Source organism: Schistocerca americana, chromosome 4, assembly GCF_021461395.2.
Source record: "Schistocerca americana isolate TAMUIC-IGC-003095 chromosome 4, iqSchAmer2.1, whole genome shotgun sequence".
Lineage (NCBI taxonomy): Eukaryota > Metazoa > Arthropoda > Insecta > Orthoptera > Acrididae > Schistocerca > Schistocerca americana.
Window position 1 is genome coordinate 419147372 of NC_060122.1, and position 144179 is coordinate 419291550.

Genomic DNA, 144179 nt, shown 5'->3' on the forward strand with positions numbered 1-144179 from the left:
CGCAAGGTTGGACGAGTAGTACATCTTCGAGTAGTACGATCTTTGACAGCTAACAGAGCTAGGTGCACGCGGTAAAAGTTTGAGTAGTGGTGAGGAGATGTGCAGAGACAGCAGACGTGTTTCGAGTCAGAGCTAGATGCCTGCAGGACGCAGCCGGGTCGTGACATCATCAAAGTAAGAATTGGCGCTACGCACATAATAAGCTATATATTGAGCGAAACTCGGCACATACCTGGGGAAACTAGAAAGAATAATTAATAAAATAGGTTTTCTTTGGTTAAATAATGTCTAAGAGCTAGATAAAAATCCCATTGTTGATGCAATAAGCGTTTTGTGAAACTTTCTCGTAAATCCATGCTATAGAAGTATTTTTTTAGTATTGCACATGTGCCTTAAAAGTTTGAACAATAAATATTTTTTAGATAAAACTGGAGTTTCATCTCACACCTTATGTCGTTCTCTGCATCCTGTGCTTGCATTGAACCAAAAGGTACGTTAAAGTAAAGTTCCCATGAGTAAAGCTAATAATTTCATTTATCAGACTAAAATAATCTATATGCCATTGCACAGTTGGCAAATTATTCAGATCAGGACAGAATTTTTATTACGTAACAAACAGGGCCAAAATGAGTAAAGTTATCTAGAATACCAATTTTATGCCATTGCACTATGGCTGATTTGAATGTGTGTTTTATTATCGGCTAAACGGGAAGGAGTGCACGAGCTAAGTCTACAGATGCAGGTGGGTGACTTTCATTTATTTTTACCGCTAAACTTTCATGCAGTCAGATGTGTATTTTGAGTATTAATTTTCCGACAATATTTTCATGCAGTCAGATACAGTTCAGTTCAGTTAAATACAGTCAGATGCAAGTTTTATTATAGACTAAAGATGTCACATGCAGTTCAGTCTAGCTTAAATAGAGAAGTTTTACTAACAACACTTTCAGTACTTTAGTTATTATGAATTTACATCAAGTTGAAGTATTTTCTGTCTTTCTTATTTTACAAGAAAAGTCAAAACACAGTGATAATGAAATAACTTCTTGTAGCAATACATAGTTTCCTTAGAATTTTCATTATTCATATTTTTGTTAAATTACATCAAATTTGGTTATTGGGGCCCAACGGACCAAGCGAACATTTGCGAGTAAGTGTAATTGTTTTAGAATTCGTGAATGTCATGATGTTCCCAGGAGCAACGAGGCGAATACATCCACCCAAAACAGCAACACTATTCTTCACATTGAAGACCACAAAACATATCGAATCATCGCTTGCTTGCTTTCATATGAGATCCCATGCCCCTTAAGTGAATCCAATTTACTGAGATTTTGAAGTATATATTTTCAGTAGCTAAGCAGCAGGTGGCATATTAATGTTATTGCGACTTTAATGAGTGTTCCTTTTTCTATTGTTCAGTAGAGATGAGAGTGGCATGTTCTTATCTAGCACTTAATTATCTACAGAGTGTATATACACATTTCATCCATAATAGATGCTGGCGAACTCCATCACAGTGACAGTACCTTTATAGGATGGGTTGTCAATAAACGTGTAGTCCTTAGAAACTATCTGTAAATCATGAAGTATTTCGAAACAAAAGTGCAGCTCATCGCTCTGTCACAACCAGTCCTCAAAAAGTGCTAAGTCATCAGAAAATCCTATTTAGACGCCTTACAGTAGAAAAAGTTATTTCATCTAAATACTTGATTTGTATAAATCTTATGAAAATCCAGTGTCTGACAATAGATCTCTTTACATACATTTCCAGTTTATTTGATGTATATTATTTTACAATGAATATTTAAACCAACATAACATGCCAACAACCATTTTGCATATTACAAACGGAAGTGTGATTCCACAAGCATGGAATAGTTTTCACTTTCGTATTTTGTAATATCTGCTGTGCTTCCACGTGTGATTTTAGATCTATGTTCTTTGACCAGAAACTGTCTTTGAATGTAAACACATTGGACGTTGAGAGTTAATGTCTTACCACAGCTCTTAATATCTAAAGTGCCGTTTCTGTGTTAAAGGTGTAACACAGTAATTCAGATAATTACTATGGTGTTAAATGTGCAGTTAATATGTGAAAATATAATTTTTTGTAAAAAAAACGTGAAAAATATGCGATTACAGTTGTCGAAGCATTTCATTTCAACACTTCCATTACCTTCACTTGGGTCTATTTAGTCAATATCAAATATTGTTGCCTTTTTTTAAAACAATGAACTCAAATACTGAATGCATAAAAATGAATGCATAAAAACCGCAACACGGATGCGAGTTCGCAACTGGTCGTGACTTCAATAAATCTCCTTCACTTGTAATTGGCAGGGGATGTTATTCTACATCCTATAAAGAGTACATTTTTGTGTCTGTTAATTACGTTCTTCTAATCTTTTATTCTGTACTATCCATGAGTCATATTGTGTGGCTGGACCATAACGTCAGCAAATAGGGGATCGGATGCCCTGTATATTGCAGACCCATCGTCTTTCATAATGTATCTGTAACAGACATTTGTAAGGCACATCACCAACTGTTGGGCTAAATAAATGCTAATAATTTGGTCGCCTCACCACGGTGTAACATGACAAAACCATTCAAAAGATGAGAGTGTGAGCAATTGATAGATACTTTGGTAACTGACTGGGAGTGAATTGTACGTATAAAATCAACGAAGAACCATGGTTCCTGTTAGGTTTCTGCATTACCACTAGGGCAGTGGTATATCGACGTCACTCTAAGTTCAGTAACACGAAAATACGTGGAAAACATCTATGATAACGCAGTATAGTATAATTACAACTGAAATCTTGCACAGGCTGGTGGTCTATAAGTTCTTGTGCTGCGACGGACAACGCTCTGTGCGATGTTAGTATATCGTAGAGGTGACCCCTGCAGTTTGCTCGTCACAAGCCACTTCGAATCATAACTTTATCCGGCTAGACTTCACTTAAAGTTCTTTGATAGTACCGCATTTCAAATGCAGCACGATACTTAATCGGGATTATCAGTAGTCTATGTTTCACTTCCACAAGTGCTTTGCAACGGATGTACACTTTCAGGAACGCCGGCCGGTGTGGCCTAGCGGTTCTAGGCGCTTGTCTGGAACCGCGCGACCGCTACGGTCGCAGGTTCGAATCCTGCCTCGGGCATGGATGTGTGTGATGTCCTTAAGTTTAAATAGTTCAAAGTTCTAGGGAACTCATGACCTCAGATGTTAAGTCCCATAGTGCTCAGAGCCATTTGAGCCTACTTTCAGTAACAATATTTCTCAATACCATACTGATGTGTGATACTAGCAGGATTCTCTTAGTACGATATCTTCTTTGCCTCTGCTATCCAGTGTAATCTTAAAAATTAAAATCAGTTTTCCACATCTTGTGCATCTCTATCGTTTCTAGTTATGTTAAGAAAAGCTTACTTTCTTTTTCTGTTTCTGTTACGATTTTTGTCGTAGTTTCGTTTATCTGACGCATTTCTCAACAAAAACAGTGAAGCATGCAGAAGTGGAGGCGGAAACGAAATGAAACTTCACGCGTTCAAAAATATGAGATGTTATTTTAGTGATTACAAAATCGAGTGAAGTTGGCACAGAATTGGCAGTAGAGCCCATTTATCAAAATGGCGTTGCACCCCCTCTGGATTCGATGCACGCACTCACTTATTCGGTTTGGAGGGGATTATAGAGCCTTTGTATCTTATTATGAGACAAGCTGGCCTACAGCTGATGTAACTCATCCTTAATTTCCTGCAAACTGGAACTGGGCTGCTCACACACATCTTCCAGGCCACAAAAACAGCGCACTATAACATAGACAGTTGCTAGAGGTATGTGTCGTGAGTGAACGAGCATTATCCTGTTGAAAAACGGCACCATGATACTGTCACATGAGATAACACATTAGGACACAGGTACTCCGTGACGTAAAGCTCTGCCGTCACAGTTCACTAAATCACTGTCAGGTGTGACCTGAAGTAATACCCAACGCCCCCCCCCCCCCCCCCGCCCATTACTCAAGTAGCAATATTGATGTGCCTCAGAAACGTTGGACGAATGGGAGGTCTTAAGTCACTGTCACACTCGTTAATTTGAGTCATCTGAGACAGTGGGGAACAGCGATTCGTCGCTTAATATTTGCGACGCCATTTGTCAGCAGTAAATGCTTTCCTGTCATGACACCACTCTAAATGCAGCCTTTTCTGCTGTGCTGTTACCTATACATGGGGCAGTAATTCCATAGTCCAGCTGCTGCTAGTATCCAGCCTATGGTCCCGGGTGACACAATACTTCGCGGCTAGTTCATTGCTCGTGTTCAGATGGGAAAGTAAAGGTATGAAAGAGTTGCAATATGCTTGGTGCAGAACACGGTGATCCTTCCTTTTGGTGGTCAGCCATAATCGACCGGAACTGTGACGAGTCTTCCTGCCTACACATTCGGCTGCAGTCCATCCGAATGCCTCAAAAATCTGAATACTGCACGATTCGTATAACTGTCCTAATGGAGATCCACAATAAAGATCTTTTAAAGACTGTCAGATGCTGATAACGCATGCTCATACGATTACGCGGCATCTCTTTGTTGTTAACGATGATCACTCAACATCTATCGCTGTTCACGTCCTTTACTCTACCTGGCCTCGTAACAACACTAAACATGATAAATACTGACACGACCTGGTGGCCGCTCTATCTGTTACAGAGAACTCAACTCAAATCATTTACACACTCCATGGTAGTTCAAAAATGGTTCAAATGGCTCTGAGTACTATGGGACTTAACTTCTGAGGTCATCAGTCCCCTAGAACTTAGAACTACTTGAACCTAACAAACCTAAGGATATCACTCACATCCATGCCCGAGGCAGGATTCGAACCTGCGACCGTAGCGGTCGCGCGGTTCCAGACTGAAGCGCCTAGAACCGCTCGCCCACCCCGGCTGGCTCCATGATAGTGATTACGTGTGCGAACTTACATTGAGGTCCGGCTATGTCTTCTAGTTGTTTCACATCTGTTGTCATCTACATCTCTACATCTACATCAATACTCCGCAAGCCACCTGGCGATGTGTGGCGGAGGGTACTTTGAGTACCTCTATCGGTTCTCCCTTCTATTACAGTCTCGTATTGTTCGTGGAAAGAAAGATTGTCGGTATACCTCTGTGTGGACTCTAATCTCTCTGATTTTATCCTCATTGTCTCTTCGCGAGATATACGTAGGAGGGAGCAATAAACTGCTTGACTCCTCGGTGAAGGTATGTTCTCGAAACTTTAACAGAAGCCCGTACCGAGTATACTGAGCGTCTCTCTGGAGTCTATCTATCATCTCCGTAACGCTTTCGCGATTACCAAATGATCCTGAAACGAAGCGCGCTGCTCTCCGTTGGATCTTCTCTATCTCCTCTGTCAACCCTATCTGGTACGGATCCCACACCGGTAAGCAATATTCAAGCGAACAAGTGTACTGCAACCTACTTCCTCTGTTTTCGGATTGCATTTCCTTAGGACTCTTTCAATGAATCTCAGTCTGGCATCTGCTTTACCGACGATCAACTTTATATGATCATTCGATTTTAAGTGACTCCTATTGCCTTCTCCTAGATAATTTATGGAATTAACTGCTTCCAGTTGCTGACCTGCTATATTGTAGCTAAATGATAAAGGGTCTTTCTATCTATTCGCAGCACATTACTCTTACCTACATTGAGATTCAATTGTCAGGCACTTTAAGCGGAGGTTTACTATCTTTGGCCCGAAAAAGTATGTTCTTTGAGAATTTTTTTCTCAGTATGTGTTACAGATATCAATGTCAAATTTGGTCAAAATGTTTATTGATATTTCCTATAGAAAGGGAAGTTTTTTCGACCGTTAATGTTGAAGAGCAAAGGCGGAAGTGCCGTCGGAACGAAACAAAAATTTCGATGTAGGCCTCCACGCGCGGTATGTCATAGGTCAGCCGGCTCGTCTGAAATCAAAACTGAGTTTACATTAGCGAAGTATATAAGATTCTTTAGGAGTTGTACCTCGCTTAAATTATTTGGACCATGGGAAACAAACTGGCGGCCATTTGAAACAAAATACGGTTTCTTTTCATCGATTTGTCGACGTCGTCGGCCAGGTAAAACTATTTATAGTGGATGGAACGGAATAAAAGTGGTACAACTCCTGGACAATTTAGTTAGCATCATCGGAAACAAAAAATACTGCCAGTCGGTTCAGTAGATTTGAAGTTACCATACAGCGCGATAAAAAAGTCATTTCGAGAAAAACGCGTTTGAAGTTTTGACTACATATAAATGCAACGTTATGCAACTTAACGTTCAATCTGCTATTTTGGGTCCATAAACTAGTCCTTCCTCATAGAGCGCGTTCTGCTCGATCTGGGCCATCCTGCTTAGGTCATCAGTCCCCTAGGAGTTAGATCTGCTTAAACCTAACTAACCGAAGGACATCACACCCATCCATGCCGGAGGCAGGATTCGAACCTGCGACCGTAGCGGTCACGCGGTTCCAGACTGCAGCGCCTAGAACCGCTCGGCCAACCCGGCCGCTGTCTTCTCAAATTTAGCTGCAGTGAATGCAGCACGAGGCAAGGGAGAAGTTTTTATTCTCTCAACAGTGACACATCGTAAAATGTTCATTATAACATTATTTCCGTATATAGCTATTTTGTGACCACTGCTTAGCGACATTGACGCTATAAATCTAACTGATCACTAACACTAATGATCGTATGTGCTAAATGATATGAGTCTCAGACGCTGTCAGCTGGAATTTACAAGCTCCAATACGTTTCAGTTCCATTGCTGAAATGGAAGCACTCTGGTATTAACATATTATGCCACATTAAAGTTGAATATGAATTGTATTTCTTTTATATAGCGTTTTTCCCACACTATCGTCGTTCGGTAGCTAAACTACAACAAAGTTATTATTATTACGTGAAATAGCCGTTATTCACCACTTGATAGCCCATGCTTACTTTTCTTCACAACAAAGGAGTCAGTAATGAAAGAACAGCCACACAGTAGCGAAAGCAAAATATGAAATCAAATAACGTAAAAGACGAAAAAAAGACGAAATATTTTACAGAGAACTTCATCCTGAAACGCGTATTTTTATAATGGTAAAGTTTCATTGTTTTCCTTTGGAATAGTTTTTCCCATTTTGTATATGTTATGAATACGTGCTCTGGTGTGACGTTTATAGTAGATATGGCACCCAGAGCCTTCTGTAGTGTAACATGCGAGCGTCGTAAGCTAAATTCTCTGAACAAGTAGAACACGTAGATATACCCAACGAATAAACACAATTTTAATATCGTGTCTTTATTCGATATAGGCTATTGGTCACCGTACAAATGTGTTCACTACAACCCGTTTCACATACATCTCTTTTTGCAATAAATACAAAGGTACACACAGCGAAATACGCAACAAACTCAATTTTAAGAAGTAACTTTGTGTTCTGTAAAGTACCTTGACTGACGAACTTCATTTGACACGCATTTCGTCAGATAACGTCCAAACTTTGAACTGTTACGCTTTCAGGACCACGCCTTCTGGAGAGAATTTAACGCGGCATATTCAGGCGGAAATTCGTCCGCCAAAGGCCTAATTAAATACTGTGCGAGAGAAGGAGTCGGGAGGGGGGTAGGGGCTTTTATTTTTCTATGCCATCCCTTTGCATCGTTAGTGAACATAGTGGGCATTTGCGTTTCTGACGGCCTAATTACGTTGCTAACGCTCGCTTCGTCTCATCAGTCGGGTGGTAATTTTTTACCAGAGAAGTGTGAAGAGCATAAATTATCTCATTTTGACATCATTACTGTTCAAACAAACGTAATTTTTTAAAGTCAAGAGCTGTATGTTTTATGCATCACTTCAAATTGGAAATGCCTAGTCCTTTGAATAGCGAGTAGCCACGAAGATTTGATATAGTGCGTTCACTTGCCTTCCAGAATAGGACAGTAGCATTCCTGACGTACTGTTGCAGTGTGTAGGAGATAACGTACTTACAGATCGAGTAGAATGTTGGTTGCAGGTATCGTCAATAGGAGAAGGTTGCATATATTGGACACTTTATTTTCTTACCCCATGACTTTATTATGTATTTAATTGAAAAAATGTACTGTAGAAAAAGCTACATATTGCACAGTTTCTTTAAGTGATATTATATTTTGAATAAAACATAGCATAAATGGTTATCATATAAAATTTGTAAATGTGTGAATTGTCCTAATTAGGAAGCCGGTTGTTTAATTTGGACCTTCCGTTGCTTGAACTGGACAGAAGGCAAAACAATGAGTAAAAGTAAACAAGAACAACAATTTTTTAAAGAAAGTTTTAGTTCATATGTTTATTAAACAAACATTATTTAGGAACTTAAAATATAACATACAAAACTAAGAGTTTTGAAATATTTATCATCATTAAGATATGTGTGTGTGTGTGTATGTGTGTGTGTGGGGGGGGGGGTGAATAAATAAGGACATTTCGCATGGCTGATATGAATTCCGACCATCTTCGAGTGATTCTGAAGCTCTGAAAGTATCCACCAAATGGCGAAAGAGAAACGAATTGTTGGCTCGTCATGACAAAGACATGCTTCATGCTTGGTAATGAATAAGTGAGACGGTGCTTATAAGAAAAAGTCATGATCCGCCTATGTCCAGGATCGCAGGTGGTGTTGAAAAGTAATAGTAGTCACTACGAGAGGCTTTTACAGTGCAAGTGAAAAACTGGGACATCAACCAAAGCCAATGAAAAAGCCGTGGTTTGCTGATGAATGTAAAGAGGCAGTGAAGACTAGAACGGCAAAAAGATTATAATGGCTGAAGAATTCCACACAAGACAAAGATAGTAAACGCACCGAAAGAAGACTGACAGATAGAATCATAAGCAGGAGAGACGATAATATGGGAAGAAACTATTGACGCAAATTCAGGGTTCGAGTAAACCAACCCGCGCCTTCTTTCGGCGGACAAGATTTGCGAGTGGTATTTATAGACCGCAAACCTTAATCCTAATGGATGACGAGGAAAGAGTGGTTCCTTCAGTGTAGCAAGCAGATGCCTTTGGAAGATACTTTGACAAAGTACTAAATCATGAAGATTAGGTAGAAACTGAAGAACTGGAGAGAGTAGAAGGGACAGAAGAAGAAGTTCCTGAGCCAATATCGGATGAGATAAAAACCATTCTTAGACCCTCGAAAGCAATAAGGCTCCAGGCGGTAGTTGCATCAATGCTGAGTTGCTTCGGTCCGGGGGGGGGGGGGGGGGGGGGATGAAGGAAGCAGTAACAAAGATCTCAGACAGCTTATGGCCGAAATACGGCCAAGCAGAGGAGATCCCCGCGGATTGGAAAAAGGTAATCGTATTCCCGATGTTTTTTTAAAAAAGGCGAAGTCACGAAAGTGCATTATTATCGAGGGATTTTGCTGCTGGAAACAGGACATAAAATGTTCACCACTCTAATACTAAGTCTACCAAAACCATTGCTGCTAGGGCTTGCAGGCACATACCAGTGTGGATTTACTTATGGACGTTCAACCACCGATCACATGTTCACATTCAGACAAATCTACATCTACATCTACATGGACTCTCTGCAAGTCACATTTAAGTGCCTGTCAGAGGGTTCATCGAAGCACTTTCACAATAATTTTTCCAATTATTCCAATCTCGTGCAGCGTCTGAATAAACGAACACCTATTGCTTTCTGATTGAGCTCTGGTTTCCCTTATTCTATTATGATGATTGTTTCTTCCTATGTAGGTCGGCGTCTACAAAATATTTTCGCATTCGGAGGAGAAAATTGAAGATTGAAATTTCGTGAGAAGATTCTGCTGCAACGAAAATCGCTTTTGTTTTAATTATGTCCATCGCAAATCCGATATCATTTCAATGACACTCTCTCCCCTATTTCCCGATAATACGAAACGTGCAGCCCTTCCTTGAACTTTCACGATGTACTCCATGAGTCCCACACCGCGCAGCAGTATTCTAAAAGAAGACGGACAAGTATAGTGTGGGCAGTCTCTTCAGTAGATATGTTACGTTTTCCAAGTGTCTTGCCAATAGAACGCAGTCTTTGGTTAGCCTTCCACACAACATCTTCTGTGTGTTCCTTCCAATTTAAGTTGTTTGTAATTGTAATTCGTAGGCCTTTAGTTGAATTTACGGCCTTTACATTTGACTGATTTAACGTGTAATCGAAGTTTAACAGATTCCTGTTAGCACTCATGTGGAAGACCTCACACTTCTCGTCATTTAAGCTGCCGTTTTTTTGCACCATACTGATATCTTTTCTAAATCTTTTTGCAATTTGTTTTGATCTTCTGATGACTTTACTAGTCGATAAATGACAGCATCATGTGCTAACAACCTCAGAGAGCTCCTCAAATTGTCTCCTAAATCGTTTTTATAGATAAGGAACAGCAAAGGGCCCATAACACTACCTTGGGGAACGCCAGAAATCACTTCTGTTTTATTGGATGATTTTCCGTCAATTTCTACGAAATATGACCTCTCTGACAGGAAATCATGAATCCAGTCACATGATGGAGATGTTTTATGAATTCGATTAAGACCTTTACTTGTATTCATTGGCTTCCGGCAAGTATACGACAGCATTAATCGGACTGCCCTCTGGAAGACAATGAGGGAGTCAGCATACCAGTGAAGTACGTTAGGCAGATTGCAGCTTGTTATAACGGGTCAAGTTGCCAAGTAAACTTTGCAAATCAATTGTCGGTACCCCTTACACTTAAGAACGGACTGAGAAAGAGCCATCCTGTCTAAGCGATTCTGTTCAACTTAGCGCTGGAAATGGTGAGACGTGCAGTTGGCCGTAATAGGCTGCGGAGATAGTTGGAAGTGATACGATCATTGCATTTGTAGATGATGTGGTGATTGTGGGCGAAACTTTGAATGAGGTGACAGCAGATACCACTCGATTTTGCTAGAAGCGAGCAAGCAACGTTCACTTGTCAACGATGAGAAAACGAAGTATGTGGTAGTCTCTTGTCGACGAAATGATACGGACGCCATCAGTATAGGCGGTCATAATTTTGAAAGAATTGAAAAATTCAGGTATCTGAGGTCAATATTGTGGAATAAAAGTGAGATAGTGAAGGAATTGCGACAAAGAATGATAAGTGCAAGGCGGGTGCACCACAGTTTAAACCGCTTACACGTATCACACATCGTATCCCAAGAGAACAAAATACAGCTATATATATCAATAGAACGACACGTTGTATCGTATGCTTGTGAGACATGGACAAGTACACAGGCAATGGAAGAGCGCATTCGTGCGTTTGAGAAGACGATTGTAAGGATAATTTATGTCCCAGTATACAATGCAGAAACTGCAAGATGGGTAAGAGGACACGATGAAGGCCTGTATCGGCGATTTAAGAAAGCGGATACTGGGATAGTGATTGCAAGTAGAAGGCTACAGTAGAAAATTTTGGAAACTTGTGGTAAATTCCTATGGGACCAAACTGCTTATGCCATCGGCCCCTAGGCTTACAAACCATTTAATCTAACATAAACTAACTTACACTAAGGACAACACACAGACACCCATGTCCGCCCGAGGGAGGACTCGAACCTCCGACGGTGGAACCGTGCGAACCGGGGTGCGCCCTAGACCGCACGGCTACCCCAAGCGGCGGCTGCAACGGGCAGGACATGCTCTACTAGCAGAGGGAAAACTTCCTAACAGAGTATTTGCACGTCAGCCAACTGCTAGACGTCCAAGAGGTCGTCCGTGGGCGAGACGGAAAGACATTACCTTAGTGACCCTGGAAGAAACAGATCCAACATCCGGCACTGAACATGCTCGGGACAGAAGTAAATAGGCAAACATATGTTATAAATTTCTATGATGTTACGACTACACTGGTGTCCAAAATCAAAGCAACTAACGGAAATTTAGCTAGGTAGCGTTTATTTTACAACAAAACAGTGTAAACAGGTGAGCAGGCGATACTAAAGTAGAAACAATGTATAGAATACAGAACGTAAACAACTGCAACATGCAGAACAGTAGACTAAAATGTTATTCGTTTATTCCAACTTAACAGATTTGTACACACATTCCGGAAACTGATTAATGTGCACACAATGGGATGTGACCGCCACTGGCAGCAGTAGAGGTCTGACAACGACGGAGTATGCTGTGAATAATGTCATCATTGTCATGTTGAGCCAATACCTACTCTTCCTGCGGAGCTACTCGAAAGTCTTGAAGATCGCAAGATCTCGTCACGGTACCTGACTGCAGTGAAACCTTTCAGATTCCCCGGTACAATTTCGTGGTGTTCGTGTGGTCAACCGTACCATTAGCGATCCTATTCTGTATCTTCTAGAAATAGTGTTCCACATTGCCTTCAGACCTGAATCCAGCGAGGATCACTCTCCAGACTAAATCGAGCCTGTTAAAGCCGTCTCAGAGGCACACATACAGCAGGTCTTCGACAATGAAGGCCACTCTGCCTCGATACAACACGTCCAGCGGATGCTGCGAAATCCGATGCCAGTTGCTACGGAGTATTAAGGCAGCAGTGTCGGGCCCTTACAGCCAAGTAACGGTCCTCCCTTTCTGGTGTCACACGTGGTAGATCCTGCCCTGATCTTCGGGATACAGTTTCGGTTTCTATAAACTGCCGCCACATCGGAGAAACAACAGAACGACACACATTAATCCATCGGGACACAGGAATTTGCGGCTGTCCTGCTTCTATTCTTCCTTTGGCCCTCCACCTCAGGGTCTGGTATTCGTCTTATCTGTGCCATACTGCACCGTCTGTGGCTCTCTACACAGCGATTGTGGGTGTGGGACTACTCGACAAGCACTACCCCGTTTGACAGGCGCCCTGACGTTATCATTGGTGTCGTTTTCCGTTGACCGAAATGCCTTCTTTCGTGCAGAGCACGATCCTACGGACATCTGGCAGTTTTTATGATTATATCGTGAATTAAACACAAGACGGGACACAGCGATATGTTGCTTTAAGTTTGCACACCAGAGTGTTCTGTAATGTTTTTGAAGGGGTGACACCTTGTTCATAATCTTCTCTAATTTCTTTGTGGATATCATAGATTTGTATTCGTCATCACTTGAAATATCTTCTGAAGAAGATTCCTCTGTAATGTTCGTAGAACTGGGTCTCTCTAGAAAATTATCATCACTTTACAGACAATCAGCTGGTGAAAAATGATCTGAAAACACATTCCTATTCACAGGCCAAAATCCTGCTGAGCGGAAAGCACTCTGTGCTACTCCAACTCTTGCTGCTCGCCCATAGCCTTTATTCAACAATCCAAATACCTGAAACTGTCATAGTTTTACCTATGTTTTCACGTAACCATTAGTCCTGAGCTTTTAATGAAGTAGGCCTGAAGAGGTGCAAGAATCGAAGCATCAAGCGGTGCCCAGGTAGTTGCAAATGATAATACCAATATCATGAGCGTACTCAACAGCCTCTAGATTTCTGATGTGTGTTGTGTGACCAACAAATAGTAGAAGCACAGGCGAATCTTTGCTACTGTTCACTCGACTTTACAAGTTTTCGAGCCACGACAGAAACAACTCAGGATTCATGTGGTCAGTGTCTGAGATGTCATATGTGGAGCACCGATTTCAGGTTCTTGCTGCCTTCTCTTACACTTGAATATAAACATAGGGGGAATAAAATATCCGGCAGCATGGAGAGTACAAGCAACTGTGGTATTAACACCTTGCTCCTCGCTTGTAATACATCATATTTGGTGCTTTCCTTTTTGCGCGCTGACTTTTGGTTGCCGTTTCTGAACCCTTGTGAGCCAAGATTCCTAGACGTTAAATATTCTGTTCTCATCGACTTTTTTGTCAAGGATGTCGAAGAATTAATTCACATTCTCTCTCCAACACCCTTTTGCACCTGCCATTGATGTTCCTTCTGACTGATGGACGGAAAGCTGTGGATTTCGTCTTTTAAACGTATAAAAGCAGTTTTTACCCTCCACTTTCCTCTCTTTGTTGAAAGAATGAGATGGTCCGTATTTCTCTGCTATGTTGAATGTACACTAGGTAATCAAAAGTATGCGGACACTCCTAAAACCTTCCGTTTCTCATATTAGCTGCACTGTGCTGCCACTTATTGCACAGATCGACTTCGTGAGAGAGTAGAATGGGGCGCTCCGCGGAACTCACGGACCTCGAACGTAGTCAGGTGATTAGGTGTCACTTGTGTCATGCGTCTGTACGCAAGATTTCCACACTCCTAAACATCCCTCGGTCCACTGCTTCCGATGTGATAGTGAAGAGGAAACATTAAGGGAGTCGTACAGCACAAAAGAGACCGCCGACAGTTGAAGAGGGTTGTAATGTGTAATAGGCAGACATCTATCCAGACCATCACACAGAAATTCCAAACTGCATCAGGATCCACTGCAAGTACTATGACAGTTAGGCGGGAGGTGAGAAAACTAGGATTTCATGGTCAAGCGGCTGCTCATAAGCCACACATGCCGCCGGTAAATGCCAAACAACGCCTCGCTTGGTGTAAGGAGCGTAAACATTCGACCATTGAACAGTAGAAAAACGTTGTCTGGAGTGACGAATCACGGTACACAGTGTGGCGATCCAATAGCAGGGTGTGGTTATGACGAATGTCCGGTGAACGTCATCTGCCAGCGTGTGTAGTGCCAACTGCAAAATTCGGAGAGTTTGGTGTTACGGTGTGGTCGTGTTTTTCATGGAGGGGATTGCACCCCTTGTTGTTTTGCGTGGCACTGTCACAGCTCAGACCAACACTGATATTTTAAGCACCTTCTTGCTGCCAACTGTTGAAGATCAGTGCGGGAATGGCGATTGCATCTTTCAAAACTAGTGAGCACCTGTTCATAATTCACGGCCTTTGGCAAAGTGGGTGCACGACAGTAGCATCCCTTCAATGGACTGGCCTGCGCAGAGTCCCAACCTGAAACATATAGCACACCTCTGGGATGTTTCGGAACACCGACTTCGTGCCAAGCCTCACCGACCGACAACGATACCTGTCCTCAGTGCAGCACTCCGTAAAGAATCGGCTGCCATACCCCAAGAAACCTTCCAGCCCCTGATGGAACGTGTGCCTGCGATGGTGGATGCTGTCATCAAGGCTAAGGATGGGCCAACACCATATTGAATTCCAGCATTACCGATGGAGGACGCCACGAACTTGTGAGTCATTTTTCAGCCAGGTGTCCGGATACTTTTGATCACATAGCGTATATATACCGACTAAAGCGGCAAATGAAATTTTTTGTCAAGGCTGCGACTAAAACCTGGATCCTCTGCTCACTAGGCAGATGCGTCAAACACTACACCACACTGATACTTCCTGGCAGATTTAAACTATGTGCCGGACCGAGACTTGTATTCAGGACCTTTGCCTTTCGCGGGCAATTGCTCTACCATCTGAGCTACGCACGCACAAGCCACGACCTGTCCTCACAACTTCAGTTCTGCCAGTACCTCGTCACATACCTTCCAAACTTCACAGAAGTTCTTCTGCTAACCTTGCAGTACTAGCACTCCTGGAAGAAAGGATATTGCGGGGACATGGCTTAGCCACAGCCTGGGGGATCCTTTCAGAATGAGATTTCCACTCTGCAGCGGAATGTGCGCTGATATGAAACTTCCTGGCAGATTAAAACTGTGTGCCTGGACGAGACTTTAATCTGCCAGGAAGTTTCATATCAGCACACACTCCGCTGCAGAGTGAAAATCTCATTCTATTACACCAATTGTTGTTGCCATACATGTTGATATGATTTTTATTTTTCTAAGTATTTTAGTAACAACATAGTGAACATTTTACTACAGAGTCAGAGTAGGAATGTTATTGAGCCCTGCATTTTGTCGCTTTGTTTATCCTGCTATGAACTCGGTATATTTCTTACGCTAGTTACAGAAATTTCGTTTGAGTGACTGATATTTTAGTAAGGTCTGGTGTGATATCTCTCTTCGCTCGCATTCTTCTGTCTGAGTCATTGAAGTTCAGTGAGTTTAGTTTGGGTTTCAGACTGACGAAACTATTTCGACATGTGATAGCAGTAATATGAACAGAAAGACGGAGTTGCGATGGAAAGACCATTGTCACTTATTACTGCCAGTTCGTTTACGGACCACTTCGAGAAACGTATCTTGGAGTCGGTGACAGTGGAGCCTGTGTATATTTTCAGATATGTAGACTACATCTGTGTTGGCCTCATGAGAGTGAGAATATAAACTACTTTCTGGAACATCTGAACTCTTCCCTCCCAAATGATTCCTAATGGGTGGAGGTAGAAATGGATATCTTCCTTCCTTCCTAGATGCGCTGGTCGGCAGGAAAGTTGATGGTACGATGGGATATGCGGTTTATAGGAATTCAACCCACATTTGTCTGTGTCTACCGCCTGACAGTGGTCATCGTTCGGCTCAGTGTGAAGGGACATTTCGCTCCTTGGCATATAAAGCCTTGAAAGTTTATCAGCTGAGTTAGCCCAGTTTGAGATCACCTTTCGTCAGAATGGTTACAGTGACAAGCAGATGAGCGCACAGCGCTGTTTGCTAACAGCGAATCGGATGAGTGATGATACCACCTAGTTGGCATCCAAGTCTGCACAGGAAACATTTCTAATAAGATTGGTCGGATTCTGCGGAAATGTGACATGAAATGTGTTTTTCGACCAACATCTAGGATTAAAACCAATTTTAGCATTTGTAAAGAGCGTGAGGCTGGTGTCTATCATATTCTTTGCATTTGTGGCATGTCATGCAGTGATCAGACCGTCAAGGTTGTGGAGGGCCGGTGTATCGAGCGTAAGATGACACTCGCTTACAACAGTCGAGCAAATCTGCTGTTGCACAACGTTGTCTTGGCACCGTTCATCCAGTGGAATGTAGCAACATAGAGATTCTGGCATTTACTACCAGATACTAGGGTCGTGTTATTAAGACAGCAGTGGAGATTAAATAAGAAAGTGATCTTATAAACAGAGAGGGAGTCTTTTACTTAAATACTCCTTTCAATTCTGCACTCTCCCTGAGGGATAGCATCCATACTACCTCCACCGATTGTTATTTCTATATATGCACTGTATACAGAAGTTTTAAATTTCCTTGGACAGCTCTTTCCCGCTATATTTATTCCTCGAAAATGACAGTGTTGGCACCTGATGAAATACTGGTGGTTGTCGAAGACGTCGGCAGGCTGCTTTCCCGTAAACTATTGGAATAAATTCACTCGTTTCTCAAAACGCGTATAACAATGTGGGTTTCTAGACACAGTCTTTTGCATGGTCTCTTCATCTACTTGGGCGTAATTCCTGTAGATCAGAGATAATAGTTCTAAACGGCAAAAAAAAAAAAAAAATTCAGATAAACTGTCTTCGTTGTACCTCAAGTGAGGAATGTTAAAGGAATCTAACTGTTCACGGTGGATCTGGTGGATAGCGTCCGAAGTTCCGTGAGACTGTTTTCGGTTCTTAATGCTCTAGACCGACACTGAATCGATAAAATCATAATGCCATTAAACTGTACCAGAGTGCAGAAAGATTTGTAAGCGACTGGCATTTGGTCCTCACAGTCAACAAAGTAATGTATTGCCCATAAACTGAATCAAAGAGTCATCACTGGTGATCAGTCACTGGAATAGCTATCAGAGTCCACAAATGACCTTACTGTGAAATTAATACGACAGTTATTCGCCATAGCGTCTCACTCGTCTTAGACAGTAGGTGCAGTTGTATATCGTGAAAAACTGCAATACTGTGCACGACAGTTAATGGTCGGTTTGGAAGTAACCATTATATATCCCCGACGGGATGTAATCGCAGCGTGCGGCATTTAGTTAGATGCCCAATGCCGATAAAGGAGCCAAATGTATCGTTACTTCACGTGGTCCATTATGAAGCCTATGTATGCGAGACAGATATACTGCATCGGTATCAAACAACTTTTCTCTCTGCAGTTCTGACAGGTAGTGTATGCTGCAGACCACATCTGCCCAAGCAATTAACACAAATACACTCCTGGAAATGGAAAAAAGAACGCATTGACACCGGTGTGTCAGACCCACCATACTTGCTCCGGACACTGCGAGAGGGCTGTACAAGCAATGATCACACGCACGGCACAGCGGACACACCAGGAACCGCGGTGTTGGCCGTCGAATGGCGCTAGCTGCGCAGCATTTGTGCACCGCCGCCGTCAGTGTCAGCCAGTTTGCCGTGGCATACGGAGCTCCATCGCAGTCTTTAACACTGGTAGCATGCCGCGACAGCGTGGACGTGAACCGTATGTGCAGTTGACAGACTTTGAGCGAGGGCGTATAGTGAGCATGCGGGAGGCCGGGTGGACGTACCGCCGAATTGCTCAACACGTGGGGCGTGAGGTCTCCACAGTACATCGATGTTGTCGCCAGTGGTTGGCGGAAGGTGCACGTGCCCGTCGACCTGGGACCGGACCGCAGCGACGCACGGATGCACGCCAAGACCGTAGGATCCTACGCAGTGCCGTAGGGGACCGCACCGCCACTTCCCAGCAAATTAGGGACACTGTTGCTCCTGGGGTATCGGCGAGGACCATTCGCAACCGTCTCCATGAAGCTGGGCTACGGTCCCGCACACCGTTAGGCCGTCTTCCGCTCACGCCCCAACATCGTGCAGCCCGCCTCCAGTGGTGTCGCGACAGGCGTGAATGGAGGGACGAATGGAGACGTGTCGTCTTCAGCGATGAGAGTCGCTGCTGCCTTGGTGCCAATGATGGTCGTATGCGTGTTTGGCGCCGTGCAGGTGAGCGCCACAATCAGGACTGCATACGACCGAGGCACACAGGGCCAACACCCGGCATCATGGTGTGGGGAGCGATCTCCTACACTGGCCGTACACCACTGGTGATCGTCAAGGGGACACTGAATAGTGCACGGTACATCCAAACCGTCATCGAACCCATCGTTCTACCATTCCTAGACCGGCAAGGGAACTTGCTGTTCCAACAGGACAATGCACGTCCGCATGTATCCCGTGCCACCCAACGTGCTCTAGAAGGTGTAAGTCAACTACCCTGGCCAGCAAGATCTCCGGATCTGTCCCCCATTGAGCATGTTTGGGACTGGATGAAGCGTCGTCTCACGCGGTCTGCACGTCCAGCACGAACGCTGGTGCAACTGAGGCGCCAGGTGGAAATGGCATGGCAAGCCGTTCCACAGGACTACATCCAGCATCTCTACGATCGTCTCCATGGGAGAATAGCAGCCTGCATTGCTGCGAAAGGTGGATATACACTGTACTAGTGCCGACATTGTGCATGCTCTGTTGCCTGTGTCTATGTGCCTGTGGTTCTGTCAGTGTGATCATGTGATGTATCTGACCCCAGGAATGTGTCAATAAAGTTTCCCCTTCCTGGGACAATGAATTCACGGTGTTCTTATTTCAATTTCCAGGAGTGTAATAATAATAATAATAATGCTTCAGAAAACTTTTTGTCAAGTACAGCCGGCCGAAGTGGCCATGCAGTTAAAGGCGCTGCAGTCTGGAACCGCAAGACCGCTACGGTCGCAGGTTCGAATCCTGCCTCGGGCATGGATGTTTGTGATGTCCTTAGGATAGTTAGGTTGAACTAGTTCTACGTTCTAGGGGACTAATGACCTCAGCAGTTGAGTCCCATAGTGCTCAGAGCCATTTGAACCATTTTGTCAAGTACAGCCAAACCATTAGGTGAAATACAAACTAAGGATAGGAAAATAGTAAATATGACAACAGGAAATTCAAACTAAGGAGTACTAAAGGAGTTATGAAAAAACAGAACGAATGTTAGACAACTGAAAAGGATGCCTGAGAGAAGAGTAACAAAAATAATTTTCAAATTATCGACAAAAACCCAAAAACATCGATGACGTAGCCGCAAATCTGAAGGAAATACAAATAGCTGAGAAATGAAAAATAAAAAGAGAAATGCTTAGAGCAAAAGTAAAAGGGGGTTCCAGCAGAAAACAGAAAATCCAGAGGCAATATAGACAACAGAAAAAAGAGAACAACATAAGGAAAGAATGAAAAATTAATGGAAACAACAAAGGAGAAAAAAAAAACAAGCATAAGTTATTTCACGTAGTCCTAGGTAGGCCAGAGCAGTACAAAATGAATAATAGGATGTAGCAGTGCGGCGGAGGGAAAATATAACCGTAAGTTTCTTGTAGGATGTCCACTCAAATCCCTTTATACTCTCTACCATATTACGATTTATATGTAATACACTATTATGAGCAGAGTCGACAACATTACCGTCCCTACCTGTCAAATATCACTCACGATTTACAAACGTTCACTTCCATTATGGTACTCTCTACAGACCATGACTATTCAAGATTAGAATTAACATGACATCTTAGTAGCCACTGTAAATTCCTCTTAAGGGCGGTTGGATGTCAAACGGGCCGACTTGGAGGAGGAGAGGCACCACAGGACATTTTAATTTCCACTGTGTATACTCTTACAAGTAAATTCATAAAACATTGTGAGCATGACCAGGAAGATTTCTGGATTCACACTGATAGCAGTGGAAGTTCAAAAACATAACAAAACAATTTTTTTACATGTGAAATTTGATTATTTTTTCACTTACTATTGGCTGCATTTGTTGTTGTAGATAAGCTTTTCTTCGTAAGTAAGAGATATTCTTCGATGAATTTGGCATAGCATGGATTTAATTTATGAAAAAATGAATGAGCTGTTACATTTTGAACTTCATGTTTAGAAATATCTCAAATTATATAGATAATTATCACAATTTTCACCACAATTTTTGATAGATTTGAAAATTTCTAGAGTTCAGCATTAAAGAGTTAGTGTTTAATAAGCATATCAAGTTTGAAAGTAATACGCTATTTATTTTAGGTGTTATGTGTAACTAACAACAGAAATATGTGTTTTGCCGAAAATAGCCGTTAAACTATTGCTTCTACTTGGCATTCATTTAGAACTGTCCATCACCATAAGCAGCTTGTATTTCATTTTCTAAATCAGTTTGCTTCCTTTTCACATTCCTATGGTCCACTCTTCGTGACTTTATCAGCTCCAGAAATGATTTATCTGCTTTCACTACACATTCAATATCCATCGTATACAATGCTTTGATGCAGTTCACTCCGGGCGTAATTCCCATTTTCTCAAAAACATATTTCCTCCTTTGCACACCATCATTAAAACATGAAACTGCATCATAAACACCAATAGCGAGTGCATTTATCCCCACATAAATGGGTTCTTGCAATCTGTCTCATACACATTGGTTAAAAGTTTCACTTGGGTTTTGGGTACCGTCTTGAAGACATTTCTTCAATAAGTTGTAATTTGCGAGTTCCCTGAATATACGTTGTTGGCTTCCATTACAGCAGTTGGTAGAGAATTCCTGCGATGGTACTCTTCACCACCACCTATTGACCTTTGGTAGCCACCCCATGATTCACCTCCATTTGGTCACAAGTTGTAGATAGGGTTATTGTCTGTGGACATTTTGTGGAAGTATAAGGCCCAAACTTCTTGCTTCGTATTTTTCAAGTTCCCTGTGTTCCTTCTTATTGCTAAGCTGTAATATGTCTGTAGCTTATCAGTTTCTGCATCCATCAGTCGCTCTTACCCTTTAATTCCCTTTCCATCAGGTAACTTCTTTCCTTGACAAATCTTGTCTCAGCCTTCTAATCTAGTGCCAAGTATTTTCTGTACTTATCCCATACATTCTGACTTCTGCACAATAGCGTCAGCTCCATATGGATCACGTTTTTGAACCTCAGGGAAAGCTGTACTACCACCATCACCAAGATACTTCATCTATCTCAGACCACGGGAGGCAACAGATCTGGTAAACAAGCTGACAACTCCCTTCACTTCCATATCTCCACTTGAGCCTTTATAGTTCATTTTACATTCATAATCTGAAATCCCTTTCACCCAATTGTGACAAAATTTTCTCAATACTTCAATGTCTAGTACTTTTCCAGTGTCAACAGTTGTTACAATACCATTCAATGAAGTGTGCCCTCTTTTTTGCCAGGTACCATCAAAAGAGGCCACTATGTCCTTGCCACCATCACTTTCGATGATAGATTCTTCTCCAGCATTTTTCATTGATGAATCTGCAACTTCTTTTACACCCCAACCAGTTTTACTGGAGGAAGTGGACGATTCATCACTGCACAAAGTGTTCTTGCTGCCTTCTGTCCCCTACAGTACAGCAGATGCCATATGCTACCCTCAAATTCACAACATAATTTTTGTATAAGATTTTAGATGTCATGCAAGACGCGCCAACGTTATATTTCCTGCATAACACAGATAAGTTCGTAGGAAGGCCTTTCCTGGCACTCTCTTCTTCCACCACAAAAACACACTGCACATCAAAGCAATGCTTGCACGTAACGTTGTCCAATATTAAATACGACAGTACGCTAACATCAACAATAATATTACACGTACCTTCAGATTTACAGCCTCCGTTTTCATTAGCACAAAAAACAAGTTACCTTCTTGAAGCACTCGGCGGTGGTTTGTTTACCGGCTCTGAGAGGTTCCAGTCTTGAGCCACTGGTGTAACATTTGTTGTAGCAACCTTTATTGTGTATCTGTTGTCCCGGTGACGTTGTTTACTGTTTAAGCAGCGAATTCTGGGCTTCTTGTGAGATAATATGCCACAAACGAACACAAAACAACACAGCCAAATGAAAATCGTTTCGTGAATCACAACATCACACTGCAAGCCTTTCAAAACAGAGAACAAATAAAAATCAGCGATCAAAACAATGCACGTCGATAGCAGCAGAGAAAGTATCGATATTACAGTCCTTTGTTTCACGTATGACAATCTCTGGCGCAAATATAAACATTCGTATTCTAAAGAGCGAAATACACTTACGTATGACAGAAGAATGAAGTGCAAAGGTGTGCAGCGCTGCATCTTGGTACACTTAAGACCATATAACGTGCCTCTTAATCTCTCAAATATATATGTTTTTTATATAAAACTATTCAAGAAGACGTGTGCTACATACTAGGTATATTTTTTAAAAAATAGCATTCTAAGATTTTTGGCGTCCTACCCTCATTAAATTTCGGAATAAGTCTTTCAGTAGGACGTTCCAACACGGGCTTGTAAGCACAACAGTTAACCATGTGATCCCGTCGTCCGTCACCTCTCTCCCCCCCCCCCCCCCCCAAATTTGTATTGTTTAGAACCAGTGAAAAGAATGACAGGATATGTAATAGATATTGGCTAGTAGCAGGGTCGTTAATACCCAGCGGTTGTGAAATCTCAACATTGTTTCGCCGTACGTCTCTATTCTCCTTGCAACAGAAAATCCCAGATACCTCTACCAACTTTGTATTGTTTCCAGTTGCCAGCAATTTAAAAAACTACAGTCATGTGAATATAGAAAGTAGTAGCATGTAACACAACGTATCGGTCCGAGAGAAATAATTTCTATAAATCTCTCACAAATCTGTTATAAGAGCGTAGCTGTTAGTATCTACCTGTTAAAAAGTAGTGCCATTGTTATGTTTCTTCAATGATTAATACAGTTTTTAACAGTTTCTAGTTTCATTTTATAAGACGGGCTTATTTCCGTCACACAGCGTCTCACACACAAACTTATCATAAGTCAGCCTTCCCTAGTTGCTACATGCTGTGTTTGCTCTTGCTGCTTAATACACCTACCTCCACACTTGACATTAATATCCCTCATGACAACAATCACTGCACGGACGCTAAATACCACCACATATTGAACGCTAAAATAATAAAATTCTGAAGACGAAAATTTTAATGCAGTGTGCAATGTGGTTTTATAAAACAATCAGTTACATAAAGGCATCAGAACTTTTATACTTTACTGTACCATCTCTTGTTTCATTAATTGTTAGATTCTATGATATGAATAAAAATAAACTGCCGTTCATCTTCAAGAAACACCACTAAAACCAACTCGACTTGTAAATGTCTATGAGGAGGTAAAATAATCGATTTCGTAGATCACATCTACTACTTAAATACTGTGGATCATACATCATTCTAGCAAAACCATATAAATGTTATTCTGTGTGACATGCAGAATAGAAAAGAAAATCCAGTTCTGAAAGTAAAACTTTTCTGATGGCTCAATGAGCCGAGTACTCTACGCAAATTTTAGCATACCGTGACTACTTCTTAACTCTATGTATATTATGAATGGAAACCGGACCTCAGTTATGTACCACATGATTTTTTGCGCACTCTTTTGGGAAGGTGTGTATATATTCTTTTCGATCTTCATACTTTTCATTACCTTTCCGAACAAAACACTGATCTTTATTCTCGGTATTTATTATCCGTCAGTGTCTTAAACGTTTTGTCGGCTACATTTTCAATTAGACAAAAGAAATTTTTTCTGTTTATAACACCTCAAAACTCCTTAGCATCTAATGAAACAAATGGTAGTGCACATGGAAAAAAATTTAGAGATAGACGTAAAAAGGAAAAATGAAATGCTATATGGATACGGATATCCGCAGCTTAACATAATACCACTTCAGTAAGAACATATTTTTCACAGTCAATCAGCTGGGTGAAGTAAGCAAAGCACTCGAGTCGTGTTCTTGAGGAGCTCGATTGAAGTGCCTGTAGTTCCAAGATAGATAAGATTCCATCAGAATTTCTAAAATCATTGGGGGAAGTGGCAACAAAACGACTATTCACGTTGGTGTGTAGAATATGTGAGTCTGGCGATATACCATCTGACTTTCGGAAAAGCATCATCCACACAATTCCGAAGACGGCAAGAGCTGACAAGTGCGAGAATTATCGCACAATCAGCTTAACAGCTCATGCATCGAAGCTGCTTACAGGAATAATATACAGAAGAATGGAAAAGAAAATTGAGAATGCGCTAGGTGACGATCAGTTTGGCTTTAGGAAAAGTAAAGGGACGAGAGAGGCAATTCTGACGTTACGGCTAATAATGGAAGCAAGGCTAAAGAAAAATCAAGACACTTTCATAGGATTTGTCGACCTGGAAAAAGCATTCGACAATATAAAATGGTGCAAGCTGTTCGAGATTCTGAAAAAAGTTGGGGTAAGCTATAGGGAGAGACGGGTCATATACAATATGTACAACAACCAAGAGGGAATAATAAGAGTGGACGATCAAGAACGAAGTGCTCGTATTAAGAAGGGTGTAAGACAAGGCTGTAGCCTTTCGCCCCTACTCTTCAATCTGTACATCGAGGAAATAAAAGAAAGGTTCAGGAGTGGAATTAAAATACAAGGTGAAAGGATATCAATGATACGATTCGCTGATGACATTGCTATCCTGAGTGAAAGTGAAGAAGAATTAAATGATCTGCTGAACGGAATGAACAGTCTAATGAGTACACAGTATGGTTTGAGAGTAAATCGGAGAAAGACGAAGGTAATGAGAAGTAGTAGAAATGAGAACAGCGAGAAACTTACCATCAGGATTGATGGTTACGAAGTCAATGAAGTTAAGGAATTCTGCTACCTAGGCAGTAAAATAACCAATGACGGACGGAGCAAGGACATCAAAAGCAGACTCGCTATGGCAAAAAAGGCATTTCTGGCCAAGAGAAGTCTACTAATATCAAATACCGGCCTTAATTTGAGGAAGAAATTTCTGAGGATGTACGTTTGGAGTACAGCATTGTATGGTAGTGAAACATGGACTGTGGGAAAACCGGAACAGAAGAGAATCGAAGCATTTGAGATGTGGTGCTATAGACGAATGTTGAAAATTAGGTGGACTGATAAGGTAAGGAATGAGGAGGTTCTACGCAGAATCGGAGAGGAAAGGAATATGTGGAAAACACTGATAAGGAGAAGGGACAGGATGATAGGACATCTGCTAAGACGTGAGGGAATGACTTCCATGGTACTAGAGGGAGCTGTAGAGGGCAAAAACTGTAGAGGAAGACAGAGATTGGAATACGTCAAGCAAATAATTGAGGACGTAGGTTGCAAGTACTACTCTGAGATGAAGAGGTTAGCACAGGAAAGGAATTCGTGGCGGCCAGTCAGTAGACTGATGGCAAAAAAAAAAAAAAAAAAAAAAGGTTCCAAGCAGATTTATGGTGCAGAACTAAAACATTATGTTTACCTGCTTGACAGTATTTATGTCGATCTCAAGAAAATAATAAAACAGCAGTGTTGCGTGGCAGGTCTTTGGCGGGTTTCCCGAGTTATCTCGCATGGCACATCTCCGCATAGGCTATTCAATTCCCCCATTAGAAGCCATGGTTTGTGAACGTAGAGCTGTCGCCCTACAGTATCTCACATGTGTTCCATCGGATTGTGAGGTGTATTTGGCGGTCAGGACATTAAAGTAAGTTCATTACTATACCTCTCAAATAGCGGCCCATATACTAGCTTAGTGTACGGACGATTATCCCGCTGAAAGATGCCATCGTTGGCGGCAAACACATCAAGCGTAAAGTCTGCTGGTGATCCGCAATAATGTTCTCGTAGTCCACAGCTGCCATGGTGCCTTCGATTACACTATCCCATGGGAGCCGATGTGAATATCCAATAGAAGCCTTTACTCCCCAGCAGCGGTGCACATGTTTCGAGCAGCCATTTGCCTGGACGATGACGTATTCAGCGACGACCCTCGATCGCGTGTAAGGGAACGTGATTCATCTTACCTGATCCTATCACGTTTATCCCTTGCCCATTTCAATTGTGACTGACGGTGCCTTGGGTCAACATGAGAACAAGCAGCGATCATCTGTTGTGGATTCTCATGTTCAGCAGTGTGCGGTAAATGATGTGCCTGCACCAGCATTCTACAACGGCGCCTATCCTGTTTTACATAGTGGCCAAACCACCGAACTACACATTCAACATCTTGGAAACGTCTCTAGGTTTCACTGTTCTGCATTCACTTCCTATAGAGGCCCATGACACAGGCACGCTAACTGACGACCAGCTTCGCCGTTTGAGATATGCTGGTTCTGAAGCTCTAGGTCATATGAATCTGCCCTTTGTCAAAGTCTCTTATGGCAACGAAATCCCAATTGGCGACCCCATACCATCGCTAGAATGATTCCCCATTCGTCTCTGCTCCACTTAGATACTCTCCATACCGTGTCTTGTGGCCGTAACACTACAATGCGGCACTCAGTGTAGCGCTGCGCAGTTATCATAATGTTTTCACTCATTTGTTTATTTTTCAACTACTCTCTTGAAACGATAGTTCCGAGGGATTTCCCCCACACATTCACGTACAATCATCTTCTGCACTCTGGTTATAACGACTCTCATGGTGATTTTACTTTGTGATCATCGTCCTTTCTCTTTCTCGCACAGTGACATAAGTTTGGGTGGCACGTTGGGCTCGCCAGTCTTCCCGTCAATACTGAAACAGAAGAACTCTTTTCGTACGATATGTACTTGAGAAGGAGAGGTTACCTGTTAGCCTTATCTCACACTTGACGAATCGTGGTACACGGCTCATTTGTTAGCCACAATACACTACTTACATAGAACATTAGCATAATACTCTAAATCAAATCGGCCGCAGGCGATTATCAGCTGTAGACGAGAATCCAGCGGCCACAGTAACCCTCTCATCAGAGTCCAGTTTCGTTGCAGTGACAGTCGTTGAAATAACAGTCGGATCATGGTGCTTGATTACTGAGCGAGGACAACACGCAGATAGTTCTCCAGTGGGCGTTTGGCACATTTAATCCGAGCGGAAGACGCTGCTTGGTGCCACACGCTGCTGCGTATCGCCTGCAGGTGTAATGGAACTGTATACCAAGAGAAAACTGGAGAAGAAGAAACTATAATAAGCTACAATTTGTTGACACGGAAAGTGTTGAAACTTACATAGGTAAAATAAATTTAAAAAACTGAAGACTTAGCATAAAGTATGGACAAGAAGGATGTCCATGCAGAGTCGTTTTCTGGATGACAGGTTAATTAGTGGGGCATGTACTGAGGCATCAGGTTAGCTTAGCACTGTAAATACCATCAAAAGGGATAAAATGGGGACAGATCAATTGTGAAAAATTATCTGGGAATGTTTCCAACATACCGTGTTCCACAGATGCAACGTACTTTATGAAAGATGTGTCAGGAAACACACTAACACCTGCAAGGTGAGTATCTTTATTTTATACGGGAATGCAGACCTTCTCAGAGAATTTCATTGATGAATTCTCCTGTTATCAGACGAGTCGTGGCGTCCTATTGCCTCGACGTTTTGACGAATTTCTTGCTGTACATACTTTCCAGTGCTGGACCGCCGGCAACTAGTCGATCAGAAAGGCAGACCAGAGAGTCAATGTTCCGCTCCTAAACACCCCTCTCCCATCTCCTCCTACACCGCCGACACCACTGGCCGAGAAATTTCTAGAGGCACGCGCCTGGCCCAGCAGCTAGGACATTGGCAGAGGAGTATTGGTCCACTGGCTACAAGTACGAATCGAACATGAAACCGACGCCTCGTCTGAAGATCACCCGTAGGAAACTCGTCGAAACGTTGCAACTGCTCGACACCAGAACTCGACTGATAACCCTTGAAGATTTCATTAGTATCTTTATCGTGTTACCAGTTTCGATCAACCAGATCGCCATCAGGCCACAAAAGAAGAACGTAGAATTTGTGTACAAAGTTAGTAACCAAGAGTCAAGAGAAGGTTAATTCCTTCTCGAAGATGTGTATGACGCCTCAGTGTTGTAGTAATATGAGGCTCATGGCGTGAATGTATACATACTATCTAAGTAGATGTTGAATACAGATGTGTAATGAACTTACCCAGAAGTTGCAAATTTACCGACTTTCGGAGTAGGATGATGATAAGTGCAAGACCAATAGGGCGTCGAAGATTTAGAATTTTTGAAGTCGAAAGTGTCTAGTATGTTTATACAGTGTCGCAGAGACAATTTTTCCACACGTGCAAACCGCAGCAATTTTTCGACTAACCGAAGTCGTCCCCGCAGCGGCATACGTGGCTATCGATGGTATGTATTTAGAATTTTGGCGTCAAGAAATCATGTACACGATATTGTTCAGGACAAATGGACAGCGTAGGCTTCAGCAGCCGGAGACAGAATCCTGGGCCTCCCCTCGTGCTCAGAGGATTTACACGACGGGCGCTCGGTAAGTAATGCAACACATTTTTTCTCGTACAATTCCAGTTAAAAAAATGCGGAATTCGTTGTGTGACAAGGTGGAATATTCCCACTTCAGTCCCTATAGTTTCATGAAGCTCCGATAGGTGGCGGTGCTATACGTAGCCTTCAGACTGGCGTCTGTAACGGAGGTGTGTTCCAAGCAGAGAGCTATCAATGCATCACCGACATTTATAGGCGCTTGCAGAATGCCTATGGAGACCTGACAGATAACAATTGCACAGTGAGTCTTGGGACGACGCATTTGTCGTCATCGCAACAAGGTCGAGCAGACCCGGTCGATTGCGCCGGCCGGTGTGGCCGTGCGGTTCTAGGCGCTTCAGTCTGGAACCGCGTGACCGCTACGGTCGCACGTTCGAATCCTGCCTCGGGCATGGATGTGTGTGATGTCTTTAGGTTAGGTAGGTTTAATTAGGCGACTGATGACCTCAGAAGTTAAGTCGCATAGTGCTCAGAGCCATTTGAACCATTTTTTGAACCCGCCCGATCTACCACGTGCCGACCGGCCGCAAACAGGCTTGTGCGACTGCTGGTTTCTCACCGCCTAACAGAAGACCTTAAAAAGCAACGAAGGGATGTATGTGCGGAACTGCTTGCTCGTTACGTGGCTGATCGTGACAATATTTTTTCAGACCACGTGATAGGTGATGAAACAGTCGTTCATCACTTCGAACCAGAAACAAAACGGCAATTCACGGAGTGCTGGCACAACCCATCTCCTGCGAAGAAAAAGTTCAAAGCCGCAACGTCAGCCGGTAAAGCCGCGGCTACGGACTTCTGGGACTCTGAAGGGTTGTTCTAGTGGATATGCTCCCTATGGTGCAACGATAAACTCTAAAGTGTACTGTGCTAGCATCAGGAAATTGAAGAAACTACTTCAGCGTGATCGTCGCCACAAAAAAACTGCAAATGAACTTCTCCATGCCAACGCAAGGCCTGAAACAAGTCTAGACTGTTCTTCCTCATCCAGCCTACAGCCTGCCTCTCCCATCTTCCGACTTCCATGTGTCTGAATGAAAGATGCACCACGCGGGAAGCAGTACGTGGATGATGCAGAGGTTACTGGTGCAGCAAGACGTTGCCTCCGACGTCGACCGGCAGAATGGTACCATGCGTGCACACAGGCCCTCCCAGTAAGATGGCGTAAGGCCGTCGCATTGAATGTAAATTATATTGTAAAATTATGTTATGCAGCCAAAATATTGGGGAACTATACGACGTACTGGACTTCTGAATAATACCAAAGTGGTTTCAGAAAGAATGTGTTACACAAGTTATTGAAAGCCCCTCGTATAATGAACTTTCTGTTCCCGCATGGTAATCGGGTTGAAGTTCAGTTTCCGCCGTTTCGAATTAAGATCAAATTCGTAACCACAGCTTCATTTGCGGGTGATAGTCCTGTTCCAGACCTTAGCGAATTTAGTTAGTGTGGAAAGTTTACACGTCTACATTGCCAATGTGCTGGAGGAGGGCAGTCGCCCTTCTTCCACAAATACAGCAATGTTTGTGGAACACAAACTTTGTCTGAAGTCGAAACTGTGTAATTTCTATTTACGCACCTTTACCTCTTAGGCGAAGCATTATCTTTATTGCTAACCTACTGTCCTGCAAACCGGAACCCGGAATTCGATATCAGTTGCAGGTTGCATATCCAACGGCTTCCATGGAGAACAAAAATTCGGTTTTCAGTATTTAGTGAGAATGTTAAACGAATCCAAAAATTTAAAATACTCTCATAATACACTCGTCAAGAAACATAATAGAATGTTTAACACAATAAGAAGTATTACAGTTAGAAAGCGTATGTTTACATTGAGGCAACGTAACCGACTGCGCTCAAATACCTGGACTTTATTCATCCAATACTTGGGAATCATAGCCCTCAGCGTCTTCCAACAAACTTCACACATAAATTAAAATCATTGTGGAACTTTTCTGAATGACACCCTCCAAGCCACAGAATGACGAAAAGCCAAATGTTTATTGTTTACTACAGTTTCACCGTTGCATCAGACATGATGTTTTAAATTATCAGTTCTACACTACTGATTCTATTCGCAACAAACTTTGCAGATAATATCTACATATACCCCGTTTGTTCTGAAATGTTCTATCATTGTACGACACATAGTTCAGAACATAATGCCGTCATAAACATTCAGCAGCGTGAAAAACTAGCTTTTGATTAAAATGGACTGCATATTACCCAGACCATGGTCATCCAATGTTTTATATTGAGAGCGTTTAGAAACTTTCAAGAAACTTTTAGCACCATTTCAAGCCTTTCCTAAACTTTATCTCGCATTCATGTTTAATGTCAAATATTGAAACAATTAACTCATTTGTAAAGTAATCAGACGTTTACAGCTGTTTTATACACGTGAGTACGATTCTTTAAAGAGTGGGCAATTTACTGGTATCTGATAAACGATGTGTTGTGTAAAGGCAATGACTACATTCAACCACATGCAAAGTAACCAGGACACAGTTTCCAATCAAGAAGTGCCTTTACTGCGCAGGGTCGGTGCAGGTGCTCCAACTGTAACGTGCGTGCGTGCCTGAAAAACCTAAACTTCGCGGAATATAATTCTGGTCGGATCATCTGTCAATGATGTGACGGTTCGCCAGAAACGACCCATAGTTCATATTCCACATTAAGCTGTAAGCCCCCTATTCCTGTTGGGTCAATTACGGATGCAAGTCGCCGAAATGCCCTCCATTTGAAAGACATGAACAGGCCAGTGAGGCAGATCAAATTATTATTGTTATTATTATTATTATTATTAGTAGTAGTAGTAGTAGTAGTAGTAGTATTACTCTGAACAACATATCGCGTAAAAGTATGTATCGATGACCAATTTAAGAGTTACAATTTTTTTGCTTGTACGTTTCAAATCATATGCTATTGGAACCGGCTTCATAACCTCCAGCTGAGACTTCCGTACTCACACACCCACGAAGCATTCTGTTATAATTGCTCTCTGAAAATCGCTACAATTACACGAAACTACAGATTTTTGATGGCGAAGAAGTAGCTTACAATGATGAGCCAAAACATATTGACCACTACAAACAGTAAAACTGAATGCTGCCTGGCAAATTTGTGGGGACGTCACGCTTTATGGGACTAATGTTTTGCTTTTTTTCTTCTTTTTCCTTAAAGTCAATACTCTTCTGACAGTTAACAATTTCTCGCTTGCTCCAGCCTCTTTGTCTCAGTGTACCGACATCCTCAATTATTTGTTGGATTTACTCCAGTCTCTGTCTTCCCCTACAGCTATCACCCTCTTCAAGTCCCTCTACTACCGTGTTTTCTCATCCCGTCTCTTTTTCTCATCAGTATTTTCCATATCTGCCCACCGAGCGAGGTGAGTGGTGATTAGCAAACTAAACTCGGATTCGCAGTTCAGACTTGGGTCCGGTCATCCTGATTTGGCTTTTCCATGATTACCCTAATTCGCTTCAGGTAAATCCCGGCATGGTTTCTGTGAAAAGGCACGGCCGACCTCCTTCCCTATCCTTCCCTAATCCGATGGGACCGATGACCGAGCTGTTTGGTTCTCTCCCCCGAATCAACCAGTCAACCAACCATATGTGCCTTTCTTCGCCGATTGTCCGGAGAAGCTCCTCACTTCCTATATTATTTTCAGTGTCCTACTGTAGCATCACATCTCAAACACTTCGATTCACACCTTATTCTGGTTTTGCCACATACATTCTCAGATACTTTCGCATCAAATTAAGGTCTATACGTGATACTATCATACTTCTTCCCTCTTTACTTGTGCTAGTTTGCTTTTTATGTCTGACTTGCTGCGTCCGTCGTGTTTTACGTAGCAGAACTCTTTAACATAGTCTTTTGATAGGCTTGTCGCTAATCTGATATTCCCCACCTCTCGTTATTTTTGTCTTTCTTCGGTTTACCGTACTCTTCGAGACATATTCTGTACTCATTAGACCTTCTATTGTTTACGCACCTATTTGACTTGCTGTCTTCGAAATTGTGTGGACGATATTTTTTCCGAAAATGTGATAGTATGACGCCAGGTGTTTGACTGAATTGTCGTTTGGTTGTCACTTAACTCAATGATTTTAGGAATTCCGATGGAATGTTACCTGTCGCTTCTGCCTTTTTGAGTTTAGATCTTCCAGGCTATTGTGTCTCACTGTTTAGAGACACAAAACGCGTGGGTGTTGTCAGGTAGTTACTAAATGCAAATAAGTAGGAGGCCGAGTTGATAGGAGCTGAAGGAGTCCAGGTTGCAATGATATGCGATACGGCACACTGTTAGAGAGAAGGATTACTATTCAAGAAACACAGTACAATGAAATTACTTATCGTCAGTAGTTTGCAGGACTGCAGCTGCGGCTATGACTGACAACCTCGTAACATGGAATACCATGAACTAATACAACATATTCTCAGGGACTAAGCCTGATGGGCCCTCCTCAGAGAATCAATGCTAACATTACAGAACTGGCTGAGGGCCGATTATGAAAGTGCGTCTGCCTAGGCTGAAGTCTAGCTAAGAAGTGAACGAGGTACACTCCAGTTCCGTCGAGCTGTACAGCCCGCTAGAGTGCGCTGTGCTCGGTAGACGACGGGCTGCCAGCCTTGTGTTGGCGCGGCGTTGTAGTAGAGTCTGTGACAATGATACTACACGGACCTCTTTTAAATTCTGATCCCAATACTTGATACCCTCTCTCTTACAAATCGATTCCAATTTCGTCTCACCCTGAAACTTTGTCCGCTCTTTCACCATACACCACGCGAATTTAAGTCGTGATTCTACCTCGGAAACGGTGAAGCCGATCGGTTGTCTGTGTGCTGCAGTCAGTATGTATGGTACGTGGTTAGGCGACAGTGAATTCACGGGTAGGGAATCAGGTGTTAGTGGTCCACCCCTCATCTAGAAATTGGGAGATCAGAGGCTTGTCGACTCTATAAAGCATGGTATGAGGCTGTCTGGAGCAGATCTTACGGCCGAGGGCGTGCCGGCGCATGCACCGTGTTTCTGAGCACACTGTTCAGCGCACATTGTTGAACGTGGGGCGCTGCAGCAGACGTCTGCCAAGTTGATCCCACGATATCGTCTTTTACGACTGCAGTGGATACGTGATCATCGAAATGGACCGTGGATAGATGAAAACGTGTCGCTTGGGCGGTTGAACCAGATTTATTGTTACTCCAGGTCGATGGTTCTGTCCAGATATGCTACCATTCAGGTGAACAGCTGCTCGAAGCAGGCAACTTGCCGCTAACAGTGACCGATGGAGGCAATCTTATGCTACGGCAGGTATTCACCTGGGTTTCGATGGGGCCTGTGGTACTGGTCGAAAGTAACTCTCAGTGCCACAGGATCAGAATCGTGCTAGAATGGTTTGAGGAATATGATACTGGTATGAGGGTGATATTCTGGCTACCGGTTTCGTTTGATCTGAGCCAGCTTGAACCGATCAGGGACGCTATCAGATACCACTTCCGCGCGCTCCAACCACTTGCCCGTAACTTAAGGAACTACGCGAGGCGTGCGTCCTATGTGCTGTTGAACACGTAGACATAAAATGTGTCGGCTCCAGTCTTTAAATTTCCAGACACAAGTCGAAATAGTTGGAGTAGGAACGAAGTCTAACAGTTTTATTTTAATATTTTGCCTAACAGTTCCACAGATGAAGCGGCGTTTGTCTCACTATCCAAACAGTACAGAATCCTGTGCTAATAATTGCTTCATCTTGGTGGCGTGTTCCATCTGCAGATTCACACTGTACCACACGCCAACAGTCCATCTGGGGTGAAGTAGGTTGTTATACAGGCGGCCGGCGCGGTGTAGCAGCCCCGCCGCTGAGCGCGAGTGCCCGCAACGTGGTAGCGGGGTAGCGGCGCAGTCAGTGGCAGGCTGCTGTTGCAGCAGCGGCGGCGGTGGCAGGGCAGAGTAGACGGTCCACGCGCACGCTCCAGCGCCCCCTCGTCGCGGTTAATTTAGTGCTGCCGCGCCAGCGGCCGGCCTCCGCATGGCTGTTCGCGCCAGGCTCTCAAAGCTAATTACGCACCGGCAGATGGCTTTATACAATCTACTGGCCGCGAGTACCGCGCAAGTGCGTGCGAGGCTACCATCCTGACGCACATTACCCAGTTCTACGAGGTACGGCGAGGAGACATCCCGTCACTGCAGTTCCTCTACATATGACCTTTGGGAGCTCTCCGAAGCTTAAGTGTTGTCATCTGCGATATATAGTGCCAGTCGTCTGCTAAATAACTTACGGGAAAACAAACTGTCAGCTTTCCTGATACTGTGGTAGTTTCTCTCCTTACCTCTTTGAAAGATTGAGAGGTGTGGCGACTGCTTCCTGATCGTTGAGTTATACACTGAAGGTTCTCTGTGTGAGCGTATTGATGACATTTTATTTAAAGTAACCTCATCTCAGTATCTCTTGCACCTCAATATACTATGCAGTCAGTAAATTTATAAAAACGGCGAGCAGCTGAGTGCATTCATATCTGCTACAGTTTGCATATTCTTCGTACCTTTTGCCCAGCTTGTCTGCATATCGTCCGACTCCGATGCACTTGTGCAAGGTCCGTTACGTTTTTCTATTTCTGTAAGTTCCGCACCCAGGCTGCCAAAGTCTCAGTGCTATGTTCCAATGTAGCTACTCTCTCCATTCTCTGTTAGAATAATCAAATGATGTCTGTGAGTGGGTGTGTATATGTGTGTGTCTGTGTCTGTGTCTGTATGTGCGTGTGTGTGTGTGTGTGTGTGTGTGTGTGTGTGTGTGTGCGTGCAGCTTCGAATTATTCTATGTGGATAACCGTTGGAGTTAGAGTAGTCTGTTACTACGACGGTATGACCAACTTTAGCAGATGCTTGATGGGCGGGAAAGGGGTTTCTGTTTGCATTAGTCCAACCTTTTAGTGTAGGTTGGCCCAATACAGCATGCAAATAAAAACCATTGTCGTACGCAGCAGGCCTGACGTATTGTACCAGCCTACACGAAAGGTTTCACCAAGGCAAACAGGAACCTCTTTCCGACACACCAAGCACCTACTAAAATTCCGTGAGAGAAAGGAAAAGACAGGTACGGTGGAATACGGTAGTGAGAAGTTGTAAACATGAGTGTAGGACTCAGAGAATTAGCAAAACATAACGGACCTCACATAAGTTCATCTGAGGCATATCATCTGCAGACAAGTTTAGCATAAAATATGTGGCTGATATGAACGCACTCAGATGCTCATCCTTAAAATTTCATGAAGAGGCTCACATACAGATAATTCAATAGGACGTCGTCTTTATTTTTGTCTCAACAAATAACTTTTCGTACAGAAGCAAAGTAAACAAAAATGGCCGGCCGGAGTGACCGAGCGGTTCTAAGTGCTTCAGTCTGGAACCGCGCGACCGCTACGGTAGCAGGTTCGAATCCTGCCTTGGGCATGGATGTGTGTGATGTCCTTAGGTTATTTAAGTCCCATAGTGCTCAGACCCATTTTGAACCATTTAAACAAAAATGTATCAAGCAAGTGTTGTTCAGGTACCAGGGGACCATTAACCAACATGACTGACTTTCTTGTATCTTTGTTCGATTCTGAGATATGAACAGCAGTACGTCTTTCTCAAATAGCATACCGTACTTCTGTAATTCTGTAATCCACTCCCTCTTCTTATGACCTCCTCAAAAACCTATCAGCGTGTACCACTCGCGTAAACATGACGCCATGTAAACCGTTACACAGAATTCACTTTGGTACTCCAGTAGTGGCACTTATTGCACGTATCTGGACCAACATAACTCGTCCACGTTCTGGAGGTGGCTGTAGACAAATGGAAACACAACGAAAATGCTCTTTGGTAATTCAGTCACCCATTTTCAATTGAAGATCTTCGTGAGTACAATGTACAACTAAGATGAGAAGGTACTCATGAAAAGAGAATTTACTGCAATAATGTTTTCATATTTGCAATAAGGGTACACGCAGGGTAGCCACGAAAACTCAGCTAGATCCATTAACGAATGTCTTTCTTCTGCGTAAGTCGACAAGCGCTGTAATCTTCATGAAGATATTTCCCTGCGTGAGGCTCTTATCTGCTTATACTAATAATAAATGTGTAAAACTGCCTTGTGTGTGTGTTTAGACACACTTCTCCAAAAGCACTACACAAACTTTCATCGGGTCTTCACAGGTAATTTCAGAATAGTTTAGGGCATTTGTTTCTTCAGAATCTGATCACGAAAAAAATATATATCGTAGTTGAAAATTTTATCCATTCTTATATTATACATGTGAAAATAACTCTGTGTGTTACAATTCACGTCTAACCCCGGGAACCGAACTGGATGAAATTTGGTATAGATTTAGCTTAAACCCTCAGGACGAGCATAGGCTGGTTTATAAAGTATGTCGTACACGATACTTATTGTTTTCAAGAATATTAAGCGAATTACGGAAAAATATTTACTCTTTGAAAAAGCTATTTATTCTATGACTTTTGATTTTTATTACATTTCTGAAAATGCTCGTATTGGTTGACATGTGCTACGTGATATGATTCAAAGTAATGAATACAATGCTTTTATGAAGTATAATCATCAATGTGCTTAATACATACCTTTGTATTGTTTTTTATATAATGTACACGTTGTATAAGGTACAGCTATTTCAAGAGCGTAATGCACTGATACGAGCTACAGGCCATGGGCGTCTGCTTGGCATGGTGCGTTGGGACAGCTCGGGAGGGGGGAGAGTGGGACGCACGTCACGTACTAAGCTTATCCGAACAGCGCACATGGAGAGCACTGACGTTGTTGCACGTACGGTATCTTAGTTACTCACCATCAGTCATCGTAACAAATCTACTGATATGCAGGTGACAGTAACAGCCAGTTTTAACTAAATACTTCATTTCATTTATTAGTGATCGTTTACCCACATGAGATGGAAATTTTCGAATGTACATACGGAGTACATCATTGTACAGAGATGAATCGCAGACAAAGGTGAAACCGGAAAAGAAGAGAATCAAACAACTTGAAACCTCGTGTTGCAGAAATATGCTGATGATTGAACTGACTGCTGAGAACTGGGCAGGTTAGCCGCAGAACTGTCAGAATCGAAATACACGTAGAACGCTGAGAAGTGCTATGTTGATAGGAGGTGGATTAAGACATCAAAGAATAACTTCCATATGTCTATAGTAAGTCGTTGTAGGCAAAGACATAGATTCTATTATATCCATGAAACAACAGTGGTAATCTAATAGATCTCAGTAAATGGCTACATACAAAGTTTCAAAAACCAGCTTCAAATGACGAATCTTCAACCGCCTACATGCGCATTCCATATGGATCATGGAGATTAAATTAGTACACGCAGAGGAATTCAAACATTCGTTCTTCTCGCCTTCCATACGTGACTGCAAAGGGAAGACGCACACTCTGCCATGTTCACCACAATGGTTTGCAGAGTGTAGATGTCGATAAGAGCCCTTGTCTGACACGAAAACGTACCCACAGAAGATGACACTACGCTGAACAGTTTCAAGCCAGAGGTCCGAAAAGTGGTGAAAACATTATATCCAAGAAAAGGAAGAATAATATTTCTCAGAGATTTGTGATAAGTTGACGCTGTAATAAAAGCTTACCGCTGTACTTAGGAAACTTTGAAAGAGCTACAGGAGACAACAGAAGCTAATACCAAAGTCATGCTATTCAGAGGTTGCCAATGACATTGGCCACACTTGGGCATTGAAATGAATTAATAGCCCCAGGCGAAAATTTGGCCTTACCGGGACTCGCACGCGGATCTCCCACGTAACGCAAGCGATTGCCCTTAACCGTCTCGGCTATCCGAGCACGCTTCCCATCAGACCTAATTTCCGAACCTGGTGCACACTGGTAGCGAAGCGCCACCTAGACATGAAGTCCTCATTCGCCAGTGCTGATTCCTGCGAGAAGTTAGGTTTGGTGTGCGTCATAACTGGAAGAACAGACATCACATATACACTATGTGATCAAAAGTATCTGGCCACCAGGCTAAAAATGACTTACAATGTCATGGCGCCCTCCATCGGTAATGCAGGAATTCAATATGGTGTTGGCCCACCCTCAGCCTTGATGATGCTTCCACTCTCTCAGGCATACGTTCAATCAGGTACTGGAAGGTTTCTTGGGGAATGGCAGCCCATTCTTCACGGAGTGCTGTACTGAGGAGAAATATCGAAGTCGGTTGGTGAGGCCTAGCACGAAGTCGGCGTTCAAAAACATCCCAAATGTGTTATATAGGGTTTAGGTCAGGACTCTGTGCAGGCTAGTCCATTACAGAGATGTTAGTGTCATGTAACCACTCCGCCACAGGTGCTCTATTGTGTTGAAAGAAGCAATCCCCACCCCGTATTGCTCTACAACCGTGGGATGCAAGAATATGCTTAAAACATCAATGTAGGCCTGTGCTGTGTTAGTGCCATGTGAAACAACAAGGTGTGCATGTACCCTCCAGGAAAAACACGACCACACGATAACACCACACCCTCCGAATTTTACTGTTGGCACTACACACGCTGGCAGGTGACGTTCATCGGGCATCCGCCACACCCACACCCTGCCATCGGATCACCATATTATGTACCGTTATTCGTCACTTCACACAACGTTTTCCACAACTCAGTCGTCCAATTTTACTCTCCTTACACCAAGTGTGGCGTTGTCTGGCATTTACCGGCGTGATGAGTGACTAATGAGCACCTGCTCGACCATGAAATCCAGGTTTTCTCACCTCCCGCCTGACTGTCATAGTACTTGCAGTGGATCCTTATGCAGTTAGGAATTCCTGTGTGATAGTCTGGTCAGATATCCGCCTATTACACATTACGACCCTCTTCAACTGTCGGCGGTCTCTGTCAGTCATTGATGACGTCGGCGTGTACGCTTTTGTGCTGAACGAGTCCCTTCAAGTTTCCACTTTGCTGTCACATCGGAAACAGTCGACCTAGGGATGTTTAGGAGTGAGGAAATCTGGCGTACAGACGTATGACGCAAGTGACACCCAATCACCTGACCATGTTCAAAGTTCCGTGGAGCGTCCCATTCGGCTCTCTCACGATGTCTAATAACTACTGAGGTCGCAGATATGGAGTACCTAGCAGTAGGTGGCAGCACAATGCACCTAATATGAAAAACGTATGTTTCTGGGTTGTCCGGGTACTTTTGATCACATAGTATATATAAAGGGTGCAAAGGATGAAAGTGCAGACATTGTTATATGTGATACCTTGATATGTACACGCTTAAGTGTGTTGGTTGTTTTTGTCTCTGCGTCAAACAGTTATCCTGCAAACACACCAAATAATTTACTACCGGACGTTTGCCACACGGTCATGACTGAACCACTAACTGGATTTAGCCTGCAATATAGACTAATCGTTTTCGTTCCACTCTTCCAACAATGCTCCCCTGGGGAAAATAGGCATAATGGCTTGCTCTAGCCCCATTCGCCTAGAACTACGGAGAAACCTAAAAAGTACAACTCCTAATACAATTACTACTCTAGAAATGAAGTAAATACTCATGTAGTTCAGTACACTGTCCTCACTCACCAACAACAATATCTGCACTTATACCCGTTACTCCTTGTATATCAAATGCCATTCTGGCTTTTCTTTTTAATTTTAGGTACTCGCAAATTAGTTAGTTAGTCACATGTTCAATAGACCTTTTGATCGATTCTGTTATCGAAATGCAGTTCAACGAGTCATATTACAGATATACATGATACACGATTAGTGTCACTAATAATATCTTTTTTTTCTTTTTTTTTTACAGGCCACTAATTTTTAAACAGCAACTGGTCCGTGGAATAGGAGTTGTCCAGGAGAAATGACTTTATCTTACATTTAAAACTTCCTTTGCTACCTGCTAGACTACGCGTATAGATACTAGCACTGTTCAGATGTGGAATAACATGTCACTTCCTTTTTCGCCAGAAAACCTGAGGGAAGAGGGTTGATGGGTTCTGTATTGCTGCTGCGGAATGTAGAGGACTATAGGGAGGATGTCGCTAAAATCGTTAACATGAAATTTAACTGAACCCACCAATTTAATTAGATGTGGTAAAGGTCTAATCATATTCATTCCTGGCCTCCATTACTTACTAAGAGACTCGCTCTTCACGTTCTACATCTACATCTTCATGACTACTCTGCAACTCACAATTAAGTGCTTGGCAGAGGGTTCATCGAACCACAATCATACTATCTCTCTACCATTCCACTCCCGAACAGCACGCGGGAAAAACGAACACCTAAACCCTTCTGTTCGAGCTCTGATTTCTCTTATTTTGTTTTGATGATCATTCCTACCTATGTAGGTCGGGCTCAATAAAATATTCTCGCATTCGGAAGAGAAAGTTGGTGACTGAAATTTCGTAAATAGATCTCGCCGCGACGAAAAACGTCTTTGCTTTAATGACTTCCATCCAAACTCGCGTATCATATCTGCCACACTCTCTCCCCTGTTACGCGATAATACAAAACGAGCTGCCCTTTTTTGCACCCTTTGGATGTCCTCCGTCGATCCCACCTGGTAAGGATCCCACACCGCGCAGCAATATTCTACCAGAGGACGAACGAGTGTAGTGTAAGCTGTCTCTTTAGAGGACTTGTTGCATCTTCTAAGTGTCCTGCCAATGAAACGCAACCTTTGGCTCGCCTTTCCCGCAATATTATCTATGAGGTCTTTCCAACTGAAGTTGTTCGTAATTTTAACACCCAGGTACTTAGTTGAATTGACAGCCTTGAGAATTGTACTATTTATCGAGTAATAGAATTTCAACGGATTTCTTTTGGAACTCAGGTGGATCACCTCACACTTTTCGTTATTTACGTCAACTGCCACCTGCCACACCACACATCAATCTTTTCTAAATCGCTTTGCAACTGATTCTGGTCTTCGGATGACCTTACTAGACGGTAAATTACAGCATCAGCTGCGAACAACCTAAGAGAACTGCTCAGATTGTCACCAAGGTCATTTATATAGATCAGGAACAGCAGAGGTCCCAGGACGCTTCCCTGGGGAACACCTGATAACACTTCAGCTTTACTCGATGATTTGCCGTCTATTACTACGAACTGCGACCTTACTGACAGGAAATCACGAATCCAGTCGCACAACTGAGACGATACCTCATAGGCCCGCAGCTTGATTAGAAGTCGCTTGTGAGGAACGGTGTCAAAGCTTTCCGGAAATCCAGAAATACGGAATCAACCTGACATCCCCTGTCGATAGCGGCCATTACTTCGTGCGAATAAAGAGCTAGCTGCGTTGCACAAGAACGATGTTTCCTGAAACCATGCTGATTACGTATCAATAGATCGTTCCCCTCGAGGTGATTCATTATGTTTGAATACAGTATATGCTCCAAAACCCCACTGCAAACCGACGTCAATGATATACGTCTGTTGTTCGATGGATTACTCCTACTACCCTTCTTATACACTGGTGCTACCTGCGCAATTTTCCAATCTGTAGGTACAGACCTATCGGTGGGCGAGCGGTTGTATATGATTGCTAAGTAGGGAGCTATTGTATCAGCGTAATCTGAAAGGAACCTAATTGGTATACAATCTGGAGCTGAAGACTTGCCCGTTCAAGCGCTTTCATTTGACAATAAAAGTTGTCTTTTCTAAGGCAGCTGACAAGCGCTTGACGTTCACTTTTAGAGTCAGTGTCGGTTGTAGGCAAAACTTTATGCAAGATTTTCCTGGTCCCGCTCGTGCAAATGCGTTTACTAGAGGGGAAGTTTGTGAATGCGCCCACGTCGGAAATACAGGGGCTGGACGATTACGCAACACGTTACCGCGCCTAATACGGTGTACTAAACCAGTTGGCATTCAAAACAGCTTCCAGTCATCTCGGAATGGATAAACACAACCCCTGTTTGGTTTCCATGGGACTCTGGCGATCATCCTGCGAAATAGTGCCGAGTTCAGGTAACGATGATAGAGTTGGGCAACTATCACGCTCTGTTGTCATCAAAGTAGACCATAAGGGCTCTATAATACTGAGATCTGGTGACTGTGGTGAAGACGCTACAATTGGGGAAATGTGACAATTCTTCGTCGAGTTCAGGAAATCGGATGTGGATGGTGCGAGTTATGTGAACAGCGGCTCTGTCGTCTTGGAACATAGAATCGCCATTTGGTAATAAAAACTGTAACATGGGATGGACCTGCTTTTCCAAAATAGTCACACAGTCCTTGGCATTAATGCTGCCTCGCAGAGCATTCATGAGGCCCAAGCAATACCGCAGTACAGCTGCCAAAATCACCGCCGGACACCGGCACGCTTCACTCTTGGGAAGTAAACTTGGCCAAAAGTTGTTTACAGTGCGAAACAAGACTCATCCGATCAAATGAAGCTCTTCCATTGCTCCAGAGACCAGGGTTTGTGGCTTTGGTACCACATTTTCCTGTTACGGGAATTTGTTTCACTGACGCCTGTGTTTGGCATTCTAGTTGACCCTGCAGTTTCTTGCTTCTGGAGTTCCACTCCCGTTGTTTTAGTCCTGACAGGATCGGCGAATGCGACATTCAGTTGTGCAGTGACGTTTGTAGCTGTCGTTCTTTTATTTTTTTTCAAAATCGTCTTCAGTGACCGCCTCTTACTGTCACTCATCACACATCTAGGTTCGCATTGTGATTTAGTGGATGATGATTTTCCACATCCCTGTATGCAGTACAAGTCTTCGAGACGATGACTTTTGAATCACCAAATACTTCGGTCCTCTTGGTTAAGGAAGCGTGCACGATACCAGCACCATCAATTTGCCCACTTTCAGTTTCACCTAGCTCCGGCATACGTAATGCACCCACAACTACACGCAACGCTTTTGTGGCTACTACTGACGCTTGTAACGTATTGAGGACATTGCACAGGTACTGTTCGTGGTCAAACATAACGGCGCAACCTCCAGGTTTCGCTAGCATCTAAATTTATAGTCAAGCAAGCATTTCTCTTGGCGTTTCCATATTTTCGTCCAACCATTGCAGTTGCCAGTTACTTTAGGTTTGACGTAACCACAAACGCCGGAACGAAGTTGCGGAACATAAGAGCAGAGAAGGCGGTGAGGAAGCGGCGGCCAATGGTGCGCGGAATTGGTCCTCGCCGCGCCAAGAGCGACATCTGAATGAAGGGACTATAAGCGAGGCTCCTGTTAGCCTCGGGCGCGCAGATCGGCACCGAACCGCGGACGTTAGTTATCAGTGACCTGTGTCAACTTGCCTGAACGGTTCACAAACCAAGGACCCTAAATTATGTCGTTTGTCGCCCCTCGTTTACTATTTGTAAATCTCCGAAGTTAATTATTGTCAATTGCTTTATAGAAATAAAAGTACTGACGTTATTTGATTGAATTGTTGTACAGCATTCCGAGAACTCTGCATCCCGTAAGCACCTATTAGCGACGAGTGGGCAAGACCCCACACTTTATTCAGTATACAAAGACAGGCTGTTGCTTCCTTCGTGTGGTACATTGCATTGCAATTAATCACACGATATATTAACTAGTCTACACTACGGATGAACGACCAGCCAACACGAAATAAAAGCTGCTCATAACTAGGGAAGACCTAAATCTCTGGACGCCTTAGGCCATCCCACATAAAGTCGAAAGGGTGCACACATACATGCAGACACATGTACGCACGTTACTCGGTAATTACAGCTATCACTTAAAGTAACGCGATATAGATGATACGTTACTGCAGTGATGCGAATGTTTGTAACAGTTTCTTAACAGCCTAAAATGTTGTCGAACGCAACAGTTCCTGCCTGTCTAGCTGACAACAACGTTATACCATGCTTACTCCATGCGTATTATCAACAGCTTAGTTAAGAGCCACGAAGGGCCCTATCCGGTGGAACCTAACTCACGAAAGGCTCTCTTGAGTCCGATCCTGCTTCAACAGAACTACATTCCAAACTTTATTTCCTTGTTGATGCAGACAACAAGTAAAGTTCAGGAGCGAAATCTTTAAGCACTTTATAATAAAGACAAATGTAAGAACGATGACGGGTTACCTCCAGTCCTCTTCAAGTATGCAAATAAATTGTAAGAATTTCGGATTTCGAGAAGAATATCAAGTTTCTCTAAAGTAACTAGAAAGTAGAGTACAATGAATTGAAGCACACAGCCTGGTATCCTTAAATGGCGCTTTTAATGATATTTGAACTCTAGCAGACGTAGAAATAGAAGACAGTAGATCTCATTTAAGAATCACTGGAAAGAAAACCAAATTTTACTGAAAAAAATTGTTGAATATTTGGTGCTTAAAAAAGATTAAAAATGTCAAGTAACTATGAGCGAAAATTCAGCAAAAAGGATTAGAAACAATGTCAGTAATAATAATACGAATAGAAAATCATATCGAACATCTCACAATATTTGAAATACGACAGTGTATACCGAGAAACAGGAAAATAAGGCTTTCCAACATGATAGCGAAACCATATAGCTTATAAGCAAGTGACTGGCTATATCCAAATTATAAATTCCATAGAGTAAAAGTATTGGAAGAATTGTTATGAAAGTTTAGAGTCCAATTAGAAGCACCAAAGAATCGAAATTATGAGGTAATAACGATTTACGTCAAAATACAGAAAATAACAAAACCATCCAGAAGAAGTTGACAGATATTTTTTGGGAATCTATCCAGAATGAATAACAATGGGCAATCAAAATAGATCCTCATGTCCCTCTTGGATAGGAGACTGATAATCTGGACCTACTAACTTAAAAAAGGATTTAGAGATGCAAACAATAGAAGGAAAAGTAGAAAAAGGAAAATTTATTTCCGTAAGGAAGGTGTTAAGATCAGAAGGGTTTAATTACAGGAATAGAGAGAGAATATGTGTGAAGCCAGAGGAAAGAAAAAATATGATGGAAAGACAGAAGACTATTGGAGAATAACAGAACTACAAATTAAACGGATTTAAATTTACACCTGTTCCCTAGCTAGCCATAATGAAAAGAAAAACGCATTACCTCCACAACGAATTTAAAAGATAAGTCGTAAATAATCAAAATTTTTATCCAAATGTTCTCTCGCTTATATATATTAATGCCATATTAAAAAAACCATTGAAATCGTTTTACTGCAAAGTGAGCACTAGCTAGATAAAAGCCTTTACGATGTAATAGAAATGTTACATGGGAAACTCGTGTTTATAGTGGAATTGACTTGAAACTCTGCTGCAATTATCTGAGATGGACCAAACGAAAATCCAAAACTCATACTTAAGTAAACTGTGGAAGAGAGAATTTACTTGAACAGGAAAACAAGATATTTAAATGAGATGGTGTAATCACATTCAGCAAATTTCCCACATTGAAGAGAAGAAATTCACTTCTCAAGTGCTTTGTAATGCAGTAGCTGATGTAATCTGGAAAAAAATTTGTTGAAAATAACGTTTTTTGAAAAAAGTAGAATACAAATAAAGTGTCAGGAATACACACCGCGAGGGAGAAGGGAAACGAAAGAAAGCGTTTGCTCTTACACGTGTGTGTGTCCGACGCTCACGAGCGATGCTTAAGCTGACGCCGGGCTCTGAGTGCATCTGGAGAGGCGCCAGGCCGTCGCACAAGTGAGACCTCGAGAGATCTGCCGTCAGTAAAAACACTGCGGCCATATTTGCAAAGCTCTAGATCTCTGCACGAGTCGTAAAGAGGGAGTGCGAGTTGACTGTCTCCCCCTCGAGTACCAGAACTAAAATGGCGCCGTGATACGCACACTCTTCTCCGCCAGAAGCTTCGCTTGCTGTTCCACCGCGGGCATCGTGCTCCATAATTTGTTCCACTGAAACAACGGTATTCAGCTATGGCGACTTCTAGGATAAACGGAATTCCTTATTTTCCGACATGATCTGGATGAAAAGACCAAAAGCATTCTATGTAGCCTCGTATATCGTTAAATAGAACTACGACGAGAATAATATTTACTTAGTTTTAACAAATGCTGTCGTTTCTTCCGTGATTGTATCACTTTCGTAAAAGAAAGAACAAGCGCCTTCAGTCACAATTGTGCTTTTATTTCAAAGCACGATGCATTTAGAGCCCTGAGGCTCAACTTCAAGTGCTTCCACAGTCTACACTGATTTTTTTTTTTCAGTTTTAGGTTAAATCTTGTCTTGGTAAGATTGCAATGAAATATTACAAAGTGACGCAGTGTGAATTTAAGTTTACAAAACTGAGACAAATCGAGAAATGGCCTCTGCCTGCAGTAGTGGATACATCGTTTTGAACCACAGTACGAACGAAAATTTTTATGTACGTACATACGATTTCCATTCTACAACACATTTCTAAACACAAGTCAAAACAAGTCAAAGAATTTCAATCATGAAGACGCTGCACTTCTACTTCTATACTGGTGATATTATTGCAAAGAAGATACAACGATATTACATTGTTAAGTGTGCAGGATGTTGCATAGGCCAAACAGGATGAGCTTTCCACACACATTACAAAGAGCACACTGATGCTTTTAAACTTCACCAGTTATACAAATACTCGATAGCAAACCTCATGTACATTAGTAGATATGGACTGACATCCACAACAGCCTAACTGTGCTGCACACAGTAAATTTTGGTATAAAACTTGATCCACTAGAACAATTAGTAACAATGCTAAACAAAGAAAAATCTTCTGGACACATGTTGAATGAACAAACATAGTTTAGCAGCGAGAGTGTATTCAGTACCTAGTTTTAAAAGTTTATTTCTTCCTAAAGAAACGAATAATTTCATACTGTAATCATCTGAAAACATTCAGCCACATTTGACATACTCATAAATATTTGTATTGTTGATATCCTGTATAACGTAATAGTGTAATAGTTCTGTATCGTCTCTGAAATAATAACTCATACGCACCTACAGAAACGAAGGGAGTTTGCGTTGCCAATTTTTTCACTTGTTTTGGCTTGTGATTAGAAATGTGCTGTAGAATGGAAAACATGTTTATTCATATTGTGCTTCAAAACCATGTATTTGCTGCTGGAAACAAAGGCTATTTTTCGGTTTGTCTTAGTTTGTAAAATCATATTCACAATGTGTAATTTTCTATTATAGTACTGTCATCTTATCAGGTTCAGAATTAACCTAAACCTGAAAAAAAGTTGATGTAGATTGCTAAAGTACCTGAAGATGAACCCCCTCAGCTCCCCCCGAGGGCTCGAAATGTATCGTGCCTTAAAGTAGAATCAAGACTGTGACTGAAGGTGATTGTTCTTTATTTCACGAGATTAACGTTAATCGCAAAATCATCTACGTAATAAGTCTCACGTAAGAAGCGAGAATGAAAAGGCAATATTACAGATTCCATTTCTAGCATGATGTTACGTTTGAGCAGCAATAACAACAAACAAGCAGAGTGTCCCACAGTTCCAGTTATATTAGCAACGTTAAATAGCCGATTACTTACTCAGTCTTGCGATGCAAGCTGCCTGTAATGCCGTTTTGTATAGGGACAGATTAATCACTCTAACTTTCATCTCTCTTCTAGTACTTTGTCAGTCGTCTCTAAGTACCTTAATTTATGGTTGTGTTCAAAGTCTTGATGCACATTAATGGAACAATAAACATATCAAGACACCTTCACATATAGTAAATATATAGATCCTGCATCCTCCACAGATACGTTGACGTTGATGCGTGTGACCACTCTGAAGTTCCTAGCCCGACCATAACGCTACATTTCAATCCTTAAAAAAACAGCTACTCTCCATTTGAAGGAGAAACTCCATCCTAAAACTTCAACTTTAAAAAAAAAAATTTAATGGCTGTTTCACATATTTGGAGTGTTGCCTCCTTGGCTCTATGCCGCTTACAAGAACTTCTATGAAATGTTTGAAATACGGACTGCGTAAGGGTTTGTGGCTCATCGAAAGATGCCAGACATAAATTTTTGGTTTTTATCACTATCGCACATAACCATCTTTACTCTGAACTTCGCATAAGATCGGAATGGGAAAAACAAGTTGCGAGATTTACAGGAAAACAGAATCGAAGCAATTGGTTGATAATCACTGAAGATCAGTTACGTAACGTTTACTGTGTAAATATAAATTCAGGGAGTACACTGCAGTCCAGTTCAGTATAATAAACAAGCTCCAAGGAAACAGGCGCTTCCCCAAGAAGACTGTGAGTATAATTTTATTCAGGAAAGTCAGGAAAAACGCTACACTGATCAGGAAATTACGATAACAAGGCTCATATAAGAATGAAAGGAAACCATTATGGTGCTGGAGAATTTTAATGGGTATGTGTCTTACAGTAACATTCAGTTTTAACAAAATATTGAAATCCATTTTACGATATATTTGTTTTTCTAAGCTCAATACCAACTTCTTTATCGTGAATACTAAGCAATCTGAATGAAATTATTGCAGAAATAGTCTTAATATATTTTCGTACTTATACCTATTACCATTATCGAAAATGTAATTTGTTTATTTTAGCATCACACTAATTTACTGATAATTACAGAAAATCTGAGGTTGAATTAGAAATAAACACTTAAAACTAATTATTAATATTTCTCATAAAATGAATGCATCGAACTGTTGAACTACGTTTTGTGAATGCACCTACAAAATCTGGCATCTGAAAATTGTGGTGTGAGTACGAAAAGTTGGTTTCAGGAACACCATTGAAATCATATCAAAAACTCAAAATTTTAAGACCACTGAAGTTATGGACTTCAGAAATTCGGTATAGGTACATCTTTACATAATAGACACGATTTTAAAAGTTGCTTACTATTGGCAAAGTAGAGGACAATTTTGTGGTGGAGTCTTCCCTGAAGCACTGCACCGTTTATACTATTTGCCCGTATCTAAGGCTATGCTGAACATAATCATGGTAATTCCTCTGAAGACAGCACACTGTTCGCACTTTCCCTGTTCCGCCAGACGGCCGTGCTGCGCTAAGTAATGTCTGACTGTTCCACTCTTCCGCGAGCATTCACAACCCAGGCGGTGAGCAAGTGTGCGCGCTCTTACTCGCCTAGCCGCATCCTCAACTAGACTGCTGTAGTCTAGTCACTTTTCTGTGATAATTCATTTAGTCTTTACCATTTTCATGCTGGTTTTCTCATCTTCTAATGGAGGAAGAAAGTCTGGATTTTATTGCATGCCCTTTGTCTGCGTTTCCACTGCGGAGTTTTTTATTCTTTGTCTAGCCATATAGATTTTGATTCTAACAACCTCTCAAGGTGAACATTGCGATTATTCCACGGAGAAAGCTTGACTTTTGAGTTAGTTTTGTCAGTCTTCATTAAGGAATTTCTTTCTTTCTTGGGCCTTAGTCCCGCTTCAACGTGGGGTCGGCCGTGTTACTATTGATTTGGCAGTGTTAGTTGCAGAGGGTTACTGGATGCCCTTGCTGCCGCCACCACGAACCCCCAAGGAAAGAATTTGTGTAGCCCAGCTGTCTGTGTCTAGAGTAAGCCATGGAATAGTGCGAACGTTTTCAGATGTCTGCGAGTCATGTAACTGAGGCGGAACGTGGGGATCAGCCTAGTATTCACCTAGTGGGACGTGGAAAACCACCTAGAAACCACATCCAGGCTGGTCGGCATACCGGCCCTCGTCGTTAATACGGCGGGCCATTTCGATCGGCGGACGGCGCGCTTACCCGAGTACAGGAAGCAGCGCGGGTTAGTCTTCATTAGGGAATATTTTACAGATTTCAACCGACATTTAGACGGCTGTGTAGCTTCCAGGGAACGCTACGAGGAGGTAGTCTCTTGTCGCCCCCCATTAAAATTATTTACAGTTTTTACGAGATTTACAGTGATTACATAAAAGAACTTTTTAGCGTTTACACATTTTTCAGTTATGCTGACATTTTCTTCGTCATTGTCACTTCTACGTATAGGCCACACAAGTCAGAAATGAATTACCGTTCCCATCAGTTTTAAGTTTCTTTAAAGGTTTTCAGTCGTTTCGTGAGTCTTCATTGCCGACTTTTTTGTTCTTTTCAATACACAATTTAAATTTAGTCGGTCAAACAAGCGACCGTGGTACACTGCATCTTCTCGAAGATTTTTCACTAATGAGCAAACAGTAGAATGAACTTTTGGGGTGAACATGTTTACCGTTCTGTTCCATCCTTCCGAGAAACTATTAATGCGATGGCGCCTTCCACTGCAGTTCCACATCTCTCTTAGTAGACGTTCGTTATCTAGCCAATGGTCCACAAAAATCATGAAAGGGAGTGTGTGCTGCAGCAGAACACATTATTACGTGATAGCGTATTTCCTCATTTTCCTTACAGGCTGGAACGAGGCTGCAACACTGATCTTGTTTCCTCAAACATTGATTAAAATGATAATCGCAAACAGTAATCTCTGTTCACGAAAGCAAACTGTTGGTTGCTTGGATGATGGCAATTTCTAAGTCCATCACCAGAGATACAGTGTTCTATCCAGACACATTAGTTTTAATAGCTTTAAGAATAAAGGTTCAGAACTTTCTTGCTGTTTACTTGACAGAAAAGCGTAAACAACTGGAATGGTGTTTCTTTCTCCCCAGGAACTATTAGGGTCGGCGTGGAATATAAACAATTGTCCATACGGCATGCTCGATCTCTGGAACGTTCCATCCACAAAGAATGATTTGCTGTTCGATAAACACGCTTTTCCCTTTTCGCTGGCAATCACCAGAATTCTATTAATCGCTCCCCTGTTATCACTTACAAGTAAAAAAATTGCTACCATAATTCACGAGTAAATTATTTTGTTGGAAGGATATTCCTCCAGATTCTGTGGGATTTTGTGTTGTTCCCACATATTTTCGCCAAATGAGGCTTAACGATTGATTCACACTTCTGTGTGGTGTAACGAGGTTACTAAGTCGTAGTTTCGATTGGAGAGCTGTCCTGCTTCTTCAGCGAAAACTGATGCAACTGTAGCGTCAGTTTCTTTTACCCGCTTCTTTGTGCTGCCAAAATGTCTTAGCACTTCATTTGCTGCTTTATCTGGAATACAAACATGGACACTTTCCTCTGAAACTGTCTTATTTTTTTGTGGATAGTCTTCCTTCGTATTTACTCATTTTAAATTTTACACAACTGCAGTAAGTCACTCCTCGTTTCTTGAATAATCCACTGTATACTGATGCCCATTGTAAACCAACAAAGGCTTTCTTCGGTGGTCTCAGTGAAAATTGTCTCAGAATTGAAACACGGAACACTACTTCCCAATCAGAGCTCAACTGCGGTACTGAACTACAGGAGAAAGCCACACATGCTACGAACTGGTGTGCGAACAGGGGACTTTGCTCAGGAAATGAGCTATGATCTTCCCCAGAATATGTCGCTCGTAGCGGCGGAACAGCCGCTGTATTCTGCTTCTGGAACACTCTGTTCACTACCTATAATTGCCTGAGCTCCGTCAAATGTCAACACATTCCATCTCCGTGCAAGTGTCGTTCCGTGGAAGTGTCACAACTTGACACTGCCGCCTGGTGTCCATACACACGCCTTTGAGTTGAGACCTTCAGTCACTGTATGAGTGCCTCGTTAAATAAATAATGTCAGTAACGGAGCATTTCTGATTCCACGTCTGCCCAAGTAACTGGTGGTATGCACCCAACGACCTGCACACCTTACTGAAATGACCGTCCTAACATATCATAGCGTCCGTACCCTCGACACGACTGAAAGAGAGGAGGGCTTATCTCGAGTCTGTTGATGTGTTTCCATGTGAGAAACAAGAAAGTCTGCTCAAGAACATGAAATCTGATAGAAATCTTGCAGTTTTTCTGAATGGTAAAGCTAACAAGAACCGGAAAGATTGCCTGCCTCAAACATGAGGTTTGGTCCCATTCTATCTAATTTGTATGTCCGCGACATAATAAACAGAGTTGACACAGGTCATGGAACAGCAATATGCACATATATACAGATGGCGGTAGTGCCGAGTACACAAGATTTAAAAGAGCGTTACACTGATGGAACTATCGTTTGTATGCAGGTGTTTCTGGTGATAAGGTTTCCGACATTATTATGGGTGCACGAAAGAAATTAAAAGACTGTGAACGCGGAACAGGTAGATGGAACTGTGTGTATGGGACATTCCATTTCGAAAATCGTTGGGAAATTTAATGTTCCGAGATCCATAGTGTCAAGAGGGTGCCGAGAAAACCAAATTTCTGGCATTACGTCTCACCAAGGACAAGGCAGTGGCCGACGGTCATCACCTAACGACCGTGAGAAGTTGAGCTTGAGTAAAGTTGTCAGTGTTAACAGACAAGCAACACTGGTGGAAATGATCTAAGAAATCAGCGTGCGATGGACGAAGAACACAAAACTAGGCCAAAATAATTTAAGGCTCCGCCTGATCTCTTCATGAAAGTATTTAATGCATACCTACTTTTTTCTGTGATGTACAACACTGTTTATGAAAAAAATTGTAGTGGAGAGGTACTATTGAATTATAAGCCGACATCGGGGAAGATCAGTTTGGATTCCGTAGAAATGTTGGAACATGTGAGGCAATACTGACCCTACGACTTACCATAGAAGAACGATTAAGGAAAGGCAAACCTACGTTTCTAGCATTTGCAGACTTAGAGAAAGCTTTTGATAATGCTGATTGGAATACTCTCTTTCAAATTCTGAAGATGGCAGGGATAAAATACAGAGAGCGAAAGGCTATTTACAATTTGTACAGAAAGCAGATGGCAGTTATAAGAGTCGAGGGGTATGAAAGGAAAGCAGTGGTTGGGAAGGGTGTGAGACAGGGTTGTAGCCTATCCCCGATGTTATTCAATCTGTATATTGAGCAAGCAATAAAGGAAACAAAAGAAAAATTCGGAGCAGGTATTAAAATCCATGGAGAAGAAATAAAAACTTTGAGGCTCGCCGATGACATTGTAATTCTGTCAGAGACAGCAAAGGAATTGGAAGAGCAGTTGAACGGAATGGACAGTGTCTTGTAAGGAGGATATAAGATGAACAACAACAAAAGCAAAACGAGGATAATGGAATGCAGTCGGATTAAGTCGGGTGATGCTGAGGGAATTAGATTAGGAAATGAGACACTTAAAGTAGTAAAGGAGTTTTGCTATTTGGGGAGCAAAATAACTGATGATGGTCGAAGTAGAGAGGATATAAAATGTAGACTGGCAATGGCAAGGAAAGCATTTCTCAAGAAGAGAAATTTGTTAACATCGAGTATAGATTTAAGTCTCAGGAAGTCGTTTCTGAAAGTATTTGTATGGAGTGTAGCCATGTATGGAAGTGAAACGTGGACGATAAATAGCTTAGACTAGAAGAGAATAGAATCTTTCGAAATGTGGTGCTACAGAAGAATGCTGAAGATTAGATGGGTAGATCACATAACTAATGAGGAGGTATTGAATAGAATTGGGGAGAAGAGGAGCTTGTGGCACAACTTGACTGGGAGAAGGGATCGGTTGGTAGGATATGTTCTGAGACATCGAGGGATCACCAATTTAGTATTGGAGGGCAGCGTGGAGAGTAAAAATCGTAGAGGGAGACCAAGAGATGAATACACTAAACAGATTCAGAAGGATGCAGGTTGCAGCAGGTACTGGGAGATGAAGAAGCTTGCACAGGATAGAGTAGCATGGAGAGCTGCATCAAACCAGTCTCAGGACTGAAGACCACAACAACAATAAAAAAGTAACAAGATGGAAATCCGACAGGTAAATAAGTCGAAGTTTAAGTATATAGAGGCGCCAGAATCATTATTTTAGGACAGAGTGGCGAAATTTGGCGTTAACGGGCTATGAGAGCAAACGACCGACGCGAGTGCCTTTGCTAACAGGGCGAAATCACCCGCACGGCCTCTCCTGGGCTCGTGACCATATCGGTCGGACCCTGCACGATATTAAAGCCGCGGCCTGGTCAGACTTGTCCCTATTTCAGTTGATAAGACCTGATGGTAGAGTTCGAGTGTCGCACAGACCATGCGAAGCCATGGACCCAAGCTGTCAACGAGGCACTGTGCTAGTTGGTGGTGGCTCTACAGGGTGGTCCATTGATAGCGACCGGGCCAAATATCTCACGAAATAAGAATCAAACGAAAAAACTACAAACAACGAAACTCGTCTAGGTTGAAGGCGGAATCCGGATGGCGCTATGGTTGACGCGCTAGATTGCGCTGCCATAGGTCAAACGGATATCAACTGTGATTTTTTTTTAAAATACGAACCCCTATTTTTAGTTTCATATTCGTGTATCACGTAAAGAAATATGAATGTTTTAGTTAGACCACTTTTTTCTCTTTGTGATAGATGGCGCTGCAACAGTCACAAACGTAAAAGTACGTGGTATCCCGTAACATTCCACCAGTGCGTATGGTATTTGTTTTGTGATACATTACCCGTGTTAAAATGGACCGTTTACCAATTGCGGAAAAGATCGATATCGTGTTGATGTATGGCTATTGTGACCAAATGCCCAACGGGCGTGTGCTATGTAGGCTGCTCGGTATCCTGGACGACATCATCCAAGTGTCCGGACCGTTCGCCGGATAGTTACGTTTTTTAGGGAAACAGGAAGTGTTCAGCCACATGTGAAACGTCAACCACGACCTGCAACAAATGATGATGCCCAAGTAGGTGTTTTATCTGCTGTCGAGGCTAATCCGCACATCAGTAGCAGACCAATTGCCCGAGAATCGGGAATCTCAAAAAGTCGGTGTTGAGAATGCTACATCAACATCGACTGCACCCGTACCATATTTCTATGCACCAGGAATTGCATGGCGACGACTTTGAACGTCGTGTGCATTTCTGCCACTGCGCACAAGAGAAATTACGGAACGACAACATGCTTTTTGCACGCGTTCTATTTAGCGACGAAGCGTCATTCACCAACAGTGGTAACGTAAACCGGCATAATATGCACTATTGGGCAACGGAAAATCCACGATGGCTGCGACAAGTGGAACATCGGTGGCCTTGGTGGCTTAATGTATGGTGCGGCTTTATGGGAGGAAGGATAATTGGCCCCCTTTTTATCGATGGCAATCTAAATGGTTCAATGTATGCTGATTTCCTACGTAATGTTCTACCGATGCTAGTACAAGATGTTTCACTGCATGACAGAATGGCGATGTACTTCCAACATGATAGATGTCCGGCACATAGCTCGCGTGCGGTTAAAGCGGTATTTAATAGCATATTTCATGACAGGTGGATTGGTCGTCGAACATTACGGAAGGTGAACTACTCGCTGTAGAGAGGAATGCCGTTGCACGTATTGCCAAATGGATTGAGGCTGACGGACATCATTTTGAGCAATTATTTCAATAATGTGGCATTTACAGGTAATCACGCTGTAACAGCATGCGTTCTCAGAAATGATAAGTTCACAAAGATACATGTATCACATTGGAACAACTGAAATAAAATGTTCAAACGTACCTACGTTCTGTATTTTAATTTAAAAAACCTACCTGTTACCAAGTGTTCGTCTAAAATTGTGAGCCATATGTTTGTGACTACTACAGCGCCATCTGTCACAAAGCGAAAAAAGTGGTCCAACTAAAACATTCATATTTATTTACGTACTACACGAATATGTAATAAAAATGGGGGTTCCTTAAAAAAAAAAGTAGAAATCCGTTTGACCTATGGCAGCGCCATCTAGCGGGCCAACCATAGCGCCATATGCTTTCCCCCTTCAAGCTAGACAAGTTTCGTTCTTCGTAGTTTTTTCCTTTGACGCTTATTTCGTGAGATATTTGGCCCGGTCACGAGCAATGGACCACCCTGTATAATAGTGTGGGCTGTATTTACATGGAATGGACTGGATTCCCTGATCCAACTGAACCGATCATCCTCTGCATGTGGCTATGTTCGGCAACTTGGAGACCATTTGCAGCAAGAAACGATGGATTTTTTTTTTCTTGCATGTCAATGTACTATGCCTCCAGGCCACAATTGTTCGCAAGTGGTTTGAAGCGAATGATTTGTCCACCCAAAATCCCCTCGACCATTTATTGGACATAATCAGGAGGTCAAGTCGTGCGCAAAATCTAGCACGTCTTACACTTTCGCAAGTATGGACGGTTACACAGGCAGTATGCACAATATTTTTGCTGGGAACTTGTAACGAGTTGTTGAGTGCATACCACTTCGAGCTGCTGCGCTATGCCGGACAACAGGAGGTCCAACACGATATTAGGAGATATTAGGAGGTGGCTTGCGGAGTATAAATGTAGATGTAGATGTATCCCTCGACTTCTGTCATATCAGTGTTACGCCGTACAAAAATAACCGTAATAGATGGATATCATTAGCGTTTAAACTGTTTTCCAGGAACATGGCATGTGATCACATGAGAAGGGAAAAGGGGCAGAAACTGCAGTTGAGCTTTGTAGCTCGGTGCAGGTAAGCGGCTCGGCTGGTTATCCCGGTTTCCTGGTGCAGGTGCGCGGCAGGAGGAGGCAGTGGCAACCGTGACGGATAAGTCGCCGCGTGGCGCGGCGGCAGCCAGAGTTCCGAAATCAGATATCCCGCCGCGGTAATAAATCTCGTGGTGTTTACTGGCTGGGAAATGTAATGCATTTTAACGCTCCATTTGAATCAAAATTGGCACCATTATTCCGGCTCTGTTGGCCTCCGGCGCAGACGATCGATGCACGTCTACTGCCTGTGGCAGCCCGCGGCTCCAACAGCATCAGGCCAAGGCATGGCGTGACACTACTGGGCTCTACTCTGGAATAGCTGCTGAGGTGACGCACGTTATGCGTCCTAATATATACAAATACATATATACATAAATATATAATAATTTAATATTATCGCAGAAGAAACTGAGTAGCACCGTGGTGTAGTGGTGATGATACTAAACTGTTGCATGGAGAGTCGTGAATTCGACACTCACCTGGACTGTACCGTTTTAATTTTTATATTCGGTTCGAGTACATACCAGAAGGCTCCACAGTTGTGAACAATCATCGTAATGGAATGTTCTGTAGCTGTATATACAGGGTGTTACAAAATGGTACAGCCAAACTTTCAGGAAACATTCCTCATATACAAATAAAGAAAAGATGTTATGTGGACATGTGTCCGGAAACGCTTAATTTCCATGTTAGAGCTCATTTTAGTTTCGTCAGTATGTACTGTACTTCTTTGATTCACCGTCAGTTGGCCCAATTGAATGAAGGTAATGTTGACTTCGGTGCTTGCGTTGACATGCGACTCATTGCTCTACAGTACTGGCATCAAGCACATCAGTACGTGGCATCAACAGGTTAGTGTTCATCACGAACGTGGTTTTGCAGTCAGTGCAATGTTTACAAATGCGGAGTTGGCAGATGCCCATTTGATGTATGGATTAGCACGGCGCAATAGCCGTGGCGCGGTACGTTTGTATCGAGACAGATTTCCAGAGCGAAAGTGTCCCGACAGGAAGACGTTCGAAGCAATTGATCGGCGTCTTAGGGAGCACGGAACATTCCGGCCTATGAGTCGCGACTGGGGAAGACCTAGAACGACGACGACACCTGCAATGGACGAGGCAAGTCTTCGTGCAGTTGACGATAGCCCCCTAATGTCAGCGTCAGAGAAGTTGCTGCTGTACAAGATAACGTTGACCACGTCACGGTATGGAGAGTGCTACGGGAGAACCAGTTGTTTCCGTACCATGTACAGCGTGTGCAGGCACTATCAGCAGCTGATTGGCCTCCACGGGTACACTTCTGCCAATGGTTCATCCAACAATGTGTCAATCCTCATTTAAGTGCAAATATTCTCTTTACGGATGAGGCTTCATTCCAACGTGATCAAATTGTACATTTTCACAATCAACATGTGTGGGCTGACGAGAATCCGCACGCAATTGTGCAATCACGTTATCAACACAGATTTTCTGTGAACGTTTGGGCAGGCATTGTTGGTGATGTCTTGATTGGGCCCCATGTCCTTCCACCTACGCTCAATCGAGCACGTTATCATGATTTCATACGGGATACTCTACCTGTGCTGCTAGAACATGTGCCTTTACAAGTACGACTCAACATGTGGTATATGCACGATCGAGCTCTCAGTCGAAGTGTTCGTACGCTTCTCAACAACAGATTCGGTGACCGGTCGATTGGTAGAGCCGGACCAATTCCATGGTCTCCGCGCTCTCCTGACCTCAACCCTCTTGACTTATTTATGAGGGCATTTGAAAGCTCTTGTCTACGCAACCCCGGTACCAAATGTAGAGACTCTTCGTGCTCGTATTGTGGACGGCTGTGATACAATACGCCATTCTCCAGGGCTGCATCAGGGATTCCATGCGACGGAGGGTGGATGCATGTATCCTCGCTAACGGAGGACCAAAAAAAAATGGTTCAAATGGCTCTGAGCACTATGGGACTCAACTGCTGTGGTTATCAGTCCCCTAGAACTTAGAACTACTTAAACCTAACTAACCTAAGGACATCACACACATCCATGCCCGAGGCAGGATTCGAACCTGCGGCCGTAGCGGTCGCACGGTTCCGGACTGCGCGCCTAGAACAGCGAGACCTCCGCGGCCGGCAACGGAGGACATTTTAAATATTTCCCGTAACAAAGTGTTTGAAGTCACGCTGGTACGTTCTGTTGCTGTGTGTTTCCATTCCATGATTAATGTGATTTGAAGAGAAGTAATAAAATGAGCCCTAACATGGAAAGTTAGCGTTTCCGTACACGTGTCCACATAACATATTTTCTTTCTTTGTGTGTGAGGAATGTTTCCTGAATGTTTGGCCGTCCCTTTTTGTAACACCCTGTATACTGTATGTGTTCTGGCTGGAGGCAGTTCGCTCCGCGTTCTTGTATGTGCAAGTGCTGAATAAACCTTCGTTAAGTGAAGTTAGTGATCGTAATTAATCTTTTTACACCTTCTTCTACGCGACAATATATATAAACTAGGCCAAAATAATTTAATGCTCCACTTGATCTCTTGACGAAAGCATTTAACGCATATCTAGTTTTTTCTAATATGTTCAACACCGTTTATGAAAAAACATGTAGTGAAGAGGTACTTTTGAATTATGAAAAAGTAATAAGATGGAAATCTGACAGGTAAATAAGTCTACGTTTAAGTATACAGAGGCGCTATAATCAGTGTGGATCCACTACCATAATACAGTACGAAACGTTGATATTATCGTTAAACTTTTTGAACAATTTTCTGTATGTGAGCTCAATCAGCTTTAAATATCAAGTATCTCCTAAAACATAAAACTTCTCAAAGATGTCGAAAATTGGTTCAAATGGCTCTGAGCACTATGGGACTTAACATCTGAGGCCATCATTCCCCTAGAACTCGGAACTACTTAAGCCTAACCAACCTAAAGACATCACACACATGATGCCCGAGACAGGATTCGAACATGCGATCGTAGCAGTCACGCGGTTCCGGACTGAAGAGCATAGAACCGCTCGGCCACAGTGGCAGGCGTAAAAGATGTCAAACTAAGGTGCTGAAGAGAACAATATACACAAAATGTGTTGAAAAGTCTTCCATAGGTGGTGGTATGGATCAAAAGAAGAAGAAAATTTTTACTAAGCATGGGCTCCAATATGCACACCTTACGAGCACTTCTTCATCTTCGCTGCTGTGCTACACATCTCTTTTACTGCAGTCTCTATACTAGTACGAAAGGCCTACAGAACGCAGTAAAAAAAATGGGGACCCATTCCTCCGTTATTGTCGATGGATACAGCATGCAGAAAACTACTGTTGTTGCTGTTCCGTCAAGTGTTTTGGGTAAGTGCGGCACATACAGTACTTTAGTTCTAATGGAACTAATCTGTGTTTTTATAAGTTTATGCCCGCATTTAAATTGCAGTTTTGTGTTTGAACTTGCAGCATTATGGAAGCTTATGCCATTCTGGTTTCATTACAACTGACGTATGTGGTTCACTTACACTGAACTGCGAATACGATTTGAAACGTAAGATCTGTATACAGGACGATTCAGTAAGAATATCACATAATTTGTTAGGTAATCCTACATATGAAAATACCTCAAGAAAGTCATGTGAACATGTCTCCGATTTTCGATAGTTGTGGAACAGGAGTGGGCTGAAGACTACAAGCATTCAAGAATGAATGTGAAGACAAGTGTAAATACTATTTACGGAAGCGCTGTGTAGGGGCTGTGTGGACAAGATAATAGTGACACAGATGACTGACAGATCCTGCAAGAGATGTGAAGTCCCACCGAGGCTACAACTGCAAGCGTACCCGGCGTGCAGTCGTGGGTGGGATCAGTCAGCAGTCGTGAAGCTGTGTGCGTGTCGCGCTTGACCGCTGTTTAATTGAGTAAGTCTACTGTGTCCGTGAATACCAATATGCCTCATATGTTCACTCATGCAGAATACGTAGGCATGTTGTCTGTGTACTGGTACCCTTATCGCAGTGCCCGAGGGGCTATGACAGAATAACGAAAACGTTTCTCTGATGGACAAACGTCCTGTGTCAGGGGACTACTCCGTGCATACGGACCAATGGAACGTGAGACTGTCTAATCAGCTGAGGAAAGGGAGGACATTATTCAAATGATACAACGGTGTTGCATCACCAGTACATGGCGCATTGGCTGTGTTCCACAAACACGAGTGTGGCGTACGTTACACACCGAGGACTTGTACCCATTCCATGTGCTGTCCGGGCAACATCTTCATCCAGGTGACTCAGTAAGCAGATAACAGTTTTGAATATGGTTGTCTGTATACAGAGACATAGCCCAGCAGCCTTTATTTGCAGGTGAGGCTACATTTACACGCAGTGGTATGATGAACACACGCAGTTCTCATACATTGGCGACAGAGAACCCATCTTGACACTACGGAAACAAGATTCCAATTTAGATTATCATTGAACATCTTGTGTAGTACCATTGATAACATGGTGTTGGGGCCTGCGTTCCTGTCAAATGGCAAGACAGCCGCGGTATACGCACATTTCCTAATGGAAGACCTGCCTGCACTTCTGGAAGAGGTGACATTAGAGCAACGACGGCATATGTACCTGCAACGTGATGGATCACCAATTCACTGTACCAGACAACTATCGCAGTATGTGAATAACGCATTTCCTCAACGGTGGATTGGCCGTGACGGACGCATTAAATGGCCTGCCAGATCACAGAACCTCACTTCATTAGACTTTTGTTTATGAGGCTGCTTAATGGGGGATGTGTACGCTATAAAGGTGGATACAAGTGAAGAACTGCTGCTCGCATCACCAACGCTGTTGCCTGCGTTAAAGCAACGCCGCTTAGATGACAAAGCCGCTCAACCGGACTGTGTTAGTCACGAGTCTCAGGCGATAGGAGCTGCAAGCATTGCCTTCACGGACGCTACCTGCGTGGAAGTTGTTCCACTACAACGATTCTGGAGTTGAAAAACGACAGGCAGCCAGAATTATTAGGGCGGTCAAGGATATAACTGTCGTGCAATTAAGACGTTGCTGATTATTATACTGTCACTGCTATAAACTAAGCACAAGCAGCTCTTTTGCGAAGTACATCAGAGGTAAAATAACGCATGTGTATCACTGCATCAACACATATTTTTACCGAGAGTTAATTTAATAATAATACTTGTTTAATATAGCCACAGCCAGCAAAATATTGTGTGAATAAATAATTACGAGCTTTCAACTAAAAACATCAGACAAATATCAGACTAATGCAGCATATTTCGCAAAAAGCTCTGTAATGCTCTTGCCAATACTTTTCTTTTCAAAAACTTTCCAGCAAACGCATACTTCAGTAAGACAGACTCAGAATAGTAAAATAATAGAGCGCTATCTGTACACTGGAGTATAATTTATGCTAATGAGTTTTACTATTTCAGTTGTTTCTTTAATATTACTGTTGCTTACGGAAAGCTAAAATTTGCGTTTTATATGTATAAAAACTTACGATAATTCACCTGCACACTTATAACGAGTGTGACACTGGTAAAGTTTATTGCATCTAAATCTTCGAACAGTACATGCTTCTTTGAGTCAGAAATGAATAAATGAGCAGGTATCGGCTGTGTTATGGAAAAGTATTTGGTTTAACGCTTGTTTCATAACGGAAATTAGGGTGTGTGCAAGTATTAGAATGGCAAAAAATAGTCTACAAATGGGCCATACTCATGAGACAATCATCTTTCCACAGCAGCAGTAGGATCTATCTGTAAACTTTTATGCTTCAGTAAATGAATCAGATGCTTCCAATACTTACTGTTAGAAACTTCTCCTCTCTCTGTCTCCCACTCTTGCAAACAGAGAAAACATGCGGACAAAAGTAACACAACTAACATTTTTATCTATCTGCAAACCAGGTTAAGCATTTGTTTAAAAAAGACTTTGATAATACTGGTATATCTCTGGCATTAAGACTGTCGGTTGATGCTTAGTGAATGTAAGCTTTTGTCTCTCTCTACATTAATCACATATTTACAGTTCAATATACATGTAAGTTAACTGGCTGCTTTTAAAAAAAATTCGAACAACATCAGTCAGCTGTATTGTACTGCATTTTAATCCCTTCCTTACGCACAATACTTCATAAAATGGGACAAGTCATATGGTACTTATCTATAGGTTCCTTTTTTCATTACACATTTAAGCATTTTGCATCACGAATCAAACTTTAAATTTGTACAATAACTGATACATTATATGGGCACAGAGGACCACTAGTCTCAAATGTTTCACCCCTGGAACTGATGAAACTCATTAATGTTTACTTACACAATTATGTTTGTACATTTGCATAGATGATGCAGTTTATCCCACATAAGACAATTACTACAAGGATGCACGCGGATGTAAGAACATTACCTCAATATATTATATTCAGGAAAAGGTTGTAACTTAGAGTATTTAAGCAATGTCAGTTTCCGCAACATTTTCAAATGCATTAGATTAGGGGCACTTTTGTGGGAGTGGACGCTACAGTTCAAATCCTTCTGTGCAGCAACGGGATTAGCAGTTCAGTACAGGCACAAGCTAGCTCTCTCTCTTGAGACACACACACACACACACACACACACACACACACACACACACACACACGGAGAGAGAGAGAGAGAGAGAGAGAGAGAGAGAGAGAGTCATACAATGACAGTTGTGCAGTACCACATACAGTGTATTCCCTGTGTACTGTAATTTAAGGAGCCTCAACTCTGATGAAATGAGATTTAAAACCCGATTACCTGGTGGATAACCTCACTTATAGGCACTGACAGAATTGACAAGAAGCATATAAAATTATGGACATGTCTTTTTAATTTCTTTGTTTGAAACATGTTCTCATATAACAGTCTCAAATTTTCTTTTATTATAATATCTCTGCACTTTGTCATTTTCCATTTTACACTAGTTGTTAAGCGTATATTGACACCGGTGCACACAAGAGACATCAATATGTTTCACAGCCTTCATCAAAAAATCGGCATTTCTCAGTACGGAATCAACTTGCTACTTGCCCCTGTTTTTGAAGTCCGAGGAATGAACCATAACGGTTGTCTGACAATAGTCGCCACTTCCAGCAGAAAGAACACATCGCAACCAGTAACGTAATTTTATGAGAATATTTCAAGGTACCCCAGTTGGTATTTTTAATTAGTTTGTCCTCTGCACCACCAATGCTCTACACACTGCAAGAAATTGAACACAGCTGGTACATTTTAATTTCTTGAGCATACTTTAGTAGCAATAACTTGCAATGAATCTAAGGACCGCTACTGTTCGGGTGATATATGCCAAATCGTTTTTTCAGGTTAGCCTAGTTATTTCTTATTCATTTGGTAGTATGAACGTTATCTATAAAATAGAACAAGGGCCTGGAAATAGATAAAGAATGATCTGTAGTGGGGGATTTGCAAAATTTGAGATATCCTTCCTATTAACTTAGTTGTCTTAAGTAATACAGATAATTTCTAACCCTAAATTTTCTGTTCTAGGCAGTACATTTTTTATTACACTGAACAACCTATCAGCAGTCATCTTATTTACAGCGAGATGTGAATAACATTCTTTAATGATGACACAGCACTTTGCACCATAAATACGTGTGCTGTTGTTGCAAAGGCGGTGCTGTCACGTGCCATTACAACCAAATATCTCACATTTGTGGTCCACGGCTGATTCAGTATGTACAAGGTGGTGCAAATAAAAGTGGCTCAAAGAACAGAGTTCCAAAGTACAAAGAAATACAGCAGAGGAAAAGAAAACATGACTATAGCAGATGTTGAAAGTGATCACCATTCATCTCGGCACTTCTGGGCTCTGGTCTGTAAGCTGCTAAAGGTGGATCGAAGTGGACTGTTGGAATTGAGGCAGTCTCAGCTGAAATGTTCCTCTACTATTCTGGAAGACTATGAGGGTTGTAGCGATACACCTTAGACTTGAGGGCCTTCCACATAAAATTCCGGGTGATCCGGGTGCCCAACTAAGGCCGCGACTAGACTGATCTCCGCTAACAGGGTGAAGATTATGTAAATGTGCTCCAGGGCTCGGCCAGCTGTACTGGAAATTGCTCCCTCCTGTTGGAAGCAACTGTAGGTCTTTCCCGCGGCCGTTAATGTTAGATACAAATTCATGTCCAATCGCACCCATTCGTCTGGGCCACTTTTATTTGCCCCACCCTGTATCTCATCCAACATGACTGTCACACTCATGAGATTTCGGATTTGACACTCTCTCCATAATGCAAGTCAAAAAGTTTGATTACTGGGATCAACATCACCATTACCTTAAACGTTTCTGACTGTGTTGGGATGAAGCTGAATAATATTAACACTGCTACGTATCAACTTGTAGGCACGCCTTGGAATAAAATACAATAAAGATGCCAAAATTAGTTGATGTAGAGTGTATTTGTGTCTTTTAGGAGGTTAAAATCTGAATTGGAGCTGACTTTTTATAAACTCAGCGGAAGCCTTAGTTGTGTCATCACACTATAAATTGCATACAAGCTCAACAATAAAATGAGTTAGGTGACTTTCTTCTTGAATGTGTATAAAACTTCCTCAAAATTTTGTAGTGTCCTCAGCATCGGGAATAGTACTTAGTGTTTTTGCAGTGTTTCGGACGAGATTTCTTCGCTCCATATAAAACTCTTACACTTTTATTTGAATTAATAACTATGAACAGTACTTTATGTAGAGTTTTTTGAATACTAAAATTATATATATATATATCTGAATACTCCAGAAAGGACTACACGAGTCAAAATACGGGTTAAGGGAAACAGTTTGCAAGTACTTTCTTGATATGGTAAAAGTGCACCTTTCGAACTTCTGCTTCACTCACCCTGCGTACTTTTACCCCATTCCGCTATTTTCTTTCTCTGCAGTTTACAGATAACACGAACAACGAAAGTATTGGAGATCAATTAGGATATTGGAAGCTTATAGCCGTCATTTTCGGTGAAGTATTTATCTAATTTCTGAATGTATTTAGGTTGATCTAACCTTCAATCTAAATTATGCAAATTCTTAGATGAAAACGTACAAAAGGGACTTACCACATTTTATACAACTGTAAGCATCCGGCTGCCACTAGGTTCCAGAATTGAACTGAGGAGATGATGTATGCGCTGCCTTGTGGGAGAATTGCGAACTGTTGCTTTAGTGACCTGAAAACTTTATGCATAGTCTTGTCCCACGCTTGCTGCTACTCTCACCTACCCTATAAAGGGTGAATTTTTCCACAGTGTACAAACTCTATGGATTGGTCGATGAGAGGATATGGAACAAAAAAGATCTAATGAACTTATGTCTGGAAACGCATGATTTCCGTGCTAGAGACCATTTATTCAATCATACATTGTTACAGAGACTGGGGTATAAGACGCGCTGTACCATGAAGCCGCAGTTACAGTATACATGCTGTCCTCCTAGAGTGTGGTACTGTCCTCATACATAATGGCCGAGCGCCCTCTCCTGCCATAGTAATCGGTATTGCTTAGTCCGATTCCTTCTCTTACTGACTCACCTTGAAGCAGATGTGATACAGTCTCGTACACAATGGCTTCGTATTCGAATCCACAGGTTTGGGACACGCTGTTTACTTCCGGAAAGGCAAATGGCAACGGGCGGCGGGCAGCAAAGTTGTATCAGGATACCTACTCCACCTACAACAACCACAGCATTAACTGTTTGCAACACTGTTCCGCCGTTTGTCTCAGACAGGGTCGTTTCAGAAAGCAGGAAGTGCTGAAGGACGTACCCAAAATATTCGGACAACAGACGTGGAGGAAACTGTGGAAGGCGACCGCCGTCTCAGTACCAGGCAGTTGGGCCTCCATTATGAGGTAAGCTAGACGACCGTGTGGAACATTAACCAAGAGAGTTATTGCTACCTTTATCACTTACAGCGTTTTCAGGGCTTACTAGCGATAGACTTTCCACATCGGGAGCAGTTTTTGTCACTGGTTTCCTCACCAGGTAACCACGATTCCGGGATTTATATCATCCATCCTATTCACAGATGAGACCACCTTTATGCGGAGTGGTATCTTCAACTTTCATAACAGTCATCTGTGGGATAATATACAGAACGCCATGGAATGGTGACAGCAAATCATCAGCATCGGTGCAGCCGGAATGTGTGGGCCGGGATAATTGGCGACTGTGTTTTGAGACCAGTCTTTCTTCCTCGTCGCCTAAAAGGGTGGAACTATCGGCGTTTCTTGCAGGTGACTTTGGTTCCCTTGCTGGAAGAAGTGCCATGGATGTTTCGAAGGGTTATGTGGCTGCTACGTGATGTGCTCCAGCCCACCTCGCCTTGAACGTCGGGACGCATCTCAGTCGTGTCTTCCTTGGCCGATGGATCGGACGAGGGTGTCCATTTGCCTGGCCTGCTCGATCACCGAATCTCAATCCGTGCGATCTCTAGTTTTGGCGTCATCTCAAAAGTATTGTGTATGCACACCCCATTCTATATATGGAGACACTGTTCGGATGCAGCCTGGCCGATGTGAACGTGTGACACGGAACATTCTACGTCGCTTACACGCATGTGTTGAGGCACATGGAAACCATTTACAACATATACTGTAAAGGTGGCTGCCTGTTACAGCTCGTATTATACCTTGTGTCTGTAACAATGTGTGATTGAATAAATGATCTCTAGCATGGAAACCAAGTTCCGCGTCCTCTCGTCGATCAATCCCTAGAGTTTCTACACGGTGGAAAAAATCACCCTGTGTATTGCTGTTACCAGATGAGTTGTCACAAATACTCTTTCCTTCGTTAACATACCGCTCCCATTCCACGACATGCGCCATAGTTTTACAATCGGGTATAGCAATACTTACTTTACTTACTGTCTGCCAGCAATATTTAATACGAAGGTATGTACACAAGTAATGAACACTGACTAGATCCCAATGGTGTTGTGACACAGTACAGAAGTGATATTAATTTTTCCCATTAATTTTCTCAAATATTATCAAAACTTGTAATAGTACAGATGTTGGTTCTATAGCTGTGAAATCTAGTCTGTAATTGAAACCAAATTACATGTGTCTAAATGTTAATATGTTTTGTAAAACGAAGTGTAACAATGTATGTAAATAGTTACACTAGGCTGCTATCGTTAGGAAAACAGAAGGGAAATTTCAGAGAAACTTAAGTTCATGTATGTTTGGCAAGGTTTAAAACATAGTGGTAGGAACGTATTTGGGTGCAGCGTGCGTTACTTCAGAGAGTCCGTGTGCTAGGCACTCCAGCATCAGCCACAAAACGGCTGTTACATCGTGTAAGACGAGAAACTGGTGCCCGTGAGGCCAAAATGCTAATTGCGAGGCATAGTGGGAGTGATGTATGTGGGCACGTAAACTAAGCTCCAAAAAACATCAGAGTTTTGCCCCATATTCGTTTGCTGTTAACCAGAGTGCTGTCATAATAAAACTGTAACTAATAGAACATTGCCGCAGAGGCTAGCGCCGTCATCTCAACTGCGTCGACAACCTGCGAGACTGTTCTCATCATGTTAGTTTGGAGCTCATGGTAAGGCGTACCCAGCAATTTGTGTGAAATTCTATCTCCCCTTCTACCTCCCCCAATCATCTCTCTAACCTTTGCCATAGTTACAAGGAGTATAATTCTTTAACTTTGCCAATTTAATATAACCGATAGTCGATAATTTGCCTAAGTATGAAATTATTTAAAAATTTAGACCAGTTAGGTTTTTTTAAAGATGAATTAAATTATTCAGTAATTTATCCTCAATGAGCTAATCAATTTGTCCCTTTTAACAATCAAGGGCCGTACCTACAAATGCAGGTTTGAATGAAAGCAAAGCGCACAGTAAATTTAAAACAAAGTAGCACTGGCCAAGCAAAGATGAAAACTAAACTATAGTTTCCCAGATTTTGCACATCAGCATTACTTTTTTAAAGTATTCTCTATCTTAATTGATGAATCGATTTCCAGCGCTGCAACTGTGTTGAATCTTGACTGTTTTATTTAATGCAAATATTTTCAAATGGTGACCGTATTCAGAATCAGCTTCGTTGATTTTATGTGAGGTACTGAAAACTTTGTGGTACTTTTCTTTGTGTTTGCTGAGTGTGATACCACTATTTTATAACATTTGTACAAAATTTACGTAAGAAGGAAGTGGAGTAATGTTATTTGTAAAAATAACACGTACATTTTCCCTTGCTAATCAGTTATTTACTTTCAAAACGATAGCCTTAATTGTCTAATACGATTAGGCTTACGTGGTCACGTTGTTGCACAGTCAGTTAGAGACGGGAGAGATTACAGTGTTGTAAAATATAAATAATATTTTATTCCTGAAATCACTGATTCATTTTTTTTCAGATGCTTCTCAGTATTTGAATCCTCTGATTCACTGCACATTAACCGTCTGTTAGTTTGTAACACTCTTCAGTCTGTCATTACTTCTTTGATTCCAAACACACACTGAACGCTTGATCTCGAATATGTTTCTGACACTGCTAATCGAACCGTCATTCAAATACAGAGAAATTCAATGACTCTAGACAGAAAGGACCTGTGAAAACATCCAAATACAGAGAAATCGAATGACTCTAGGCTATATAGAAATTGTACCAACAACCTGCACTCCATTTGACGCATCTTCTGTACTGGTATGCCTGCAGCACGCTGTCATTCTTCGTTGTGGTGCACGTTTTTTCTTCAAAAATAGTCGCATTTGATGTATCTCATCATCAACCCCCTGTCGTATTCGGTGAAACTGTCTACGGCTGATGAGTTTTGCGACGGTTGAAGATCTGTCGAAACCTCTGTAGCCATCGAAAGACGATGCGTATTTTTAAAGTAAGTGCCATTTTGAAATTCCTCTGCTGCAGAGCCGCGGTTGGCATAAGACATATGCGCGCTGTGTACCGCACTCTTTATTTCCAAGCGATGGACCCCACTGCAGTATATGAAATGCCTCCACTGATTGGGAACCCCTCCGATCGTGAAAGAAGGGCTGTGATTCGTTTTCGTAGTGTTACGCGAGCGAAAGCTCCTGAAATTGATCGTCATGTCAATGAAGTGTATGGAGAAAACATTATGAGTGATGGAGTGGTATGGAAATGGATAAGGATTTCTAAAGACGACTGTACAACTGTGTATGATGAAGAACGAAGCGAGAGACCTTCAGTCACTGCTGACGATTTGGTCTAGGAAGTTGAGAACAGACGCTACACGATTTCGGTGTAACATGATGGGTTTCCTCAACTATCAACAAGTGTATTTTACGCATTTATTACAGGACGTTTAAATTATCAAAAGTTATGCTCACGATGCGAACCGAAAATGCTGACAAGTGCTCAAAAGAAAACGTTTGCTCTTGCAGAATGCCGATGCAGATACAGACAGCTTGATATTGGTTGCAATCGAACAGTATGTTTCCAAGGCGACAAACGGTGGCGATCGTTAAATTAGAAGTGTAACTTGTTTCCTTACCAGAGTAGAATTGCTAACACGTGTATGAGAGGTTTCCTGGAATGATTATCGCATGAAGCGTCATAATGTAAATTACGAAGTTCCTGTATTTAGCTTTGCAAACAGGATGGATTAACGGGATACGACAGGGACAGGAAACAGGTACAATAGTAAGTTTTCTAATGAAGCCTGACAAGTTTCCTCTTTGAACGGTAGGGTCTTTTCTAAGGAAGCCAAATTAACTAAACATCTTAAAGAAAAGGAAATATATTTTTTGGCAATTACAGAAAACAAGAAGAAAACTTCTTGAATGAAATATGGAGATTACTTTTGCGATCTACTGCGGAGTAAAACTGGAACGAAGAGCAATTAAAGGTGTTGCCGTCTACATTCATAGAGAATGGGAAGGTAGAATACTGGGTTTAAATGAAGGAATTGTACTAGCAGGAACTGAAAGTCCAGGAGGAATACTAAGTGTAATAGTAATATATGCCCCACAAGAAGGGAAAATTGATGGATCCAAGGCCGTTTAGAAGGAGTTACATGATATTAAACATGCAATAAAAATCGTCTTCTACTCGTGGGCTATCTCAGTGCCAGAAGTGAAAATATACCAATTCCCAAAACAGCAGGCACACTTGGAGAAAATGTATTTAATGAAAACGGCAAAAAACTTCGAGATTTTGCTACCTTTAGTCATTTGAAAATTATCAATTGCATTTTTAGGAACAAAGAAATATACCGAATTAACCTGATCAGCAAGTGAATATGGATCTATTATAGAGTACATAATAATACATAATAGAGTACATAATAATACATAATAGAGTACATAATAATACATAATAGAGTACATAATAATACATAATAGAGTACATAATAATACATAATAGAGTGAGGGATTTCCTGGCTGCCTTAGAAACACCATAGTTTATCAAGGAGCGAATATTGGATCAGACCACTTCTTATCGGTGTCAATGGTTCACATGTATTACGCAAATTGGAGCAAACCAAAGAAACCAGTTAAGAATCAAAAGGGAGAACCTGTTTTAGTGTATAACTTTTAGGTTATATCAGTATAAGAATTATCTACGAAACTTCGATGACGTTTATTAAACTGGAAAGCGGTAGAGGACTTGGAAGAAAAACGGAAAAACTTAGTACCAATCGTATCAGACGTAGCTAACGATGTTCTGGTGCAGAAAAGGCTTTAAACACTATAGGACTTAACATCTGAGGTCATCAGTCCCCTAGACTTAGAACTACTTAAACCGAACATCACAGACATCCATGTCCGAGGCAGGATTCGAACCTGCGACCGTAGCAACAGAGCGGTTCCGGACTGAAGCGCCTGAACCGCTCGGCCACAGCGGCCGGTCGTGGAGAAAAGGAAATACAGGAAACATAGAGGATTCATGATTTGGACACAAGAAAGGAAAACAGCAATTAAACAAAACCAGGAAGCTTTCAAGGCCTACATAACATTCCCACAGAAGAAAACTATAATGAGTATAAAGATGACAGAAATAATGCGAAAAACATAACTCGGTGAACACGCGCAGAATCGTCTGAACACCTTATTAGTGATATAAAGTATGATTTACATGGCAGATAAATGATCACTTATAAGGTATTGAAAACATTCAGTAGACCAAAAAAGCACCCTATACGAGTCAATAATACAGGAGAGAAGGAATGTATAGTTCACTATAAAAACATGTGGTATGATGATACTTTCTTTGAGACATTACTTGACCCAATGACCCAAAAGGCCTGGACAGTACTGATATGAGAAAACTGGTGGAAATTAAGAAACCTACAAAGAATAGGAAACCCATTTGCTTAGATAGTATTAACATGAACCTGTGGGTATATGGAAGGCTATGCCTGCTGCTTCACGTCTACAATCAATGTTGGAGAAGTTAGAAGATTCCAAAATTATAGCCAAGCGCCAAAGTATCATGTGTCTTTAAGGAAGATGATAAAAATAGATATAATATCTACAGAAGTCGAAGCCTTCAGGATTATACCAATAAATTTAACGTCAAAATCCTGAACGCTAGATTAAAAAATCATAGAAAAACTGATTTCTGAAGAACAGCCAGGTTTCAGAAATGGAGGATCAACTATTGACAGCTTTTACACTAAAAGTTATGGAGAAAAAACGTGTTTCGAATAGGTGAACCCATCTTGGTTTTATTAGTTTGGAAAAGGTAGTTGATAATGTGAGCAGTGAACTGGTATGGAATATAATGGCTGAACGTAGTTATCCATCGCACCTCAAGAATTCCATTAAGAGTCAGTAAATAAACACCGAATTTTTTTACAAATATGGGAAATGTAGCCACAAAGAGTAAGACACGGCTGCTGCATTTCTCGGACATCTTCAGTATACGCAGGGTGCTTATAATCAAACTTCCACTTCTTGAGAGGCCCCCCCCCCCCCCCCATGAAAAACTATTGATCGTAGGACAATGAAACTTTGTGTAATCATTTGTTAGGACGTGCCGAACAGAAATAACAAATAAACCATTGAAATAAAAATTTTAATTTTCACATGAGAGGGTAACATCTGTCAATTGCATACCATATTTACGTTCCAGGTTACAAACGTTGCCCAGTGCGACGAACATCAGCACTCACGACAGCCTGGACCTTCACTAGAGATTGCTGTACTGCTGCCCGAAACATCTCGGGTGGGATGTTGGCTACGTGCTTCGCTACACTGACTTTCGCTCTACAACGTATGTTTCCGTCCTATTGATAAACCGTGTCCTTCAGGTAACCTCTAAGCCAGATATCACACGGGTCCAAAACTGGTGATCTTCAAATGTGGCGATGTTGTTGGCCACGCAGTTCGAAATACTCACTTCCGAATCATGTTCTTCGACCCTGGCGTGGGAAGAGGACTTCTCCGTATTCTTTTAATGCGTCGATAATCGCGAACAGTAACAACACTATTCCTGTTGTTTTGACAAAACAGTCATAAGAAAGTAAAGCGCTGCTCACCTTGTCCAGACCCATTCTGACTGCCCGCAACTGTAATGCATACTGACAACTGTGTTTCACCCCTACGTCGCCGTACCAATACCGGCACCTAACATTAACACTACTAACAACGCAAATCCTGCAATGCACAGTCTGAACATCATTCTTATAATGTCGGGCATCCATCCAGTATATTGTTTACCGCTACACTGGTTCAAGTAGCGAAAGTTTAACTATAACCACCCTGTGCATAAATGAAGTGATGGTTAAACGGAATACGTTGAATAAAAACGTGTTTTTAGATAGTGACAACGTATATGTAGGATGGACATCAAAAATTAATATAATAATGATGTGGATCGTAAATTGAAGAAATTTACTTTCATGTGTGGAAAGATCGTGAAAAACTTGCAAGATGAAGCCAGAAGGAAACCCGATGAAATTTTACTTACCCGTACCATTATCAACCCGTTACTGATGGAAGTGGAACGTGAATGAGAAAAAAACACAAAGGGAGTGAACTACTGTATGAAGAAATCTGCCTTGTAAGAAAAGTGGAAGGATTTACACGAAAAGATCGTAAAAGGAATTAGGATATTTGGGAAAGAAATAGGAATATATAACCTAAACGAAAAAATAAAGCGAAATAGGCAAAATGTAAGGAACATGTAGGCCGTAAGGGTACAGAAATGTTCCCGGTAAAAGCTCTCGCTTATAAATGCACTGGATGAAGAAACGTCGGAAGGCTAAACAAGAGATGGAGTGCGACAACAGGCAATTTGTCTATCACATGAAGCGAAGAAGAAGAAGAAGAAGAAATTATCTCTCTACCTACTAGACACCAAAGGCCGTTTGGCATTGTAGATAATTAATAGGTAGTATTATCTGCGATTAACACCGACATTGAGTAACAATATATGACGAAACTTTCAAAGCATTCTCAGCATACAAAAATTAATAAAGTAAATTTTACATCAGAAAGTCAGTCTCATTTACCTCGCCGGCCGTGGTGGCCGAGCGGTTCTAGGCGCTCCAGTCCGGAACCGCGCTACTGCTACGGTCGCAGGTTCGAATCCTGCCTCGGGCATGGTTGTTTGTGATGTCCTTAGGTTTAAGTAGTTCTAAGTCTAGGGGACTGATGACCTCAGAAGTTGAGTCCCATAGTGCTCAGAGCCATTTGAGCCATTTTTTTCATTTACCTCACTAGGTAACCATGCATTGTTTCCAGTCTTTAGTTTCGCACTGGAATTATCTGAAAAATCATTTTGTAGTGTAATCACTTTCGAATATGGCGAAACCCTGCAAGCTTTCTCAGAATATGAAAATTAATGAAATAAATTGTACTTCGGAAAGTCTGCCTCACTTACCTCACTTACCTCACTAGGTAATTACGTATTGTTTCCAGTCTCTGATTTTGCGCTGGAGTTACCTGGAACATCATTTTGTTACGTAATCACTTTCGACAGGAAGCGATTTTTTCCTGACACATAACCGACTTCACCCTACTTTCGGGATGACTCCAGCTGCCGTGATGGGGGCATTAATCATTTTCAGGTAGAACCTTATCTCTACGCGAGCCGCCAAACTTGAGTTGCTACGCTTAACTGGTGATGAATTATCAATAGCGAGGCGAGTAATAAATTCTGTAAATTGCTGAAGTGCAACTTTCCAGCCGTTGTCTCTCAGTGCTTTAAGACTTCGCTACACCGCTGTAGCACTGATGGGTGGATTTCTTTGCAGGTCCAGGAAGGCTGGTTCAGAACGAGATTGATGGCGTCATTCAGACACTTCCATTAGCTCTTTTTAACTTGTTATAATACACTTCTTCCAACGGCAGAGTAAAGAGTAACCGTGTAAGGAACTCTATTAATCAGTCCACACCGTGTTACAGCTATTCACCTCGGCAGCAAAGAACTTTAATGAAAGGAAACAGAAGAAAAGATTTAATATAGCATTCTGTTTGAGACGTGTCATAAACCAGTTCGTTGCTAAGAGACATAACGACCAACTTCTCTTTGAGTTACAAAGAAACACCAACAAGAGAAGTTAAAATTCTATGGTTTTAGAGATACAGCCAGCGATTACTTTACTGGGTTATTAATGTGGAGCGAATATTTAATTTTAGACGACTCTAATAATGTATAGAGAAGACACAACCTCCTGATACTGGGAAAAATTGCTAATGACATATGTAAATTGATTCTGACCAGCTAATGCATCTATTTTGAATTAACAAACAGATTTTGATTTGTTTATAATTCTTTGTCGTTCCTATTGACTGCAAACATTAAAAACAAGACTTTATTATTTATCCGTTGATTTTTACAAAACATAGTATTTATACGAATAACCAGAAAGGAAACATGTGAGTAATAAATTCAAAGTACGAGAGGAACTAAATACATGCAACAATATTTTTTTTTAGCATAGAGAGGGAAAGAACACTATATAACACATGGTGGACCTTCGTAGTCACCAAAGTCATCCAGAAAGTTTAGGTGTAGATTTTGGTAACGAAAACTTTGCTATAAAGCGTAGTTTGTCCATTCATTCTTATCACCATAGTAGTGAGCTTTTTATCAACCATTGCTGGCTAGAAAAGATTCATGTTGAAACTAGCCCTAAAATTACGAGTATACCTGTGGTTCATGTGTAGAGTTCACATAATCTAACATTTTAAAATCCTGGGGCACGCCAGTCACGTGGAATCTGTGACCAGAATATTGGGGAGATAGGTAACAGTAGACAGAACTTTAATTTATCTAGCAAAGGTAACAGATGTAGTAACACAGAGAAATGGACCGTATCAAATTGTTCGGGAAATGCTGACAAATCAACTGGCAACTTACATTCAATAGCCACACGGGAAATAAATAGCCAGTGCAGATGTAACAGACAAACAGTAAATGCTAGACATTACCAGATCAGGGACAAACAGTGTGCAAATTGAAATAAATTCAGATTTAACAGCGAATAAACTACTTGATTACAAAATGTGAGCTGACGGGCATTTAGAAACACATTTTCCGAAAGATGTTAAACAAAACGAGGGCCACACGCCCGCGGGGTAGTCGCGCGGTCTCAGAAGCCTTGTCACTATTCGCGCTGCTCTCCCCCCCTCCCCCCCTACCCCCCCCCCCCCTCCCTACGTCGGAGGTTCGAATCCTCCATTGGGCATAGGTGTGAGCTAGTTTAAGATAGATTAAGTAGTGTGTAAACCTAGGGACCGATGACCTCAGCAGTTTGGTCCCATAGGAACTTACCACCACCACCACAAAACGAGGGGTTATCAGTTATGTTGACATCTCACTTAGTGAGGCGGAAATATCACAATAAAAGCAAAGCGTTGCCTCCGTGGTACATGTGAGACAGTACACAAAAAAGAATTATTTTTTATTTATTTTCGACACAATCGCTTTTTATGATAAAATCATAACCGGTTTTGGAGCACAGCTCCTTCCACAATACGTTGCAGTTCTGGGAACGTGTTCCCCTGTCCAACCGTTTGTCTCGTAGTTCTCCAGTGCTATTGGTTTTTAAGGCACAACCGCAGAAGCTCTAAGAGTCGTGGACAATGAGCAACGTCCACGACTTGCCAGTCTGCGAGAGCACTACCTTACGGTGTGACCACTGTCCTGGGAACCATAGTTCTACCGACTGGAACTGCCTTCAATTTAAGAAGTGGTCGGACAGTAAATAGGTCATGCAAATGCGTGATTTTGCCCTGTAGTCTATCAATACCAGAACCGGGACCACTCCCACGCCGTGCAATATCCTGAATATAATACGAGAGTACAGGAACAATTCCCGCCCTTCTTGTAGCACGTTCCCCAGGTAGGACAGATGATACTCGAACTGCAAAGAAAGCTGCTGACGTTTCAGCTCAAGGGACCTCGTGAGTGACACCTGCCCCTCAGCCGTAGCCACTGTCCCATCAAATATCTGCATTAGACCTGCAGAAGCCTGCAGTTGCGCTCCGACCGTAGGCTTCGCTACACAGGGTGCCACAATCACCAGCGCCAATGGCGCAGCTTTTTCACAATACTACTTATTACCAAACCAACATGATGTCACATCCATTTCCGGTAACTCCTTTCCGCCGCAATCCCGTAGATTACTAGGACAAGGTTCCCAACACAAACCAACTGATCAATCATATTTATGGCATTGATTGATGATGCTTCGGTAAGCTAGCCCGCCGCAACAAGTTACATCCTCCACATCTGATACGGGTATCAAAGAACACATTCTTTCAACGCTCACTTCATCCTCTGTCCTTAGTGGCTAAAACTATTAGTCGAATATTACAGTATAATGTGCTCTCGCTGAGATCAAACAAAGTGAGTTTGCTTAGCTTCCTCAGGACATGGAATCGTACATGGAATTGATTACACGCTCCTGAATTTAGCCCTTGGCCCTGAGGTTGTCTAGGTAGGAGCAGTGACTTTGAAGAGTATCAGACACAACATTAACCAGAAAGGAATGTAAAAAGTGAACAATGGCGTAATTTGATCAGTGCTATTTAACACTCAAAGTTCGTAACAGGTGATCTCAATTCACACCATACGTCTTGGCATCCGGCACGTAATGACAGAACAGGAAGATTTCTCGCGGGAGTAATAGTGCAGGTCGATCTTACAACACTGAACAATGGAACGCCTCCTTGGCTCACCGGCCCAGGGCGATGTTCCAGTCCTGTGGATATTTGCTTCTCATCGCCTACCATTGCGATAGCTGTCACCTGGAAGGTGCTGCAGATACCCTTCGGCTCGAAGCACCTGCCAGTTTTCATAACATTAACATGTGATCAGTAACACCAGCCATACACACTCGACTGCTGAACTTACAGCCCCGTAATAAGAAAATCAACCTGCTGTGGATAAAGGAGCACCGAGGTATCAGGTGCAATAAAAGTCCTAGACTCTATTGCTAAGAGTGCTACATTCCATGGGAGGAAGTGTGAACATGTTCCTTACACAGACTTTCTGCAAAACGTGCGGTGGCCAATAAGTGGTTTTCAAGCCATTTTTCTCAAGAGACAATACTGCCATTGTTGTCCGGCTCTTGGAGCCGTATATGACCGACTCACCATTAAACGAAAATGGTTATGTTACAAGCCCCCTAAAAGGCTAGCTGTAGTAAGGGCAAGATAAGTTGGCCCCCGCATCCAAATAGTGATCATTAAAAGTTGTCACACTTCGTCTCGACTGTTCTCTGTTTTAGACTGCCACCACGCCCAATGACCGTCGAGTTGTGACACTGTAATTGCCTAACGAAGTGCTGTTGTGTTGTCTGTATGAGCAGCTGATCAGTGGGTAATAACTCTGACTGTACTTATGTTTAAGTGCATTATCCAGTATGAGATGTTTACTGCCCTTTTTGACTGTAAACTATTTCTTCTCACACCGAGCGAGTTGGCGCAGTGGTTATCACACTGTACTTGCATTCGGAAGAACGACGGTTTAAACCAGCGTCCGGCCATCCCGATTTTGGTTTTCCTAAATCGCTTCAGGCAAATGCCGAGATGGTTTCTTTGAAAGGACACGGCGATTCCCTTCGCATTTATTTATTTCCTTCCCTGATGCCGGCCGTTGTGACCGAGTGGTTCTAGGCGCTTCTGTCTGGAACCGCGCGACCGCTACGGTCGCAGGTTAGAATCCTGCCTCGGGCATGGATGTGTGTGATGACCTTAGCATAATTAGGTTTAAGTAGTTCTAAGTTCTAGGGGACAGATGACCTTAGATGTTAAGTCCGATAGCGCTCGGAGCCATTTGAACCTTCCCTGATTCGAGCTTGTGCTACGTCTATAATGAACTCGTTGTCGACGGGACGTTAAAAACAACACACTCCTCCACCTCCTCTTCTTCTCATTGCATTGTATTACAACAGTTTTAATTTAATTTCACATTCATTGCTGCAAATATAAACTACAGATAATGATGACCGCCTATGTTATACGCATTCACGAACCCATGTTACTTCTGTGTCAAAATTTGTATTGGTATGAGTTGTACACGTCCTTGAGTAGTTAGCACTGGAAGGCGAACAATAAAATATTCCCCCTCTCACAGCCTCCAACCCCGCAGTGCACTCCCTTCTTACCACTCTGCTCTGAGGCAATCGGCCATCTTTACTTACCTCACAGGCGAATTCATCCACATCAATCAAAATAAAGCAAATTCTTAAAAATTATTGTGTCTCTATGTAGTCTTGTTTGTTACTGAGCACGAAAATTACACTCTTAAGAATCTGTTAGCTTTATTTGACCTTTTTTGGATTCTGCAGATGAATATTATTATAAAATACAGCTGAGGACCGCGGGTCACACGAATACTTGGTTCCGGAAGCATGCAACCCGTGGGCTGCAGTTTGACGATCAGTTATAAAACTGTAAGTTGCTCATACTGTCTCAGCTACTGGGATATCATTATACAACCATACTACCAAGTATTTCTGCACAACCGTCGTCTGTTCACCGTGTTTCACCTTCGCCTTAAACGCGGACGGTTCCGACTGCAACTATATTGGCGACAACTGGATGTCTCACGCCTATGTGAATGAGGTGCGGAGGACGACATCAATCATATTGTCTTCGTCTGCCCGCTGCGACACCACGCTACGACGGACTTTCTGCCATGTTTGGTGCTTTATGGACAACAACGAGAACGACGACACTACTACAACGCACGATGTGTCCCTGTAAAAATATGCACTTAACTTTTCAGTGGTGAGCATATCAGTATATAATTCCTATGCTAACAACTAGTGTCAGTTTTCTATGTGTTCCATGAGTGTGACATTATATGTGTCATTTAAACGAGTGCATTTCATGAATTAAAGACTAGCTGAGTGTATCGTGTCCGAAGACCACAAATTAAAAATAGTGAGACTTCTCTTTCGTAAGTAAATGCTGGCAGTAAGCGCAGCTTATGGGCTTTTCGATCAAAGCGCATTGAGAATTTACTTCTGAATACAGTATTCAGGTTTCCAAATGAACTCTATGCCGTTTTTAGACTCATGTTTATTTCTGTTACTTTCAGTCCGCTTGTTTCAGATTCTCTAAATATACAAACTCACCAACTGTTCCTTACTACTGACTGTACATAATTTAGCTCTGACTGTAATCAATATTCATGCTTGTGTGAGATTTGCTCTGTTCACATTCCCCATATTTTTCTTAAGTTCTTCTTGATTCGAAGCAAACAAATCCATGTCATCTTCTGCATACCTGCTTAATGTTTTGAAAACTTCTCCAAAACTGCTGTCAATAATTATGGTGAAGTGGAGTCTCGCTGCCTAACACCTCTCCCAATTTAGAACTTTCCACTCTCTTAATGTACTGAAGTGCAAGCCGAAGCTGAACCGGTATTTTGTGTACTCTTACACGTAGGTCCTGTTTCTGTTTTCTCAAATGCTGCCAGCAGGGTTACTGTAACCTCTTTCGATGCTAGTCAATTGTCAGGATGCGCATTACTGCAAAGGGCATTTCATTCTACAGCATTGTGTCAGGGTGAAAAAACACTAAATAAATTACTTTTTCTCTCTTAACAACATGTGGGCAGGGTGGGTTCTTCCTTGGCTCGGGTATGAGGTAGAATGAAACAGCATTTTTACATAAGATAACTTTTATTAAAAGTTTTGTACAATGGTTTCCTTACTGGATTGTTCTGGCTGGGAGAGCGGCAGCTGTGTCGTTTGCGAACCCTTCTGCTTGCGTGAGCGGCGGCGTCTGATTACGCCTGGCGGTGTGTATCTCGTGTCGCCGTTTCACCCAGTTGACTGGAGATGCGCATCGTGCTGTGGCCCGTTTAATTATTGAGAAGGAAGTCGCGAATCGGATGGTTATACCTTGGATGTGGCGTCCCAGTGTTTCTCTCTCTATGCGGCCGCGTGTGACAGTGCTGTGCGTCGGCTAGCGGAGCGGCGGGGTGGGGGAAGGGCAGTGTCCCGGACTCGAACAACGGACTCCAGCTTGTCAGTCTTTGGCTGTCAGATCTTGATCCCAGCTCACAGGTGACTGCTGATGTGAAGCCGTCTGCTTCCCGTCCTCACGAGTCACCCGGGTGCGTAAAAATCAGCCTTCAAATACCTTCTAACTTCTGTCTTCTGGCGGCGAGGCTGCTGCTTGCTATTCCATTACAGCGGCGGACTTGGTGCTTCTGTGTACGATGTAGTCTCTTCCTGCATGACGGTCTTCAGCAACGAAACTGAACTGAAAACTACTCTGTCGGACCCACTGCGTCTCGCGTATTTCTTTACTTCAGTTCACTGGAGGTGAACGACTTCACGGTCGTTGCCTCTTCTGTCGCGTTTAAAAGCTTCTCGAAGAATCTTCTTAACGTCAGTCATTGGCTCTTGGAATGTAGGCGAGGGCCTTTGAGCACATGTGAGAATTGAGAAACACGTGAGCTGGTGGGCGATGCCCTGACGGCTGAATCGACAGCGTCCGCTTATGTGGGGAGGGCGATGGCTTCTCCTGAACGTGCTGACTTCACGGTCATTGCCTCTTCTGCTCTGCCAGCTGTTTGCCAGTGTGTAACTCTTCTAAACTAAACTGATATGCTAACTGTTGCTATAAGATGTCTACCCAGCTTAAGTGCCTTTTCGTTTTATTTCCTTATTTTCCTTGTTTCTAATTGTACCCTTAAAATTCTCTCAATATACTGTCTGGAATCTTCTCGTAAACGTTTTTGAAAAGTTATCTTTAGTTCAATTTATGGTAAGTGACTTCAATTATCGCATACTTTTAACGATTTCCTCTTCTTCATCAATTGCGTTATGTGCTCTGATTTCTTGTTTCCTTCCTCTCCGCTCTTGCAACACATCTACCCTTATACTTCTTAAGCATCAATTCTTGTGTTTAAGCCCACAGCTTTTCACCGTATAGAAGCTCAATCCCTGTTTTTATTTGTAATTGCAACTTACCTTTCTATTCGTATTCGTTAATCGATTAAACTGGATTTTTAGTGAGTTTCTTTCTTTCTTAGTGTCCAGTTTCACATTGTATTTTACTATCCTGTAGTCACTAGACATCCTAAACGTCTTTAAGACAAACATATCTTGCACGTTTTATTTGTTGGCTGGCAGCAGCCAGTCTTATCTTTAATTCCGTCAATTTCTTTCAATGTCCACATTGTGCCAAGGTTTTTCTTGGAAAAAAAGGTTTATGCACATTAGGTTCTTTTCAGTAAATTACATCCGTATGTATCCTCTGTCCTTCCTGGTGTAGAATTCGAAGTTCCCCACTGAAAGTTTATTTTTATACTTTGTCCCCATTTTTGCATTAATGTCATCCATTACATTCCTATATGGTGAATATCTGTTTTTGAACAGTTTTTATAACTCGTGAACTTCATCGTCAGCGTCTGAGTTTCTTGAAGAATGAATATATTCTATTTCGTATGAGTATATTTTAATTAATCTTAGATCTATTCTTGTTGTTCTATCTGAAAATCCTTCGGTATTTAATTTTCTTCGTAAGTTAAAGCCTACTTCTGAATACCCGATAAACTACTTAATATTATTTAGTTCCGGTTGGAGTACCGTTTCTTAGGTGCTAAGTGTTCTGCGGTTTTTTGCTCCGTATCAAGTGTCGCACCGACGACCTTGCCGCGGCGGATACACCAATTACCATGAAATCACCGAAGTTATGCACCGCCTGGCGTGACTAGCACTTGGATGGGTGACCGTCCGAGTCTGCTGTGTGCTGTCGGCAAACAGGGTTCTCTCGCCCCTGGTGAGGCCAAGTGATGAGGTGCTTGACTGATAAGTAGCGGCTCAGATCACAGAAAACTGACCACGCCGGGAGAGCGTTGTGATGACCCCAGCCCATCCATATCCTTATCCGATAATGCCTTTGTGACGAAGATCACACGGCGGTCGGTCCGTACCGGCAGGCCTTCCGGGTCCTGTTCAGACGGAGTACTGAGTGCCGTAGAAACAACTAAGCTTTTAGGAATCACGATATTTATTTTCAATCATACTTCGTATTAGATGGGCGTTCTCTGTGTTCAAAACTGGTTCAAATGGCTCTGAGCACTATTGGACTCTACTTCAGAGGTCATCAGTCCCCTAGAACTTAGAACTACTTAAACCTAACCAACCTAAGGACATCACACACATCCATGCCCGAGGCAGGATTCGAACCTGCGACCGTAGCGGTCGCACGGTTACAGACTGTAACTCCTAGAATCGCTCGGCCACCCCGGCCGGCGGTCTCTGTGTTGTCAATACACTGCCTAAGCTCCCTCAATCCACTTCTGGCAATATGCTTTGCCCCAAACTTAGGCACCGATATCACACAGAGGCACACGTAGCATCAACGCCTAGGGTTATCGTACTCGTGCTACACCATCCCGCCAGTGCCTAAGAGGTAGTTGTCCACTGATAAACATTGGCAGAAGAGGGCTCACAACAGTTGCTCCACATCTCTTGTTGTCTCTGGAGGTCGAAGATGGACATCTACGAGATGAGTTCTCACTATGAACATGTGCCAGCAAAGAGTCATATTGTCATGACACTCAGTCAGTTGGTTAGTTTCATGTTTCAAAAAGTATTATGGTCCGTCTGGAAGGCTGCAAATATCATTTCTCCACATTGCTTGTTACGCGGTTGGATAGCTGCCCTTCTTCTCTGTTTACCAACCTGAAGTCTGTTTCGATCGTGGAGCCCTTTGTCTGTCATTAGTTAAGACCTGGAAGGATTAGAGCCATTATCAGTAATCATGTCACTACCAGCGTAGGTCTAATCTTCATTTGAACAAGGAAATTTCTCCGGTCAGTGTGATAGTGCTACGATGACGTGTCGTCCCTCGGAGAAATTCATCAACGATTTCTCAAATAAAGAAATAATTCTATAATAAACGTAAGTGCTTTACAGCAAAATAATGAAGGTACTCTCTAAACTCTTACAGATAGTGGAATATACTGACAAAGACGTACGGCTGAAATAGAGATCAAGAAAGATAACCAAATCGCTGTACATATCCGATCTGGTATTGCAGCTATGGATCTATGGTAGATATTGAATATATGAGGTGAGGTGTTGAGTGCACCAGTGGCTAAGAAGAAATAGATGAAGAAAACAAAGTCTGCTAAAATCCACCTATCTGTCAGCATCATCCTATGTGGGCGAAGGAAGGATGAGATGATCAAACAACCCTATGTTACCCACAAATATTAATCAAGCATTCATGGCTAGTCCGAGTCAACTGCATATGTGGCCTGCTCAACTACATCATATTCGTGAATATTTGGCGCAACTAAAGAATGGACTACTTTTTACTTTATTTGAGGTTTAAATGGTTTTTAAGTTTGCGTGTTACTTGGAAGCAAGCTGTAACAGTTTATTCTTTCCGATTGAGACACTCATCCAGGATTATGACGAGATCTCTCACATTTCTGATAGCGTACTGTAGAAGCTGTTTCGCGAACCTGCCAACTTTCAATAGTGGAGAGTTTTGTATCTGGAGGAAAACATATTTCTTGTTCGGTGTCTCTATCTACTGACCGATTTTGGGATCGCATAAAGAAATGCCCACTATAGACCACCATAAGCATTCTCCAACATTTTCTACTGTTCTTATTGTTGTAAGACACAAAGTTGTGTTTCGTACACCGTTTGTAATTTTCCGAGTTCTGCATTTCTAAGTCCTGTTTAATATTTTAAGCCTATTTTCAAGACGAGTCAAATTATGTTAATATTTAAAAATAGTTACATAGCTTGTCCACGGTTAACTCAACAGTCATGCACACCATCTTGTACCTTGAAACTTAAAATTTATTTACCACCGAATGCGTCATAATTGCGAAGTACTTGTAGATTAGTCTAATTGCCAATAGCTTCTATTTTAAAATATATTTTACTTGTAATGGGTTTTAGGTAGCATTTTCTTAATTGGGTTCCACTTACAGGTTATTAATATGTAGTAGAGTAATAATGTAATACATAGACTACTAAATATAGTACTGACCAGATTAACTCGATAGCAACTCCTTTCCATTTGAACAGAATATTTGTTCCTACTTAGATGAATACCTTTTTACAGTTTTTTACATTTGGAAAATCTTATTTTTACTTACTAATTTCTATAATTTCCGAAAACGACTGCAGGACACCAAAATGACTGTTCTCATTTGAAAATGTTGAAAAAAGCTATAATAAACTACTTGAAGGCCGGCCAGAGGTGAAAGTCAAAGAATTGTTGCAAGGCATAATACCTCCCGTTTACAGGGTGTCTCAAACTCCATGGGTCAAATTGGAACAGGTGATAGTGGATCCACAACCGATTATATTGAGATAGGTAACCAGAGGTCGGAAATGCATATTTACTGCGTTATGGACATAAACAGCGTACACTCCATAACAACAACGTAGCTCACAGCAATAGTTCAAAGTGACAAACGCCAGTCTCAAGGCACGCATGCCAACGGGGCATGAAATTCTGCTCAAAGATCCCTGGTGTCTTTTGCATGATGAGACAACAAGTTTGAACCCTAGGAAGCTACTGGGGTTTGTACACCAGCGGCTTGACGTAACTCCAGAGGAAAAATTCCAGAGGTTTGAGATCCGGCAATGGTGCTGGCCATGGTATAGGACCTCCCATTTGAATAAAACGTATTTTTCAGGGGCTCGTGGAAAATTATATCGAAGCGGGCTGGTGCACCGTGTTGTTGAAACCGCATCCTTTCGCGGATAACAAGGGTTGAGTCTCCACAAACTGTGGCAACACATATCGCAGTAACACCACGTAAGATGGACCGCTCAAACAGGGTGGCAGCAAATAAAGTCCTATTAGGTGATCTTCGACAATGGCTACCCATACGTTGACAGAGCATCGTTGCTGTGGCCACCGATGTGGATGGCGTGGGAACTGTCCTCACTCCCGACATGGCTGTTACGGCTGTTGAAAAACTATCACTGGTGAATGAGATCTCATCCGTGAACAGTACAGACTGTACAGGTACGACGTTCGACACTACAGCATTGCGGTGGATAATCCACTGACAGGAGCGAAAGCGGTTATCGAAATTCATTTGTTCCAGTGCTTGAACACGTTCTTTATGATACGGGTTTATTACCTTCCACTAGTACTCTCCACACCCTATCCTTCGAAGTGCGCGTTTCATGGTCAAGTTTACTTTGCTGGGTGGTCAGCCGCACGACCCAACTCCATCTTCTCACGTTCTGGTGTTCAGGCCGGTCTTTGGCGGGGACCTTGGCCATTTCTCTAAGAGATGAATGACTCCGTCTCTCGAAAGTTGGTATCCATGGAGATAAACTTCTTCCAGTTAGGATGACACCTGTTGAGAAAGCATTCTCTATATATTCGTGCTCGTTTACGGGCTCTACATCCTGCCTCACAGTATATTAAAGGCATGTCTGCCATCTCACGTGATGAGGAACTTCCCTCTTTGACTGCGCACAGTGCACTTTACACAGTAACACGCCTGATTATTGACCCATCGCAAGCTGTTTGATGCAACGGGCCGGCCAGTGTGGGCGTGCGGTTCTAGGCGCTTCAGTCTGGAACCGCGTGACCGCTACGGTCGCAGGTTCGAATCCTGCTTCGGGCATGGTGTGGTGTCACCGCCAGACACCACACTTGCTAGGTGGTAGCTTAAATCGGCCGCGGTCCATTTAGTACATGTCGGACCCGCGTGTCGCCACTGTGTGATCGCAGACCGAGCGCCACCATAAGGCAGGTCTCGAGATACGGAATAGCACTCGCCCCAGTTGTACGACGACTTTGCTAGCGACTACACTGACGAAGCCTTTCTCTCATTTGCCGAAAGACAGTTAGAATAGCCTTCAGCTAAGTCCATGGCTACGACCTAGCAAGGCGCCATTAACCGTATCTGAAGATAGTCTTATTTGTATTATCAAGAGCGATGTACCACAAGGATAGAATAAAGTTAAGTATTCGAGGAGCTGCATACTCTTCTTATTAGAATTCACTACTTATCCTGTTCCAGAATTCACGCCAGTCGGCGTGTGTGTACGCGTGCCTTTCTTTCGGCTACTCGTCACTGTGGACTGGCTGCCTTGTCAGTCCACTACACATGGAGGTGTGTGATGTCCTTAGGTTAGTTAGGTTTAAGTAGTTCTATGTTCTAGGGGACTAATGACCACAGATGTTAAGTCCCATAGTGCTCAGAGCCATTTGAACCATTTTTGATGCAACAGACCACTGCCACCAGGGACAGCAGTGCCCTTACGCCACAGGTTACTGTACTGCGCCGGTGCGATGCTTGCGGTCGTTATATCAAACGGGCTATGAGCTGAATTGTGTGTAGTACGTCTGATTGTCAGGGGTGTACGCTGTTTATCACCCGCCGCCTGTTCAAGTGTACAACTGACAACCAGGATCTTTGCGAGCTTGCGGCAGAATTGCATGCGCCATTGCAATACACGCACTCAATCTGGCGGTCGTCGCTTTGAACAATTACTGTGAGCTACAGTGTTGTGATGCGGTGTACGCTGTGTATGTCCATGACACAAAAAATATGCATTTCCGATCATTGCTTCCCGATGTCGGGGACTGATGACCTCAGATGTTAAGTGTCATAGTGCTTAGAGCCATTTGAAACATTTGAGCTCCCCGATCTTAATATAATCCTTTGTTTCTCAATTTAAGCTAAAACGTTCGAGACACAGTGTGTAAAGATGTTGATCTGCGACTTCTTAGGCTAAGTCTAAGATCCAGAATTCGTGCCCATTACGTTGCTGAACAAAGATCTTTATACATGATAACGTAGTAGCAAGATTCTTAAGGTTGACATTGAGAGACAGCTGGATATCGCATGTGGTAATGACAAGACTGAAGCACAGTTCAAATATCACGGATATACTACAAGAAATGGGCCAGGGGCTAAGCCCTGGGGGACACGAGAATGCGTACATTTCCGTGATGAATTCTCTTGTTTACAGGAGGCTTAATGTCAGTTTTCGAGGTAGACGTCGAAACATGGTTTTCCACTGTTTGAGAAATTCAGTTGTTTCGTTTCCATAAGTAATAAATCGAAATGAACACAAGTGGACTTCATTCTTAACAGAGTGTTAGAAAAATAGAGTAGCCTCACATTAAAAAAGATTACTTGCGAGAAAAATCGTCAGCCGTAATTCCACACAGTAACACATCAAAATGTAATCAAGCGTTCACAATAACGTAGAGTTCCAAAGAAAATGAAAAAAAACGTAGTGGGGAAAATGTGTAGTTTCAAGCCGTCACAACCCTTTTCCAAGACAATGCTATATTTGGCGAAGGAGATTCTCTAAATCTAACACACTCCGTGAAACGCTCTTTGAGATTTCCACATGACACTTCTAGGTGCTGTGATATGGCAGGTGGAGCCAACAACTCTTGACACCGCCATTGTAATGAAAAAGCATGTGAGGCCATTCTGCTCTGTACGTGTAATGATCTCCCTGTGGCGTCGTTCTCTTTGCAATGTCGTGCCGAACAGCGGACGGTCGTTGAACGTTCCGGCGCCTTGCAGCTCCATTCTCCACTTTGTGGGTCTTAAATGAAGATTTACTCTTCACCGACGCCCACCTTTCAGCCTCCAGTAGGCTACCAAGATTACTCAACAACAGTCACGCTTATTTGTATTACACGACCTACAAACAAAAGAGAAAGGAAGGTACAGAGCCGTGGTCACTAAATGCAACAAACTGCTGATTTCTTCGGTTGCGTAACTGCGCGATACACCACATCGAACATTGGTGGAAATATTGACACTTCGTCTTAGATCAAGACTAGAACACATATCCCAGACTGTGGAGTTCAGTGTGTGACCAGCAGAGCTGTGCGAGCACGCATCTTGGTTCCAGCCTACCATTTGTTTTATGACGTGTTTTACCGTTGGTTCCTCTCCACAATTTCCAAGTTCTACAGATGCCGGTCTGCTACGATGCTCGAGTAGCAGCTCATAAGTATGGAGGAGATTCTGGATTAACGAGAGCCTCAGGACTGTAATGAGGTAACATACCTTTTAGTGAGCTGGAAAGAATATGACATCATGTTTATTTTCTGCCTTTCATCGGAATTAGAAATTATATTGTAAGGTTTCAGTAAAACGCGCAGACAGAGAAAAAGGTTCAACACCAAGAAGAAGTCGTGCGACATAAACGAAAGTTGGTAGGCGTGTATCTACATGTGAAAGGTGAAATTATTTATACATCGCGAGAGCTACCTAAGAGTGGCGCTAGTAACACAACTATGACGATGTGACTCAGATTTGCTTCAAATACCTTTGGGATTGGATGCGATGTATTGATGTTAGTCAAGAATTCCTTTAAGGTGACAAAGACGTCGTTACCATCACCTCACTGACTTTGGATGAGCTCGTCTCATATGCTAAGAGAAGCTGGATATTGCTTCTGCGTTACTGTAGAAAAACGTGACAGGAGACTGTACATGATTACTGACAGCGGTGGTCAGGAGATCGTTTGGTCGCAAGACGCGGCTTTAGCACATTATACTGCATCTGAGCAACGTTGGTACCACAGTGACACATCAAATTGTTAAAAATCGGTTACTTCAAGGACAGCTCCAAGTCCTGCCATTCATGAAAAGCAATACAGAGGGTCCAGAATGAGATTTTCACTTTGCACCGGAGTGTGCGCTGATATGAAACTTACTGGCAGAATAAAACTGTCCCGGTCCAGCACACAGTTTTAATCTGCCAGGAAGTTTCATATCAGCGCATACTCCGCTGCAGAGTGAAAATCTCATTCTGGAAACATCCCCCAGGTTGTGGCTGAGCTATATCTCTGCAATATCCTTCCTTCCAGGAGTGCTAGTTCTGCAAGGTTCGCAGAAGAGCTTCTGTGAGGACTGCAATGTAGGAGACGAGGTACTGGCATAATTGAAGCTGTGAGGACGGGTCGTGAGTCGTGCTTGGGTAGCTCAGACGGTAGAGCACTTACCGTGAAAGGCAAAGGTCCCGAGTTCAAGTCTCGGTCCGGCACGCAGTTTTAATCTGCCTGGAAGTTTCAATCCAGAGGGTGTCCAACGGGATAACGAATACCTACAAACCGCTGTTGTAACCTAGCACACAGCGTTGGTCTGTTCGATCACCACATCTGTCTTGAATCGAGAATGTATGGAATATCATCGGACGACAACTCCAGCGTCATCCACAATGAACATTTACCGTCATTTTACTGGCCGACCAAGAACAACAGGCATGGACTCCATCCCACAAATTGACAGCCGGCAGCTGTAAAGCACAATGCATGCTTGCAAAAATAATGTGGCGGTTATACCATTTATCAGCATTTCACATTTGCAATGTATTACCTAACGCTTACATTAACCTGTTACTTTTTTTTTATTTATTGGTGTGGTTGATACACAGTGCTAAAATAGAGGTATATCAAATTATTATGTGTATATAACAGGAATACAGAAAGAAAAACATCTAAGTTCCTAATCCATATAAGAGCTGTATCATCAGCTTTCAGGAGGTCGCTCCAACCCCCTTGATAGGAGCGCAAGGGGCACTCTTCTCTAATGTGCTTGATTGTCTGGTTCGGAGCCCCACGGTCATGAACCGGAGACTGTAGCACCCCATTTGTATAGTGAGCCTGCGCACCGACCATGCCTAGTGCGAGCTCGGTTCAATTTGACCCATAGTTCCCTATCGTGTTCTCTCACAGCAGTATCATAGTTACACTTTCGGAACCACTCACACACTTCAGGATTTTCTTTAAGTTTACAGTTCGGATCCCATAGGTCTTTCACATCGATATTACTGACATGTAGCTGTTCTGCTTGCCATAACGGTGGGTTTCGTGAACGTGGTCTATTTCGTCGTAGACTTGGTATGTTTTCCTGTACGGGTAGTTCCAAGTTCACCTGTAGCTTGTGGTATTCCCTAAACAAAGCCTCGCTTCTACGGATTGCTGGTGGGTAGATATTGCTCAGCAGAGGAAGCCATTGACTTGTGAACTTGCAATGTTAATCACTTAAATGTTTTACCTAGGACAATGTATTCCTGAAATTTCATTGCTCTAAATCAATTATTTTTTTTAGTGTTGCGATTTCTTTCCCGTCAGTGTAGAATGTCGTAATTCAGTGAGTAACTTCGATCTGACATTATGTGAAATCACGGTTTAGAATCAATACACATCTCTGCCAGCCTTCTTATGTTTCCCTCTCGTAGATGAAGACGATTTGTATCCATTTTAGAGGGTTAGATTCCGCCGATACAGAGAATCGTATGCAAATGGTCTGTAGTCACCCTTTTGTCGAACTGCATAGATGGTCTAGTGGAACGTCATAAATATTGATCAAATTAATTACGAGAAGTCTGAAGACATTAGTTAATAATTAAACGACACATACTTAGTTGTCTTTTGCTAGTCTTCGAGATTAACGAAAAGTAAATGGTACTAATCCCATTTGAAGTTGTGTTGCCAGATCCCTGACTCTACTTCGTGGCCCACAGTGTTTTTATAAGATCAGACCCACATTTAATGGCCTTTCCTGGAGCACACGGATCGCAAATTATAATATTTCGTGCTACAAGTAGTGCGTCTTACGGGAATCTGTTTCATTTCCTATGAATCTCACGTCTTTTCGTCACACACATAAATTATCGTTTCGCAGATTATTTCTCTCTTTCGGTTTGGCAACATTTAACCCTACCGTATTAAAATTTTTGACAAACAATCCTGTCGGAGGGACATCCGCAACAGAGCATTACAGCAGAGGCTGAAAATATCGATTCAGTTGTGAGGTTCTTTTTTTAAAAAAAAAAAAAAACGTGAGAGGGTTCGGGCCATTTATGCCCGTCATCAGGTGTTATGAATTGGTGCTGTGATCCCAAGTGCCGCGGTGGACCAGTACAGGATGCGGTATTCCACCAGCGACAATGCTCTGTACTCGCTGGTGATACGCCGCGTTCTGTGCTCGTCCATCGCGGTGCTCGGGGTCACAGCACGAAGTCATAACACCTGACGATGGTCATAAAAGAGCCCGAAACCGGTCGTGTTTTAAATAAAAAGAACCTTATAACTGAAGCGTTATTTTCAGCCTGTGCTAAAATCTTTGAAATGACAGTTCCAAAGCGTAGCAAGATCAAGTAGGAGGTGCGTTCAACGAACTTTCTACAGATAAAACGTACTGATCTGCTTCATGGTCCCGGAGGCATCTTGGAGTGGGAGACGTCCTGGGTTTCGCCTAGTTGGCAATTATTAAGCCAAATGCTAATTTACCTTGAAAGGTAACTTGTTTGGACTATTTAATTGATTGAGAATGTTGGCAAGATTTAGTGAAATAACAACATTTATTTTCCCCATCAAGACATAAATTATACTACAAGTTATAGATTGAACATCCTAAACAACTGACGGGTGATATATGTCTCCACTGGGTGGATCCTGGTTAGCAAAGACAGTTCTTCTAGGTGATGAGTCAAGTACTCTGGCCCTATAAATGTGGATAACGCAAGCTGGATTGATCTGACGCTGATTGATCAAATCTACTGAAGTTTCTCTACATAGGTGCAGCAGAGGGCAAGTGGAGATTGAGATCTGTACGCCCTGACAAGGACGGAGCGGCAGTACATCTACATCTACATCTACATCTACATTACCCCGTTTGCTTCATGCGGCGACGTGATTTGCAGCTGGCGAGATGTATGCGGCGGAGGAGGTGAGACGTGGAGGAGGGCACCTGCGCATCGATCGCGGCCATGAAAGAAATGCAAAAATGTCACGATCTAGCGATCAGGCAGACAGATCGCAATTTACTCTCTACCAGAGACCTGAAATCAAGGTACATTTCAGTTTTTGACACACCCTTTCGCTGGTCATAGCAAGGATCAATTTGGGTCACTTATACGAAGAGCACACAAGGATATCAAACGTCAAGACTGGTAAACCAGACACGAATAAGTGTGCCCTCGTCAGACGAGCAGTCCGAGACGTCTGAAGTCACACTCTCGGTACAGTAAGAACTTCACCGCAGGTTTCCCAGTCTAAACTACTCGCAACTGAAGTCAGTCTCAGGACAGGTCCCAAGCACCAACCACAAATGCCAGAGCTTCGATTAGAAGTGCTTACCAGACCAAAGCCTCGCACATAAGCGCTTTGCACTTCTCCAGAAAAAAAAAAATCCGTTTTCCCACAATGTGCACTAACGGCACTGCTTTCACGTCGGCTAGAGGCGCTAAATCTACTCTCCCACACGACAGCACAAAATCATGTCGAACTAGGGCAGCCCGCATCCCGTGGTCGTGCGGTAGCGTTCTCGCTTCCCACGCCCGGGTTCCCGGGTTCGATTCCCGGCGGGGTCAGGGATTTTCTCTGCCTCGTGATGGCTGGGTGTTGTGTGCTGTCCTTAGGTTAGTTAGGTTTAAGTAGTTCTAAGTTCTAGGGGACTTATGACCACGGCAGTTGAGTCCCATAGTGCTCAGGGCCATTTGAACTAGGGCAAGAGTTAAGAAACCTGCTCGTCTGAAAAAAAAGAAACCGCCAATTACTTGCTTTTTTAAGTTTTCACAGAGAGGGAAGAGATGATTTTTTCCGAAGTCATGTCTCTTCCCACAGCAACAAGCAAACAGATACAATCTCAAAGGTCTTTATCTAAATCGCCTGTGCCTTGGAACTTGTTAGTCCTACCTATGAGGTGTAATAAAGATTCTATCCCTAGACGTTTCCCAGATGCCGTCGTTTGTAAGGTGGCTATAATTTCTCACCTTACAAGCACTCATCCACATAATTTGCGGTGTTCTACAAGCACAATTAGGTATCATGTGATAGGTTGTACATCGTATATATGAATATATAAAGGAGAATGCGTACGTCTTGTAAATAATTGTTAACGCTTATTGCATGAAAGGTGACGGAGTGTCTTTATTATAAAAACGGCGTAATGAATGATTGCCTATACTACTAGAGGTTGGAACGCCTGTGGAAAGTCTGGCGGAACTGAAGCCCTGGGTGGAAGGCCCACACTGGTGTGTTGGTTCTGCTTAAACACAGGAAATAGCAAGACAGACGTCGTAGCACCTAAGAGCTGGAGCACAATAGAGTCGCAACCGGCCAGTGTTGTAGCTGAACCAGAAGGATTATACTTCGGAAACGCTGAAACTCTTGGACGCAGAAGAGAGGAACGAAGAAGCGGCACCTCGGAGACCATGCAGGCTGGGTTATTTCCAAGGATTTTTACTCAGAAGCGAACCATTGTACGAGTATAGGCTTTTCCTCACAAACTTTCCACGCTGGACGACAAAAGACTAAAATATGGTTGGTCGGCGTTCGGAAGAATCTGTAGAGAGGGAGAATATTCCGTGATTTCAGGAATATGATTCGTTTCCGGAATTACGATGGTGGGAACCCAAGCCTTGCTGGGAAGCCAGCGCTAGAGAGACCGCGGTCTTGCATTGTGAGCGACCGTGTGGTACGGACGGACTTGCTGTCTTTCCTCTCAGGAGAGTTTATAGTTAGAACAGTTAGGCACTTTACTGTTGCGAAGCCATATGATTCTGGACTTCACCTCCGGGTTGGAAGTCGTCGTTGAGTAGGCAGCGTTCAGTGGTTGAGAGCACTTCTTCTGCCTATACTTACGTTGAGACGTTATCTGAACTCCGTCCTTGTGGCTGGGAGTTCGCGTTTCTCGCCTGTAGAACATAGAGAAGACAGCATTACGTTATAGTAGTCAGAGGACCGCCTATCAGCGGACACGAAAACTTGTAAAATTTTACTGTGTGTGGCTCTGCACACACTGCCCAGTTTACGACTCCACTGGATAGGCATGTTCCTTTAGACCGTCGCCCCTGCCCGGGCTTCTGCTGGCATTGCGTCAGGTACTACGGCATTGTTCTGCTGGAGCCCTGTCTCGGCGAGGGGCTGCCCTGTCTGCCCTGTATGGCTGTGGGTCTGTCCGGCAAGATTTACTATGGGATGGGCTCGCCGCCAATTGCTTTCAACTTCCAACAAGCCGTTTCTGTGGGCTAAGAATTATCAAAATACCCCATGCTTTTAGCCCTGTACCAGGCTCCATCAACATCTGCTCAGTCCGCTAACTTTCTAAGAATCTAGCTCAATGTACATCAGATTGTAATAAAATCTTTAATAATTTTCTGTATGCGAAAAGTTCTTGTTATATCCCAAAACCGACTCAATCGATTGGCAAGGTATTTAACTTGGCCAACTCATTAATTAGTTCCTCGTTTCTGTAATGGGAACACCTTTCTACGCATAATTCGCCATCACTTTCCATGGACTACAATACCTTTTGTTCATATTTTCTTGAATTATATCTAAAATTTAAGTATTACATTCTGCTTTTGATACTTTATGAGACATTATGCATAGTTTACAGCTTACAAGACGTGACAGAACATGTGGTCAGAACTTGGGGTCTGAATGAGGGACTTAGAGCTGCTGGTACTGTGAAATCGTCATCTGTGCTAGATATAATGGCCTCACTAAGATAATTCGTCTATTATTTTCTCCACATTTTCTATATTTATTTGCGGACACTTGGAGACATGTTTTATTACACTTAACTTCTTGCAGAACCATACAAGGAGTGATTGTTAAGAATTTGCTTACTTGCATCAATTTACTATGGTTCCACTGCCTCAAGGTATCCATGATGTATGATTTCTTTCCTTTTCTCACACTCATTTTGTGAATGTGATGGAAGTTAAATCCGACATGCTCGGATAGCCGCACGTATTAGCACGATGACTGCGTGATTCGGGGAACTGCGATGGCCTCGGATCGAATCCACCCGGCGGGTTAACGATGAGGGCCGGTGTGCCCTAGCCTAAATGTGCCTTTTATGCAATTTCGCGTATCCGGTTAGGTGAATGCCGGGTTGGTACCCACGTCCCGCCTCAGTTACACGACTCAAAAACGTTTCGAATACTTTCTCGCATCTTCATATGAGATAACACTAGATCTAAAAAGGGAGCGTGAGCGTATACTAATTCCGTCTCGTAAGGTGGGAAGGGGAGGGGGGGGGGGGGAGAAGAGGGATGGCGACAGAAAGGACATCCGACCTCCCTCTACCAGTAACAGAGTCAAGCTGATATTAACATGCCAACCGTATGAACACACGGATAAGACCAGGAAGAAAGAAGGGAAAAGACGTAAATGAAATACAAAACAAGAAAGCGGTTACGCCAACTGATATAAGGCCCAGTACTGCATGTTGGAGTGTACAACCTACCACCACTTGTACATGCATGACCCGTGTAACATGGCCATAGAACACCGATAAAAATAATTCTGTGTATGATCCTTACACATTTCTTATTCTGCAGTTTGATTTAGTAGCATATACGATACGGACAATAGAATCGACTTAAATTTGCCAAATAGTATAATGCAAATGAACATGTCTTTCTTTCAGGGATTCACATGCGCTCTCGCTGTGATACCACTTCAGGGTTAGTGAGTATCTAATCATCTGAGCAGTACTCATAAATAGGTCCCACAAGAGTTTTGGAAGAAGTTTACAGCACTACGCTATAATCATTACTTCTACGAATAATCATTCCAATTAATTTCAGAAATTCATCTCATTTGATACTGTAATGTAAATTTACGCTCTGATATTTAATCAATTCAAAGAGTGCAGAGACGTGCCAACGACATAATTCGATAGTCTGTGGGTATTCTACTGCTGCTTATGTGTTTTAGGCTACAGCGAAATTTTCTTTGTCCGGAATAAGTGGCATAATAGGTCACCGTGATATTCAAATATCCGGATAATCCGGAATGTCATTAAAAAAACACGTTAAGTGACACAAATATGCATTCTATATTTATTTTCATTCAAAATCACAACCAATTAATTCCATGTAATTCTTGTTTTTAGTTGGTCTGATGCGTCCCGCCACGAATTTTTCTCCTGGGTGAACCTGTCCATATGAGAGCAGCAAATGCACGCTAGGTCCCCAATTATTTGTCGGATGTATTTCAATCTCTGTCTTCCCTTACAGTTTTTACTCTCTATAGCTCCCTCCAAAATCTTTGAGAGTATACCCTGATGTCTTCTTCCGATTTTATTGCATTCTTCTAAAATTCTGTAACACTTTCATGCCGATGTGCTCTTTGACCATTTATTATTGTATATAAATTTGCTTTTATCTTTATGTAAATTTATATGTACACGATGTATGAATTAATTTGTTTATTTTGCTGCATAGTTGATTATGTACATTATGTAAATATCGCTGAGTGATTGCTGAGGCAATGTTAGGGAAACGTTAGGTTTCTGTCAACGAATAAGTATCGTTGGAGTAGCAGCGTCTCTGGAAGCGGGAGGTTGTTACGTTAGAGAGCGCGCTACACAGAAAGAGAACTCTGGTGTGAGACTTGGTGAAGTGCGGACGCATGGATGGCGTGCACTGTACTGGAGGAGTCATTGTTTAGCGGCACGTGGCAAGTGATAAGCGTCGGTGGTGGAAATATTGGCTGCAGCAACATCAAGAACCCGCCGTGCCAATATCATTGCCAATAACTCCCGTGCTCACTAATTATAATGGAAAGGAGCCAGCAGCAGGATGGTCGTCAGCAACTTCGTCACGGCGAGAATGGACTGAAGTAAGATTGCTGCATCACAGCTTATTGTCAGCTAGTTTTATAACGGCGTTACTCAGCTTTGTGGTGTTTTGCGAGTGAATATTTACCATAGTTTAATCAAAACTCTTTACCCATGATTCTCCTAAAATCATTCACCAAGTAGGTTCCTGTCCTGTCCTATTGTTACAATAAGCCGAGTACCGCTTATGAAAATGAAAATTGCAGTGCCAGTTAATTTTGCTTATGAACCAAATGATTCACTTAAATTAAAGATTTGAACTTAAAGCATTCAGTAATTTCAGTCTCACTTACTTTAAATTTGAACTTTAATCTGAAGCAAACTAATTGTTGCAAATAGTAAATTAACTAATCAAATTAAAATAATTCCTGGCACTAAGAACAAAAGCACTAACTAGAATTAATGAGTGAGTGCAAATATCAGTGATTATTGTAATTTGTTGTTAGTCAAGTTCTGGTTCACATTTTGACTTGCAGTCGTCCTAAAGTATAATAATTACCTTTTGTTACAGTTATTATCAATTTCTACTTCCCGGTTCAGAAATCAGTAGGGTTTCTTTTAATTATTTTTTGCCATTTTCCTAAATTCATATGAAAGTAGTAGACGTTATTGTGAGGTAGCGCCATTGTCAGTTACAACAGTAAGTAACCATTAATCTAAGTATTATCTTGTATGTTTTCAAAATTTCAGCTCTATTAGTTAATGATTTTTCGAGTGCAAACTATTTTCTTTCTCGCTTTATTACGTAAATGTTTCAATTGATTTTGCTATCGTGCGTGCAGCCCTCTGTTGCCGCGCGTGTTCGAGTAATTCTTGACGTTGACTGTTCGGCTCATTAATTCACCTACCGAACAGAAATTTTGCCCAGTTGGGCTGGAGGCCGTATTTCTTGTAGTTATAATTATTTCAGTAACTCTTATTATTCTGTTCCGATCCACGTGGTACCCCTTCTCGTTGGCACAGTACGTAATGATAGCATAAACCTTTCGAACAACCATACTAAATATTACAGTAATTAAGTAGTCGGAATAAGTTGTCCTAGAAGGCTTCTTGTTGTTAACATCCCCCTCGTTTATCGACTTCATATTGAATCTTCGAAACGATAGCCTTTTCAAAATTTTATTCCCATTGTTTAGGCACATGCTTACACAGTCATATATTTCTAACATTGTAGATAGAAGGGAAGGGGGACGTTACAAGGCGACCCTAAGATTCAGCACACTCGACTGTGGAGTGGGATGGGTGACTCAAGGAGTAAACAGCGTCACTCGCAGTTCAAGAAAAATCTAACAATTTATTTAATAAAACTATATGGCAAAATATGTAAAGGTATTTCCTTTCTTAATTATGAAAGTAGCAATAAAGCTACTCAGGCAGTTAAAACAACAAAAGGAATTATTTCCAAAGTACCGTAACTCCTTAGAGGTTCAAAAAAGGTTCAAATGGCTCTAAGCACTAAGGGACTTAACAACTGAGGTCATCCGTCCCCTAGAACTAAGTAAACCTGACTAACCTAAGGACATCACACACATCCATGCCCGAGGAAAGATTCGTACCTGCAGCCGAGTGTTTCCGGACTGAAGCGCCTAGAACATCTCGGCCACAGCGGCCTACTCTTAGAGATTCCGTTCTTTAATTTTCCACTATTTCATCCGGACAGACGTATCTTCATTTCAAGATAATCACTTCATTTCGAAACCTTGAAGATACTTGGTTTCACACATTAGAATTAACGACAGCAAGCACTCATGTAAAACCTGACAGTCACCGTGTAGCCGAGCGGTCGAGGGCGCGTTCTCGAGGTCCGCGCGACTGCCACCGTCGGAGGTTCGAGTCCTTCCTCGGGCATGGGTGTGTGTCTTGTCCTTAGCGTAACTTAGGTTGAGTTAGATTAAGTAGTGTGTGAGTCTAGGGACCGATGACCTCAGCAGTTTGGTCCCATAGTCCTTACCACAAATTTCCAATTTCACCGTGTATTAAAAGCACTGCAAGGAAGATCAGACAGGAGCTCTGCAACAAGGTACCTACATCTACATCTACATACATACGCCTCAATCCACCATACGGTGAGTGGCGGAGGGTACCTCGTACCACAACTAGCATCTTCTCTCCCTGTTCCACTCCCAAACAGAACGAGGGAAAAATGACTGCCTATATGCCTCTGTACGAGTCCTAATCTCCCTTATCTTATCGTTGCGGTCTTTCCGCGAAATATAAGTTGGAGGCAGTAAAGCTGTACTGCAGTCAGCCTCAAATGCTGGTTCTCTAAATTTCCTCAGTAGCGATTCACGAAAAGAGCGCCTCCTTTTTCCTCCAGAGATTCCCACCCGAGTTCCTGAAGCATTTCCGTAACACTCGCGTGATGGACGAACCTTTTTTTTTTTTTTTTGGGCATTGGTAACCAGTCTACTGACTGGTTTGATGCGACCCGCCACGAATTCCTTTCCTGTGCTAACCTCTTCATCTCAGAGTAGCACTTGCAACCTACGTCTTCAATTATTTGCTTGACATATTCCAATCTCTGTCTTCCTCTACAGTTTTTGCCCTCTACAGCTCCCTCTAGTACCGTGGAAGTCATTCCCTCATGTCTTAGCAGATGTCCTATCATCCTGTCCCTTCTCCTTATCAGTGTTTTCCACATATTCCTTTCCGCTCCGATTCTGCGTAGTACCTCCTCATTCCTTACCTTATCAGTCCACCTAATTTTCAACATTCGTCTATAGCACCACATCTCAAATGCTTCGATTCTCTTCTGTTCCGGTTTTCCCACAGTCCATGTTTCACTACCATACAATGCTGGACTCCAGACGTACATCCTCAGAAATTTCTTTCTCAAATTAAGGCCGGTATTTGATATTAGTATACGTCTCTTGGCCAGAAATGCCTTTTTTGCCATAGCGAGTCTGCTTTTGATGTCCTCCTTGCTCCGTCCGTCATTGGTTATTTTCCTGCCTAGGTAGCAGAATTCCTTAACTTCATTGACTTCGTGACCATCAATCCTGATGTTAAGTTTCTCGCTGTCCTCATTTCCACTACTTCTCATTACCTTCGTCTTTCTCCGATTTACTCTCAAACCATACTGTGTACTCATTAGACTGCTCATTCCGTTCAGCAGATCATTTAATTCTTCTTCACGTTCACTCAGGATAGCAATGTCAACAGCGAATCGTATCATTGATATCCTTTCACCTTGTATTTTTATTCCACTCCTGAACCTTTCTTTTATTTCCATCATTGCTTCCTCGCCGTACAGATTGAAGAGCAGGGGCGAAAGGCTACAACCTTGTCTTACACCCTTGTTAATACGACCTCTTCGTTCTTGATCGTCCACTCTTATTACTCCCTCTTGGTTGATGTACATATTGTATATGACCCGTCTCTCCCTATAGCTTACCCCAACTTTTTTCAGAATCTCGAACAGCTTGCACCATTTTATATTGTCGAAAGCTTTTTCCAGGTCGACAAACCCTATGAAAGTGTCTTGATTTTTCTTTAGCCTTGCTTCCATTATTAGCCGTAACGTCAGAGTTGCCACTCTCGTCCCTTTACTTTTCCTAAAGCCAAACTGATCGTCACCTAGCGCATTCTCAATTTTCTTTTCCATTCTTCTGTATATTATTCTTGTAAGCAGCTTAGATGCATGAGCTGTTAAGCTGATTGTGCGATAATTCTCGCACTTGTCAGCTCTTGCCGTCTTCGGAACTGTGAGGATGATGCTTTTCCGAAAGTCAGATGGTATGTCGCCAGACTCAAATATTCTACACACTAACGTGAATAGTCGTTTTGTTGCCACTTCCCGCAATGATTTTAGAAATTCTGATGGAATGTTATCTATCCCTTCTGCCTTATTTGACCGTAAGTCCTCCAAAGCTCTTTTAAATTCCGATTCTAATACTGGATCCCCTATCCCTTCTAAATCGACGCCTTTTTATTCTTCTATCACATGAGACAAATCTTCACCCTCATAGAGGCTTTCAGTGTATTCTTTCCACCTATCTGCTCTCTCCTCTGCATTTAACAGTGGAAATCCCGTTGCACTCTTAATGTTACCACCGTTGCTTTTAATGTCACCAAAGGTTGTTTTGACTTTCTTGTATGCTGAGTCTGTCCTTCCGACAATCATATCTTTTTCGATGTCTTCACATTTTTCCTGCAGCCATTTCTTCTTAGCTTCCCTGCACTTCCTATTTGTTTCATTCTTCAGCGACTTGTACTTCTGTATTCCTGATTTTCCCGGAACATGTTTGTACTTCCTCCTTTCATCAATCAACTGAAGTATTTCTTCTGTTACCCATGGTTTCTTCGCAGCTACCTTCTTTGTACCTATGTTTTCCTTCCCAACTTCTGTGATGGCCCTTTTTAGAGATGTCCATTCCTCTTCAACTGTACTGCCTACTGCGCTATTCCTTATTGCTGTATCTATAGCGTTAGAGAACTTCAAACTTATCTCGTCATTCCTTAGTAATTCCGTATCCCACTTCTTTGCGTATTGATTCTTCCTGACTAATGTCTTGAACTTCAGCCTACTCTTCATCACTACTATATTGTGATCTGAGTCTATATCTGCTCCTGAGTACGCCTTACAATCCAGTATCTGATTTCGGAATCTCTGTCTGACCATGATGTAATCTAATTGAAATCTTCCCGTAACTTCCGGCGTTTTCCAAGTATACCTCTTCCTCTTGTGATTCTTGAACAGGGTATTCGCTATTACTAGCTGAAACTTGTTACAGAACTCAATTAGTCTTTCTCCTCTTTCATTCCTTGTCCCAAGCCCATATTCTCCTGTAACCTTTTCTGCTACTCCTTCCCCTATAACTGCATTCCAATCGCCCATGACTATTAGATTTTCGTCCCCCTTTACATACTGCATTACCCTTTCAATATCCTCATACACTTTCTCTATCTCAGCTTGCGACGTCGGCATGTATACCTGAACTATCGTTGTCGGTGTTGGTCTGCTGTCGATTCTGATTAGAACAATCCGGTCACTGAACTGTTCAATGTAACGCACCCTCTGCCCTACCTTCCTATTCATAACGAATCCTACACCTGTTATTCCATTTTCTGCTGCTGTTGATATTACCCGATACTCATCCGACCAGAAATCCTTGTCTTCCTTCCACTTCACTTCACTGACCCCTACTATATCTAGATTGGGCCTTTGCATTTCCCTTTTCAGATTTTCTAGTTTCCCTACCACGTTCAAGCTTCTGACATTCCACGCCCCGACTCGTAGAACGTTATCCTTTCGTTGGTTATTCAGTCTTTTTCTCATGGTAACCTCCCCCTTGGCAGTCCCCTCCCGGAGATCCGAATGGGGGACTATTCCGGAATCTTTTGCCAATGGAGAGATCATCATGACACTTCTTCAATTACAGGCCACATGTCCTGTGGATACACGTTACGCGTCTTTAATGCAGTGGTTTCCGTTGCCTTCTGCTTCCTCATGTCGTTGATCATTCCTGATTCTTCCGCCTTTAGGGGCAATTTCCCAACCCTAGGACAAGAGAGTGCCCTGAACCTCTATCCGCTCCTCCGCCCTCTTTGACAAGGCCGTTGACAGAATGAGGCTGACTTCTTATGCCGGAAGTCTTCGGCCGCCAATGCTCATTATTTATCAAAATTTAGGCAGTGGCGGGGATCGAACCCAGGACTGAAGACTATTTAATTATGAATCAAAGACGGTCCCCTAGACCACGGGTATCATCAAACCTACCAGTAACAAATCTAGCACCCCGCCACTGAATTTCTTCTATGTCCTCCCTCAATCCGACTTGATAGGGATCCCAAACGCTCGAGCACTATTCAAGAATAGGTCGTATTGGTGTTTTATAAGCGGTCTCCTTTAGAGATGAACCACATCTTCCCAAAATTCCACCAATGAACCGAAGACAACTATCCGCCTTCCCCACAGCTGCCATTACATGCTTGTCCCACTTCACATCGCTCTGCAATGTTACGCCCAAATATTTAATCGCTACAATACTAATGGAGTATTCAAACATTACGGGATTCTTTTTCCTATTCATCTGCATTGATTTACATTTATCTATATTTAAAGTTAGCTGACATTCCTTACACCAGTCACAAATCCTGTCTAAGTCATCTTGTATCCTCCTATGGTCACTCAACGGCGACACCTTCCCGTACATCACAGTATCATCAGCAAACAGCCGCACATCACTATCCACCCTATCCAAAAGATAATTTAGTAGAGAGAAAACAACAGCGGACCTACCACACTTCCCTGGGGCACTACAGATGATACCCTCACTTCGATGAACACTCACCATCGAGGACAACCTACTGGGTTCTATTACTTAAGAAGTCTTCGAGCCACTCACATATTTGGGAACCAATCCCATATGCTCGTACCTCAGTTAAGGAGTCTGCAGTGGGGCACCGAGTCAAACGCTTTCCGGAAGTCAAGGAATATGGCATCCGTCTGATACTCTCCATCCATGGTTCGCAAGATATCATGTGAAAAATGAAGTCAACGACGTAAAACGGAGTCTAAAACTGCTCACCAAATGCGTAATAAGAGGAACCGCTGGTTCGTAACTGGCAGGGAATTTTAACAAATGCGAAGTCCAGGTGGTCTCTCGTACGCTTGCTTCCCAGGACACAGGTTGCCAGCCACAAATAGCGGAGACGCCTCAGTGCCCGATGTGCAGCTTGAATTCGACTCACACCGGCCAGCCAAAGCATGCTCCTGCCCCAACAGGAACACAGCTCTCCAGAACTGCGGCCACTCTTCCGCCTCTAACCACGGTTTCCGTCAGTCCTTGCTGTTAGGAGCACTCTCCCTCGACTGGCATGAGCATGCCCTGTGGTTCCACAGCCGAGCCGCACCATGGAAAAGATGATGCACGCACGACCCCGCAGTCCAGAGGACGAAGGGAGCCGCGCGGCTCAGTGCTGTCATACTGTCCCTCCTTCGTGTCAGCGTTTTCCATATCTACCTTTTTTCTCCGATTCTGCGGAGGATGTCACGTTGCCATATGTTACATTATATTATCAGCATGAAATTTTCTTTTGTTAGAGCATGATTCTTTCTCTCAGGGATATTATCTTTTCCTATCACTTTTACTTACGTGCGTAAGTAAATATGAAACGGGTTCTTGAAGGGCCGCTGTTATTCATGTACCAACTTTAGATTTTGAACGTGATGACTGAATAATAGTTGCCGTTAACTGAATTGAATGTAATTTTGTTAATTTCTATTTACTGATGGCACATCAAGCCTCGAGAGAGTTTCGATTGTTGCCGTGGAGCGGCCAAGATGAAACTTACTGAACTCATGGAATCTGTATACTTTAAAAAATGAACTTTAACGTAAAATAATTATCTGTTGCAATTCAGCCGGCCGCAGTGGCCGAGCGGTTCTAGGCGCTACAGTCTGGAACCGCGCGACCGCTACGTTCGCAGGTTCGAATCCTGCCTCGGGCATGGATGTGTGTGAGGTCCTTAGGCTCGTTAGGTCTAAATATGTCTAAGTTCTAGGGGACTTATGACCTCAGCAGTTGAGTCCCGTAGTGCTCAGAGCCATTTGAACCAATACTTCGGTGCGTAATGGCCGACCAGAGACTGCATCGGAAGATGAGCTTCCCGTAGCGCAAATTACTGAAAAAATGCTTATTAAAAATAATTAGCCGCTGCAACCATTTGAGGTGACAACTATTACAAAAGAACTTCATTTTGTGATAACAATAATTAGTTTATTATAGCAGAATACCGAATAACTTACATAAAAAAATATGTGTAGCCGCTCAATGACTGCCTTCCCTATCGCGAAACAAAACAGTCTGTGTACCATAAAGTACGTCCTTCCTCCTCGGCCGTACAATCGCGTCTCTTTGCGATCCTTTTTTTATTTTCATAACATCTTTTAAATAAAGATGCTACTCTTAAATTATTGCTGCATATCAGTTGTTTCAAGAATATTAACTGTATCTTTTATATTAATTATATTCATAAAATACGTTAACTGCGGTTTACAACCGATAGAAATGTCAATATTTATGTGACGTACCGTCACAATGACCTCCGCATTCCTTTTTCTATCAGTCCACCAATTTTCAGCGTTCTTCTACAGAGAGAAAATTTTAAGTTGACAAATCAGAATAACTCCAAAAATAAGCTTCACATGAAAAAATTTGTAGAATCCAAAGCTGATTATTTTCGAGGGGGACATCTGCTGATGCTACAATTAGCCCGTTACCCCAGCCCCCTGGGGGTGAGGTGGGAAGCAGCTTTAAAATTTCAAATGGGAACCCCCATTTTTCATTGCAGAATTATATTCTACAAAAAACTACGTACATTTTGTCTTAAACACTTATTTTTATTTTTAGTAGTTGGCGCTGTAATTCAAGAAAACCCACATTCTCATTTTTTCGTGGAAAATGGTTATGGATAAATAAATTGTAGGATGTTTGGTTAGTTAGTTAGCTAGTCAGATGGTTTTGTTTGATATTTAAAAGTTCTGTGTCCTCATGACCACGAAACAAACAAAACTTATCCCAATCTGCGGAAAAAATTAATACAGTATTTGGGTCAACATTTGTAAAACTCTAATTCCTCTCTCTCAAACCCCACACTATGCGGAGAGAGGGAGAGTTTTAGTTTTAACGAATCAAAATTTACGAAGTAAAAATTTACGAAGTAATCTTAACATAGAGAATACGAGACTCAGACAGATGGTGTGTACAAATCCCTTTTGGGAGAGTGAGAGTTGGCGTGTAGAAGGGGTGAAGGGGTGGGAGCGGAAGAGCATCTGGACATCCTTCCCTACGATTGAAATTGCTAAATCCAAACTAACACGCTGATCCCGTGAAGACTGTGAATAACGCTAGAAAAATGGATAAGTCCTCTTTCATATCGCTCCTTACTAACATCGCAAAATATTAATACGATTTGAGATGCAAAGGGTGTCCATTATTAATTTTCTAATAAGATTACCATCGGATTCCTGGTCTTTGATAAAGGTGTTACCTCACATTTAATGATATCTTCCCTTGATTACACGAAGTGGAATTTTTGTCGACGTCTTTCTGCATTTCATAATGACTGTCCAGTGGTGATACACTCCTGTACGTAACAGAAGCGTCAGCGAAGAATCTCGTGCTGCTACTCATAGCATCTGATAGATCGTTTATGTAGATGCAGAACAGCCGGGGTCCTGTAACCCAATGTTACTTGTGTTTTCACAGAAAATTCGCCGTCCATTTTTTCATTCCGCGTTCTGTTGGTCAAATAGACCTCTACCCAGTCACATGCTTGCGAATATAATCCGTGTGACCGTATATTGCTTATTAGTTGCCGCTATGGTAACAGTGTCGAACACCTTTCAGAAATGCATAAATATGCCTTTTCATTTCGCATCTGTTGTTACGTACTGATAAAACCCGCTATGCTTCACACGAGCGGTTTCTTCCAGCATCCACAGTGATTCTTGTAATACGATGTTATAGCTGAAACTCTGCAGTAGCGAGGAGCAGAAAATAACTAATAACAATAGCTTTTTCTAGCTAAATAACCTGGCACAAGTCTTTCAACTGAACGCTACCTCAAGGAGTTTTGCGTCCCTGACATACCAGAGTTGTGTATCTGGGGGAAATTTAAATCTTGCTAGTATATTATAAATTGACATTTTCAATCTCACGACCCTTCTTACACACCTACATAACTTTAAAAATTATATTGCGATTGTAAATCAACGACAACTAGTGAAATTTGCATATATAAAAGTTATTGGGGTCGTCGTTTATTAGCTCTCCACGTGTTGTAAACATTATGGAAAAGGTACTGGTGTTGTTACGATTGTCCTAAAAGACATTTAGAGGTTCTGTACTGTACTTACACGTCAATACCTATTTCGAAAATATGTTGCTGATAAAAGTTAATCACATTAAACGAAATTACTTTTAAAAAAAAAATCTTGTCGTTGTGGGCACAAATTAACTCCAACTCCCCCCACCCCCCTTCCCCTCGCTCTCTCCCACCACCCCCATCCAGTACTGGCTGGTGTTACGCGTTATGTAAAATGCGTTGGTATTGCTAGGGTTAAAATACAGACTGGAAAATCAGTGGCTCACCTGGCATTCGATCAAGCGAACCCTCGGTTGCCACGCAATCTTTTTACCGCTACACCGCCTTTTTTCCGTAGCTGTTTCTTCATTTCTCGTCCGTATGGCACTTCTTTAAGTTCGACTTCGAAAACATTGTTTTCCTCAGAGAGGGTGGCCATTGCCCTGATCAGTCACGTTGACCTATCATACGGGCGCTAGACCCGACACAATAAAATGGAAGGACATTTTAATCTACATCTACATCTACATCTATACTCCGCGAGCCACCTTACGGTGTGTGGCGGAGGGTACTTATTGTACCACTATCTGATCCCCCCTTCCCTGTTCCATTCACGAATTGTGCGTGGGAAGAACGACTGCTTGTAAGTCTCCGTATTTGCTCTAATTTCTCGGATCTTTTCGTTGTGATCATTACGCGAGATATATGTGGGCGGTAGTAATATGTTGCCCATCTCTTCCCGGAATGTGCTCTCTCGTAATTTCGATAATAAACCTCTCCGTATTGCGTAACGCCTTTCTTGAAGTGTCCGCCACTGGAGCTTGTTCAGCATCTCCGTAACGCTCTCGCGCTGACTAAATGACCCCATGACGAATCGCGCTGCTTTTCGCTGGATCATGTCTATCTCTTCTATTAATCCAACCTGGTAAGGGTCCCATACTGATGAGCAATACTCAAGAATCGGACGAACAAGCGTTTTGTAAGCTACTTCTTTCGTCGATGAGTCACATTTTCTTAGAATTCTTCCTATGAATCTCAACCTGGCGCCTGCTTTTCCCACTATTTGTTTTATGTGATCATTCCACTTCAGATCGCTCCTGATAGTAACTCCTAAGTATTTTACGGTCGTTACCGCTTCCAATGATTTACCACCTATGGCATAATCGTACTGGAATGGATTTCTGCCCCTATGTATGCGCATTATATTACATTTATCTACGTTTAGGGAAAGCTGCCAGCTGTCGCACCATACATTAATCCTCTGCAGGTCCTCCTGGAGTACGTACGAGTCTTCTGATGTTGCTACTTTCTTGTAGACAACCGTGTCATCTGCAAATAGCCTCACGGAGCTACCGATGTTGTCAACTAAGTCATTTATGTATATTGTAAACAATAAAGGTCCTATCACGCTTCCCTGCGGTACTCCCGAAATTACCTCTACATCTGCAGATTTTGAACCGTTAAGAATGACATGTTGTGTTCTTTCTTCTAGGAAATCCTGAATCCAGTCACAAACCTGGTCCGATATTCCGTAAGCTCGTATTTTTTTCACTAAACGTAAGTGCGGAACCGTATCAAATGCCTTCCTGAAGTCCAGGAATACGGCATCAATCTGCTCGCCAGTGTCTACGGCACTGTGAATTTCTTGGGCAAATAGGGCGAGCTGAGTTTCACATGATCTCTGTTTGCGGAATCCATGTTGGTTATGATGAAGGAGATTTGTATTATCTAAGAACGTCATAATACGAGAACACAAACCATGTTCCATTATTCTACAACAGATTGACGTAAGCGAAATAGGCCTATAATTATTCGCATCTGATTTATGACCCTTCTTGAAAATGGGAACGACCTGCGCTTTCTTCCAGTCGCTAGGTACTTTACGTTCTTCCAGCGATCTACGATAAATTGCTGATAGAAAGGGGGCAAGTTCTTTAGCATAATCACTGTAGAATCTTAAGGGTATCTCGTCTGGTCCGGATGCTTTTCCGCTACTAAGTGATAGCAGTTGTTTTTCAATTCCGATATCGTTTATTTCAATATTTTCCATTTTGGCGTCCGTGCGACGGCTGAAGTCAGGGACCGTGTTACGATTTTCCGCAGTGAAACAGTTTCGGAACACTGAATTCAGTATTTCTGCCTTTCTTCGGTCGTCCTCTGTTTCGGTGCCATCGTGGTCAACGAGTGACTGAATAGGGGATTTAGATCCGCTTACCGATTTTACATATGTGACGTTACTCAGTTTCGTTTCATAGCTACGACTGTTTTCAAGCACAGCGTTTCGTCAGCACTTATAGGCGCGGCTCGAGCAATTACCGCAGCTCTTTACTGTGCAATTCCCTCTTGCGGAGAGGCGAAACGGAGTCGGAGGACCTCTGGAAGGGCGCAGGTGTTTCTGCGTGCAGCAGGGCTGCGCCGGCCTTTGCCCGGTGCACGGCGAGGGTTGGTTTGGGGGTGGGGTGGGATGGGGGTGAGACCAGCGCAGCAGACTGCTGCGACAAAGCCCCGCGAAGCAACAGTAATTTGAGCAGCGGAATTGAGGTATGTGGGTTATGCCGCCCGCGACAATGGGGGGCCACGTGCCCGCGGCTTGATTAACCCACACCCCGGGGGCGGCCCCTTTCCGGCTTTTATCTCCATCAGCGCTCCGCTCTCTTTCGCCCTCGCCTCTCCTTTCCGTGCGTTCTCCGCCCTAGACACTCCCACGCAGCTGCACTCACTGGCGGGCCTTCCTTTGTCGACGCGTTCGCCGCTGGCCGCCCAGGGTCCGCACGCCCTCCTGGGTGCCCTCTCCCCCTCGCCCCCTTCCCCCCGGCACCGTTCCGACCGGCTCCGTGACAAACTAACCTGCCGCCTCATCCCGCTAACTCGATTCTTCTTACTCGCACCTCCGTTCCTCTTCGGCGTCGACGCCATAGGAGTCCAGGGACGTGCCACCGCGGATCATCTTTGACCGGGACAAATGAACCAAGCTGCCATTCGTCGGCGAGGTCTGCTGAGTCAGGAACGGGCCGAGTAACACTTTACGGTTGTCAGAGGGTCACATTCGCACCTTCTTTTCTTTCCGCGTTTTTCCTCAAGAATATGATGGCGTTGTAAAAATTTTTCGTCCTGGTAAGGTAAGAAGCGACAATGGTTTTAGGAGCTTTCTGACATAGTGCCCCCGCACGTCAAAGGCTTTAACGTATAACCCATTTTCAGTTTCACTACGAAATAGCTTAAATATAGAGGCTGAAACCAGCTGAGGATTAAAATTGTTGTGTTGGCAGAAGAGTCAACACCGTGTCACTAGAGGAGGCCGAAATGCACGCGTTTTAGCTCACGCAGGCTGGCGTGAGGAGGGAAGGACCACACTGACTTGAGGTCTGGAACATGACTAGGAATTAGAGTTCAGGAAGCGGACGGAATTAGTTTGATACTTAACTTTAATCCATTAATGATGAACGACGCTCTTGACGGTACATGATTCACAATTTTATTTGTTCAGAATACAGTCTTGAAGTAATTAGTTGCAGTAACTGAATATGGCACCTTGCTAGTTCGTACCAAATGACGTAGCTGAAGGGTATGCTAAACTGTCGTCTCTGCAAATGAGAGCGTAAGTAGTCAGTGAACCATCGCTAGCAAAGTCGGCTGTACTACTGGGGCGTGTGCTAGGGAGTCTGTCTAGACTAGACCTGCCGTGTGGCGGCGCTCGGTCTGATAGTGGCGACACCCGGGTCCGACGTATACTAACGGACCGCGGACGATTTAAAGGCTACCACCTAGCAAGTGTGGTGTCTGGCGGTGACACCACAAAAATAAAGAACATAACAGACACTAACCGCTATTCATCAGTGCACACATATTATAAATATGGACGAACATGTATTTATATGTATGTATGTATCTTCGACATCTCCTCCTAAAACACTGGTCCTACTCCAAACAAATTTGGCACACATATCACCTACTACCCGAAAGAGCCTCTGTGGAAGTAATAACGATCTATTTAACCAAGGTGATGGGCTGAGGATGAAGGAGCAGTGGAGCCCATGACGCACAGATACTCAAACTTCAGTACTTTGTGCAGACTTTGTTCGTCCGATATCGAGTATGCCCTGTGAACCAGTGTGCTGAGCATCCCGTTGTGCAGAATGGTGGCAACTCGAGGCATGTAGATATAGGTCCGTATGTGTAGGCTTGCGGTACACGCTATGACCCAGTGTGCCATTTGATCTCTGCTTTACAAGTACATCAAGAAAGGGTAATTTCCCTTCCTTCTCGATTTCCATGGCGAACCATATGTTGTCGTGGTTGGAATTTAGATGTTCTAAAAACGTCTGTAGGTGATCAGATCCGTGGTGCCAGATGACAAACGTGTCGTCCACGTATCGGTAAAAACAGTATTTGAGAATGGGAGCACTTAGGTATTTGCAACAAACTTAACTCATAATTTCAAATATGTAACGAACTTTTTCCTGTTAACGACCCCCCCCTCCCCTCCTCCCGAACCGAGTGAAGAAATGGAGATTACCCATATATCTCGCTGACTGCACCTACAAACATTGTACGACACATGGTTCACGAGATATAACGTAATATACTTAGATACATGAAAAACCGTAGTGTCATATGTCATGTTTTAATTTATTACCTCTTTAATACTAACTCTATTCGCAACACACTTCGCAGGCAGTACCCACATATGCCGCTGAATGTACGTAGAAAAATATATCTTTCTACGACACATAGTTCAGGAGATACATCATAAATACTGAGGCGCGTGAAAAACAGTCGCACTGTGCATAACACTTTAATTCATTAGTTCTTTACTGCTAACTCTATTCATAACACATTCTCAGACAATAGCCACTTATACCACTGGATGTACCTGTAAAATTATGTCGTTGTACATAAACATCATAGACCTAAACATTCAGCTGCATGAAACAGTAACTGTAGAAATGGGAGCATTGTGACGAGCGTGATAACTCTGAGTGAGAAGGGGGAGAGGAGGAGATGGACAGACAGCGAGAGGGTAGGAAGAGATGGGCACAGGTAGGGGGATGAGGGGATGGACACAGTGAGGGGAGGGGCAAATGGACAGAAAGATCGAAGAGGAGGAGAAGGACAGAGAAAGAAAAGAGGAGATGGTCAGAGACAGTGAGAGGAAGAGGTAAACAGAGAGAGGTGGGAGGAGGACATGAGCAGACATTATAGGAGCATGAAACGGACAGAGAAAGAGAAGAGGAGATGGACAGAGCAAGAGAAGAGGATGAGATGAGCAGGGGGCGGGGGGGAGAAGAGATGAACAGACAGAGGGGGAAGTGATGGACAGAGAGAGGGTGGAGTAGGAGATACACAGAGAGGAAGGGGAGGATGAAGCGGATAGAGAGGGAAGGAGCAGATGGGAGAGGGGAGGGGTAGATTGACAGAAGAGACGTAGGAGTAAGGGGAAACAGGACGTGGACAGAGAGTGAGGGAAAAGAGGTCGTGGGTGGAGGGTGCCAGGTGGAGAAGGTGGGCAGGAGATGGACATAGAGTTGGTGATGGAAGATATGCGTTAGGAGAGGTAAAGGATGAGACGGACTAGCGGAAAATTGAAATAAATAAATACCCTGACAACGTCGGCCAATGGCCGTGCCGCAGTGGTAACACCGGTTCCCGTCAGATCACCAAATTTAAGCGCTTTGGGTTGGGCTAGTACTTGTATGGATGACCATCCGGCCTGCTGAGCGCTGTTGGAAAGCGGGGTGCACTCAGCCCTTGTGAGGCAAATTTAGGAGCTACTTGATCGAGAAGTAGCGGCTCCGATCTCGTAAACTGTCATACGGCCGGGAGAGCGGTGTACTGACCACATGCCCCCTCTACATCCGCATCCAGTGACGCCTGTGGGCTCAGGATGACGCGGCGGCCCATCGGTACCGTTGGGCCTTCATGGCCTATTCGGACGGAGATTTCTGACGACGCCGGCAGCTATGTTAGCTCGTAACATAGTAACCTCTTGTAATACTTGCCTACAGTATCCATATTATCTTAATGGAGTCATTTCCGCTCAAGATTATGGCTGTTTTTTTTATGCTATGACAATTTCGGTCTGTCTGTCATTGTCAGACACAGGATTCGATGCTACGTTGCGACACAGAAACAAGTTGAAAATAACAACATCCTAGCACGGCTGGATCTGCGTCGATAATAACAGAATCAGCGGTTGTTGTTGAACCAAATGTGAGCCAGCGACAAAATCCAACGAAGTAAAGGTAATTTGAGCACCGGCGCTGAGACATACAGGTTACGCCGCGGGCGAGAGTGGACGCCCAAATGCTCGTGTTTTGTCAGTAATAACAGGCACTACAAGCCTCCATATTCGACCAACATCGTGTTCGCTGCTGAGTTCCACCTCTCGCAACGTGATGGAGAGTTTCTAGCCGACCACAGTATGGACATCGGTGTAGAGAACAGCCCACAGCCCTTTGTGCAAGCAACGTGGTACTATGTTGTCAACTGGAAAAACGCGACGAGGCACAAGTTCCGCCCTATCGAGCTGGCGGATTCTCTCCTCTGCCGTTCACAGCCACCTCTAGGACACTGATGATGACCGTTTAACATACGGAGTAGCATCTGATTTACGGATGCTGGTACAGAAGGTCCTGCTCACCTGTTACCTTAGTCAGATCCCTGTTGCAGGACTAGCGAAAAAAGTATACCAAATTTAAAAGAATGCAAAATCCCCAAGATTGGCAAAGTTTTGCTCGTTGTAGCTCGTACTTCAATGCGAGACGCTTTTAATAGCTTCCACAACGAAATTCTGGCTCGGAATCTGGCAGAATATCCAAAGAGATTCTGGTCATACATAAAGCACACCAGTGGCAAGACGGAATCAGTACCTTCACTAAGCGATAACAACGACGAAGTCACTGATGACACTGCCATTAAAGCAGAGTTATTAAACATGATTTTCCGAAACTCCTTCACTAAAGATGATGAAGTAAATATTCCTGAATTCCAATCACGAACAACTGCCAAGATGACATCATAGAAGCAGATATTCTCGGTGTAGCAAAGCAGCTTAAATCACTTAATAAAGGCAAGGCCTCCGGTCCAGATTGTATACCAGTCAGGTTCCATTCAGAACATGGTGATACAATAGCTCCATATTTAGCAATTATATACAACCGCTCGCTCACAGAAGGTTCTATACCCAAAGACTAGAAAATTGCTCAAGTCACACCAATACCAAAATACGGAAATAGGACTAATCCGTTGAATTACAGGCCCATATTACTAACGTCAATTTGCAGTAGGGTTCTGGAACATATACTGTGTTCGAACATTATGAATTACCTCGAAGGAAACGATTTATTGACACGTTGTTAGCACAGATTTAGAAAACATCGTTCTTGTGAAACGCAACTAGCTCTTTATACTCATGAAGTAATGAGTGCTATGGACAGGGGATGTCAAATTGATTCCATATTTTAGAATTCCAGAAGGCTTTCGGCACCGTTCCGAACAAGCGTCTTCTAACAAAATTGCGTGCCTATGGAATAACGTCTCAGTTGTGCGACTGGATTCGTAATTTCCTGTCAGAAAGGTCACAGTTCGTAGTAATAGGCGGGAAGTCATCGAGTGAAACACAAGTAAAATCCGACGTTCCTCAAGGAAGTGTTACAGGCCCTCGATTGTTCCTGATCTATGTTAAGGACATAGGAGACAATCTGAGTAGCATTATTAGATTGTTTGCAGATGATGCTGTCATGTACCGTCTTGTAAAGTCATCAGATGACCAAAACGAATTGCAATATGATTTAGAAAAGATATCTGCCTGGTGTGAAAAGTGCCAATTGACCCCAAATAAAGAAAAGTGCGAAGTTATTCACATGAGCACTAAAAGAAATCCGCTAAATTTCGATTACCAGGCAAGTCACAGAAATCTTAAGGCCATGAATTCAACTAAATACCCAGGGATTAAAATTACAAATTCCTTGAAATGGAACGATCACATAGATAATGTTGTGAGTAGAGCAAAACAGACTGAGATTGATTGGCAGAACACTCAGAAGGTGCTACAGATCTACTAAACAGACTGATTACGCCACGCCTGTCCGCCCTATTCTGGAGTAATGTTGCGCGGTTTGGGATGAGCATCAGGTGAGACAGACGGATGATATCGAAAAAGTTCAAGGAAGGGCAGCTCGTTTCGTACTATCGCGAAATAGAGAGATAGTGCCACAGACATGATAGGTGAATTGGAGTGTCAATCATTAAAACAAAGGATTTTTTCGTTGCGGGAAATGTTCTCATGAAATTTCAATCACCAGTTTTCTCCTCCGATTGCGAAAATATTCTGTTGGCACTCACCTACATAGGGAGAAACGATCATTACGATAAAATAAGAGAGATAAGGGCTCGCATAGAAAAATTTAAGTGCTCGTTTTTCCTGTGCACCTTTCGAGAGTGGAACGGTAGGGAGACAGCTTGAAGATGGTTCATTGAACCGTCTGCCAGACGCTTTATTGTGAATAGCAGAGTGATCACGTAGATGTAGATGTACTTTCACAATCCGCCCTGCATGGTTGACCCCCGGCTCCTCATACGCCTGGACGATACCTGATTCCCGACCGCGAAGACTCAACTCAACATGGTTTAAATTCATGTCTTTTTACTACATAAACCGAGATGATGAGACGAGGCATCTTTACTGTTGGCAATCACTCGTACAAAATGACGACACCAGAGACGAGTGATACCAGTGCGCTTTCGAGTACTTCTTTTGCGCCTGATCCCTCTCCACAGGATGAGGTGGGACAGGCTGAGGAGGATTACTCAGTAATGAAGAGACACGCAAAAATTACGCTGCTCCTGGAGCAAAGTATAAAAAATCGAAAAATAAGCCAGGCAGCAATCTCGCAAATAAAAAATGAATTGGCTGCATGGGCAATCGCTCACGAAAAATTGGAAGGACGTGTAGAGGAGCTGGAGAAAGAGAATACCTGTTTGAGACAACAGCAACAACAACTGAGCAAGACCTGGGCGGCGGTGGCTACACAAGCCCCCACCAGACAAAACAATACGAAAGAGACAATAGACAGGGTGACTAAGAAACAGGAGACGGCGGTCTTTCTTAGGACCTTGCCTGGTCAAGACACGAGCGTCAAAGTGATCCAGGAACTTTTAACCACCACAATCGACCCTGTGAAAGATAAGATAAAGATTAAGCGAGTTAAACGAAGCCGCAACTCGGTGATTGTAGAAGTTGTGTCTGAGGAGGATAAAAACAAGCTGCTTGAAAATCCGAAATTGAACGCAGTTGTAAAGTGCGAACCGCCAAAAAAGAGGAACCTCTTTGTCACACTGTACGAAGATCCTACAGTAATGACAAACGAGGAACTAGGTGAGGCAATCAGGAAGCAAAACTTTGAGGGCATGAACGAAAATGAATATCAAAACAGCTTCAAATTGAGATTTAAGACGGGTCCTCGGGACCGTGATGTCGTCCATCATGTTGCCGAAGTCTCCGCAACAAAGTGGAGACAAATAACAACAATGGGCAGACTATACGTGGGATTCCACGTAATAAACACTAGAGACTACATTGTGGTACCTCGTTGTCACAATTGCGGTGACTTGGACCACATTCTGAGGCACTGCACCAGGGGGTCGGCCTGCTCCAAATGCGGTGATAGCGGTCACACCCGAAAAGATTGCAAGGCCACAGGTGTCTGCATCCCCTGCAAGAGTCGTGGCAAAAAGTCTTGTGGAGCCACAGGACGGAACTGCCCTACCTACAGGATGCTTGAACAAAGATTAATATTGCGAATTGATTATGGCTGAAAACGGCATACCAAGCAGGATGCCAAAGCATAAATCCCCGAGCAAAAGGAGGAGAGATGCTATGAGAGCAAGTAGATTCAGGAATTTCCTGAAGTAGCTCATCAGCGCCGACGTACCAACAGTCGACAAATCAATACAAACAGAGTCCCCCACTAGGGACATTGGCATTCAAACCGAGCTCCCCTCAGTGGTCAGAGCACCCTCCTCCCAATGCCGGGACACGCTGCCGACTAAAAATCCACAACGGCAAGAGCATCCTGTGGTAGCGACAGATAAAGCTGCTAAACCTGTCCAAGTAAACATCATGACAAGCTCCACCGCCAACTCCATCACCAAAGACAGCCTGGTGGTTAGTTGCCACCCGTAGACCCGGTGAGGGTGTACCCGAATCTCGAGTACACCATGCAACTAGCCAGGCTGGAGCAGCCGACTACCCTGACCACTGCCTTACGACATGTAGTCCGAGTAGGACATGAGAACGGACGGAGGGTAACCTTCTCGGTGATGGAGGCTGTGGACAGAATACAATTAAAGTCAGTGAACCTCCCCACTGACTTCGGAACACTGCGTGACCTACTCAAAAAAGTGTTTGAAAGACGAGGAGAATAATTTGACCTAGATGAAATTTACCATCAATCAGTGATGGCAAACGGATGACAAGCATATGACTGGAACAAAACCTGGCCACGTGACCACATACACACTTACTTTCCATGACGACCAAAATAAAAATAGGACAACTCAATACTCATAACAGTCAACTAGTAATGCAGGAGCTCCGTAAGGAAGTGGTGGAAAAGAGACTGGACATAGTCTGTTTACAGGATCCATACTCTCTGGCTGGAAAAGTTGCGTTCACTGCTGCAACATGGCAAACCGTTAGCAGTGGGGACACCCCCAGAGCGGCCATCCTGGTAACAAACGCTGCACTGCGTGCAACACCTCTGTCACAGTACTCCAATAGTCACTGCAACGTCGTGGAGATTCAATCTCCTGCTGGAATTGTAATCATCATCAACATGTACTTTCAGTACGGAGACAGAATTGAACATTAGCACACTGGACTCGCATTCGGGAGGACGACGGTTCAATCCCGTCTCCGGCCATCCTGATTTAGGTTTTCCGTGATTTCCCTAAATCGTTTCAGGCAAATGCCGGGATGGTTCCTTTGAAAGGGCACGGCCGATTTCCTTTCCCATCCTTCCCTAACCCGAGCTTGCGCTCCGTCTCTAATGACCTCGTTGTCGACGGGACGTTAAACACTAACCACCACCACCACCACAGAATTGAACAGCACATAGACCATCTTGTGAGTGTGGCCACGGCGTTGCGGGGACGCAAAATCATTATAACTGCTGACATAAACGCCAAATCCCCCCTATGGTACAGTGGCACAAGGGATGAAACTGGTGCTAAAGCAGAGGAAATGATTATGGCTCTTCAACTACTGGTGGCAAACAGACCAGGCAATCCCCCCACCTACGTGGCTGGAGGGGGACAGGGTACCAACATTGACGTGACGTTGGTCACGCCAAACGCAGTAAATATGCTCCAAGAGTGGAGAGTGGTAGACAATGCCACCAGTAGTGATCACAATCTAATTACCTTTATTGTAGGAGATAGAGAGTTCCGCTGGGCCATGGGGTGGGAGGTGCAAAGAAATTTTAGGAAAACAGACTGGGAACGCCTAGCCAGAGAGTGCGACGTTCCTCCATTACCAGAAGGAGACGCACGACAGGACTTTAACGTGGACGACAGAGTCGAGGGGGACTGGTACGTGCAATAACAAGGGCGATTAAGGTGGCCGTACCAACCAGGAGGGGGTCCGTGGCGGCCACACCGTCATCATGGTCAGCCGAGCTACAAGAACTGCGTCAGTCTGTCAGAAGACTGAGAAAGCACTACCAGCGCAGTGTCGTCTGGTGGGAAAAGCAAAGATGGCTACAGTTATACCGGGAGGCAAAAGATAACTTTCAAAAAGAGCTACAGAAGACCAGAACAAAAAGTTGGGAAAATTTTGTAGCCAACCAGCTGGCCCTCGACCCTTGGGGTGTGCCATATAGATTGGTGAGGGAGAAGATCCGCTCCCCAACGATGATATCAACTCTCAGGCACGGGGACGGGATGACGGAATCCTGGCAGGAAACTGCCGAGGTCCTCCTCCGATCCCTGTTGCCTGACGATGACAGGAATGACGACACCGAAGAGCAGCGTCAATTACGAAATGAAGACCTTGCTAGGTATGTAAATGACGAAGCGGTCCTCCTCTTCTCTGAGGAGGAGGTTGCTGCTCTCATCAACTCCCTAAAGAAAGGAAAGCCCCCGGGCCAGACGGCATTGTGGCGGAGGTGGTGCAGTTCTTAGCCCCACAGCTAGTCGCGCCACTCACACATATCTTTAACGAATGCCTCAGGCAGGGCAAATTTCCAAAAATATGGAAAGCCGCAAATGTGGTAATCATTAAGAAAGGCCCTGAGAAGGACCCTGCTGAGGCCAAATCCTACAGGCCCATCTGCCTGCTGGACGGCTTTGGCAAACTTCTCGAAAAGTTATTAGCTGACAGACTGACTGCTCACCACATGCTGCAGGGGATGAGCAGCAGGCAATTCGGTTTCAGGCCGGGGCGATCGGCATCTGATGCAATCGCCCTGGCGGCCGAGGTCTGCGGCTCAGCCCTGTGTAAGTATGTTGTTGGCATCATGGTGGATATCAGTGGCGCCTTTGACAGCCTGTGGTGGCCTTCGCTCTTCTCCTGCCTTCGGGAGAAGGAGTGCCCAGGGCTGCTATATGGCTGTTTGAGGAGCTATTGTGAAGATCGGGAGGTACGGCTATCATCCCCTAGCGGGGAAGTCCGGAAAACTATCACCAAGGGATGCCCCCAGGGCTCCGTGTTGGGTCCCCTTTTCTGGGACATCCACATGGAGCCTCTTCTGGACAGCCTGCAACAGAGCGAAGAGGTGCTAGAGGTGATAGCCTACGCTGACGACCTCCTCCTGCAGGTCGGCGGCCGAAGTCGCGAGGACATAGAACCTAAAATAGAGAGAGCAATAGACAAGCTACAACTATGGTGCCGCAACACCAAGATGACTATCTCACCAACCAAGCCGACTTACCTATTACTCAGAGGACAGTTAATGAGAAACCCGACCGTGAGAATTGACGGTACGCCAGTTCTTCGGAGACGAGAAACGCGCTACTTGGGAATCATCATCGATGAAAGGTGGAACTTTGCAACGCACATTGAAACCGTAACCCAGAAAGCACTACAACTACTAAATAACCTGATTTCCATCGGACATAAGGGATTCCACCTTCCGCCTCATCTAATTAAGCTCAATCATAATAGTATACTGACGTCAATAGTGGGTTACGGCTCGGGAGTCTGGGCTCACAGGCTCACGAGGGTGGTGCCTGCCGTGACGGTGAAAAGAGTACAAGGGAACGTGATACTAAGGTCCGTGGGAGCATATAGAACATCTCCGGGAGGAGCCCTGTTAATTATAATGGGGCTCTGTCCCCTGGATATAAAGATAAGGGAACAGGCTGCATGGTACTGGGCCAAAAAAGATAATATCACCAAAGTAGAGGAAATTATGGGGGCACCAGTTACCAGGGGAGATACGGGGAAGGGGTGAAGATCTACGGCAGGAGATATGGGAGTCAGATGAAACTGGTAGAAGAACCTTTCAGCTCCTACCAGATGTTAAGGAAAGATTGAAAATGAAATACTTCGAGCCAATTCGGAGATTGTTCCACTTTCTCACTGGTGATGGCCCCTATCCGACTTATCTATGTCGGTTTGGGAAAAGGGCGACGCCTGCGTGCGACTGTGGCGCACCGGAGGGTACTGCTGACCATGTGGTTTACGAGTGCTCCCTTTTCGATGATGTAGCCGAAACACTGAGACGACAACTAACAAGTACAAACACTTATGACCATCTAAGACAAGAGGAGACCTTTCAGAGACTGAGTACGGTAGCCAACGAGGTATCGCAAAAAGTATTGAAAACTTTTTTGAGAGACCTTCATGACTAGATAAATAAAAATTACCGATTGTGAGCACTGCCCCAATCCCGTACCGCCTGTTCGTGGATAGGTCGACTTTACAGTTGGAATCCGCCACGTGCAGGACCAGGGGGACTGGGGTGATCCTGAACTGAGACAACGCACCGATTATGACGTAGAATAGGAAGTAGATTTAGTTAATTAGAATAGGATAATAAGTTAGGAACCTGCAGCGATAAATAACTTCTTGCCTGCCCTGTGCCAGGGGTATGCTCATAGGGATTAGTTCTATGAGCGAGGCATCCAAATAGGTTTATATTATTAACACTGGCACAACTGTAACGCTGCAGGCAGTTAATACTAACCTTTCGTAGTAACCAGAAATTATGCTAACACTAGTAAAATAAGCAGTAGTCTGCCTAGCAATAATTATAGTACTGTCTGTAGTCAAGTAGAATGTAGAAGCTGCTATTGTAAAACTAAAAATATAAGACCCACTAATCATTAAGGTGGTGGGTCATTTTGTATAATTATTATGTTATGAAACAAAGAATTTAAAAAAAAAAATCTTCAAGAAAATCATAACCCACTCGACACACTCCTCACTAACAATAACTCTTTGCGAATTATTTGTGCAGTGACTTCGTAAATCCCCTTCACAGTACCGAGCAAAGGTCGACACCCATAGTGGGCCTCGACGCGAGGTAAAATGGTTATCGACTTGGTACCAATGAACACCGTCCGCAGATGGGACGTGCATGTTGGATCGCCTGCAGGACTTTGTTTACATCATTATTTTGATCCTCCTTCCACCCTGTGGTTTTTGTCTAATCTACACAATGGAAACAATTTGTATTAAAATTATATCTTAAATTTTGGGTTTGAAGGGGCGAATAAAGTTCGGAGGGGGCAGTTCAGGGACAGCAAGTGGATCGCGTAGTGATGAGGCCTCGGGTTGGGATCCCTGTCCACCCTGTCTCTATCAGCTTCAAGCTGACCGCTGAAAGGAGATAAAAACATGTTAAAAACGTAAGAAAAAGGTCGCTAACGCACTGCATGCCAGGTGGTGATTGACTATGAGGTAAGCCGGTTCGAATCCTGGTTATGGACGAAATTCTCGCTGCTACTATTTGGGCGCCAGGGGAGATACATGGTGATGCAAATGTTGGGACTACCGGCTTTACTCCAATTTCCCTGATTAAAATCAAACACTATCCGCGGTGTCTCATGAGGTGAGAACATGTGACGCTGTTGATGGTGATACGTCCGTCAGATGGTGACGTTAAGCTCGGCGGCCCGCATACTGCCGTTTGAGAGGATCAGACTACGTGCCAGCACTGGGTATCACCCTCTTCCTTCTCCCACCGTCATCCTCCAAGACAATCGCAACACTACTCTATACACGCCTCCATTACATTCCACAAAATTACATAAGTACTACAGACCCGTCACATATCCTCAATGAAAGAGGCCAACGTGGGCGAAAGAAGACCACCCTTCTCGCTAGGCTGCTGAATTCACACCACGCGATATCTTAACCAACAGTGCCACACAACATTTAATTTTTAATAACCTCCGTTGATTCTTTTACCATCAAGGGGGCCACAGCCAGCCAAGGCCGTGGTTAATCGTAACCTGTTTCTATGGCGAAACTTGTATCGCACGGCCGTCAGGATTTACAACTTAATCGCCCTGATTTATCTAAATTATGACCGTGAATGTATTCGGCTACCAAACGCCCTCTTGTCACAGAAATTCAGGTATACAATTTAATAATATTTCACTTTTACTGGCATGGACCGATGAGTGGAAATAAGAAAGAACTAAAACAATTACGACACCTGGGAAGTTGACATGGGTCTGCTAATAACGTAATATTCTGTATCACTGAATCACATAATAACTTAACATTTTAATACTACTAATACTACTAAACACGTAGAACCGATTTAAATACTTATACAGATGATAATGTGCCGTTAACAAATCTAATAATTTACTATAGTGGCGGCACAGTACGTTGCTAAAGAAACGTAACACTCTAGTGCCAAAATTCGATTAGTAATCAAAACACCTTAGGGTGATGCGTTGTAAAAATAGTTAATACAAGAACCAAATTACCTGCATCGTATTTACTTCTGGAATTAAAACCGTGAACGAGAAGTGTTATCGACAAACTGAACTGTACAAAGAAAGCGGACTTGGCTGTATTGGTGCTGTAAATATCGTGCTTCAGTGGCAGCAAACATTTTCCGTATTCTCGACCGTGCCTTTTGTTGCAGTCTCATGTTGATTATTTCATTGTGACCAACGTCTTCTTCTCGCATGACTGTATACAGCGTGAAAATGATTTAAGCCATCAAAGTCTGGAAAACTGTAAGAGGCATCAGACCAAACATTGCTCTTTAGTGTCGTATTTACTTCTGAGCATTTTTAATCTCTTAGCACTCTTGGAATTGCATGCAACAGGAAGACAAATCAGACGAATATAATAGACGCCCTTCATCAGCATTTGTTAATTCATTTGACTTAGAGCTTGTGCACGACCTGGAACCAGGTGATTATCTATTCAGACCACAGTGTTCGCGTTGGTGCGTGGCACAGTATCAAATGCATCCTACACTTCCGCCTTTGTGCTGTATGCAGACGAAGCAACGTCCAGGCTTGATGAGGTCTCCAACATCCACAATTCGCATCTTTTGAGTGAGAGTGCTCTATACACCACATTTTCTCGCGCTGGTCAACGCTGTTCTATGTGAATATGTGCGCAGGTGTTACTTGTAACTGCTTAGTTGGACCATATCTCCTACCGAGGCGTTATTACACTTTTCTCACCAGAACATTGACAGAGGTGTTGGACGATGTGCCACTCGCTACAAGACAGCGCATGCTGTTCCAGCAGGACGGACGTTGGCACATTTCAGTCGTTCTGTGTGTTGATTCTTGAACCGACAGTTTCCAGAAAAGTGGACTGTGAGGGATGGTCTTGTACCATGGTCTACTCGATCCTCTGATTTGACTCTTCTGGAGTTTTTTGTGTGAGGAGTAATGAACAGCCTTATTTACAAAACTCCTGTTGCATCAGAAGAGGATCTGATTGCCCAGATAGTAGCAGCAGCAGTAGGAACAGAGGACACTCCTGGAGCCTTTGACCCACCCCGGTGTAACCTCTGTTTGCAAGCCAATGAAGGCATTTTTGAACCTCTACTGTAAATGAAGAAATTGTATTGTATTAGTGGTGTTGTCCATTGGTTATAAAGTATTCAAACTTATTTCTGTTTCTTCCTGTCATCACAGGAAACACATTATGAAAGCGTTTTCATTGTCCGACGCAACCTCCCAGGGTTAGTAGCTTAATTTTCATCCAGAGAAGACTCCCTCTACCGGTTAAAAAAAAAAAAAAACTCCCAGGAAAAGACGACATTAGAGAAAAGTATTTGTTTCAGTGTCCCGTTCAGCTTCCCAGAATTTGTCAGTTTCAATATTTTCCACCTTGTATAGCCACATTATAGATATTTCTCCACACACTTCTCCTGTTTCACCTGCACTTACAGTACACACAACAAGAACAAACAGACTGCCACAGACTCCTACTCCTGATGCTGTACGATGAAGAAAGTCTCTCACTAACGAATTCAGTTCTCTCACAAGTATGATAAAATGCTATAAATATTTATTTCTGTTTATTACATATTCCACATTTTCCGAGTTGTTTAACATTTGATGGAATTGATCAGCAAAATAATATTATTTGTGTTATTGCTCAGGCAGACAAATGACAATATTTATGAGAACAGATACCTATACTATCAACAAATGGAGTTAATTGTTACATTTACAGAATGCTGGTACATACTTCGAAATGCTTGAGACTGGTTTACCAACTGAAATTAAAAAGTACATGAATAAAAATTGTGGTATGCCTTTATGTTTCTAAAGTAACTATCTTAAAATATCCATTAATCACTATAATTAACTGTGTCATTAAACATGCCAGATCAGTATAGGTTTTCAACACAAAACGTAGACTGAACTGCCTCAGACAATGAATATGTGCTATAAAAATGTTAGAGAAGAACCTAGAAATATGTAACTGCCTGTGTTGCTTCAACAAATAATGTAGAGAATTTACCTACTCATACTGTGAAACAGAGAATACATTGTATTTAATAGCTTCTATTTAGTGGACATCTTTTTACTAATAATTTAATGCTGCATTGATAATCTCAATGTGATGAAAATGTAGATATGGCCTAACTAAATCACTATATTCTTTCACCATTTTATGTGTGCTCCTACAAAAGTATTTGTTTACATCCTAAGGCAGACTTTAATATCGTTACTACACAATGAAATATATTCAAAAAAGTTAAATATATGACACATTTCTCAACAATAAAGCGAAATAATTAGTTCTCAAATGGAATAGAAATCATGCAATCACACAATAGACCAAAATTCATAAAGTATTGAAGAATGCAAATTCATATATATAAATAAAACATCTGTGTGTATATCATACACATGTTAGCACATCAATATCTAAGTGAAAGAAATTGGTACTTGTTAAATAGCTTTAAAACTTAAACAAAACATGTGAAATAAGAATTTTTTTGTATTTATGCACCAAAAAATTTGGTTCTTGGTGGTTGTTTCACAGATAAGAACACATTTTAAATATTGCTGAAGAGTCTTAGTACTACTAATGTGAAACTAATACATCAATGTGACCTGACTAGTAGAAATAAAATGAGTCACTATATAACTAAATATTAGTTTTAGCTTAATGTTTAGACTGAATAAATTAGATTTTAAACAATGTTAATCTAAAAAGAATGTCTTGTGTCAGTTGCCCATTCAAATAAATGATGGTAATATTTAGAACACTGTTTATCAGAATTATCTACAACACTATAACTTTACTTCCTGAAAGACTCTTTTACTGTCTTTTTTGTCAAATCTCATAATTAGTAGTTCACTCTTCTGTAGAGTTAACTAAAATTATCCTCCTTATTTTCATATAACTTTGTGGCCATATACTAATTGCTGGACATGGAACACAAGCTCAGTGATACTTCCTGATGCCTCCTTTCAGTTGCGCATACTTCATACCCATGGCTTCTCTGAAACCTTATTTTCTACTCTCATCTGCCACTTGGTCCATAATTGTCAAATGTTTATTGTCTGTCAGTCATTTCAGTTACCACAGCCTTTCTTCTGAAAAAACTGCTGTCAGGCTTCGATGACACAAAAATGTATGGATGTAATTCATCATAAAATCTCATTGCAATCACCAATATTCTACATACTTTGTTTCATACACAGTTTTACATTATTACAAATAATTCAGTTAATAGTATTTCTCACTCATACCAAGATTCATACTTTCCTTATTCTAGTTATTTACAAGGAAAATAATTATTTTGTCAGACAATGAATAATTGTGTTTGTTAATGACCCTTGGTGTGACAATATGCGAAAGTACAACATAGCAAAATTTCCTAGTCCGTTGACAACCCTATACAGGCAGCAACCACTCTAAAAAATTACTTCATAGCAAGGAAACTCTTTCTGTGCTTGGATCCTTATAATTCTTCCCAATTTATCTCCTCATTTAAACTCAGGATCATAGTCTCTTCAAGAATTCAATGGTACAGTAGGTCACCAAACACTGGACACAGTTAATTTTTGTGAAACTCACCTCAGTTGGTGGAGCACTTGCCCGCGAACGGCAAAGGTCCCGAGTTCGAGTCTCGGTCGGGCACACAGTTTTAATCTGCCAGGAAGTTTCATATCAGCGCACACTCTGCTGCAGAGTGAAAATCTCATTCTGGAATTTTTGTGAAGTTTGTCATTAATCTTCCATCTACACTCTTGGCCTCATTTCTACTTCATGTAACAACTCCATTTGTAAATAATTTACGAAGTGTGCCAAAAATTTCAATGTGAAATCAAAGTACATAATTAGTTTTACACAAACAATATAATCACATTTCTCATTTTTAAGTACATGTAAGAATAAAACTACAATTGACACAACTCTTCATAGACAAATTTTTACAATCGTGAAAATTTCAGTAACGTAGGATCTCCATTTCATACTGGCAACACGTTGAAGACATCATCTGTTTACTCAGTTATGTATGACATTATAAAAATGTATTTATGCAAGAGATAGCAATGATATTTAAAGATAATTTCACAGATCAATATAATAGTTGAAGGAAAATGCAGCACTCTTCCCTCAGTCAACCTTCCATATGTTAAACTTAAAATTCATTACGTTTCTTACAAAAATTGGAATATGTGGCTTTGTATTCAGCTGACATTTAAAATTCTACACTCTCTGCAGTTCATCAGAAAGCAATGTATTATTGTTAAACAATATGTTATGCAACTCAAGCCTTTGACCTTCACTAAAATCTAGAATTTCGTGTACATTATCAATGAAGATGTCAATATTTTTGGTACTCGAATCGGTATAATCTGCATAATCTTCATCTATATAATCATCGAAGCTGGTACCTAACTGCACCATAGTGTTCCTCATAACCCTATTTAATCATCCTCTTCCATTACTTGTTCATAGAATCCTAATAATACTTCAACATCATTACAGTGAATTTTAATCATCGCCTTTTCACCATCAATTGACTCAGTTCGGCGTAGTTTTAGATGCAACCACGTATGACACAACATTTGTTGCTGCTCAGCCCTCACATGGAACATACCTGTATCAGTTATTAACATCTTCCAGAGAAAAATTGCGCGACCTATAAGTTAGTAATACATCAGCCACGTTTGCATAGCTACAGTGCAAGAAGAAGTAATGTGTGGTCGTTTGTATAGTAAACAAACTGTGAGGAATTTTCGTCGATAACAATAATGGGGTTCCTCTGTTTCTCGATAAAGGAGTCCCACTGGTTTCATAACATCTGTTTATTGTTATTATGTACAAGGTTTGTTCTACTATTAAGTTATAAATGTCAACTTAATGAATCTTAAACACTATTTACTGAGATATTGAGATTGAGAGATACTGAGAGATATTGGGAGACACTGAGAGGTTGGGAGGTTTGAGACTGGGATCGACTCTCCCTTGTACAAACACATTAAAAGGTTAATTTCTAAAGTGAGATTGAGAGGTAATGAGAATGAGATCAATTCTCCATCGTACAAACACTTTCAAATGCACATCAAAAAATGGCTCAAATGGCTCTGAGCACTATGGGGCTTAACATCTAAGGTCATCAGTCCCCTAGAACTTAGAACTACTTAAACCTAACTAACCTAAGGACATCACACACATCCATGTGTAACATCCACGTGATAAATTTTTGGCTACAGTGGGACGAGAGGAAATTATGCCTCTAACAGTTACAAACATTATGTATTCGACATACGAAAAATCAGTGAAAACTTATAAATATCAATTATTTATATAATATTCTATGATATAATTGGACATATCGATGTGTATCATACAAAGTCAATGATAATTGTAAATTCCTTTTACGATCTGCATTTGTCTTCCTTTGTTTTTACCTTTTGTTGGTTGGCTTTTGTAGATTGCGGACGCATATCGAACTGAGGTCTGTTAAGAAATTGTAATTTATTTGTTAATTATTACTTGAAAATAGAGTTCATTATTATTATGAACATGAGTGAATAATTATTCGTAACTTTAATTCCTCTCTCAGTAAGCATTATCTGTGTTAATTATTTCTTTCCGCTGCAAGGAGCGCAGCCATTGATGACTGCGATTTGTATCGCGTTTTTGTCTGTGTTTTCCTTATAAACAAATCAAATGTTTGCTTGATGAAGTCTAAATACTGCAAAATATGAAAGTACAGTTTATAGAGTGTAATAATCATTTAAAATACTTATTTGCTCTAACAATAGAAAGTCTCTATCAATTGTCTGGCGCCATCTTAACAATTATCTCAGCGGCAAATTCAAATTACGAAACTCTGCAGAATAAATGCCGAAGTTGATACAAATGTGTAAAAATAAATGTGCACCGGTGGTCCCGAACTCATTTTAATGAAAATAATTCGAATCAGATTGGTTCTTAAAAAACAGTGCTCATAGCACGAAAGCTATAACAAACTTTTCTAGCTGATGTATGGAGCCGAAATTAATTACGCACGAGTTGCGAAGAATATTGTTTCAGGTAACATACGTCAGTGTTGTGTGCGGCTGATATTCGGTGGTTTTAATGATCATTTTGCTAATGATAACTGCTTCCATCTTAATCAATAGTTGTATACAATCTGTTGTATGAACTGTGATTTAGTGACACTTACACTACTTACAGACAACACTTTAACACGACGTTAACTTGGAGTTCTTCAGCAACTTGATCAAATCTTAAGCCGGGAGAAAAATTATTTTGTAATTACTCAATGTAATAAAATAAGATTATCATTTCCATTCACAAATTAGTTAAATACCAAACCACTGAATAACACAGCGAACGCCACACATGCCTGAGGCAGGATTCGAACCTGCGTCGTAGCGGTAGCGCGGTTCCAGACTGAAGCGCCTAGAACCTCTCGGCCACAACGGCCGGAAAATGCACATCAGTTACTAATGTTATGTGCTGCAAGTTAACACCGTAAAAACGTGAAAAAGTCTGTGTGTGCTAACTCGTCTGTGACTCGAAGAAGCCTGGTGCGCAGCCTTTCTTTTGCCCAACCTGCTGTAGAACATTATAGGCAACGGAGATTGTATTGGATACATTACATGAAACAATATTTTACCCTTACAGAAACAATATGTGTAGAGTATTTATTTTAATTACAAAGTTACCGAACACCACTTCTAATCCATAGATTATACTGTCAAAAGTGAACTAAGACAGCTACAACTCCGAAATATGAAAATGAGTACAAGTCATCTTTTGTCCTCATTTACACTCCATCTCGTGTAATCAGTAATATCTGGAAGCGTTGACGTTGGCATTGTTAGTGGCTTTCCATAGTATTACAAAACTGTCATATAGTTAAGGTACACAGGTTTATACAGAGTACCAGTTTGGTCAAAAAGACAATAAAGGTGATTGTAGTACTACTTCTCCACGGGGTAGTTTTCACTGTAATTACAGTAGCCGTATTACAGAAGAACAGATCGTCGTTGTTTTGTTGAACGACTTATTGTTTCATCCCCTGGAAGTTGTTCACTGAGAGCTCGGGTTTACTAAATCAGAATTATATTTGAGTCGTTTTGCTCTTTTTTCGTATTTTAGTTATTTGTCGATTAATTCTAGAAAGAAACGTTCCATGAGACTCCTCTTGCTTCTAGCGAGGTGTTGAAATAACTGTAACGGAAATGGTGGAAACAGAAGATCTGCAGGAGAAGAAATTGTTAGTGAAAATTTAAACAATAGATACAAATTATCGGCAGACAGACTGAAACTGAAGCTTTGTGCAGCAATGGGTGTAGCGCCTCCCTACATTTCCACGCAGAATCGAACTTGATGAGAGAGAGTTAATATGACACGTGGATTAACCTCAATCAAAAATTGCAAATTGTAGATGTCGAAGACCTCATCACGCCCGAACTTTGCTTCATCTGTAAACAGCGCAGATGACTGAAGTGAAAGATACGTTTGACGCTGTTCCAGGTATCAATACGGAAACTGTTTTGAGTGGAGGGTTCCAGGTTGTGCACACGCTGTAAGTCAAATGGATTAACAGTTGTTCATGAAGGACGTGTGCTACATTCGTCTGATTCGTCTCCATGTTGCGTCAATTGCAGTAGTGGCAAGAGCGCTTACGCCCACTACCAGATTAAAAAATTCTCACATTTAATTATAACACCGGATATTAATGTTTGTTGTGGTGTCCCATGCTACCTCAAAAACTTTGTCGGTTATAGCCGTTTCACCCTGTATATAGTGATACTAGAGGGAGATGCTGTTTACTGTGAAATAATCAACATAAGACTGCAGCAAAAGTCACGTTGGATAATACAGGAACTGTTTATCTGCCTTTGAACCACAACGCGTACAGCAACAATCCAGCTAAGTGCTATTTGTTTGTAACACACAGTTTATCTGTGTCACCACAATACGGGAGAAATGTTGCTACAGAAAATCTCGATATGTTCTTGACCGATGTAATTGGAATATGCACATCGTTTTCCATTGAATATTCATCTATTAAGCATTCAGACGGGTACGAACTGTACAGTTCTTTAAACCATAAAGTACCTATTGTTTGTTTTTTTCATATGTGGTATGTTATAGTACAGCATCACCGGTCGTTGACGGCCTAACTGTGTTGGTGAGGCAGGAAATTCATTCGCAGGGCAGTGGCGCTGCCTCGCTGCAATACACTTTGGAGGTGTGGCGGTGGGACTTGGAGTCCCGTACAACCCTCCAACGGTGACAGTACTACATCAGGCTATAACTTGGGCGGGTAGGGTGGAAAAGTAGTAGACTTAGAATGGGGTGCCAGTCCTGCCAAAGGATGCATCCGTGGTGGGCGTGCCAGGCCAATCGTTAGCCGTGGTCGGAATCTGATACCTCTAGGATGGTTAGGGGAACCGGATGTCGATGCTAGTGGCGCGGAGGTGATGTCCCAACGTGGCGTAACCCATGGACAGTGTCGGGCAGGACATCCCCTTTCTCATAGATACGCCGCGCCAGTGTCTGGCAGGGCATCCACTTTCTCATAGATACGCCACGCGTTGTTGCGTGTGGTTGTCTTGAGGAGGACAATATCCGCTTCCTCGTGGAGAGTCACAATTCTCGTGAGGGCCGGGGCGTGCAGGCTCCACCTGAGAACCTTGCTTTGCAGGTGCTGCAACGTCCGCATCCTGGTGACAGTAATCAAGGTCCATGCAGCGGAGCCATACGTCATGGCAGAAAGCGTAACTGCTCGGTAGATGCGGAGCTTCGTATGCAGGGTAAGTTCCCTACTGCGGGAGAGGGGTACAAAGCCCTGGTCAGCTTTTGCCCCCTTGTTAGCAACATTCTCCGCATGACAATGTAAGAGCAAGTTGTGTTCAATCCTGACCCCTAGATAGGTAGTTGCGGGGGTGCAGGGCAACTGTACGCCTGCAATCGAAATATTGCGGCGGAGAACTGGGAGCCGTTTGTTGAATTAGACGTCCATAGTTTTGGCGGCGCCGAGGGCTATTTTGTCTGTCCGGCACCAGGTCATGGTGGCGTCCACCTGTCCCTGGCGGCGGGCGACGATGGCGTCAGGAATACCGCCAGTGGTGTATAGCGCTGTGTCTTCAGCATATTGTGCCAGGAGTCATTCGGCTATGACCGGCATATCATTCACATAGATATTAAAAAGAATGGGAGAGAACACCGATCCTCGTGGAGTACCCACCGACAATTGGCAAATGCCTGTTGCCTGTTGTCTGCTACAACCGACTGACAGGAATACAATGTTCTGCTGTAATACCGTGCGATTTTCTTTCCCCTGTGCCACCTGTTTTAACTTCGATAGCGGGGCATTTGAACCATTAGACAAACTGTTTCTCATAAATATATTCTTCCCCTTTATATAGGGTGAATGTCAATAAAACCGATAAACTGCGGAGACAGATTCCTGATTGGAAATGGAGGAAAGAAGGTCCTATGAACACGTGTCCGGGAATGCATAATTGCTGCAGTAGATGCCGATGACGATTGACAGTTCCTCTGACCACATGCCATGTGTTCCTTCAGTGTTGCAAGCTGTGCGATTGATGAATTGTACTGTAAGCAGCAGTGGCCCGTTACTCATGTCGGGAGCAAGCCGAGATGGTGTTTGTGAACCGCAAGCAAATGAAAACGACTACACCAGAATAAGTACTCCCACAGACACCAATCACATCATACGACGTTTGAATTACTTTTCGGTCATTTGTGCGAATAAGGTTCTTGCAGAAAATAGCGGAATGTGCGAAGTACCGGCCGGTACTTCAAGATATTAAGACGAACCCTAGCACAAACTCCAAGCAAGTGGCCCGCCATCATGGTGAAAGAGAACGTACAGTTATTTGTATCCTGCATGACAACCGCTGCCGGCCGGAGTGGCCGATCGGTTCTAGGCGCTACAGTCTGGAACCGCGTGACCGCAACGTTCGCAGGTTCGAATCCTGCCTCGGGCATGGATGTGTGTGCTGTCCTTAGGTTAGTTAGGTTTAAGAAGTTCTAAGTTCTAGGGGACTAATGACCTCAGAAGTTAAGTACCGTAGTGCTCAGAGCCATTTGAACCAATTTGACAATCGCTACTATGACTACATTCCTTGGAGGCTACTTTGAACATCTGTTGTGACATGTATGCTATGCCGCTTTTTACTGTGTTCCAGGATGACTTGCTGTCGTTGCACGCACTCTGTTCATTTACGTACACATCTTCATACTACCTTTCTTCCTCTATTTTCAGTTAGAAACACGTCCCTGCAGTTTGTCGGTTGTATTAATGTTCACACTGTACATATTTTTAAACATAAATTGCATACACAGCAATGCTCTGTTTTGTTTCCTTCTAAACAGACGTTTTTCGCAGAAAATATCATTGTTGTATTTCTGGATAATTGGCCTAATACTGTACAATACCAACACAGAATTTGCAGTAACGACAAATAAGGCTCAATGTCAGAGAGGTTAGGGTGGGAGAGGAAATGGACAGAAATGTGGGAGAAAATGGATATACAGAGCGAAAAGGATGAGATGGACAAAGAGAGGGGGCGGGAGTAGATGGAAGAGAGGAAGAAAAGATGTGCAGAGAGAGAGACAGTGGGAGACAGAGGGGAGGATGTGATGAAAAAATGGAGGGGGAAGAGGAAGAGACGGACAAAACTAGCAGGGACAGCTAGTCTGATTCGAGAGTTGTTTTTTGTTTGTTACTGATGTGTACCACACTGATCACGTGATATAGATGATTTTACCGTTGATACAAAGCGTTACATTGGAGAACTTCATCCTTTTCTATTTACATTAAACCGGTGATGGCCGAGCACAGAATATTCTTCGAAAGTTGAATTGAGCGTAATACCGACGTGTTATGGTCTGCTTTCTTCTCCGTAGATATGTATTTCTATGCATTTACAGAAAGCAACTACTGAACGTACGAGTTGTCCTGTATCTGGAACGAAATAAGGATTTGTGCAAAAATGCGAAAAAACGTAATGTGATTTCAGATCCTCGGCGAATGCGCTAGTTGCGTTCCGCCGGCTAAGCAAGACGGATGGGTCGGATTTCGGCAGCCGTGGAGGAAAGCTTTACCATGAAAGCTATCTTCACCGCGACACGGCACGCGTATCTCAGCGAACGGTGCGCTTAGCTTCTTACTTATCCTTATGGGATACTCAGCCGACTCCGTGGTGCACGATTCTCTACTGCTGCAATACATTACAGTCGTTCTTTATCTAGCATTTAGATTTCACAGTACCTACACTGTACTGCAGTTCTGAAAATACAACTAGAGAGAACTACACATCTCAGGAAATTATTGGCACTTGCTGTACCCATTTAGGTGGGTTTTTAGGTACCGTATTCAGAGACTGGCGAGATGTACTCTACATTCCACTGTAAATAAAATACGTAATTCAGATCGGAGTATATACGAGAAAGGCAAAACTGACAACAAAAGCTTTTCTACAAAAAGTGAATGAGTACTATGTACCGACATACAACTTCTTACAGGTCACAGTTGTTTGCTTTGATTGAGCGATAACCAGGAGAAACGACCGATATCAACACTTCATCTGATTTCTATAATGTTCTCATGTCGCTAAACGTACGCCCTTCCTCAGCATTAGCAACGCACCCACGCACACACACACACACACACACACACACACACACACATACACACACATACGTACACACACCTCTGATTGTCACATGGGATACTGTAACCCGTCAGTGGCCATATTAGCTACCGGTAGGACCTAGCTGGCAACAGCATTATCACAAAAATCTGGTCGTATCACATTGCGGTTAGTCACTCTGTCACTAATCTCTGACATTAACTCCAACAGATGTTTCCTGCAATAACTGACGTAGGTATCTAATGACCGGAACGAATATTCCTCTGCACGGTTTCCTATCATTTAATCTTACTTCTTAGATGTACCGTTACTGTCTAAGCGTATCACATTTGTCTAACGTTTTCATGTTTTCAAAAACCTCATTAGACAAGCAGGGTGCCTGTGAAGTCCAGCTATCGTTTCAAAAAATCGTAATTTTGAAATTATCAAAGAATCATGATTTCTTGTAAAACGTTTATCAGCACTCAAGGTTTTTTCATTACTTATTTATCGGATATTTGACAGCATTTCAGTTCATCAAAATAGTAACACATCAAGAGAAGGTGTAGTATGTTAGGATTCACTTCTGTCACAACGGTACTGCGAAATTATCATCGTCACTATGGGAGGGTATCTACGTCTACTTCGACTCAGATACCCCGAAAACCACCGTGGGCGGAGATTACCCCATGCGACTAACAGTCATTTCCCTTCCGGTTTCACTCACAGATGGAGGGAAGGAAAAACGACAGTCTATATGCCTCCATACGGGGACTAATTTCTCGCAGCCTATCTTCTGAGTTCTTGTGCGCAATGTATGTTGGCGGCAGTAGAATCGTTAGGCAGTCAGCTTCAAATTCCGATCCTCTAAATTTTCGCAATAGTGTTTCTCAGAAACAACGCCTTCCCTCCAGGGATTCCCATTTGAGCTTCTGAAGCATGTCTGTAACACCTGTGTGTTGTTCGAACCTACCAGTAACGAATCTAGCAGTCCGCCTCTGAATTTCTCAGATGTCTTTCTTTATTCCGATCTGGTATGGATCCCAAATACTCGAGCAGTACTCAAGAATAGGTCACACTAGGGTCCTATACGCAGTCTTCTTTACAGATGAACCACACTTTCCTAGAATTCTCCCAATAAACGGAAGTCGACATTCGCCTTCCCTACCGCAATCCTGACATGCTCGTCTACTTCATATTGCTTTGTAACGTTAAAAAACTGTTCAAATGTGTGTGAAATCTTATGGCACTTAACTGCTAAGGTCATCAGTCCCAAAGCTTACACACTACTTAACCTAAATTATCGTAAGGACAAATACACACGCCCATGCCCGAGGGAGGACTCTAACCTCCGCCGGGACCAGCCGCAAAGTCCAGGAGTGCAGCGCCCCAGACTGCTTGGCTAATCCCGCGCGGCTTGCAACGTTACGCCAAGATAGTTAAACGATGTGACTGTGTCAGGCAGTACACTACTAACGCTGTATCCGAATATTATGGATTTGTTTTTCTTACTTACCAGCCTTAATTTACATTTATGTACATTCAGACCTAGCTGCCACTCATCGTTTCAACTATAAATTTAATTTAAGCCATCTTGTACCCTCCTACATTCAATCAATTTGACACCTTGCCGTACACCACAACATCATCAGCAAACAACGGCAAATTGCTGCCCACACAGTCCGCCAAATCATTTATGTGTATAGAGAATTACAGCTGTCCTATCACACTCCCCAGCGACACTCCCGACGGTAGTCCTGTCTTTCACGAACAGTTTCTGTCGAGAACAACATACAGTGTTTTGTAACTTAAGAAGTCTTCGAGCCACTCATACGTCTGTGAACCCATTCCATATGCTCGCACCTTCTTTAACAGCCTGCAGTGGGCCACATTATCAAATGCTTTCCAGAAGTCTAGAAATTGACCTTCATCCATAGTTCGCAATATATCATGCGAAAAAAAGCAAGCTGAGAACCAGTGGCAAAAATATAACGAGATGGTTCAGATAATTTTGAAAAGGCTGATAATGTCAAAGACCTTCCTCAAAGAGGATGATCCCCTATGACTGAAGCACTTGTTAACAGAGTGCAAAATACTTTTGAATACACGCCCAAGAAGTCATTTTGCCATGAATTACAGGAAGCGAATTACAGGAAGCAAGATTAACTGTCCACAAAGCGTCACATAAACATTTTCACCTTTTTGCGTTAAAAGTGCAAGTGTCCAAGCATTACGCACGAATAATCGTTCTGTGCTGTATGCATTCGTGTGTTCCACGCTGACCTTAAAAAAGTACTTTTTTTAAGGAGAAGGATCGTTCCACAGTTCTGGACATGTGAATCATCACAGCGTTATGATTTGGGATCCCACAAACCCACTCAGCACACGTGAACATATCTCCAATAACCAGAAACGTGAAGTTTAATGTGGTCTAATTCACGACAGTCTGACAGGTCCATTTTCCTTGGCAGAGAAAACCAAAAGGCGAAATATACCTGCCTATGTTTCACAGTCATTAAATAAGGCTGAAAAAAAACTATTCCGCAATGGAGTTACACTGCCTAGCGATCGTGAGGGCCACAAAGCAGTTTAGGCCATACGTATCTGGGAGACATTTCACCATAGTAACAGATCACAAGCCTCTAACATCAAATTTCAGCGTCAAAGATCCATTGTATAGGCTACTGAAATGGAGCTTGAAACTGGAGAAGAATACTTATTGCATTACGTATAAACCTGGAAAGCTCATTGCAAATGCATACGCATTAAGACGAATGCAGTCTGATGGTGTAGAGGACATAAATGCAAGTACGGGACACATGAGAGTAGCTACCTAAATTAATGACCAGAGAAAGAAAATGAGAACATTAGTAGAGAGGTAAAATCATGAAGGAAATGGCAAAGTGTTAGGTCTATATGAAAGGATGCAAAAGACCTTAGACCGATTGAAGCATTATAGGCAGTGGACAGGCATTAAAATCAATGTAGATTAATACATCAGCAGGTACGAGAAATTCCAAACGAATAAATTCACGCAGAGCAGGAAAAATATGTCGTTAGAAATTACATACACAGTGACAACAGTCTTCAGAAATTTAACATTGACTTTGTAGGACCATAAGGTAAACACTGGTGGACAATCGATATATCCTGAAGTTCCAAAATGACCTGAGCAAGTTTACAGTAGCAGTACGAATCGAGAAACACGATGCCGAGACAGCAGCGGAGAAATTTCGTGAAAGAATTTCACTGAGGCATAGAATTCCATCGGTAATGTTGACTGCCAAGGTATCGAGTTGTTTAGGAGAAGAGGGTGTGCAAACTATGAAGGTTCCAGAAGATCCAGACCACAGCGTTTCATCCACCCATTGACAAATCGGCCACTAAAGAGAAAACATAGGTTGCTGGTGAAACATTTACAATACTTCATAAAATATGTCCATAGCAATTGGAATCTATGGTTGCCACTAAGTAACTTTTTTTATAATACAACTCCACATAGCAGCAGTGGGTACACGGTGTTTGTGTTAATGTTTGGGACTACAATAAACATACCAGTGACCCTACAGAAAGAGGGATGGGCTATTGGATATAATTGTGAGGAATACGATTATCAGTAGCGAACTAGGACGCAAGAAGCATACCTAGTAGCACAAGGAAGATAAGGAAAGCGAATGAAATCAGTAATGCTCACTGTGACAAGATGGAGATGCTAACAGTATTTAGGACATGTGATAAGATTCTTTTATATTGTGGAGGAGGTTCTAAGAAACTATAAGCCTAATTTCGGGGACAATATGAAATGATAGCAGTAGACCTGCCAAGCGTTATAATGTCTAGAAATAACGAGGAGAAAGTACATACATGAGTATAATAGCTGAGAGGAGGCAATACGACAACGAAACTTTTTCTACCGGAACCGTGGTTGAGGCGAAGCAGATCTCATGGACGTTGATCCTGCTAAGTAGGTGGCTGAGTGCCGAATCACATGAAGCTGCAGTGGAAAACCGAAGGATAGAAGACTCTCATGGGGCTTACTACCATCATCAGAGCAAAGTAGAGATCATGAATACTGCATGGAATACTGTGACGTATGTAAACTTGAGAACAGTTGTGGAGAAATTGTATAAAGTGCCATGAGTAGGAAACACGGTTGTCCAGTGGTGCAAAGAGAGATTAGGTAAATTAAATAACAGTGTAACAGAAACCAACCTTCTTAGTAATGGAGTTGATAGTAATAAAAACACAATAGAACATCCTAAAGATTTAATATAGCAATTAACCAAACATAGTTCCAAATCCAAGAGGAGAATTTTCATTTTCACTGGCGAAGTCAGAAAAATACTACTCAGAAGTGTGGACGAAGCGGATGATACATATTACAAAACACTCATCGATACAATGCAAGTGCGACTAGAAAGTCTGTTAAAACTATCAAAGGAAGAAGTTACCTTATGATGAGGAACATTGTCTGGGCTGCGTCACACGATGGAGCATACAGAGAGCAACGAGTGAATATTAAAGATTGGTAGGAATAAGTCGGACCAGTTCAGTACGTACTCACTAAAGACGACAGATGGAGGAATAAAGAGAATAGCCACGTTCATCAGCATCAATTAACAGATAACACTATTACTAGTAGCCTCATTATTTATAGATTTAATTACAGAATATGAGCAGTTGGTAGGTGCCATTATGCATGCAAAAAAGGGGTTCCTAGCACCACATGTTATGAATCTCGTCCAAACAGTAAATATTTAAGGCTGACCCAAGATGACCTTAGAAATGTACAGTTCCCTGCACTCTTGTCAGAAGCATATGGACACATTCTCCTGGAAATAATGGACTTAGACGTCTTCGTCATGTATTAGGATACGTAATTAGCATTCCCGTAATAGAAACCAATGACTTCAGTTTATTTATAATGCTCCTACTTCCAAGAAAAACGTAAGACGATAGAGTGTGATATATGTATATACAGCCAGAGAAACTGTATTTACTACTAAACAGTTCTAAGACGTTGTATGCTAATCTCTCAGCAGACCAATCAGAAAGCAAAGAAATTGTCAAGGGAACAGACTTTGGTAAATAAGTCCATCTCAAACCATGGTGAGTGTGGGGTTCAATTGTTACGAGACTGCGGCATTCCAATGAATTGCACCTGGAAGTTAATTACCTTAGAGAAAAGTTTATGAACACACCATGGTGGTAATTACTGGGTATACAAAAGCACGAAGGAAGAAAGGATGACCACTTTGAGTGAGAAAAACGCCTCCAATAATACTCACCTACGTGAGGCGGGATACCTAATGTTCCCTACAAACTGCAAATGCACTTTCAGTCGAATAAAATATGCAGACCAATGTTGCTAGAAGGTCCGTGGTCCCTCGTGAAGAATTAGAGAAAAAGTTAAACGTATCAAAAGTACCATTAGAAATTAACTGATTATCACTACGTAGGTGGTTCATGGTGTGGGTTCCTGTAGTCATGTCCTAGTTCATGAACCACGGGCAACGTATGAGTGGCCAAGTAAGTGGTCCCGACAGTCGGGATACCAGTTACTTTGGAATAAGGCTGGGCATCTCGGACATATTCTGAGTCGTGGTCACCTTTGTGCTCATACGGCAAAGACTACCAAATCCACCGGTTAATCCCTCAGCCGTTAGGGGTAAAACCCAATCGGACTCGGGGCAAGTAAGGCTAGCAACCTGCTTCCCTGGTACTTTAAATATGATGCTGGCAACAACCAGAGCAAAGTGCCTCGGACCTTTGGAGGTGACGGAGTCCCACCTCTGACAAACCAGGGACTCCTAAGATACGACTTGGCAAACAAATGGTAATGAGATGGGGAGCTATTAATATCAATGGGGGCTACTCTGGGAAGAAGGTAGAGCTGGCAGAGGCTGCAAGTAAGATGGGGCTGGACGTTTTAGCTGTTAGTGACATTCGGGTAAGGGGTGAGAAAGAAGAGGAAGTGGGAGAATACAAGGTCTACCTGTCAGGAGTCAAAGCAGGAATATCACAATGCGGTGTAGGGCTTTACATCAGGAAAGAAATGGAACCCAGCGTCGTTGCAATAAGGTATGTAAACGAACGACTGATGTGGATAGATTTGACAGTGTCTAGCAAGAAAATTAGGATTGTGTCAGTATATTCACATTGTGAAGGGACAGATCAAGATAAGATGGATAGTTTTTATGAGGCACTCAGTGATGTAGTTGTTAGAGTTAAGGACAAGGACAGTGTTCTGCTCATTGGTGATTTTAACGCCAGGATTGGAAATCGAACAGAAGGGTATGAAAAGGTTATGGGTAAATTTGGAGAGGATATGGAGGCCAACAGGAACGGGAAACAACTCTTGGATTTCTGTGCCAGTATGGGCTTAGTAATCACAAACTCCTTTTTTAAACATAAGAACATTCACCGGTATACTTGGGAAGGCAGGGGAACCAGATCTGTCATTGACTATATAATAACAAGACTTTTATCCATTGTGGATGTGGAACACTGCGACTGTGGTGTGAAAAGGTTTTCAGAAATTACTGCAACCAGTCGCCTTTTATGTAGATGTATTTTATTTAACCATGACCGGTTTCGAGCTGCCTAGCAACTCATCATCAGATGGTATATACATTTAGTGCTTTTTTTTTTTTGTACCCATTGTGTGGGTGGTTGAGTATCTGTGGCTAGACAGAAACGAGAACAAATAATCGCTACATGTGGTACAGTAACACGAAATATTTACAGCATAATTTATGTTTAACGTATAAGAGCAAATAATCACTACATGTGGTACAGTTACACGAAATATTTACAGTTTAATTTACGTTTTGAGGTGTTACTTACAGATAAATCTTTCTGCAGGTATATATATATCTCTTTTAGGACGTATTTTTGAAACCATTGTGTCTTGTTTTTCACAATTTCACAAGTTAAAACTTTCACTAGATGTATATATGTACATCACCCTCTCAACCCCCCCCCCCCTCTCCTTTTTCCTACACCCCCCCCCCCCCACCGCCAACTCCTTTTCCACACCCTTTCAAGTACCAGCATCACTTATTATTTCAAGTTAACCATCAACCTCTCATCCCAGACATCATATGCCAAGATCAGCCAATGGAAGGAGCAAGAAATTAGCTGTCATAATACTCTCAATACCAATAATCTTAAATGTAACTGAAATATAATGTAAAAAAATCTAGTTTTTTATATACCTGTTAAAATTGCACAGTTAATTTATAAATAACATTTTACTAGTTTAAGCTAATTTACATTTATTTTCTATGTAATAAAGACAAATCTCTTGTCAATGTGTGTGATGACTAATAATGCCTCTGGTCAACTTGAAATCTTTGATACTGTAGTTATATTGCAATCTTTGGCTTGTTTATAATGTGTAAATCCTGTATTCGTATCTGTGGCTAAGTGTGTTCAGCGATGTTTACGAAAAACAAGATATATGTTTCCAACAGTGCCTCATAAAAGTAATATACATCTAGTGAAAGTTTTAACTTGTGAAATTGTGAAAAACAAGACACAATGGTTTCAAAAATACGTCCTAAAAGAGATATATATATACCTGCAGAAAGATTTATCTGTAAGTAACACCTCAAAACGTAAATTAAACTGTAAATATTTCGTGTAACTGTACCACATGTAGTGATTATTTGCTCTTATACGTTAAACATAAATTATGCTGTAAATATTTCGTGTTACTGTACCACATGTAGCGATTATTTGTTCTCGTTTCTGTCTAGCCACAGATACTCAACCACCCACACAATGGGTACAAAAAAAAAAAAAGCACTAAATGTATATACCATCTGATGATGAGTTGCTAGGCAGCTCGAAACCGGTCATGGTTAAATAAAATACATCTACATAAAAGGCGACTGGTTGCAGTAATTTCTGAAAACCTTTATATAATAACAGATCAGGAATTCAGGAAGGCTGTGAGGGACACACGTGTATTCAGGGGATTCTTTGATGACACTGATCATTATTTAATCTGCAGTGAAATTGGGATTGTGAGGCCGAAAGTGCAGGAGGTCAGGTCCATATGTAGGAGGATAAGAGTGGAGAAACT